Genomic DNA, 144,179 nt, shown 5'->3' on the forward strand with positions numbered 1-144,179 from the left:
TTTTGTCAATCATTGACAGGCTACACATGCATATGTCATATAAAGCATGCATAAGCTAATTCTAACACAATGCCAGAAATAAAGTATTAACAGATAGAACATATTAAAACTTTTTATTTAAAGGAGGAGAAGAGGAGGAAGAAGAGCCACCAAAAGTCATTGTTAATGAAATAAAAGAGGATGATGCTTTCTATTCAAAGAAGTAAGTGACTTTAACTTGGAATAGTGAACAGCATTATAACGTCAAGAATAAAATTCAGACCTGCATTTTGCTATTTTTCACCACTGCAGTGCATAGTTAATGATGTATATGTTCGTGACTTCCTAGTTAATAAAGCTTGTTAGGAAGCCATACAGAATATGAAGTTCTACTGTAAAAAAGTTATTACAAAGAAGAATGTGTAAGATCTTTCTAAAATTCTCTGTACCTTGGACACAGCACTGATACAGCTAGTTTGTGTTCTACTTGTGCTCAGTATTTTACAAATGAAGATGTTTCTGCCTTCATCAGGTTTTGTAAGTTCAAATCGTAGGGCTTGTACCACAGAAATAACATACTGTGCTTCTGAAAAAATCAGACATGTGCTCAGCTATTTGCATAGCATTTCCCAACTGAAGAGTCTTATTTTAGGCTGATTGTTATATGAAGGGATGAACAAGTTGAACTTAAAGAGTACAAAATGAGACTACCTTTACTAGAAGCAGTTTTTCAAAGCACGTTCAATAGTCCAAGTAATTGTATGTCTGCTTAAACACTTAGCACAGAATTTGTCCTTCTACAAAAAGTCATTTGTGTTATCTGAAAGAAGGTATGTGCTAATTTATGAAGAATGACATTACGTTTATTAATGCCTCACTTAAAAAATGTTTTTAAAGCAAGTTCTTAGGGTTTTATAATTAGTGTTTAAAAACAGTAGCTTACAGTTTTTACTCTTTATAATTCCTGAGTACAGGTTGCTGTGCGATTTACTCTTCCCTGAAAGTACTGTTTGTCATTTCAATACTGAAAGAAATAATTAACTTCCTCTTTCTGAACTGGAAGTACTATCTGTTAGCATATGAAACAAGGTCAAGAGGAATAAAGATTTATGCTACTCACAGCATGTTAACTCCTGATTATTGTTAAACTATTGGCTTACTGTTAGTCAGATGTATACATATATGTGTGTATTTGGGAGATATCTTTGTACTTAATCTCTATGCAACTTGTACAAACAAGTTTGTTGGTTTTTTGCACAGGTGCAAACTGTTCTACAAAAAGGATAATGAATTTAAAGAAAAAGGTGTAGGAACATTACACTTAAAACCAGCAGGAAATGAAAAAACTCAACTCCTAGTCCGAGCGGATACCAATTTAGGTAAGTAAATTCTTTTAGCAGCAGGTCTTGATGTGAAATTCCTGCTAAGCATTAGGATTTCTTTGTTACACAGCATAATAGACACAATCAGTGAAAACCTTCTACTTTTTTGGAATAATTTCAAGTGTTGAACAAGCAATTGGATGCTTCTAAGGAGTATTACAAAATAGTGCACAAGAAGCAGTGCAAGGAAGTAAAATGTCATGGTGTATGTTTAGGTATACTCTCCTTAACCCCCCCCCCCCCCCCCAAATAGGTTTTCTCCATCCCTGACTTGTTGAGTGGCTTTGAGGTGTGGCTTAAGATCCACAATAAAGTATACATGTATCAGGTGTGATGAATGAAGAGGAACAAATTTTGTGTTAAGCTGCAGGCCAGCTGTCATTTGTCTGCAATTCATCCTGAATAGGTAAATATTTGACCATGTGGGCAGACATCCATTGTACTTGGGGGTAAAGGGGAGCATTATGTAGATCAGGCATGCAGGATCTTGCTATATGCCTTGCTTTTAAAATGGCATGCTGAAGTCCCAACTGTTGAACTGTGTTTTAGGCTAACTTCAGTTGGATCACAGGATGAGGGTAACCTGCACTGTGATAGTTCTCTGAATATCTTTTGAGATGAATGTTAACACACACAGCTAATGAAAGAGAGAAACCCCAACTGTTTCTTTGATTTTAGATGTTAGGGGGACTTGATGTACTAAAGTTTTTAAGGTCTAATGTTCTGGCTGAAGAATGTTTACACACTCAAACTGTGCAAATCAGTATTTTGATATTCATTGTTGAGAAACTTTGCTACACTTCAGTACCTAATTTCAAGAAACTTGCATGTGGGATTCACATGCACTTGCCAACTTTCATAAAAGAGAATAAATGATATGCTTATAGAAGACTTGAGGACTAAAGCCATGCTGCTGTAGGCATTGCCAAATCTCACCTTTCAGTTTATAATGCACTCTAGCAAGTGTATATGAAGCCTCTGGAGGCCCATTAGGGGCAGTTTTCAAATACCTGGTGAGATTGGGACTCCTGTGTTAGTCACTTCTAAATCATCAACTTCTTGTAGTGGAGACAAGGTAAAGGGCAGTTCTTAGCGATAAAACTGAAGGCAGATGTATGGCAGACTTGCCAGTGCTTTCAGCATTTCATTGGGGATTTGAATGTGTTGAATAGAGCAGATGAAAACTTGATTTCTCCAAGTTACCTACTCTTTAACACAAGTCTTGATTTTCACTCAGCTGGTGCTAATTTTCATGATGTTGATTTACATTCCCTCTACCTTCATCTGAGGTGATGTATTAGGAAATTTTTCCTTTTCCTTCAGCTCACACACTAAGACATTGCAGCTTGGTGTTTCCAAGCATTGGTTTCTAGAAGCTGCTGCAGTCATAGTGATGCACGCTTTCCTTTTTGCTATCTTCACACAGTGCTATAATCCTTTCCTAAAATCTCACTGTGTTGAAAAACTGAACTGGAAAGGAAGGTGAAGACTGACTTTTCCCTAAATACTACTACCGTGTTCTGAACTATTTACCAGGTTTACAAACTGTGTGCATCTTCTGTGGAAGGAGATTTGAGTTTGTTTGCAACTGTTTTAATAGACCACTAATACTGAAGCTACATAAGTACTCACTACATAATTTAACAAGTTGACATAGAGCTGTTATTAGTAACCCGGTGGTAGACTACATCGGATGTTTTGTATGGTTTGAGGATACAAAGTACATACTTACTCTACTATAGTTTGTCCAATTTTAGATTAATGTGTCTGTATGCTTGTTAAAGCTAACTCTGCTTCTGCACTGTTGCTTGATGGTCAGAATGAGTAGCTTGCGTAAGTGCTGTGACTCGAGTCCTCGTTTGCTGCTTCTCCCTTGTCTCCTTCCCTTTTTCCTGTGCATCCCTGCTATAATTTGAAAATTATCCTTCAGACTCTTCCTTTTAAAAAAGGAGGATGTGGTATTTTCAGAGATTTCCTCATTCCTAATGAGGAAAGAAATCTGTGAGAACAGTGGCCATGAGCAGATGCTTAGGGAGGAATAAGACAAGTATATATGACACTTGTGAATTGCCTTCCTTCCAAACACGAACTTAAATCCCTATTTAATAAGTATACTAACATCTGTATTGCAGTAAAAGCTGAAAAACTGCTAATTGTAACTTTTTTTCCTCCTCACATGCAGGAAATATACTGTTGAATGTTCTAATTCCACCCAAGATGCCATGTACAAGAACCGGAAAAAACAATGTTCTTATAGTTTGTGTTCCTAATCCACCGATTGATGAGAAGAATCCAGCTGTTCCTGTCACAATGTTGATAAGGGTGAAAACAAGTGAGGATGCAGATGAGTTGCACAAAATCTTACTGGAAAAAAAGGAGGCTTAAATAAGTTGCAGTCAGTGATTTGAGGAATTCTTGCCAAACTGCTGCTGCTCTTTTTTCCTTCCATCACTTCACTTGAACACGTAACTCTTTACTCTGATACTAAGAACTGTTAGAGGAATTCTGGAAAAAATCTGTGAGGAAAAGCTAAGCTAGCTAATAAAAGCTTTAATAGAACACAAGCGTTGGACTGTACTCCTTCATTTTTCAGTATCTAAATGTAGGACCTCTTATGGATAAAGCACATTGATTTAAAGCCAAGCATATGTTTTTAACACCAGTCAATTTGACTGAACAGACTGAAATCAGAGTACAAAAATATGGTACCAGAGCTTCCTCACAGACTGCAGTGCAATGCAACAACCTTCGGTTTTGAGAAGGGAGGATGTTGAAGTTTAACTGTTGAAACTGTTTCTAGACTCCAGATTTTTAATTGGTCTGTCATTCTGGTGAGACTAATTTTTCAAACTGTCGGTGACAACAATATGCCCCAACAACAATGATGATATATATTGTACTGTGTTTTAACTCTTACAGACTGGTGTGCTTTTGGGACTTGGAGACTGCATCTCCAGATATTTAAAAGAAAATTTGCTTGCGTAGTCTTGTTGACAGTAGTGTTTCTTAGAGAACAACTGTCAGTTCTGTTCTTACTGTAGCAACAAGCTAATGATGTGCAATAGTACAAGCAGACAACTGGAAGACTGTTTCTCTTGGACCAGAACCACAGCTGGCATTCGCTGACTTCCGACAAGTCAGAGGCACAGGGTTGCACTTCCGTGATGGTCGCTCCCAGGTATTCTTCCCTAGTCCCTTGGGCTAAAACTGAAAGCCAGCAGAGGCAGAGTTGTAAATGTTGTACTTGTCTTGCTACTAGTACTTTTTTCACAAACAAATCGCAGGATTTTTATAGATCTTTATATTGCCCCTGGCTGTTTCCAAGAATACACGCATAAATGTGTGTGTGTCTGTCAGTAATTATTTTTCCCATGTGCTAAAACTACAGTGCTTTACTGCATTACAGTTGAGTAAAGCAGTAGTTTGGCAGCTTTAGGACAAGCTTTCTGTCACAAAAGTAGGGAGCACTGGATTAATCTATACCTGATTTCTTAGCTGTGTTAAAATTAACCACGTGGCAATAATTTGTGGATGAGAACATCATTCTGTTCTCAGTTTCCTTCTCAACTTTATCAGACCTTGTTTGGTTATTTAATTCTTTTCAAATCTTGGTTGCTGGAAACTCCTTCCCTAATAATTGTTTTTCTGCTTCACTTCTAGCTCTGGAAACTATCCAAAAGCTAGATGCTTAATATTAAACTTGAACTGCTCTCCTGTGATCTGTCACACTGATCAGCTCTGGGGAGATGGAAGAAACATACCACCCTGTCTCTGGCTAATGTGGCATAGAGGAAAAATCCCATTTTTTAAAAAAGCAGCATGATGCAGTTTTCACAGGGCGCCTGGAAATCCGCAATAGTGGCATCCTGTGAGGGGGGGGAACGGAGTAGCACCATCTGATTAGATGGAGCATGTCTTACCTGCACCCTGCTGCTCTCCAGGAGGGGACAGATGGCTGCCTTTAGTCCTCATTCACTACACAATTCAGGTTATGGCCTTTTCCCCCCCTGCCCTCAACTAAAAGGAGGGAAAACTTTATCGGATCTGTAGCCCTCTTGACCAAAGTTTGAAAACAAAGGCCTTTGCTCATATTTCAGCTACACCAAGGTCACAGGAATTGCATTTTTAACACTTGAGTGTAAACGGAGCTCAGATACAATTTCAAACAGTATTTGAAATACAAATGGTGCCTTTGGTGGTTTGGTTTTTTTTTGCATCTGGCTCAGTACTTAACGATTAAAAGTAAGTGAGTGACATTATTTTGAGGAAAGTAATGTGCTTTTTTAAAAAAAAAAAGTCTTGCTGATACCTAAATTGGAGGCCAAAAGCTGAAGGCTTGCATGTTAATTGTGTACAAATGAAGAGCAGTACATTGCCTGAAAGTTTCTTACAGGCTCAGGTTTAAGGTCCAAGGGCTTAGTTAATCTTGCATTTGTCTTTTGCCTGTAGTGTCTTAAACATGTCTCCATGCAGAAGGGCTTATGGACGAGAGCACTGGATGGGGTAAGCAGATTTGTTAAGCGCGTCCCACTTGAAGAGCAACCCTGTAACCAATTGTACTGGTGGTCTTGGGTTTGCATTTGTTTATTTCTGAAAGCTCGTGGGTATGTAATCTCTTTCTTCATCCACTGAAATGTGGACCAATTAACTTAAACAAGGGAGAGACAAACTGAACTCCCTGTGTATCCTGATGATTTGCCTCCGAAATGAGGCACTCCTGGGGTTTTGCACGCACCTGTTTGGCCCAGTTCTAAAGCTGGCAAACTGAATAATGGCTAGTGCGTCTCTGTCATGTTTTCAAAGGCGGACAGTCTGAGGGTGAGCACAGAGCATAAGGAAAAATAAGTAGAATAACAATAATAAATTGTCTTAGAATAATTAAACCTTGCAATATCCATGGTGGCAAGTAATATCTTCTGTTAGCTGTGGGAAAGACTGAGATGAGACACCTTAATTCTTTAGCAGTGTATGTATTTATCAGTAAAGTTAGGGGAAGGTATATTATTGGAATCTCATTAATTAGAATGTCAAATACATGCATAAACATGATTTTAAAGACTTGACAGGGGGAAAGTTGCCACTAAAAGAACAGGAAAGAATTTTGCTGCTAATGAGAGATTTTAATCAAGGTCATTCATAATTGCAGGGTCACTATCTGGACTATGGTGCAGGAAAGTCCTACACTTTTCACTTGGTGTTCAAGTATAAAGCACAACCCTTCTCCAGTACTGTTGTAAAAACAAAGTTTTGATGATGTTTCAGTTTCTAGTTAAGAAATATCAAAATACCTAAGTATGGTAAAAGGACAGAGATTCCTACATAGAAATAAAAGCCTAAATTGAGTTAAAAGCAAAAGTTAGAGGAGAGCATAGAAATCAATATGCTACTGCCTTCGTAACAAAGTGGCACATGCTATAGAAGGGAGGAATTCTGATCAGAATTCCAACTCAATGAGGCATTCCTCTGTCTTGGTAGGTACTTAATGTATTTATCAGCTGGATATCAGATACCTGATGTTAAAGATGCAGATTTCCTCCCTAATTTGAGTTAATGCCTTCACTGTTTCAGCCATACATAGGTGTTGGGAGTATCTCATGGATCATGCATTCTTCCTTCTGTGATTTTGAAGTTTCAGCTGCTTAGAAATCTTTCCCTTCACTCTCACCTTCCCACTCCCCAAAACAGAAAAATCAAGATCTGCTGCTTTTAATTCTCAGAATCATCTGAAAGGGAGATTATTACAGTTGGTTTGAATTTTATTTTAAAATATGAAAATGCTATATGCAGGGTTTTGTTGTTTGGGGTTTTTTTAATGTACTTAGAATTACTTATTTGGGAGCACAACAGTGTGTTTCTGCAATCTCTTTTGGTTGATGGATGTAAAAGTTTAAATTAAATTTACAGTTCAAATGAACATGTTGTAGAACGTAAACCAATTGGGAGGTACGCTTTACTATTAAGTACTTTACTTCAGCTCCCTTTGCAGCACTGTAACATTTAAAATGTCCTTAAAGACTTTCTTTCCGATGCCTTAACTTATTTGCATTCGCTAAAATTTTGTAGCTGGTGCCTGTGTGCAGACATTAAACAATTTAAAGTGGCATGAGCTAGTATAAATCCAATGAAAATGCTGAATGTGATTTGTTAATTGTTGATAGAGTTTCAAACTGCTCTGAATTTTTCAGTGGATACTTAAGTTTTGCATAACTTGTAATGTAACAATGTTTTCATTAGTTCTGATACACTGAGGAAGTGTACTAAAATCCATGGAAAATGTGAATAAATGAATGGGAGTAAGCGTCTTGTGTGTATCACATTCACTCTGAGTGTATAATACTGTATTAATAACATGAATTCTATAATCAGTTGCTTGCAGGTGGACTCCTGCCTAGGAAATCCTGCACACAGCCTCACTGCTGCTAAAAGCAGCAATGTCTGACTCTGCCCCTTCCTCAAGCTGGCTTTGAAACCTGTTGCTAAGAGCCAGTTCAGCAAAAATGCTTTCTTCTTGCAAGGTCAGCAAGCTGAATCAGTTCAGAGGGAAGGGCTAGAGCTGCCTTTTACTAGAGAAACTAGTTGTCAAATGCTAAGAGAGTGACTGTAGAGACTGACCTCTAAAAATCCCTCCACTTGAAAGATTTGAGAGCACATTTAATCTACACTTGCCTGATGACATGTAGAATTTACTTTGGATGTAGCCTTAAAAGCACTATCCTAAAATCAGGCCACATTGGTCTCTGACCAGGTTTCCTTGGTTTATGACAGTTTGGTAAACAGAGAAAAAGAGTAATATCAAGAAATATTTGTCATGAACAGCATAGCTCATCTTTTCAATGCACCATGAACTGCTGAGACCATGAGAGTGCCCATCATCCGACTGTACTTTCTGCTGTTAGCCACTATGGTGCTGTGTAGCCCTACCTTAATTCTCTTCATAGCTCTGGAGCTTTATGCCCACAGATGTGGCATACTTCTTGTATGAGGATACAATTAGTGGTTAGCAAAAACTATCTCAACATCACCCCCACAATTACCATGGTTGGGAAAACCAAGAGCCTATGTTGCAGTTTTAGGGATGCAGTTTCTATAAAGAGAGACATTTCTACCTAAATTGCCCAGTATTAAAAAAAAACAACCCAAACACACAGAGGAAACTTCATGCACTGAGGATGCTGGCATTATTCCACATTTTGGACATCTCTTAAAAAGACAGCCAGTCTCACTATCTTTTGTCAGCTGTAACAAAAAGCAAGCAAAGTAACAGTTCTCAAGAGCAGACACAAGCTTATTATTAATTTCAGGCTGGGGCAATCTAGAACATCTAATGCTTAATGCTTTGCTAATCCCCCAAAGATTTTATCACTTGCACAACAGGCAGGGGTAAAAGTCACAATGCAGAAGACAGCAAGGCTTGAACACCCAGACTGAGAAAATGCAACACCTCCCAAGAACAGTCTGCATTCATCAAAATCTGTCTCCTTCCTAATCCAGCAGGAAAATGCCCCTCACAGCAGACGAATTATAGCAACCAGGTCACACAGAAGCCAGAACTGATTCACCTGAAAAGCACATCGAGTGTAAGCTAAAGGCTATGTCCACGTCATTGGCTAGAAAAATAGTGAAGGTGACAAGTAAACTTCAACCATGATCAAACAATGCATTGACAGACAGGTCACCCGCTGTAATCAATCTCCGACAGAACTGAAAGCCAAATGAAGAGCAACAGCCAGCCAAGTAATTTTGAGTAATGTGCCCTTACACATGACATGACATTTGAAGCAGATGCATCAGACTCAAAAGTTCAGTAAACAGCTTGTTTTGGAAAATCCTTGCTTCACAGAAAGGTCATAAGACAGACAAGACAACTAAAGTGTAGGCAGAGAAGAGCAATGAACAACTTTGGATATTCAGCAGATGACAGCTGGATTACAAACCTCTGCCCAAGTTAAGTGTGTGACTCTGTGAGCACCTGTAACAGACTGAACTGCATGAAACACAGGAGGAGCAGCACATGAGGCTGCACAAGATGAGGAAAAGAGGTAGAAGAAGAATTTACATTGTTTGAAGTAGCCCATATACTTATCCAAGTTTCTGTTAGGGTAGTATACTGCTCTTTTTTTAAGGCATCATACATGTTTAGAAATTCTTATTTGCATCTGAACATCCTGAATAAGTATTGTAATAAAAATAAATACTCATAATCATCAGGTTAGTGCATATTACTATTAGGAACATCGTAATCTTTACTGAGAGGTAGCACAGAAATGGATCATCTCTGGAAGTCTGCAGAGGCTTCAAAGATAGGAATACAATTTGCCTGCTTAGGCAGTACCACTGAGTAAAGTCTCTGACTTAGGTTTACTGCCTTATATCATAGATGACATAATACAGTACAATTTTTTTGTCTAAATTATGGTCAATGCTACCTGAACTCAGGGCATTCTTCATACCTGCAAATGGTAACTTCTGTTGACTGACTGCAATTCCAGGAAAAACTTGCAGATGGTTTCTCCATCATAAAAAGCAAATTCCTAACACTGAAAACTGTAGATCACATAACAAATTTAATTACTTTGGCAGTTTATGAAATAAGTGTTTCCTTACCTTTACAATGAAGTCATGCTGATGATCTCCTTACAGGCTGGGCAGGTTAACCATGGAGGTACTTACCAGGAAGCACATAATTCAGAATCCTTGCTGAGAAGGAAGCTTGAGTAACAAGAACTCTTTTGGCTCCTTGATGCTGTATCTATCACACTCATTTTCAAAGCAAAACTAGTCTGACACAGCAATAAGCAGGGATGGAAGAGTAGATTCTGCCAGCCTTGTCCTTTGGGAGCAAAGGAATGCCTCTAGATTTGGTGCAGGCTTAAAGCATTCTCTATTTCTAATTGACATAGGGCTTTGATGAACACAGTGTTTGCATCTGAATTAAAGGTTAAGTATGAGACTTTGAAGAGTTTGTAGACTAGTGAACTGCTTTTGCTGGATTTCCCCAGCAATATTTCTCCAGCAGGAAAAGCAGAACCATAAACACAAACACCCTTTTATGTCCAGGGGAGACGGGAGACGGAAGAGCATGGGTTGAGCAATGGCATATTGTGAAATACTAAGTTATGAATCACCAGAATCAACTGAACATTGGCATAAACAGGTAACAGGGAAAACATTAAAGCAGCTGGAACTAAGACTTCGAGACAAAGCTTTTTTTAAATGTAGGTGGTCTCCACTGATCTATGCAGGGTGTCATTTTGAAAATTATCAGCCAGCTCCATTCATTTCAATAGGGTTTTAAAACTGTTTATTCCCATCTTCCTTTAACCAATTTCTTTGAAGTGAATTCAGGACCATGTGAGTTAACTACTTGCATGCTTGTTATTCACAAATGTATATTATTGCCTGAAGTTCACCCACGTAACAGCAGCAGCATCTTCAGCAACACACCTCCACAGTCAGCCGCCACCCCAGTCTGCTTTGCTTAACAGGATGCCTCCTCGCCCTCTCCCACCCCTCACGTTCATCCTATGCTCCGACAAGGATGTTCTGCCAAAAGAATGTTCTTTTTGTGTAGGTGCCGTAGGGTAGACGTTGCACGCAGGTACGATGACAACTATGTGGCTGGCTGATTTTGTCTTCTGCAGTGGAGGCACAGTAGAGGGAAGAAGTCCACGCTCCTCACACATAAGTAAATCCAATGTGTGCACGCAAATCCTTGTTTTGTCTGAATAAGAAAATGGATCATCTACCTTGGTTTTCATACCATCATCTCAATCAACATTAACCCTACCAGGAAAAGCCAACTAGCTTGACTTGGGAAAGAGTTTTCTGGCTTAACCAATCACAAATTACTTATTTCCCATGACAAGATCACAAGATGCCATCCTTATCCCTGTGAGGAAGCAAGCTGGGGACAGAACTTGAATTAACTCGTATTTTCCTTGATGTATTTTGATATGTTTTCTTTACTGAGTAGCATCCACTACTCCCAGATTTTCATCTACACTGTTAATGGAAAATAGGACACAGTCTTCCTGCATTTTGTTCCTTTGCTTTCTGCAAACTTTTAATTACAAGTTTCATGAACAACACTTCCGACAAGACTACAGAAGTAACTATTTGCCAGCAAAGATGCATATTTTTTCTTCCATCTCCAAAGCATGATTTTACTTTGTAAAATCAGACCGTGATGATAAACTTGTGTGCCAAGCAATATTGCAGTATTTCTTAGGAGCATCTCTCCAGATAAGGACAGGCAAGATGCAACACACTGCAGGACAAAAGGACAGAAATTAACTTGGCTCCTGAAAGCAGGGACTTTGTTGAACAAGATATACTACCACACTGTTAAAACAATATTTTTCTTTTAGCGTATTCAAGTAATTAATTCATTAAAGCTGCGAAACCTTTTCAAAGATGTATGTAGCAGTCTTCTGCCCCGCCCCCGAATTTGGATTAAAAAACAAAACTAAAACCAGCACACATTTTCCTGTCACTAACTCTTGAAAGACTAACTAAAGAGGAGAGGTTTATTACCATGATTTGTAAGCTTCTGCTGTTCTTTGCCTTTTTGTACTGTTTCAAATAATGCTTTCTCCACTGTGAGAGCTTTCAACTTAAAGCATTCAAGGAAAAACACACGGTTTCTAAGCTATATTTTAGTATTTCCCAACCAGTTAAGATTCCTGCCCAGTTGCATGTGCACACACTGAACAACACTGCCGCCAATCTGCTCAAATATCCATATAAAGAACTAAAACATGCTGTTCTCCTTCCTAAGCTCTGTTTTTTAGTTTTGCCTAACATACCATGTTATCTCCAAGCTATCATGCACGGCTTAGCATAGATACTGTTACACCACACATGGGTTCAGAAAACAGTCCTGATCTGGGATTCTTTGAAATAGAATAATCAGCACGTCAACTCGTACCTATAGTTGGTAACATCTGTTTGATGAGCATTTCATTTTAACTAATTTAGATAGAAAAATCCCCTGAAGAAACCTACTGTGAAATGTTAGTCACAAAAATCAGGTGGAGAGGGAAGATGCAGTGCCTTGCAGGTCTTTAAACCAAAACGGACTCAATGTCAGTACGCACAATTTAAGGCAGTGTAAGCAGTTAAGAGCTAAAAGGCAATCCTATTTCTACAACATTGCACAAAACCATACTGAAGTTCTTCCTGAATTTATCAGGAAGAAATCATTACAGCCATCAGTCTCTCTGTATTATACACTGCACAAGCCTACATGTTAGTGACTACATAATTAAGTTTTTGTTTGTTTGTTTGTTTTAATGCTAGCATCTAAAGGAAAAAACATAAGGCCTTTCAAACAAATTCAGGAGTACATTGACTTTTAGCTTCTTCGCCCTTATACAATGTCAAGTTGTCAGAGGCTGATCACTGAAAGATTCAGCAAGCAGTCAGAAGTTGGGCTTTGCTCAAAGTGGAATAAGAATGAAGAGTAAAGAGGCTGCTTTGCCTCACAAGTGTCTACTTGGCAATGCTTACCATGAGCGCCAACAGAGCGTTATTCCGCCATTATGCTTGCCACTAAGGAATACGTTCAAACTCAAACACCACTAGGCACAGTAGAGAGAAAACAGTATTAACAGAATTCATGGTCTTTTAAGAGGTCTGTTTATTGGCTGCAGGGTCCAACACTTTCTTCACTGCTGCCATATGCAAAGTCAACTCCATTTTTGGTGCACAAAGGTTCTCCTTGCTCTTTGTTCAAAGGGCTCAGTACAGTACCAGCATGATTTTCAACCCATCATCTTTTAATCAACACTGATGATCAATGAGGCAAAATAAACCCAAACCATGCAACATGTGTTAGTCTGATAAAATTAAGCTCAGAATATTTATATATTTACATAGAGAGCGTTCAACATTGTAACCTACTTGCAGCCTTGTATTACCTTGACCAAGCATCCAAACAGCTACATTCTGGCGTAAAGTACTCTTTTGTTTAAAGTTTGGTGTAAAAGCTACTTATTTCACAATGCCTTTAACTGGATTCTACCACACCTATTTGACACAGAATTTCTACATACCAGCGCCACACACTTTCAGTCATACCTCACAAAACAAGATAAGGCATTCGCAGATACCTGATTGCTGTGATCACAAGAAATCCACTTTCCAGAGCTTTCAGCCACGACCTTTGGAGACCATGAGAGTCTTTCAAACACAAAAGGTGAGTCTGTAGGAGACAGACAGTTCTTCCAAGAACTATAAACTTGTCTTTTCTTGACACTGCTACACACAACACAGATAGAATTTAAGACTACTTTATTCATCTCCTAAATAAAAATTAGTTCTTAAACCCCGCTGGATAACAACAGGGCTTAGGCACTTCTGAAAATTTTATCTTATATCTATTTTTAATAAGGGAAAGCTTGAGAATACAAAATACAGGACAAGCTACCATCTAGGAGGGGAAAAATTAATAATTGGCAAGAAGCAGGTCAAGTCTGAAAGTGTAGACTATTAATGTGGACTCCACATCCATACAGAACTTCAGTGACCAGATGGGATTCTGTACATGAGGGTCTGCCAGCAGAAATCTGTTTGCAGAGCCAAGGACTTCACTGTCTAAATTGAAACTTTGTGTAAGAATATACTTTGGGAAAACTGTTTTACTGAGAAAATTCACCTGTGCAAACAATTCTCTTTTCTGGAAAGCACACTGTGCCCAGAAATGGAAAACTGAGTAACAGCGATCTAGAGCCCAACACGCTTAAGCCTTGTGAAAAATGAAGACCAGGAGAATAAAAAGAGAAGGAAATGAACACACACAATGGCTTTTTCTTTTATAAGGAGACTTGGAACCCACCCTGTGCTGGCTGGGATTAAGAGAATGCAACTTCACATACATGGTCTCTAAGGCAGAGCAATAATCTGATAATACAAAATAATTAAGAGCTTTCTTTAAAAAACAAAAAAAGGCTTTTTACTTGTTAAATTGATAGCCGTGAAAAAACCGTTAAGAGTGAAAAGATTTACATCCTTGCATTTGACATCTATCCGTATACATCATCTATGGAGAGTTCAAGTGGTAAGTCTCAATCTCCAGGGGGAGTGAATGGGCAGAAGGATGGAAGAAGTCAGCTGAGTAATGAGGTATGGTGGGATTCTGTAAGTAAAGCTGTTCTGCAAAGCTTCCCAAATTTGTTAACCGTGCTACATTCTCAAGCATCAACATAACTAATGAAAACCACTGTGCTCCAACAGTTAAGACATCAACAGCCATACAGCCTTTATGGCATGCAGAACACACCAGTTCATTCCTCAGCCATTACTGAAACAGCCAACAGAAGCTCAAAATGGTTTACTGCTTAAGAGCTACTGAATTACACCCCCACCCCCCACCCCACCCCCAATTAAAAGGGTGAGAGGTTCTTATTAACATTCCCTTTTCTTTTTTGGTATAGTGCAATAGCATGCGAAAGGCCCCGCTGTGCCATCTTGACCCAAGCAAAACTTTGATAATCTTCCCTGTCAGTCTATCTATAGAAGGACAGTAAGTTATAATTTTCAGGGCTTGTTTAAAAGCAGAACAATATGCAGAATTTGTTTTCCCCCACTTGGTAACAGAGTGGGAACCAGGGGCTATACATAAGAAGTCTAAGTCAGTTGTTCAGAAAAGGAGTAACAGAATCTGGCTCATCTACTTGTTTCCGAAAAGCACTATTGACATTCAGTAGACTTTTTGACCTCTGTTTTCTATGGATGTCCATCTGGGCATACCTGTAGCCCTTTTCTACTAAAAAAAGGTGAGTCTTCAACGTACTTATAGCACATCCACTAGTAAGATACAAGATATAAATTGACTTTTTTTTAGGACATTTACATTGCAGCCTTTCAAAAACTAGACGTCAAAATCCACCCACGTACATGCAACAAAGCAGACGATACCTCCTGCATAATAGATGTGGGATCTGAACTGTATTTTCTGTAACATTGCCTTTATATTAATGTACTAGTTTACAATCATTCTTTATTTGCTCTGAAATCTTATGCAGCAAGATATGCTCAGTCTTTCAGATCACATGAAATTCAACTACCTAAATCTAATACATGATACCAAGAAGGCATTACAAATTACTGTCGACTGAGAAGTATTCAGGCACCTACCACTCAGGTTCCAATCTGGATACATTTCCTTTTCTCATGTGTTATTCCCCTGACTGTTTGACTGAAAGGTATCAATTGTCACTAGTAGTACAAATATCAACCCTCTCCCCCTTCCCTCCCCAATGAATATTTAAAGGAAAACCAAGCACCGATTTGCCCAGCCCAGCAGTATGAAAGTGCAGAATAAGGAGTCTCTTGAGAGGCTTCAGAGCAGGACTGGTCTTCTAGCTGAAGTGTGCTTTAATTCTTGGCATGGGCACAGGGAGAATATTTGTACCAACCGACATTAGGCACACTACCTAGGGATCTCAGGTAAGCACCTAGGCTGCTTAGCAAGGTCCTTGAGAGGGCACTTCAGCTGCTGACTTAGGATTCCACCTCTCCCCCTGGCTCAGGAAGAAAGCCTAGGCACCCAAGTTACACGCCTCAGGATAGACCATGTGAACACCCTCACACCCATCACACCCTCCCATGGAGCAAAGTTCAAAGGCTGCAGTGTGAAAAGAGGCTGTGCTGGTAATGACAAAGTGAACTTTTTCCTAACTCTGTTGCAACACATTTGAAGCAAACTAAAAACTGGCCAGTTGTCCCTGTCATGCACTCATGCTGCCAGTGTTAGAAATTCCCATCACTCTGCACTAAGGTCACTGCTTCCAGGCCTAGCCTCAAAAAAAAAAACCAAGGACCTCCTTACCATGCTGGATTCACTATGTTGGGTTGAATGGTAAAGTCAGTCTACCTTTATGCTGAAGTGGAGCTATTCCCATGGAACCTGGCCTGAAGAAAAAAAAACAGAAAGTCCTGTTTGAGAAGTTAAGTCACCAGGTGCTATTGAGAGAATAGCAAAGAAATTTAGGAAAGGCTGGGTATGAGGGGGACAAAGGTCCAGGCTCAGAGCACATGCCATATTGGTAACTGCGGCAACAGCGTAAGTTTAAGTGCGCAGAGTCTGAAAAGTGACAAAAATGGCATCTTTGCTCTCTCTTTGTGCGTGTACTGGGGTCTTAGATCCTCTGAGCGACACGTGACCCCACCCTTTCCTGAGCCAGTCATGCAGTTGTAAATAAACCGAAGTATTGACTGGCTCCCATATCAAAACAGTGAATCAGGCTGCAGTAGTCTTAGTATTCCATCATCTAGCTTTCAAATGTCAAGGACAGCAGTTTTGCTATTTAGCGGAAGCTGCATTTTACCTGAAAGCATAAGGCTTTTTTTCCTGAGAGCTCCTGACACACAGTTTTCAGACGTCCCACTATGCTATTTTTAGTCACTTTTCAGAGCAGAATTACATTTCAATCTTTTGTCTTTCAAGAAAACTCTCTGTGCTTCGGCATGTAACACTGCAGCGAAACACCACCAGGAGATGAAGAATCTGGGCAAGCTGCCCAACCATTAATCAGCTCCCATGCCTTCCTTGGCTACAAACGCTACCACAAGGATGACTCTACATACTCTCAAGCCCAGTGCATGCAGGAGGATGTTGGTTATTGGTAAGGTTTTTAGGTTTTGGAGTCCAATTATAGCCTATTTTTCCACTTTAGACTCCGACTTGTATTGATTCAGCTAAGAGAGAGATAAGCAGCATTAGTACTGGATATGAACCTCGGCTTTACTATAGCAGCACATTTTAGCCTTCTTTTCACTGGCTCATTTTCTTAGCCAGTCCATGAGGATGAAAATGTTGCTGTTCTTTGGTAGATACGGAAATCTGTCAGCAGAGTTCACCTGTCCTAACACTGACACACGAACAAATGGGAATGTTTTCAGCCTCTTTTAAGCTCTGACCTGACCCGCTGCACATACCAAAATGGCCATGTATCTTTGTAGCATCTTTTTTCTTTTTCCTCCCTCAGTAGGAAATTATTCTCTCATCCCTTCAATCCCCACACGCACGCGCTCACGCACACATTAAGCCAAACCGACAAGGAGAGTGTATGGGCAAGAGTCCATGGAACGACGTTCATTAGTACATCATTATGAAATTCTCAGGTTGTTTCTCTCAAAGAATATAAAGTTTAACGCATTTTGTACATATTGTTGGTTTCCTAGTTATAAAGTAAACACAGTAACAAACTGTCCATAAAGCGTTGACTCGTTTTAAACACAGCCCCTTCTCGTTTTATCTTGCTGAAAGTCCTCTTCCAGTCAGAAACACTCAAGCGATGTACTGCAAGTGTGCATACGGTGTATGACGGCAGAGGAAGGAAGAAAGAGGCACTTTTGATCGGCTGGTATTCTTGGACTTCCCTTTTTCCTGCGGAGGTTTATGTTCCTGACACTAGATGGTAGTGTTAGCACAGAAAACCGCTGTGGTTAGGCACTTGGCAACAAGGCTCCAAGGCAGTGCCCGCTCTCTGCTATGTCATCAGAATTGGTTTCTGCCGCACTTCCAGGATATCTGGGGCAAGGGAGAGAAACAAAGAGACACAGCAAACTTAGAAGGCTCCTGAAAGTAGCCACAGTACCAGAAAGCATGAAGAGCCGGAGATGGCTGGCCGTTACGCCACCAAAGGAATTTAAAACACAACGAGCACGCGACTTTGCCTATTAACTAAGTCCAATTTAATTCCTCCCCAGCTGCATCCTAGCTGAGTGATGGTAAGCCACAAATATATCCCATCACCTAGAGATGACGGCTGCTCTACTAAGTATCATTTATAGTGGGATGAAGATGTGTCAGACACAGAGTGGCATAATCCTCCAGAGAAAACAAGTGCAAGTGCCATTACAGGAGGATGCTAAGGGTTTTCCCTTTCTTGGAGAAATGCACCATCCCCAAAGACCCTTAAAGAGACTTTTGTCTCTGAAGACACGGGCACAAATAATTCAACTGCTTCATCTATCCTACAGTCCAAAGCCTACATTTCTGCACTCAAAAAGCTGACACAAAAATGACTCCTTTTGTTGGCTCCTCAGCTCCACATTGTCCAAATGTGACAGAACATAAACCTGCAAAATATCTGTCATAATCATGGGCATCTTTCCAAATGTGGACAGTAAAACCAGCGTGCTGGTATGGCAGTACACAGAAATATCTGGAAACTGGGCTGCTATGTTCTTTGCAAGGCTACAGAGAGAATAAAGAACATGGGAAAAGGGAGTACACGCTCAATTAAGAGGCTGATCACACACAGCTGCACAAAGAGGATGACGTGAGTAAAAATTGATCCATAGCTCCAGAGGGCTCTAGCCACACTTGTGAAGAATGAACCACAGTGCAGTGAGTCCAGTGAAGGGCCACAAAGACGACTGAGGGATTGGAGCACCTGACATACGAGGAGAGGCTAAGAGAACTGGAATTATCTAGCATGGAGAGAAGGCTCACAGCGAAGGAAGCCTTATCAATATGTAAAACAGATATTTTTAAATGTACTTTGATCACTATCACTGGGATTTTAATTTCTTAGTATAGGCTTCTAAACTACACAAGGAAGGTGACCATCTTTCCCACTTCACCCTGCCCCACGTGTAATGCTCCTGCTTGCTAGAAAGCTGCCACTGGCACAAATGCTTTAATTACAAAAAGGCACTGGAAATGGGCTCTACTCGATGTGCCAAGCTAAAGCAAATGCGGGTAGTGAAAAACTGCAGATTAAAATTCTGCCTTTCAGCCCAGACATTTCATGTCCTATTTCTGTGCATCTCAATATATACACCAACTCCTGCAACCGTATGTTAAACAAATTAAGTCTCAGAAAGGATGTTTGAGCTCAAAGCAAATATTTGAGCATGGAGGCATTTATACCACCCACTTGAGCAAGTATTAAATGCCAGCAGGAACAATACATCTTATGTGAACTCCAAAATGTCTGTGGTTGGAGAGTGAGTGAGCCTGATCACTCCAGCTAGCTAGCTGTAAGATTATCAACACAATTATCACAAGGAATAATTATGTGTTTTGCTGAAACATTGTTCAAAATCCACCCTTAATTACAGAGGATCAATTTTTACTGGAATCCATAATTTCTTCGAAATTGAAATCAATCCATACATACAGTGAAAGGGCAAATGCAGAAACACCTCTTTGCTAAGTATAATTTCCATGTCTACTTTACCAGCTACAATTTCATTTTCTGTAGAGTAAGAGCCAGTCTACTTTTGCAATAGGCTCTGAGATCTTAGCCTGAAAATGAGGACAAGACTGCAGCTATTACACTAGCTTTGTACAACTGATGACAGTAACACCCATACTATCTTCTCATCTCTATTAGCAGCAGATTCACCCGTTTAACAACATTTCTCAACTCCTTTCCTCTTAGCTACCTTTCAGGAATGTTCTGGAAACAATCACTGTGTAATAGAATGGGTTTGTTTTCAGGTGTGCTCTCCTTTTAGACTCAAACAAGAAAAAGCTGGCACTGATCAAAAGCCTACAATCCAGACAAACCTATTCAGAAGTCATCCCATCTGCTCGATGGGAAGAGAAGAAAAAAGATTAAGTTCTTAGAGGAAGTAACAGTTTTCAGGGTCTTCCAAGGTTAGAGACAGGACTTTACAATGTGGTGGAATCATAACTTTTTTGCAGGGGATGCCAACTTTATTCCGGTCTAGATTTTGGAGTTCAGCAATAGGTTTGCCTGAGATACTGCTGTGCAGCTGGATCAAACTTTCTTCCTGCCCAAGATGGCCAATGTATGTTTTCAGTAGTAGACACTGTTAATGTCTATATGAAAGAAATTGCCACTACATTTAGACAGAGGAGAGCGCCCTTAACCACTGCTGCTTTCTCAGTTTTCAGAAGTATCTCAAGAGTCCCTTGGACACCCTCATACTGCAAGCTGTATCCCTGAAAAGCTAGAAAGCTTGCTGGTGTATAGAGTTCAAACATACCAGTTGTCTTCTCTAGTCCACCTGTATTTGTAGGCAGACAAGAGTTACCTGAATAAAAATCAAAACTTCATTACTGCCTGCAGATTGCAAAACCCAATTTATTGTGCTATCCTAGCCCAGCTGAACAAATGCAGACTTGGCCATCATCAATGCAGTAATCGGCATAGTGAGACTAACGACATGGGGGACTGATTATTCATGGTAAGACACACAAACATCATTATCTAGGTAAAGACATGGGGCACCTGACAGATTTACAGGCATCAGTTGTAGGCATTCTGATCAGTCCAAGCAACTTCCATGGAAACCAAACCTAAGAGTCAGAATTGGCAAAGGAGGTCACTCCAAATTCCAGAGCTGCCTTTCTGTAACTCTTCCAGTTACAGGCCTGTTACAACTATTGCTGTCAGTGGATGGGCTTACAATGAGTTGCCCTGCACTCATGAGGTGGATGGACTTTCTATTCCAGTATTAAGGCAACTAGTAATCCTGTGGGTGTTTGTTAGTACAAACTACCAACTTGTTTGAACCATCACCAAGCAAAACTGGCCCAAAGCCAGAGAACAAGTTGACACCATTCCACTTGTTCACAGTGATTTGCTGCTACAGTCAGCAAATGAGGTCCGTGAAGTGATGTTCCCTCATGGAGAAATACTTGTTCCTCTGTCTTAACAGCAAAATCCCCCAACACAGAAGGCTGTCAGGGAACCAAATGACCCTCTGTTTATGGGTAATACACACTAAAACTCACCTGTTAAAATTCGATGCAATGGCAAAGTGATGTAAGTTAAGTGTGCATAGAGTAGAAAGTTTTCATCTGTTCTGTTCAGCTTCAGCCATGAGCCCACCAGAGAACGTCCTGTTCCAGATAAGGACCGCGACCTCAAATTTGTCGCATTGTGCAGATCTGTAAAGGTAGAAGACAGCAAACTTAAACTGATTATACTTTCTGCGCTTTATTGGAACACTTCCAAAAGTCAAAGAGAAGGAAAACCTGCTATTCATTGTCTAGAGACAAGTCACATGCAGGTTACTATTATTACTATTTTTATTTTTTTTTAAATCAGTCAGATCTAAAATCAGCACAGAACTAACCATCTACATTGAAGCTAAAATGTAAATGCTGGCAGCATATGTAAACAATTACCTGCTAATAGACCAGCCAGGGGAGGGAATGAAGCCTTTGCTACCACACTGCACAGGCAGAATCCCAACCCAGCCTTCCCTCATGCACAAAATAGAATATCCCTAAAATTAAGTAGTTACTCATGCAGACATTCACAAGTGTAACAGAAGAAAAATTGTTTCTTAAGAAGAAAACTGACATCTACCCAGACAGAGGGACAGTCAACATTAATATGCCAGTTTACTGCAGATCACCATGCATGCCCCACGCCAAACCTGGGGCCCTTCAGCACTGCTATGCTTCTCATAATTAGTTTAGAGGTCCGCAAATAACTTTTAAAACAAAAGGATACCGAGTCCACTGTAAGGTAGAGGAGTTTTTTATAGCTGCAGGTCTCTCCCACAGCCAGGAATACATATGCTGCATTTTGTGAGTGTTTCTAAACTTTCCCTCCGTTCCCCTGGAAAACTCATCCCTGTCCCACAGTGCTAAAAGCAGATGTTGAAGTGAACATAACAATTATGGACCAGAGTGATCCAAGCTCTGGGCTCATTTGTTTAAAAGCAGGTCCTGATCCAAACAAAGAGGTCCTAGCAAAGGAAGAATATGTACTGGCAGCTACTGGAAAAAAAAGACATAACACGGGAGAAAAAAAAGAAAAAAAAACCCAGATATTGTTTTCCCTCATTGCCTGTAAATATGTCTAGCCAAGAAGTCTATTCCTTCTCCCCACACATTACCACTATGCCAAGAGCACTGTGGTGATCAGGTCAGAAGGACCTGGAATAAGTACAGTTCTCCTGCTGTATCATGCTTGTACACAGCAAAAGTAAGTGAAGTGGGCCCTCACGGGCTGTTCCTGCCCACAGCAGGTCTGTCTGCACTGGGGGCAGGTCTGCAGCAGCGCTAGCCAGACCAAGGACACTGCTGATCTTTAGGCAATTAAGTTTTTCTCCACCCACAAAGCCAACATGCACTCAAGGATCTCTGCTTCTACAGTTCACCCAGTGATGGGCTTTTTGAAGTCAGCTTTTCCCCCTGAAACAAGAGAAATTCACCACTGCAGCTCCTGAGCAAACACTGGTTTCTGAAATTTGTAAAGAAATCTCATTTTAGTTACTTTTCCTTGTAGAAATCCCATCTTTTAATAAATTAAACTTCCTAGCATAAGCTGTTAAAAATATTCCTCTATTTATTTTTAAGACCAGGAACAATAAGGTAAAAACATGTATGACTAAGTGAAACCACACTTGGTATTTTACATGCATGCTAAAAAATGTCTGGAAAACCTGGGATATGTTTACTTCCGTAAATGTTATCAACCAGCACCCCCAGGTCCCTTTCTGTCGGGCAGCTCTCCAGCCACCCCTCCCCAAGCCTGTAGCGTTGCATGGGGTTGTGACCCAAGTGCAGCACCCGGCACTTGGCCTTGTTAAACCTCATACAGTTGATCTCTGCCCATCGATCCAGCCTGTCCAGATCCCTCTCCAGCACCCTCCTACCCTCCAGCAGATCAACACTCCCACCCAACTCCCACTCCCACTCCCGGTGTCATCTGCAAACTTACTGAGGGAGTACTCGATCCCCTCATCCAGGTCATCAATAAAGATATTGAACAAGACCGGGCCCAAAACTGAGCCCCGGGGAACACCACTTGTGACTGGACGCCAACTGGATTTAACTCCATTCAGCATAACTCTGGGCTCGGCCATCCAGCCAGTTCTTTACCCAGTGAAGAGTTACAACCAGTTTAAGTTGCACAGAATTTGAATTAAACATCATTTCAGCTTGTTTTTTAACATGCAATTCCTCATTAGCTAAGTTGATCCAGTACCGCTGACGAGTAATACCTTCACTACCACAAACAGAACTTGTGATCTGGAAATTACTTTTGTGTTTATCTATTAGCATGCCAACAGATAGTTAGATTTTTTGGCTTTTCTACTCAATTGTTTTTAAACATGAAAAGCAGTTTGGGCTCCGACATTTTTGAGTTTCCCGCCTAACAAATATTCTGAATCAGACACTAATTTTTTTTTCTTTTTGGTTGTTTCATACCAAGGAACTAGAATTCAAAGGAGTTCCACAAGGTGTTAAACCATTATATAAACAAATTCATTAGGTTTTCTTTTTAGAGAGTTCAGAACTGATCCAAAGCTAGGTGAAAAGGCATTTACTTCAACAACTTTAACCAACTGTGGATCAAATCAGGGAATTCGCTGAACTTCTCCATGAGAGCATGCTCTACCCCACTATATTGTGGTATCTGGAAAAGTGCCACCTGAGAATGTGGTATCTGGGAAAGGGGGAGGATCTTTCCTGCTCAAGTTTCTCTCAAAGCGGTCTATATAAAAGGGAGAGATAAGTTTTAGACATATGCAGGAATTGTTGGTCTCCAGCCTTCAAAAAGATGCTAAGTCTGTGAATAACCCCATTTTCAGAGTGGCACTGTTGTTGGACTTTCTGTGGAGCTAGGTTTTTCACACTGCAAACCTTTTGGAAAATCCATCATTGGGATCCCTTTCCATAGCTCTGTTGCCTCTCCAGACAAGTCTGTTTAGCTGATATTACTTCTCTCACCTCCACCATCATCATCTCTGAAGAACTCCTCACTGTCATTTGCTGAGTGGGATTTTTTCATCTCAGCAATTCTATTTCGGGGCACTTTTCTCTTGAGGGATGGGGAGAAAAAGGATGGACGATTGTTGCGTTCTGGGGTTGGTGGTGTGCTGAAAGAAGTGACCTGAAAGGGAAATAGAAGCAATGGCAGAGAAAGTTTTTCGTAAAGAGTTCTATGCTTCTAGTAAGAAATAATCAGTCTCAAATATGTGCCACGAAGCAGTCACAGGTGTAAAACTCTGAATCACTACTGGTGTCTAGCTGTAAGTTTTATCAGAGGCCAGAAAATGTCAACTGAACAGTGACATCATCTCAGCTTCAAGATGCTCATCAAGATGAAAATATTTTGATATATCATCACCCTCAACTGTTAGGTGAATAATGAAAAACCTCTCTCCTCAGCTGAGAGTTATCAAACTTTTAACAAGCACTTATAGTCATAAAGGAGCAAAATTAACAATTTAGGCACCAAGAATGTCAGTCTTATTTTTGCGTGTTAAAATTCAGAAGAGTTAATAGGCTATGAATGTATTGTATTGGACACACTAAAATTGTGCATCTTCATTTCTTTGGCAAACACAAGGTAGTAGTTTCCCTGCTTAGAAAGATGCCACAGGGGATCACTGTGAAAGGTCACAGTCTCTCTGCCGGGTCACAAGGCAATTACTTAGCCCAAGATACTGACACAAAAGTGAAGCCAACGTACAACTATCATGTATAGTATGAATATGTATACCATATTTCAATACAGGATGGAGAAAAACAAATTGAGATGCCCCCGATTATTTGGTTAGCCTAAGTGATGACAAATACAAGGATATAATTGTCTGCGGTGAAACACAGGTTAGGGATGAAGCTAGAGACACCCTTCCTTCAGAGCAGTAGTTGCTCTTGAGTAAACCACAGTAATTGTCAACCGTACCTACTTCAGAAAGAATTGAAATACAGTGCTTATTTATGGTTTTGCTAGTAATATTTTAATAGTTTCATTTCAAATGAAAAAAATGAAGATAACTATTTCACTAATGAAGGTGAGAAACTTCTATCTCATCCTTCCTTCTTCACACAGTTAATTTAACAATCCCCTAACTCTCCCTGAGATGACACCTGATATTGCTCATATCTGTCCATACAGATAAGGAGGAAGGTGACATGTGAGTGAGCATGACAGCCAAGCCAGGTTGGTATTGCACTTGCAGAAACACTCTATGTTGTCCCTCCATCATTATTTTAAATTAATAGTAAAAAAAAAAAAAAAAAAAAAAAGTAGAAGCATTCTACCACCCAACTGATCCTCTCTTCAGTGCACTTGATCTCTAATTTGTGCTTATCTCTATTTTTAACTCTGTAGCCATTTCATATCACACCTGGAGGGAAAATCGGAAACAGACAAATCACCATTAAAACCATTAGCAAAAAACAATGATAATAAATCTGGTTTGACATTTTCCAGTTGACACTAGAAGTCTTGGAGCCAAAAGACCAGTAAGTCCCTCCAGGCCTGATTTCTCCAGGCTGTATCTCTATGGTAGAGAGCAAGCACATCCAGTTAATGATTCCTGTGCTGGCAGCTCATTTTGCCTTTTAGGAAGCCAGAAACAAACAAACAAACAAAATCACATCACTTGCATGGAGACCTTTAGAAGCACTCCTGCAGACCTTTAAAATACACAGGTTAGCTACCTTACATGGGAAACCACACTAGAATCCATCAGGAACTACCCAGCCCACGTCAGCACACATCTGTGCAGGTAGTTTGAAGATATGTTGCCTAATCCCCATTAACTAGGTAAAATGCCTTAAAAGAAAACAAGGCCTAGGACTAAATAAGGGCCAAATCAGCATCTATGGACTGATTCTATTGGCATTTTACTGCACTTGTATTAAAAATAAGTATATGCATAAATATGTACTGCATCTAGATCCATAACCTTTGCTTTAATATTATACAGGCTTCACATTGGCAGCATTCGTCAGTGGCAAAATCTCCCATTTCCTCTGAGGTTTAGCAAGCAACCTACATAATATATGAATTTCATGTTTCTAGGTAAATTCCATCTTGTACAGAAATGTAATCTATTAATTTTCATAGAAAACAGGCAGAAACATCATTTTCCCTGGCATCAACATTGCTGTTGTTTCAACAAAACACTCCTCCAGAAGTATGAATCATCCAGTCATCTCTGTATTCAGTATTTGCTCAAGGGAAACTGTGCTAAAAGTTTGCATATACTGAGTATGTTCAAAATATACACAAGCAAAACTAAGTTCAGAACCCTGACATGAGTTAATCCCAGCTTCAGTCCATCTACTGTCTTTGGAACAAAACATTTTCATGCTTAACTAAGTCAGTATTTCTGTCTGCTACTTACTCTCTCGTGCACCGGGGAGTCTGGATTTGAATCTTCTTCTGTCCCATATGGTGAAGTGTCACCAGTAGAAACTCTACTCACTGCCATTTCCGCATGTCCTTTCCCTTGTGGCCCTTTCATTCGGACAAACTCCATGTTGTTATATTTATAAAAGCCAAAAGACATTCTTTGAGCCATCTTAGCTGCAACACTCACCTACAATGCATCAAGACAGAGAGAAAGCCATGCAATATCATCTCCATGTTTCAAAAAAAAAAAAAAGTTCTCTGAAAGCAGTTATCTAAGAATAAGTCAAAAGCATAGTGGATAATGATTATTATCTTGATCCTTAAGAATTATTTTAAGCCACAATGTGAAGTGATCTCTGAAAGGTAAGCAATTTTACAGGTACAAAAACAGAGGCTCAGAGAAGAATCAACTCCTTCAGCTATCCAAAAGGCAGAGTTACCCAACGGCACGCTGAGATAAAACAAAAGGTTTTTATCCAGACCCCCACAATGTGGCACACCACAGCACAAGCAGGCACGTGCACAAATCAACACAGCCTGTGCGGACACTCGTTTGAGTCCAAAAAGCAACAGATACACACACGAGATGCTTCAAACTAACAAAGTGCACTACACAATGTGGGCACTACTTTGTGGCAAGTAGATTCAGACGTTTGTGGTCCCAAACTGTCAAGGATAAAGCATAAAGAACCAGCCCCCATGCACAACTAACCTGCATCACATTGCTCACCGCAAAACCCTGACAGCTTTTGAACCCTCTCAACAGACACAAGGGCTCAATTTCCAGTTAACACAACTGAACTGAAAATTGAACTGAGAACTGAAAAAAGGAACAGACCAATATGAGAACAGTCAAGGTTTTTCCAAGTGAAATAAGTAGGACTTATCCATAAGTCTAAGTTGTTTACCACAACTTCCAGCACTTTATCACTTGAAAGGGCCAAGATGCCCATCGTGTAACGCAAACTCGTACTGTACTAAGAATTAATAGACACAACTGAAATCAAGTAACCTTCAAAAGCAGAGACAGCTTGCTTCTGTTCTGTTAAAAGAAAGGTCAAATTTCAAGTTTTCCCTTTGGCCATAATCAAGTAATTGAAGATCTAACAATTTTATTTCATCTAACAAAACAATGTAAAGTAGTAGCGTGGTCAAACAGGACATTCCTAGGTTACGAGGTGACATTACCACATCGAATCTTGTCTTTCCACTGCAGGGCTTTCTTCGTATTTTGACTTTAGTGATTCTGCATTCCTATGTATTTTAATAACCCACCTGCTGATTGTGAGAGACCATAAGATGATGGTGGGACACAGAAACAATTTTAGTTTCATGTTCTGTCAAAAAACTGCTTTAAGAGTATAAACTCCCCACATTTAAAACAGGGAGAAGGATCTCTCCTGAGAAGGGTAGGAAGAAAGGGAAATGAAGTTTACAGTCACAGTAGATATTGGTGGTGTTTTGTTGTTGCTTAAAACTCTCGGGACTGTCTTCATAGCAAACTGAGAAGTTTACTGGCTCTTGCACTCTGTACTTCAGCACTAAGTACTGAATTTGAAGCTGAAAGTGCTGGCATTTCATGTTTCTCCAGGAGAGCAAAGAAAGCTTCCTTCTGTTGCAAAGAAACTACAGCGGCCTGTTGAAAACACCATGACTACAAAATAAACTAAAGAAAAACATGTTTTACATATAGCAAGGTAGTTAAGAGTTTAAGATCTCCCTGAAAAACATGCCTTCTCTAAAGTAACTAGAAATATCTATGACCTTTCAAGAAAATGAAGGGGCTCCCAGAACTCTGTTATTCAGATCCATTCCTGTGTCATGCTCTTGGCTACTTATCAACTTCACACATTTTGGCAAACACCACAGTAATATATCCTGATATGAACACTCTCAGCTCTCTGAGCCAAAAGCACTAGCTTTCAGGTAACTTTCAGAGCCCAAAAGGACAGACTACAATGCAGATGATCTAACAGGACAAAGCTAACAGCCTCAGCAGCAAATTAAAACTGTGGTCAGAATATCATTGTTGCAAAGGATGTTGTCTTTCAGCAGTGTCTTACCCTGTTGTCATAGACCTTCTTGAGTGCTTCATAGCGGATGGACCCCTGAAAAATCACCCCTTGGAAGGTGTTGCTTTTGTCACTGGCCACCAGCTCCACACAGACCATTTCTCCTTCTCCCACAGTCATGTCACTGAAAACCTGCCAAAGATGTAAGATGAAACACTTCAAGGCAAACTGCAGCTGTTCAAGTTCAAATATATTCAGATTCCCATGATTCTTCTTAGGCCCAAGGCACTTTCAATGTAAATGGGAGAAACCAAGGGAGTTGTATGCTCCACCCCAGCGTTTCAAAAAACCAGACTTCAGGCAGTACACACTGCAAATCACGTGAGAGCTGCTTATCTCAACACATCAGCCTGTTTTGCTTTAGCCTATCATAAAGACAGATGCCAAAATCCAGCTTTAAGCTCAGATTTAAAACATGAAAGAAAGAGAAAGGTCAAATAAAATAAAAACTACTGGAAGATAACCCTCAATTAGCCAAGAACATTTGTTCAAAAGGTACAAGAAAACAGCTAGTCAGGACATAAGACTAGAATGGGAAAAAACTCTGCTGCTGCAACAAGGAACCCACCTCTTCAAAACTGTCAATCATGAAGAATATGTTGGGGTAGCTGATCTTTGACTCCTCTCCTTTACTGTCCATTGGGTGTTTGCTGGGAGACGCAAACACTTGCTGAGAAAGACATGGAAAAAAAAAAATACATCTTCTCAGTTAAATGCGCTCAGGAATCAATGCACTGAATACAAGGCAAGCAATACCAAAACACCACAGTCCAACACTGCTCAGTCAGCCAGCATTTTCACTTAGGCTAGAGATGCTGGGCATCCTGAAGGCAAAGCTGAGCTGGTTTCTGACTACAGCCTGTTTTGCAATAATGACACCACTTGTAAAACCCTTGAGTTTTCACATGCGAGTTACCAATACTAGTTGCTCCACAGTAAATGTCCCTGGGTGTATCTGACCTCTCCCATCCTATGGTACAGCTAAGGTATCCCCCCTTTTCCTTAACAGAGGGAACCACCTTGAGCTGCCTTTAAGCTACTGCAATGCACTACAAAGAAAAATAACACAGCAAGAAAGTTACCATGGCATAGCTGATCTAACACTATTTGCTTGTACAGTTAATTTCATTGCTATTGTTTGTTTAGTACCACTGTAAGATCAACATCACTTAGTAATGGGAAGCACGGCCCTCAGAAGGACAAGCACTCCAATTCTTATCCTCGTCTGCTGTTTCTTCCTCTATCCGCTGTGCTTCCTCTTGCATGTTCTTCCTTCTGAAGCAGTTCCTGAACTCCTTTGGTCACCTCACTCATCAAAACAAGCTATGTTTAAATAGCTAAAGGCTTTAGATTTTACCATTCCAATAAGATTAACAAGCAGGTAAAGAGACAGAAGAATTCACACCAAGTAGCTTGCTTTGCTTCCACCTCTGTTTACAAACAAAGCTTTGAATTAAAGAAACCTGTCAAATCTTAGCCCACTGTGAATGTGTTGAAAGCTCTGAATCTGCCCAGCTTGTCAGGCTTGTGATATTCCTGCTACAAAACCATTCAACACAAAACGTGATTAAGGGTAGGATACTAGATATTCCTAAGAGGGCTGATTTTCCTTATTTGTACTTATGAAGCCTACATGCACATTTAAATACAGATTATTAAAAAGAAAGGTTGCTTCATGACAAGAAACAGCATTAGAAAGTAACAAGACTCCTCAAAGATGACACTTGCACCAATGCCTGAAACAAGGACATCTTCCAGGCATCCTTGTTCTCATGCCACCCAATGTAAAGCAAAAAATAAACAAACTTCAAATTCACCTCCAGTCAGACACACTTGAGGAAAATATAGTTTGTAGAGATCTTATTGTCAAGCATGCAGAGAATCAATGTACCCTGCAAAATAATTTAGGGGAAGTCAGCCTTTTTTACACTGGTTTCGTGCCTTGGGTACTCTACTGGTATGAACACAGTAGCTTTGTCATAGGTCTGGAGTGGCATAGCAAGTTCTATGCCTGAGTAAGACTTCTACCTATTCAACATGTGGCTGCACACCAACAGGATAACATACACTTTCTAAAGCAAAAACCATCAGACCAGTAATATAGATCCAAAAAGGTTGGCTTTTGTTCATTTAAAACTAAAAGCCTCAATGGTGCATATTACAATGAAATGCCCTGCTGCAAACATGCTTTCCACAGTATATAGAATTGCCTTTTCTCTCTATGCAGATCAACTTCATGATGTTGAAGTGTTACTAGTACATAGGCTAAGTTTTAACGTGTGTTGAGTTTCTCCTAGAAAAGGGGAGACAAAAGAAAAAGTTATAAGCAGTCCCACAGTACGAGCCTCTAGGAATGAGGAACAGAAAATCTCTTCCTTATTCTGAACACTGCTCACATGCAGTAAGGGCAGGTCCCTCATCCTCATCTCCCCAGTTTTCAAATCTGCAAGTAGTATTTACAGATTTTTCTCAAAAGAATTTTGCAGACGTTAACTGGAGGTGAAATTTGGACTAGTAAACAGTGGAAAAAGCAATGAGGAAAAAAAGGGTTTGCACCAGTGGTGTCTCAACAGCACCAAAAGTAAGGAATTATGCACCTAACATGCAAATTGCAAATACAGTAATCAGTGTTGCTAGTTTTGTTTGCAGGCAAAGCAACAATTGTTTTAAAATGGTAAAACAAAATTAAAGGACTAAAGAGCATTGATTTATTTTAGGTAAAGCTACACAAGCAGCTGAATGAGCCAAAGGAATGGAAATGCCTGAGCAAAACAGCCTTTGAAAGGCAACAGGAGCCATTTAAAGAAGAATTTCTGCCAACTAGGAGAAGTTATTGCAGGATCTGCTGGAAACTGAGTGAAGGAGCCTGGGGTTTCTTGCTCGTATCCCTTCCACGCTTATTATTCAGTCTCCTCCACTATGCTAAACCCTGGATTAACTGTATGCTGCACACAAGCAAGTGCTAAAAGCCTTCAGTGTGGAGATGGAAGGAATAAGCAGTTTTAAGAGAGAAAACAAGAATCTCACAAAATTATAAGAGATAAATTGGTAATCAGTAAATTGTCTACCATTTAATAGCCCTACATTACAGATCTACCCAAAAGGCTTCTCATAACTCATACAGTTTCAGGTTTACCCTCAGATTAGTTAACAGCTGGGCACGTTCCCCCCTCCAGCACCCAGCCCACCCCCGCTCCAAATCCAGTAGGCAAAGATACAAATCTTGAAAGCATGCAGAGGTCTTTACAATTTTTTGAGAGGGGCTATAAAGGACATTTAGTTCTCACATTTAGATGACTGTCAGGAAATGTCACTAGACAAAGACTGGAGATGCTTCGCAATGATGCATCTCTCAGAGCACAGCCTGAGAACCACTGCCCTGGTGTTGATACAGTTTTTAGGATGAGGTAATACTGGATGCCAACCTCTTATTCACAGTAATAACAGGGTAACCTCACCTGAGATTTCTTTTTGTGAATGTGAATATCTCCTCCATCAGAGCGTGTACACACAGCACATGTCACCACATAATCCAGCTAAAACAGGGCACCAGATAAAGAAATAAAGGTTTAGAGTTAGAAAAACAAAACATTCATGTGCATGAAGCAGAACACGTGCTTTCTTAATTTTTGTGGCTGTCTGGCTAAAAAGTAAGACCTTTTGGTATTGCCATTTTCTTTGCTGTTTTTACTATACTGAAACTCCTATAGTTTTCAAGCCTGTGTTTGTTTATTAAAGCAGTGATACTGAAATCTTTTTATTTTGACATCTGTTGGAACACCTGTCAATATTGTTTAACACTAACTTACTGGTCAGCTGGGGGAATAAGCATGACACACACACACAAGCATACTTTAAGATGGAAATGGAAAAGATCCTCCCTTCAAAAATGGAAAAATAGAAACACTAACGAACACAAGCAACACATTAGAGAGGTCAGGAACCATTAACGTAGCCTGCCACACCACCTGAAAAAATTCGTACGGAGCAAGCGTGATAGCTCTGGACAGCAATGCCCAGCTGTAACAGCATCTCTGAATTCTGACTATAGGAAAAGGATTCTGGTTTTATTCAGCATCAAATAAAGGCAGAAAATGTTCTCCGCAGAGAAGTTCTGCAACGAGACTTTTGGAAGAAGAGAGAATAAAACCAATTTATCTTCCAGGATGTGTGCACTGAGCCAGCAGTCTCTCATTCTGAGATCGTAATCAACAAAACTTTTAAGGGATCTCGAAGGACTACAGTAACATTCAGCTTCTCTAAGTGCCAATGTAACATATGCAATAACTAAACAACCTATGAGTTAATTAAAGAAATAATTTGTGCTAGCTTCATGTTTCCACCACCAAAAAAAAAAAAAAGTTTTATTAAAGTTCTGATGTCAAGAGCAGCAAACTCCCAGTATAACACATAACACCTTTACTGCATTTCCACTTAGCAGTTCCCTCTCTTAGCTGCACCAGTATTGTGAACTCTAACAGAAATGTTGCTTGTCTAACAGTCTCACTCACTCTCAAAAACTATTAAACTTGACAAAGCCTTCCATTTCGCAAAACTTTGTTACAGAGCATAAAATTCAGCCCATCTTCACTAGATATATTTAAAGTTTTTTGAGGAAAGCTATTAGGACTCTACTGAAAAATAATAAACATCTCCATTTACATTCATTTAGACTCTGAAAGGCAAAATTAAAGCCATGTTTTCTTGATATCCTCCAGAAGTGTTCAAATCCCCCAAGCTAGGGAGGAAAGGGGACAGATCAAAGTCTACCGTGAAACCTCTCTAGCATAAATAGCCCTTGCAAATTAGATAAGCATCACTGTTACCTTCTGTAGGATGAGGTTCAAGTAGACACTCTCTTCCCAGTCGATGTCAGGGTCTCCCAGGCCAGGAAGCTTCTTAGAATCTCTCCGGTAAACTTCCACTTCAACCTGCTGAGAAAATACCACGTCCTTGAAAAACACTACTTAAAAGGACCTATATGCAAACATAAAATTGACACCAGAAGCTGCATGTTGCATAGCTTCCAGCTACATTTTTCTGTCAGGATCGGATTTTGTTGACCGTGCAAGGTCAGCCCTCGTGGGAGGCTTTGTGTGGAAGTGAAGCTGGGGGGACAGGGGATGTGAGGGAGAACAGGTGAGAAAGGAAGGTCTGTGCTGGGGGTTCTCAGTTTTGGACAGCAGCCTCATTTATTCCTTATAATGGGTATGTTTTAGCAAAAATGAAATTCATAAAATCAGGGATACACACACATGTTTATTTCTCTCAACACAATCCCTCGGAACCAAACATGTCACTAGACTAATGTTCAACGTCATCTAGCAGGTAGCTGTTGCTTGTTCCCCATTGGGATGGGAGTCTCTGGGACGATGAATTCCACTAATTAATGCCTCTCAGAGGACATTTTGGTAATGCCTCTTCTAAAGGTTTCATACTGACAATACTGATTGGACCCAACTACTCGTGAGATTTTCATCTGTACTAAAACCAAGCAAATGAAAAATCACAAATTACCTCAGAGAGCAGAAACAACTCTACCAATGCTAACAAACTGAAGGAACTGACAAAAATAGAAAACTTCACTTGATGTAGCACACAGAGCTAAACAGCAGTTTGACACTTAAAAAAAAACCTGCAGCACAGCTTAATCTCTAAACTGGTGTGTAATGCAAAATAGGGTGACAAGTAGCACACTTAACCATTGTCAAAGCTATGCACTATCTTGACCAAATACCTGGGAAAGCATTTGTTTCTCTTTGTTTGTCAAATATTTTTTTTTTCTTAAACAATAACATGCTTTAACAGATGGTTAAGAAATATCTGAAATACCATGACCAGTTGATACAGCTGTAAACAGGGCAGTTCATGAATCCTTTTTTGCTTTCGTCGGGGAAGAGAAAGAAGGGTAGAGATGATTTGTTAGAAAACAGATTGTCATAAAAGTCAGAATATGCAAGTGAAATCAAACGGAGTAAGACTAAGCCCTATAGTAACTTGAAACAAAGTTAAGCCCTATAGTAACTGTGCATTTATTTCCACTCCTTTGGGAAGGGTAAAGCTACAAGACCAAAATATAGTGAAGAACAGTGAACAGTACAGTATTTCAGGATTGACAGTATCAGCAGATACCATGAAAGCCAAATGCACTGTTTTCTATCATTCAGTTTTTAACTTACAAATGTCTTTTAAAAATGCCTATAGCCTCATATGTCATTCCTTTGTTTTATTTCTTCTAAAGCTCCAAACCACATATTTTTCTATTGGCAATATAAATCGCACAAACTACTGTAAAAAACTAAGCTACTGTAAAAAACTAAGATGTGAGCAACTAAGGGAAATAATCTCATTCAAATTCATCTCCAAATAAACAAAGGTGATATTTGCACTTTTGTGCCTAAAAGCACAGAAACATCACATTTGCAAGATTCCAGAAATATTCTGTGAAACAAAAGCCATCCTGTCTCTGAAGGAAAGACACAGCAAAATAACCGGGTGAAGGCAGGACTGAGTAATTGCAGGGTAAATCTCCAGCTCTAACAAATGCCAGGGTAAGCGAGACCAAGTGCTCAGCAGACACCACCTCAGTGTCTTCTGCCTCCATATCCATGGACCCTTTATTTTAATCCAGGCACAGTTTAATCATCTCTTAACGATAAAGTTTAAACCTCCCGTTGCAGACGTCAGCCACTATTTTTTTCTGCTTGTGAAATTAATTCACATGCTGAACCACTTCTCCCCAGCAACTACCAAGCCATTGCACAACTCTTTCATGGAACATCACCCCCGCAACCCTGTCACAGATAACAACAGAAAAAGGGCTTTTCTTTAATCACTTTTGCCCTATGCACTAATTTAGGGTGGATTCCCGGGCGGTACAACCTGTGGGTTAGGGCACAGTGGCTCGCTGTCAAACACTGTCATGGCCGTTCCCAAAGCCAAGTGCTTAAGCCACACTGTATTCCAACGGAAATTAATTTAGGGAATTTAAGGAATTCAGTTTGCTGCACAGGGTATAGATCTGTGTTCAACAGGTCAAACCAGGCAGGACAGAGGAGACCTTTTTGCCAGATGGAAAGGAGCCATCAGCAGCCAGAAGCAACAGAGGCAGCGCTCATCCGACCTCAGAAAGACAGAAAATGGACTTCCAAATGCTCTCCACGGCACTGGCATCTGCTGGACGTGTTTTGCAGCTCCTGCTCGTGCCCAGATAAGTCCTCAGTGGGTGTCAGGGAGACGGACCAGCCCTACAGCTGTAGTTACACCAAGAAGACAGCATTTGCTACAGCAGCCAGCAGTTTCGGATGCCTTACTTTCCGCACCACTGAAGGATCTGCTTTACCAACACAGCGAGCCCTCGCCAGGGTGCTACAACAAGCAGCACCACCTCTCCCTGTCCGACTGGTAATACGCTTCACAGTGCAAGCACCCAATTTACAAGTCATGTCTGGGGAAAAAAAAAAAAAATCTCACCCCTTACCTCAAACATCTTTATCTGCAACATCTCTTTTACTTCTTTCTAAACAATTCTTCCAGAAATAGCAAAAAGGCATCCATACAGCATCCCAGCATAAAGCAAAGTGCTGAATCTGGGTTGGCCAAAACAAACAGCACTTTCCAGGGGCTCGATTTCCCATGCAAGTGCTGTAGCTCACAAATTAACCTCAGCTACCCTTTACTGCCACGGTGCTGGACGTGTGAAGGTAGACACGCGATATTATGTGAAATAAATCAACAGGCTCGGTTCAACTCGTAGCAAATGATCCCGCTGTCACTGGCACACTGGAGAGTGTCAGGCGGGGCCAAGGACGTAGGAAAGACTGGGGCTGACTCTGTTCAGACCCTGCAGCCACTTGTTCAGCATTTGCCAGTAAAAGGCGTACCCAAATCAATCATTAAAAAAAATATAAAATTTAAAAAACCTCATACAAAGAACTTCAAACATAAAATCTTCCCCATTCCATACAGTTTCATTACTACTGTTTAAAATCAGCAATCTACATTTCTTGGCAGGCTGACCTAATTTGTCCATGTCCCAAGGAAGCTTGCTCAGCATCTGTACGCTTAGCTTCCTGGTACTATGTACAAGCAGTACATATGCCAAGAACGTAAAATCAAAACCTTAAGCCTCAGAAAGCCCCATTACTCAGGCTCCTTATGTGTAAAAGGACTGCAGTTGTAAGATCACATAAATATTGTAGAAGTAGCTACCTTAAATGAAGAAAAGCCCATGGTGACAGCTAAGTCCCAATCCAAAAATCAAGGGCTAAGTACTAACCTTTTATACTTAAGTGAATCATTTCAAGTGAACGTAGGCATTTGGGACTGACAGCTGAGTAACAGAAGACTGACATGTTCGCTCTTCTAACCTCTAGGTGCTCAGACATCAACAAATAGGAGTGCTGTCAAAATCTCAATGAGTTCCCAGTAATAGAAACTATTACGTGAGTTTAGGTAAGTCAGTGTTGCTAGTGGTGAGCACAGCGCTTCCTAAATGAAGAGAAACACCTGCCTTACAAAGTGTTGCCTTATATTTACATAGAAATCACATGGTAAATGTGATCCTAATTTTATATATGTGTGTGTGTATATATATAAAAAATATATAAAATATTATTTCTTAGTATACCTCATGTTTTTCATGAGAACAACATTTTGTCATAGTCTAGGCTTACTTCATGTTGTCATGTTTGGCCTTTCAAAGTTAAGAAATCATTTGACTGGAGAACATGCTGGATTTCAGATGGCTAAGTCCTCCCAAGAAAGCAAGTCTCTCTTAGCCAGGGATCCAGGAGACACTGGGTCTTTTTCCAGGTCTGCTGCCAATTCACTTGGCCATGTCTCACCTCTACGCTTGTTCATCTGGCTTTAGATGAGACATGCCTTCCTGGAAGCGTGAAAATTTATTAATAGAAAGAACTACCTAAATACTAATTATTTATTCCCAGTGCAATCCAAAAGCCAAGCTGGGTATTTCCTCGTTCAAGTCAAGATGATGACCCTTATACAGCTTCAGCAAGCTGAAATCCATTATGTCACCTTTATAAATTTTTCAGAGGGTTACCGAGCAAAGGCTGTAAAGGAGAATTACATCAGCTAGGCTGACCTCCTACATGTCATGGACATTTTACCATTACTTCTTCACAAAACCCAGTTAATCACATCTGACTAGACAGTGCCTGGGAAAATACCTTATTCTGAGAACTCGTTCCAATGATTAATCATCCTCATGGCTGAAAGTGTGCAACTTCATTTAATTTAGCAGCTTTCCTTTTACCAGCCTCTGGTTCTTGTCATGCCTATTTCCACTATATTAAGAAGCTCTTTAATACTCAGTTTTGGTTTTTGCTGGGTTTTTTTGTGTGTTAATCTTTCAGATAAACCAGTCAAAACTCCTTTAGGAGGTCTCCATGACTCTCAGCACAGCACTTCTGCAGAACTTGTGCTCCTTTTCCACCCTCCTGGTATTTCACTAGTACCGGAGTTTTCTGGTACTGGCACAGTGCTGATGTATATGCTCTTACTACTCCCTCAGGATTGCACTTTTTCTGCACAGCAACATGACTGCATGGTAAATAACTTGCACTCTGTGCCTTGCCTGCCCTTTCCAGAGCCTGTGTGCAGTCCTGGCACTGAAGCATTGACCTATGCTAATAAACGGATCCACGTTTGCTAGGGATCAGGCTGCACAGTCCAATGGTCATGCCCTCATAATTTTCGCAGCACAAATGTGTGTCATCTGCAAATCTAAATCCACTGTAATTTTATAATCCCAGTCACTGATCCCTGCAGAGCCCCTTACAAACACCTCCACCTGAGGTTGCTTCCCTCTTTTGCCCACTCCATTTTACCACTCCTGCTAGCCAGGTCCCCCACTGTCATCCTGCTTTTCCTCAGCCCCTTTCTTTTCCGTGCTTGGCAAACGTTCTGGCTGCCTTCTCGCACAGCTCTCATGTACTATTATGGTCCATCTCTGGGACTTCGTAGGCTTCTGTGCCACAGTGCTTGTGCCTACTCAGAGGTCCTGGAGAGCCTCACAGTTACTTCCAGCTGCACCTACTCCCACCTGCAACAGACATTATTACTGAAACTGTTGTCAGGAGTTAGCATCTGCACAAAAAGAACATCCTTAGTGCAAAGGAGGAAAGAGTCTCTTAACACTTATGTATTTTATTCACATAAATATGCCTTTCAGAGATGTATATATTATGGACTGGTTATCTTCACAAAAGAACCCGAGCCATAAAAGATCTTGTACTGGAAGCCAACTTAATGCATGTCTTAAGTTATACACTTGCAAATAGCTAGAACATTTTTATCATAAAACCCAGAACAACCCTCTAGGACCCCAGTCTAGGTTTAAAATCTTTGTGATAAACTAGACACCTTTTTCCATCATGCCTATTTACTCCCCAAAATTTCAAGAATACAATCAATCTTTTTAATTGATATTAAAAATATGAACACTGGGATATTTAGGCCCTCCCCCAACCCTCACTCAGTATTAATTCTACGTGGTTCCCAAGGCATTACAGCTGTTTGATGAAACCTGTGTGAATCGAAAATCACCTTGTTTGCACAGCTTAGCGCATAAGCCTTTGAAAAACTCCTGAAAAGAAATCTACCATCAAAATTACAGCTGGGCAGCACAGAAAGCATGGGGTAATAAGAACAGGGTTTACAGGAAGCATTATTTTGTTGGCATTCAGAAGCCATCCAAAAAAAAAAACCCCAGCAGATTTTGGCTTTCTGTTAAAAACAAGCCTAATGGGATTACAGGTCTATCTAGTAGTAGCACCACTTTTCAGGTGGTTTTTTTTTTTAGACCACATTCACTAAAAACAGTAAAGGGGAGGGGGCTGAACATGAAAAGGGAGATGAAGAAGATACAGTAAACAAAATTCAATACTTTTTCCACAATACAAGTTCAGCGAGGAAACAATCCTACTATCTCCAGAGCCAGCTGCAATACAGAGACTGAAATCTGATTTTTAGGATTTTACATTGGCAGGTTTTGTTCAGAAGATCAGGGGAAAAAAAAAATAAGCAAAAGAAAAAAGTTTCTTTCAAAAACTGGTCCATCTTCTACAAAAGCAGAATTATCCCCCAGCGTGTGCTCACCAGTGCAGAGTTTTAAAAGCCCCCATCACACAGTGCATCCAGCTAATGTTGAAAGCCAGTAGGCTTCACAATAGAAGTATCTTTCTCACATTTATCCAAGTATTTCCTTTTACTAGTCTTCCCTGTAGCAAACAGGTCTAATTCCAAAACGGTATCTTAAATATTAACCAAACTAAATGGTCTTTCTAAATTCCCTGACCAAAGGAACTAATGTCCTTCTCTCCATGCTTCAGATCCACCCCCAAACAGTCCTACTTCCTTTTGCTCTTTTCTTATGCATTATCCACCAGCTACTTGTTTGATTTCCTCCCACTTTCACAATCTCTTTGAAGCACTGAGGCACCTTTAAGTACGGTGTAGCCTAGATGGACATTAACAGAGAAAATTGGTATTACCAGCAGCATAGCATGTCTCCATTCTCTAGACAACACTTCACTCGTGGACACCTAATATTTTGTACCTCCACAGGCACTTATTTAAGCATCTAATCACATAGCTGGGATTTTTGTGTGGCATCCCATCCCCTCATCCCAGCAACTAAACCTACAGCAGTAGGAAACCAGATAGTTTTGGTACCAGTACCTATGTAGTTGGAACAGCACAAGCTTGCAGCTCAAGCTGTTGGGCTTCCTTGTTCCATTTAAGCAGCTTCACGTGCAGCAGCACCACTACCACTGCATGAAGTTGGAAGCAAGGAGTTGTTTCACAGCCTGCAGGCGGTCACAGACACACACGTACCCCATCCAGATCCCCTCCGAGCAGAAGCGTTGGTTCTCCAGGATTCAGGGCATGAGAAGAGACACTCCGTGCAGCTGCGATACTCAGCTGCTTTCATATCAGACTCATGTGTCATTGATGCATACCAGCTTCACACAGCACAAGGCATTTAGTTATATATTTGGATAAATTGATATTTATCCAAATTTATATTGCATAATCAAATCATGATAAAATTTTTCTTTTAGGGGAATGAAAGATGTCTTAAAAAAAAGGAAAAAAATCAGAGAAAATATTTGAAGTACAACAAAGAAGTCATGCTAAGTGCTAAACGCTAGCCATCAAGCAATGTCAGGACAAAAAAAAATTAACTATAACTGCAATGGGAATATAACTAGAACTTACATTAACGAGCTGGGCAGAACATTAAAACCCCTTTTCCTTCTAGACCCTTTGAACATACACACACACTACAAGTAACTTGAAACACTTCCTATAGCCCCAGTAGTGCTACTATAGCAAAACAGTTTATGGATGTAAAGGAGAGAATTTGTGACTACAGCAACTTTTTCTTAGCACCAAGAGGTTAAACAGCAAGAACAAACTTTGGGGCATAAGCAGTCATCTTTGTCTCCTTCTGTCACAAAAACTAATCTGTTTTTCCCCAACCTACCCAAAGACATCAATTCTCACTCCCAAACCTCAGCTCTCCAGTAACCTGAAAGTACCTTCAATGGATTCTCAAAACCCAATATACTTGTGGACTTCTGCATCATCTCTATGACTAATGTCACCAAGGCTATCATTGATACAAATGCATTTTAGAGGCAGCAATCAAGCTCTAATAAGCTACTGGAATGCTTAGAAGAGCCCTAAAACAGACATTAAAAATAAATTCGAGGTCCTCTGATAGAAGAGGACCTCCATTAGAATGAAAATTGTAAAGGGCATTCACTTTCTATGATTTACTTTCACTGTAGCTCTTAAACACTTCAAATTGCAGTAGGCTTGCTCCTAACAAATGTTAACTGCAAGAAAAGAATACATGCATACCCCCTTATAAATTTCAGAATATTATTTAATTTAAATATGTAGCAACCCTAAGTTTTGAATCAGTTTCACAAATGTTTCAAGCTAATTTAATACACTGGTGATGGGAAAAGGAAGGGTTACATTGATTTCTGCATCTAAAAAAAAATAAAATACATCAATAAGTTCCATGATCCTGATTTAATGCAGACCAGTCTACCCTGGTCTGAACATTTTATGGCATTTTTACCAGCAGGTGTCAAGTCTAAAATTAGCAGATATTAGAAGGTAGATTCAGTCCAAGCCAAAGCTACCCAGTACCAGAAAAGAGTTTGTGTGCAGTGATTCCTGTTCATCTTGCTCTTGGGGAGGGTGTGGAGGCAATTCATAAAAAAAGGAAACATGGAAAATAAGACTGCTGCCTGAAACTCACCAGCAATACGTATCTGTGAGACAAATGCTCAAATCTTTGCAATGTCTCTGGCTTTAGCACTTCCTCCTGCTCATCGGAGCAAGGCTGGCTGCACAGAGACTGACCTGCCAAAAATCTGCCAAAGCATGTCCAAACTTTCCCTACAGTGTGGAGCTGCCATTACAACAGTGTTTGCTTCTTTGGGCAAAAGCTCCCCACCTCCAGACCACTGAGACGTAGGTCACCAAGTGCTTTCTTGCCTACGTGCTAGAACGTATCAACAACATGATGCCATTCAGATGGAAAAGACAGTATTCCAGGAGCTGCCAGGACTCTTTGGCACAGCAATAGGGCATTTTCTCCGAACAAGAAATCACCACGAATGGCATGCAGGTCACTACTCTAATCTCCAAAGACTTTGGTCTCACGTGTTTCTGACAAGCTGGAGGAAGTCGCAGTAACACAGACCTGTACACAAAGTAGTGTTTTTGTGTTGTAACAGGCTGCCAAGCATTATAGTAGGAATATACACCCGATAAGACAACATGAACTGATCTGACCAAGCCACCCATGAAAATCCATCTGCTCACTCATCCGCTAGGCATCGACCGACCTGTCTCTATTAAATGGGAAGAAAATCAAAGTAGTCTGGTGTTTTCTGGAGCGTGCAGAGAAGCCCTGTGGGAAGGGTGCATCCCCAGTCCTGTCACACAGAGAAACTGCAGAAGGGACAATGACATTGACAACAGATTACGTTATAAACCTTGCCTAGAATATTTATATTCAAGATATTATTTTAAAGAGAACTGTATTTAACACTGTAACAATTCTGTAATGTACTGAAATGAAAAAGAAAGGTTCTTTCAGATGTTCTGTGGAGCTTTCTTCTTAGGATTATGGCTACTGTAATTTTCACTAGCAGTGACTGTAAAAGACAATGAGAAGAAAGCCCTCCAAAACAAAATTCCAATTCCCTTTTCCCAGATACTATTAATTATTTAGAAGTTGCACCTGATCCTCTTGGAACACACTCTGGAGCCCACATAAAGGCAGCATAATGCTCAGTAGCCATGGCAACTTGACACCCACCTTAGCTATAAAGCTGAAACAAAGCCCACTGCAAGAAAGCAACTGTAAACTGTTTTGTGCAAGATGCAAAGTTCAGCTACAGACAAAACCATGCATTTTCTAAAAAATCGCTTTGGTATTAATTATTTAGAATTCTCTCCCCCCAGCCACTTTGGTATAATCAAAAGCCAAACCAACAGAAAGAGCAGTAAATGATCTAAAAAGCTGACTGTAACTTCTAGTGTTTCTGCATAAATCAGAACAGCAAGAAGAAATCTCAGACTGCAGTGTCTTGCAGATGTTCCTTCAAAGGTCCAACTGGGACAAGTTGCATGACCAACAGCAGTTGCTCATCTTTTCTGTGATGCAATTACCCAGGAGAATCTATTCATAGCTTTGGACACCTTCTTCCATTTGTTGGCATGAGAAATACTGGGTGACTGTAACTTCTGCTACTCATTCATGACCTACCGGCAAGAAACTTTGAAGCTCGGATCATCCCAAAAGGCAGTATTTATGCCCTATCTCTGCCAACACCATGCTGACATTTAGCTTCAGCATTCAACTTGGAAGATTTACTACAAATGCTACATGTATTTGTAGGTAAGGACATGGGAGGGTGTTTGTAGGTGGAGTAAGAGCCTTGTAGAATAGCAGTGAATTATCCTCTTTCATCAGCCAAGCTGCAGGACGGCTGATGACACATGAAAGGTGTTGCTGCAACAGACACCGTTCCTGCTCCAGCCCATACGAATCAGGCACTGGCAGTTCACAGGCAGCTACCAGCAAACAAGCTTTTAAAATTGAAATATACACAACCGATTCACTCTGTTTGGTCACACTTATCTGCAAATGGGAGATCCATTCAAGTAAAAATCATCCAGACTAGGTTGCAAGAATTTCCTATCCTGTAGAAGCTGTGTTATTTAAAATAAGTATCTGAACTTGTTGCAAAATGTCTTCTCCCTTCCTGCCCTCTTTCTCACATCTCTTGTGTGTAGTCAGGACTTCACAACAGCAGCAATCACTGCATGTGAATGTGGGATTACCAGACAGATGTCATCTTAGAGCAAACTGGCTATATACATAAAAAGCTGTAGGGTTACTGACTTTATGGTGCATATAATGGGGAAAAAAATAAAACATCTGGTTTAAGAAATCGGGACTTACACAGCTAAGTTCCTTCCCACTGCCACCCATCTTTCAAACGCGTTGGCCAACTTCAGACAAACTTGACAGAGGTCTCACAGATTGTATCCTTGTGACAATCGGCAATCAGACACCTCCGCGTTACTACCACTGCTGAAGAAGGGCCAGGCAAGCTCTGTCTTTTTCTCAGATGCCATTTGCCATGAACCACCCACAGCACCAGCTACCTTTTGCCTTGGTAGCAACTGAAAAGACAGAAAGGACAACACAGGTTAAGAGGCGTGGCACATTGCTGGAGGGGCACTGGGGACAGAGCAGGGAGGTGAGCTGTACTTTGGAAGGACCTAAGGAATACTGCAGGAATGGAGTCACAGCAGGTAAGAAAAGAAGCAAGATTAGTCAAAGTGGATTTTTAGCAGAGATAGGACATATCCATAGGCCTGAACATATTATTCTGCAACTCAGTTTATTTTACCCTCTATATTTAAATGGGATGAAATTCTTGCCACTAAAGTGAATGGCAAAATTCTCAGCAACTTCAGAGGAGCTGGGATTTCAGCTCAAGATTTTCCAAGTATTTGTAACTTACAAACACGTACCTCAAGGTAAATTTGACATTGGTGTATGTATAATAGTCTACATTGAAGTGTTTAAAAACCAGGCAAACGACTGTAACTATGATCAAATTCCAAAGAGGAATAATTACGTATAACATTCATTAGTATGAAGATTCACAACACAGCATCTTTTCTTTTGGATCAAAGTAATTTGCTGGATTTATAGACCTATTTGCAATCCTATCACTAGAAGCCACAGACCTTGTAAGGTTTATTAGTCTTCATGTAAGAAATATATAAAGCAACAGTAAATGTTATAAATTATAAATAAGGTAATGAGTGCTAGGGAAGCTAAAAAGAAAACGTGACTGTATAAAACATTTTTATTTAGTACAAAAATACAAAGGGCAGTAAAATATTGCATTATAAAAATTTAATTTATGTTTTGTTGTCACTTAAAGACTCCACTTGCAATTATGAAACTGGACAGGTATGTTTGGGAAAGGCAACCCTTAAAAGGGGAGTCGTTACCATGATTTGCATGTGTACTCTTATTTCTTTATTCCCGAGGATTGATATTAGTTAAGGAGGTTAAAACAGGCAGTGATTTCAACATATTTGGTAAGGTACAGCACAGTTCCCAATCATTTAGCTTAGCTTTTATCAGGCAAAGAGCTAGAAGCATGCTTTCTTCTCATAGTTAATTTGGGATTTTAAAGAGAGTAAGAAGACTAGGCTGACTGCTCTCCATTCTAACAATCAAACAGGACTTAAATCCTTAAGGGAATAAGATGATCGTGAACTAGATGGGTTGGGAACTTTTTCTTGTGCTAACGAAGAGCTTTTAGGGAGAAAGCCTCATATACCTGTGAAGGAAAGCAAAGCATGGCGTTGTTCCTTGAACAAAGCTCTGAGCAAGATATGCTAAAATTCTGATCTTGCACCACTTTATTACACAACCCTCTTGTACCTTCCAGGGACTAACGTGCAGTAACGCTGAAAGGCTCAGCCTGGAGGTAACAGAGGTAACTGTACCCACAGACTAGTGGACTCATTGCCTGTTCATTGAACAAGCGCAGTTGCAGTCTAAGCTTGAAAACAGCAAAAGTCAACTCACACATAGCCTTTATTCCCTCCCATTTCTTTTCCTCTTGATATGCAGTACTGCAAAGCTATTCCCACTACTCACATGGGTTTCAGTGCTGCTGTAATTCCTTACAACCTAATCTTTCCCCTGTTATTTATTGATCTGGTTGCAGATGACAGCTTCATGACATAAGACTGCCCTAAAGTCAACATTTTAGTTTGCCTTAGAATAAGCAGCACTCTGATTTGTGAAGTCCAGTTCCTGAAATTCAAGGTTAATTACACTGCTCATCATTCCAACCCCTTTCAGAAAAGATGAGGCATCACTGCAAACAACCCCCAACTCCAATCTGTTGGTATCCTCTCCTTCCACTTAACTGCACTTTTCGGGGAAGAACAGATTTTGGTCTATGACTAGGTCTGAACTGAATGGTAAAATTAAAAAAAATCAAGACCCTATTTATCTCTAATGAGACAAGAGTAAAAGGCACACAGGGCAAGCTATAGCATCAGTTGGCAGCTAGAAACAGCATCTTTCTCCCTCTTCAAAGACAGAAAACATCCTCCTGTAACCTTTACACTTCACCAATCTGTAGCAAAAAAATACTGTTTGCCCCCCTCATTTGAGGGCAGACACCAAACACTAGTTTTTTTAGATCTTGCACTGCGTTGAGATTATGTTTTCTCACTGAATTCTCACTTTCTTCATTCTCACACAAGTTTATATCTCCATATTAAAAGAAATCACCTTAAAATTAATTATAGCTCTCGCAGAAGTAATTCTTAATCACAAGAATTCCTACAAAACATATATTGTTTTCTTCTTTTCAATAAGCACAAGACATTCCTTCTGGATCGGCAAGTCACAGTCATAGAAAACAAAGATTTAACAAGCCTACACATCTGTTTCCAATATCTGCATATTGTACATGATGAAGCAGAATCTGAAGTGATAATAAGAACAAGTAAATTACAAGACTGAGAAAAGCTAATGGGACCCACAGAGTTAAAAGTTGACTTCAACTAACCATAATTGAAATTACTTGTGTGAGAAGAAACCAAAAAGTCTACTTCTGTCTTTGCAATTCTAGAAATAGCAGAAGAGGTATAAAAGATTAAAAATAAGAAAAGTGCAAGCCGTTCAAATTACTGGAACAGTGTGAGTGCCTGATGATGCTCATCAAACAAATGAGGGGAAAGCAACAACATGTGAATCATTCCACACCACTGGGTATAGAAATTGTTTTCCCCCAGCACAGCTCTGGCACCAAGAAAGCCATCTTGACTGTGGCTAAGCAAGACAAGGCTGGGAGTTAAAACATGCTGATCAGTATCAGCAAGGCAAGAAATCACCGTATTTGAGATACTGACAAAGTAATCCTAGCTGCTACCTGACACTTGCACTCTGTGAATCTCATCAACTTTCATTCCCCAATTCAAACGCTCCATAAATCTGCTAAATCAGCTTTCAAAAATTGAAAGGATAGATACACGTGGGACTATTTAAGCATTATCAGATGTGGCCCCAGACCACAGAGTAACCAATATTTTCAGATGTAACAGATCACTCACTGTTACCTTATTCCTGTAATTATTTCCCAGCCTTTCTGAAGTCCTCCCTAGAAAAGCACAAGTGCCTGAAGCAACACATAGTGTGCCTCCTGTAGAATTACAGTCAGCAAAACAAGGGAAGGCAAGCCACATCAGTAGCGAAGGCAGCAGACAAAGACATGGGAGAAATAAGATTACAGAATGTTAATAAGCCATCGTATTTCAAACTGTCTCTGTTGAATGAGGAAATGCATAAACTGGGTTACTGACCAGAAAGGGGGGGGAGGGGGGTGGGAGGACGAACCTGGTGGATAGACTAGACATTTAAGTTCCAATTACTAGTGTTATTAGAGACTTGATTACAATTATTCCAGAGCTTCAATTCAATTGCATATTAATTTCAACACTGAAACCAGACATTTTCATACCTCTAATAAGCAAGCCGACACTGACTGTAACCCGCAGATCAAACACACTACGTGCTGTGCTGAACTAGTAGCCCTGACGAGGCTTTCAGGGAGCTCCAAGCAGACACTTTTACCTTTTCCAGGGTGTGAAGCCCAGCCTAGCCATGCACTTCTGTCCCTCAACCCCCTCCAGTGACTCAGATATGTTGCATTTGCAATACTGAATTATTCATTATAATTACATCAGATGGGGGAACCGGGTCTGGGCTTCTTTTCTTCCCAATGAAGTTTCTCTCTGCTGCAGCAAATACAGCACCTTCTCAGCCCATGACTCAGGGCTGCCATGGTTCAGTGCAATTCATATTAAATTCACTTCTGATCCTGGCTTTCTTGTCACCCTGTCTGACTGCTTAAGAAGAGTTCTTCAGACACTGGAAGCAATAAAAAGCAGTTCATTAAAAATACCCCTGCAGCCCACACCCCTTTTTCTGAGCCCGGAGTTTACCAGCTGTGACACTGCAAGGATATTTCAGCTGCATGCTCGCTTTGCCTCAAACACAAATTTACTCTGGAAATAGGACAGAATATGAAAGCATCTCCACCCTGAATGCTCATTAGCCTGCCAGGTATGTCACAAGCATATCCCAGGTCACAGACTGTCGGATCCAATTCTGCAGGGGAAAGAGATGTTCTTGTCACACCTATGGCAGTATTCTTCACTTTTGCCAAGCGGTCTGCCACAGCACACATAGGAAATGGAGATGGTCTTGCAAAAAATGCACCATAAGCAGAGGCTATCAAGTAGCACCTCCTTTATGTTCATGTATTTATACATGAAAACGTCAGCAAAATAGCATGAGAAGGCGCAAGAATTTCTGAGACGGATAATTATAAAAGAAAAGCTAAATCTGCATTTAAGATGTTGAGGTCCTTACAGAAAAATCATAATATCAATCTGGTAATGCCAGTGTGTCTTCCTCATGTTTCCAAATGAGAGCAATGCATTTAAGCTGTCCTCTTCTGCAGAAGCCACTGTTCCTACTCACTGCAACACCTCCATGAACTTCGCACAACAGAATAGTTGAGGCAGAAAAGCTGTCTCTCTGTATTGACTTGCACATGTTGCAATCATTGTTTGTTCCCACATACTATCCATGTACAAGGAGAGAATTTATTTGGCAAGAGAGAGGCGTTTTTCGGCCATTTGTTTCTCTGTTGCATTCAGATGATGATGTAGAACTGCCATGAAGTATACCAAACAGCCCTTCTAGAGACATCCTGTTTGCTAACAATGTTCAAAAAAACCCCACCGCTCTGCAAGGTACAACAGAGACAGCAATGTAAGATTTTTAAAACTTGCATTTCTGCTAGATGCCGAGTTCAGGTTCTTGAATCTTCCATCCAGACAGATGGTGACAGTGAATTAGAGATTCAGCTATGAAAATTCTGTGATTTTCAGTGGGAGTCATGTGGCTAAAGTAATTCAGTTTTGGAAACTAACTGGTCTCCCACCACAGCCAATATTTGTTGTGTCACAGGTCCAGATGCACATAAATGTGTAAAACATGGCTCCTGCTCAGTTGTTTCTGAAGCTGCAGCCACAACACTGGTAGCTTAAGATTTTGAAGACTTAACAGCCTGAATGACTACTTCATGCATTTGGCAGCAACTCTACTCCTCCACATTTATAGGACACTGAAGAAAACAGGACCTACTCCAAAATCCAGGCAAGCTCAGAACATATACCAACAGTGGCTTAGATTTATCTTTTTTTTTTTATTGCTTTGCCCTATAAATACAGCAACTTTTTCAGGTGACAAAGCATGGTGCAAGGCTGAAGGGGTTAATACAACCTAGGTCTGCTGGTGTATCACTGAGGTTTTACCTTAGTTTCCCTACTAGGCAGTTGTCTCTGTTAACACCATACTAGCATCTTCCATAGTCCCATGAGAATGTAAAGCTTCTCTCTACAGAAAGATTAGAAGCTTGCAGCTGTAACAAAGCATAATCCTTTATAAACACCTTTTGCACTGGAAAGAGCCATAGATACTAAATCTTGCTCTAACATCATTTTAAAAATCAAGTCCAACTACTTTAACGTTTTAAAGCTGAAAGTTTTGGCAATGTACAGGACAGGATGTAAGGATCAGGGCTTACACTGTCCAACAGGTCACATCAGCTGGTGAGGCAGCAGTGAAGCTGGTTTTTTGAGTCTTAATGGTGCATAAAGAATGACAAGACATAGGGATTCCACCTTAAAAAAGCCTAATAAATCCTTTAGCCTTGAGAAGAGCCGTGGGCCACAGCACCCTGACTGCACAGATCTTGATAGATGGGGTCTGTGGTTTTCCTCAAAGACACCGAGAGAAGAAATATATTCAAAGCTTGGCAAGAAAAACTGCAAGAGTGTTATTGTGACATGTCAAGGTAACACGGAGTCGAACGCACTTCTCTGGGATCCAAGAGTATGTGTAATGGATATAGCCCAGAATTCAATATGGCAGTTCAGCACTGGTATAGACCATATTAAGAGCTTAATTGTTGTTTCACCTGTACATGTGCAGTTTAGAAAATGGTGGAGTGGAAAAGAGAAGCAAATGGACAGGAGGTCTACAAAGTAGATCATTTAAAAGACCTTTTAAAATTAAGTTTAAGATGATAAAGGACTTTACTATCATCACCTACTGATACACCAAATTGTGAGATTTATTACTTCAAGCTGTTGTTGACTAAGTTGCATCCAAAGCCCTTTCTCATTTGGCCTTAAAATTGAACAGAACCCCTATTCTTGATCCTATCAGGTTTCTTCTTCATATCCTCTATTACACTTCAACTCTTCAGCTCCAGTAAGCACAGAAAATAACCCACAAGCAGGGACAACTGTTAATCACACAGGACAGCCATCAAAACCTGAAAAACATTTGATAAATCGACACTTGTTTCTTGCTGACATGAATCATCACACCATGGCATGCAAATGATGAAAACATGCTGCGTGAGCTCATCATCTCAGAAAACAAACATCACCATTGTCAGAGTTCAGACAAACAGCCCCTCCCCACCCAATCCGCTTTTGTTGTTGTTGTCATCAGTCCTACAGAAGATTACTGTGCTCAAATCTGTGTAGATCTCATTTTCATGAATATAAACTAATGCTCCCAGATGTCATAGGACAACAATTCACCTCATATGTCTCTGCCGGTGCTCTTTAGTCAAAACCTACAACAACCAGGTAAATGCAGAGCAACTGCACAGCATTTATGGAAGAACTATAATAAACTTGCTTCATAGCTAACTTCTGCGTGGCCCATGGAGAAATCATCACCAGACCGTTGGGTGCAGCCTGGGCACAAGGCAGTTGCCAACAGTGCAGTTCTGGTTCTAGCCCTTCATGGTCCCAACCAACTTTGAACGCCTCACCTTCATCTGCCTTTTCAGAGTCTACTGGGATATGTAGGGGGATGTAAATGAGAGCACAAAATTTGGTGCGTGGCAGGGATGCTTGAAGTTATATTTGGCTTCTACAAATACCAGTCTCTAGCTTTTTCCACTTTTAAGGATACTACTTTGGTATTTTGACACCCATCTTTCAAGAAAGAATTGCCAAAACTATACAGGAAAATAAAAACTTGTTTAGTCATAATTCAAAGAGTAGGGGTAGTTGTCTCACTGCACGACAGGCTCAAAAATTCGATAGGAGTTGGAACTGCACAGGAGGAGACCTGCACAGATACTGAAGAACCACCACACTATGAAGTTTCACAAAGCATCTGAAGTACTTCAAAGTCACAGGAAAGGTTCATTTCTCAGAGGCTAAGCTAAATGCAAACAGTCAAGGGCGAGTTACAAAATACTGTGTGTGCTATAAGGCACACTCCCTATCTTAGTTGTTACAGCAAGCAATCCACTAATGCCGATTTTGTAATAACTACCACTTATGAAACCACCTCACAAATAAAAATTATTTATTATATAAAAAGTGCTTTTAGGAGTCTTAAATAAAGCTCTGACAGCAAATGCAAGGGTTTATTTCACTGTCTCCTCTCCATGAGAGGTTCAAGCACTTTAAACTGATGAATAAGTTAAACAGAGATTGATCAGGATCTGTGAATAAATTTAAGCGACCAGGTTTCCTCTGAGGTTCACCTTCCTAGCTGGGAAGGACAAGAGGTTGAACAACCCATGCTTTTATCAGGCTGAACAAAGCCACAATAGTGTTTGATGTGAAACAGGAATATATTTATAGCCATTGAAACAACGATTAGGATGAAAGTTTCCTCCAAAAATCTTAAAGCTCCAAGTACGCTGGCCAAAGACTACTAAACTACTAATCTGACAGAGAAAGAACAATATTTTGCCATCTCCTCCTCAGAGATTGTCATGATGGAACTTGGAGGGGCGAGGGGAAGAGATAATATCATTCTGCCTATTTCCTGTATCTGCAAAAAACCATGGAAAAATCTTCTGGGATCCTTCTCTCAAGGGAGTTGACAACTACAGTTCTTTATGTCACAACACTTAAACCCAGAGAAGTCTGGTATACGTGGTTAAAAACACTTGCATACACCATAAGCATACATCTGTGATTCAACAACAGCGTACATTATTTACATATAACAGGAAGTTATATGTAGCTTTTGATCCTCTGCAGCTATCTCCTTAATTCCCAATAAAATGATAATTTCTTTTGCTTCTGTTTCCCCCAACTAAGATAAAAAAACTGCCATGAAATGCTGAGAAGTTTCTCAAATCTCTAAAGGGAAAATACCTCTGCAGCAGCACTAGGCTACCTGATTGTGCATTTTCAGGAAACAGTACTTTACAAGAGGGCATATGATCTTAAAACGTAGATTATGACAATACAGGTGTTTCTTCACTGTTTTCTCACAACGGTATCCCAGCTCCAGGAGGCTGCGTGTACTCTGCTACTGTGTCCTGGTTTCGCACCAGCCGGCAACTAAGCACCACGCAGCCGCTCTGTCACTCCCCCTCCCCCCGTGGGACAGGGGAGAGAATTAGAAAAAAAAACCTCGTGGGTTGAGATAAACACGGTTTAATAGGACAGAAAGAGAGAAAGAAACAACAATAATAATACCAACAAAGGAATGTACAAGAACAAGTGAGGCCCAATACAGAAATTGCTCACCACCCCATGATCGACAGCCCGTCCCCGAGCAGCGATTTCCACCCCCCGGCCAACTCCAGTTTATGTGCTGGGCATGACGTCGGATGGTAGGGAATATCTCTTTGGCCAGTCTGGGTCAGCTGTCCCGGCTGTGTCCCCTCCCAGCTCCCCGTGCACCCCCAGCCTCCTTGCTGGCAGGTCAGCACAAGAAGCTGGACTGTCCTTGACTGCTCAGCAACAACCCAAAACATCAGCACATTATCAACAGTTTCTCATCCCAAATCCAAAACACAGTCTCACACTGGCTTCTGTGAAGAAAACCAGCTCTATCCTGGCTGAAACCAGGACATACTGAGTACCCAGTAGTTGTTCATTCCTGATGTTCTGGTGTCTCAAGAAGGGTTCTTCTAGAAATATCAGAGTGACCATCTTCCTCTTCTTTTTTTCCTCCCTTTCTACCAATTTAAACTTTCAATTTATAAAGTATCATCACAAAAAAATCAGCATGGATGCCCTCTCTTTCCTCCTAAATGCAGGCTGACCAAGATAAAGCTTCCCAAAAAAGCATGCAAACTCTCTGATCTCAAGTCTGTGATAGCGAAGCTCACTTATACTGCTGCTCATGTTCACAGCATTAACCACAGTATTTCTCTATGGGCCAGTTTTGCAAAACTTCTTGTGGTAGGCAGACCTGGAGATTCCTTATCCTTGGTCTGTAGTTCTAAACTAAATCCCACATTACCTTAAATTTCTCAGGTTAAAAATATATCATTACTCACCTTTTTCCCCTCTGTACTATCACCACTGACATAGGACAGTTTTCGACGGACATAGAAGAGCATATCGTCTTGCCGAGGGGCCCATTTCTCCATAAAATACGTTGAAAACATCCAAGTCCAAAACACAATACGGTCATCTTTGAAACACCCTAAGAAGCATAAAAGAAAGGAGAAATCAGTTGTGGAATTAGCATGTCAAATTTGATTGTGCTTAATATGACACCCAAAGTCTTTGCTACAAATGGTGCAGTCAAGCCCAATTGTAGCAGAAATACTCTCGTACAGCTCAGCGTAAGTCTACAGTGTACAGCATAGCTGCCATTTGGCACGAACCCACACCGGTCCTTGGCCACCATCAACCAAAACCACCTTCCAGCAACCAATCTGCCCCCCTGCACAGCAAACACAGCTCAGGGCCCATGACTATACTCTGGCTATGCTGTGCCACGGAGAAGGATAGGACCAGCGCCCTGAGCAAGAATACATCAAAGCAGAACTCAAGGAGTAGTTTCAAAGGAATGTAGTACCAATATATGCTCCAGTTAAGGACATGAAGCCATTAGCTGCCAACAGGTTTAGTACATGCTCTCAGGAGTATAGCCAATCCTTCAGAAACTAGCAGCTGATACCTTCTGTAAATTGATGCCCAGGAACAAGAATGTACCTGAGCAGTGGTGACTATAATTCACTCTCTCTCCAACAAGGAACAAAACCCACCTCTTCCTCAAGGAAACAAGGAGTTTTGAAGTCCTGAATCACAATTAAACAAGAAAAATCAGGGAGAGAAGAGGAAAAATGGGAAAAGGAAGATGCAACAAAGTTTTGTTCAAGAAGACAGACAAATTACATCAGCACCAGCAACAGCATGGCAGCTGGCCTCTCAGGAGGAAAAGGAGGCACAGTAGAGGTGACAGCACATGTTGTGAAACTCTTCAAAGCATTTAACTATAATAAAACAGCAAAAGATGCTGCATCTCTTCTGTGCTGTAATGCTTTCACACTGTTAAAGACCAAAATTTATAACAGACAAGGAGAGAAGTCACTGCTGTGCCTAGTGACAAGGGAGCTAAATTTCTCCACTGCTTCTCAGTCCTACTGGAAGCTCCTTGATGAAGTAATGGCATCCCCTCCCCAAAGCCCTACTGATAACTGCGGCTGTTAGCCACAGTCTAGTTGTTTTAAAACCTGTGAAGAGAGAAACACTAAAAAAAATTATATTGCTGAGAAACAGCAAAAACCTGAAACGGATGATGGATGGTAGTCTTACATACAAGACAGCGAGACGGGTCGGGGGGTGTGAATATACACACGTGCAGTTGACAACCCAGTCTCCAGAACATCTATCCTTTACAGTGGCTTATTTCCCTAAAAGCTATACATTGGCTGCCAGATTTGTACACATCACTCCCCAGCCCTTGTCTACCATTCAATGTTCACGTGTTTCCCTCCCAGCGGTACACTGCATGTATGAAATAGTTTTGTAAAGAAAAGAATCTTGCATGAGACAAAAGTGACATTTATTTACAGCGATACCTGGATTAAGCTTTAGAAGATTTTTCCAGTCAATTGCCAAGAAAGCTGACACATACCATAACAATGAACACAATTTTTCTTAGACAATGGTGGCTAACTTCAGGGCTTCATAAAGCAATCAATCTGTCTTTTAATCCACAAGTGTAACTCAGCACATTTTCCTACTTTGTTGTGTGTGCAATATTTGCAAGCCAAATCTTTTTTCCAATCTTTAATTACTGTGGTGGGCAGGATATTAGACTTTCAAATTTTTTAGCAGACAAATGGGTGATTGAAATCGAAGTCTTAGGTCTTTCCAAATAAATCCAAAAATAATATTGAAAACAAAATGAAATTCCACTGAGGGGCTATGCACAGAATACATTAAGAGCAGCCCTGCCAAGAAGGACTTGGTGGGGGTACTGGTGGATGAGAAGCTGGACATGAGCCAGCAATGTGCACTCGCAGCCCCAAAGGCCAACTGTGTCCTGGGCTGCATCCAAAGCAGCGTGGCCAGCAGGTCGAGGGAGGGGATTCCGCGCCTCTACTCCACTCTGGTGAGACCCCACCTGGAGTCCTGCGTCCAGCTCTGGAGCCCTCAGCACAGGAGAGACATGGAGCTGTTGAGCGGGTCCAGAGGAGGCCACAAAAATGGTCAGAGGGATGGAACACCTCTCCTGTGAGGACAGGCTGAGAGAGTTGGGGTTGTTCAGCCTGGAGAAGAGAAGGCTCCAGGGAGACCTTATTGCAGCCTTCCAGTACTTAAAGGGGGCCTATAAGAAAGATGGGGACAGACCTCTTAGCAGGGCCTGTAGCAACAGGACAAGGGGTAATGGTTTTAAACTGAAAGAGGACAAATTTCGACTAGATAGAAGGAAGAAATTTTTCACAGTGAGGTTGGTGAAGCACTGGCACAGGTTGCCCAGAGAGGTGGTAGATGCCCCATCCCTGGCACCATTCCAGGTCAGGCTGGACGGGGCTCTGAGCAACCTGATCTAGCTGAAGATGTCCCCGATCATTGCAGGGTGTTGGACTAGATGGCCTTTAAAGGTCCTTTCCAACCCAAACTATTCTGTGATTCTATGATCAAGTAGGATGGTATAGGAAAATATGCATATAGTTGACTATGTACATAAAAAAAAAAATTAAAAGACAGAGAGAACAGAAAAAGGCCAAGGTAGGTAGTTCCTAGTGCAGGTTAATCCCAGGCCACACCGCAATTGCTTTATTTGCATGGCTGCAGTGAAGTAATTTCAATTACTTAAGGCAGCTTAGAAGATAATGTGCAATTGTGAATAAAAACTGCAATGCACTTAAGTACCATCCTGTTTTTCCAGTAGAGGAAGGGGAGTCAAGCACTGGAGAGACCAGATACGGGATGCTGGACATCTGCACCATCTGAAACCCTCCCGTGGGCACAGGTGAACAGGAGTGTATGGCCAACAGCTGTATCTGAGAACCTACCACATATGAGTAGAGTCAAATGGGTTCAGACTCGCAAAACCAGGCTGAGAAAGGACGGGATTCTTATCAGTCAGTATATTCACCAATAAACACCAAGAAGAGAAAAAGAACTATTACGGTTTAAGGATATACCGCTGACACAAGGACAAATGGCTCTAAACTACCCACCAAACAGATGTAGGCTGGAAATTCAAAGCCAATTCCTAAGCATTCAAGCCAGGAGGTTCAGAAGCAGCACCCTCAGTAGGAATAGTGAAGGCAAACATCCCTACAGCTGTAAAGACAGAGTCAACTTGGTCAAGAAGGTTCATGTGGTACCAGTAACAGCTGAGGACACCACAGCCCAGTCCTGCCTCTATATTTAGCAAAGAGTAGAAAACGGGGCATGCATTCATTGTGATTCATTAATGGTCTCAAAGAAACTTATTAAACCTCATAGGTTTTGAGTACCTGAATTCCCAGCCTTAATTAAATGGGGAGGGGGCAAGAAATGGGGAAAGAGGATTGCCTTGAGTTCATCTGGAGTTCTAGGAAAATCAAAGGAAAAAGAAAAAAAGAATTTATTCTGTAAGAATTGTCTCTTAAAAAGTTCTAGCGTTCAGAGCTACACCACTTTGGTTTTACTTCATAAATGAATAAACAAAATAACTCTAGCCAAGCCACTCCTAAATTTATGTAAGAATGTTTTTCTATTGGTGGCAAATATTTTTCCCCTTATAAAGCAAAAATCATCAAGTTATCTAAAGCCAGCATTATAAACAAGGGTTAAATGACTTTTAGATTCTGGCAGTACCTGCAAAAATCTGAGAAGCTGTCATATAAGCTGCTCATACCATCAGATATGTTTTACGCAATAAAGAACAGGAGTCAATATGCTCTTCTGAAAAATTTATAGGTGGTTAGAACAGAGCATTAATACATGCAGGAGAACAGCAGAACGGGGTAAGGCACCAGGGCTTTGTGTGTGCTTTTACCCTTGCTGGGGAATGCAGGACAAAGTGATTCAATGTCTTCAACATTACTCTAAACAGAAAACCAGGGGACAGAAGCGCTGCGGCAGTGAAGCTACTTCAGCACTGAAGCATAATGCAGGGGGAAAAAAACCCTGAAAACCCTTATAGCAATGTTGGATAGCTGTCAATTCAAAATCCTACCTGCAACAGATTAGATGCAAAGCATCCTCCAAGCTTCAGGGATACTTGCAGACATTGCTGTAATTAAAACCAGCCTGAGGATGTTCTAACTGTTCCAACTGTGGTGGCTAAAGGACTTTTCTTAAAGCCAAAAAGAGCCAAATCACTGCAACACAGCTGTTTTTATTAAATTTTAGTAGAAGCAAGAAGGATGGGGAAGAGCACACAGAAGAATTAGCCTTTAAAATCTACTATTAGATAGTATTGGAAAGGAGAAGAAAATTTGTAATTGTAATTCAGACTTCTTGAAACTTGAGAGGGGGAAAAATCTCTCCCAAGTTCAAGCCAGAAACTGTCAGATCCAATACGTCTGCTCAAGCTTGCCTTCAACTATTACACCCCCAAAAGCACAGCGCACCCTTACACTTACTTTGGTGGTTCACAGCATGTCACTGGAAGCCTTCCAGCTTTGCTGAGAAGAAACTTGGAAACTGCTTTTAAAATTGTTTTGGGTAATGATTTTGAAACTGTCAGGCTAACAGCCCAGCAAACAAAAAGTTACTCTTTTCAATAGACAGAAGAAAGCACAAAGCCTTAATTTCTCGTCCTTTGCCACAGCCGCTTGTTGCGGGGCCTCAGCTGCACTCGAGATGGTAGGGCTCAGAGAGCAGTTCTGTCCCCATTACATCCCACCCACCAAAGAAGTGGACAGACTCAGCTCGCGGTTGGATTGCTGATGACCTTAACCCTCTGCTATTACGCTCGGTACTGCTGCTATTCACTCGGTGAGGACTTGGATCAAAAACAGAAGCCAATTTTTCGTAGCCTAGATGACTATGAGTTGGCAGCAGCTTTCCATCACATTGGTCCACCGCCGTTTGCACAGCACCCAGAAGATGTGCACGCACACATATACGCTACCATTAAGCTGGAAGGCACTTAATAAAACACCTGGCACTTAAAAGCCCTTGAAGCTTTGACTTCAGTATTTGGGGAGATCTTTAAAAAGCTAACAGTTTTGGTTTTGCCTGAGGAGAATTTGAGCCTTCTGCAACATCAGAATTAGATGATATTTGCAAAGGAATCAAATTCCATCTATAGTTGAGAGCATGTAGCAAGACAGCATCCTGAAAACACTCCTCCCCTAGCAAATTCTGCTTCTAAATGAATAAAATGGAATTAAGAGTTCAGACTATAAATCTTAATGCACTAAAAGTTGATTATATAATTATGAGACCTTTGTCATGAATAAATCCTAATTACAACAATTTACTGTAATGATTCATTTACATGGATTTTATCCTCATTAGAAGCAAGATTTATGCCAGCTGCTATGTAATAAATGTCTTTCTTTTTACCTATTAGATTTTTATATTGAGCATTCATTTTGGAGAACTGACTCCAGATCCACATAAGAAGTTGCGATTTTTTTTTTAATTAATGCTTTCAAAAAAAAAAAATCAGTGGATAAAGAGAAGTGTCAGCATATTATTTTGCTTCAGAGGAGTAGAAAAGATTTCCCATTTGGTGGATAATAATTTTTTCAGCATGTACCACTCAGAGCTTAGAGAAACAATACCATCTGCTAGACAGGGTTTCTTCTTATGCTTTTATTCCTCCAGCCTGCCATGAGCTACTCTTAACTGAGAAACACCATAAAACTCATTCCATCCAGTTCTGCCACAGTACCATCATCTGTAAAATGAGCATCCATAGATGTTTAGGGGTTAATTAAGTGCTTATGGAGATCTTTACAGTCCCAGCATGGAAAGCAAACTAGAGTTCTGAGCAATTCACACTGTATTTAATTTCTGTTTTGAGTTTAGACAAGTATTCTGCAAGGAAAATATAAGAAGTGCTCCACATAGATTAAAGATACTTTTGATATCAAAAATTTATAATTATGACTGCATAAAATCAGAATGGACATGCCCAGTCCAGTGATAGTTGCCAGCTAGCTAGATCATTAGAAACCAGTATTCCAGTCTTCTTCCCACACCTACATAAAAGGCCACTATTTAATCCCTTCAGTTTGACCTTACAGAAACCAGAATCATAGAATCATTAAGGTTGGAAAAGACCTTTAAGATCATCAAGTCCAACCATCAACCCAACACCACCATGCCCACTAAACCATGTCCTGAAGGGCCACATCCACACGTTTTTTTTAACACCTCCAATGATCGTGACTCCACCACCTCCCTGGGCAGCCTGTTCCAGTGTTTGACCACCCTCTCAGTAAAGAAATTTTTCTTAATATCGAGTCTAAACCTCCCCTGGCACAACTTAAGATTATTTCCTCTTGTTCTATCACTAGTTACTTGGGAGAAGAGACCAACACCCACCTTGCCACAACCCACTTTCAGGTAGTTGTAGAGAGCTATAAGGTCTCCCCTCAGCCTCCTCTTTCCAGACTGAACAACCCCAGTTCCCTCAGCCACTCCTCATAAGACTTCTTCTCCAGACCCCTCACCAGCTTCATTGTCCTTCTCTGGACACGCTCCAGCAACTCAACGTCCTTCTTGTAGTGAGGGGCCCAAAACTGAACACAGGATTCAAGGTGCAGCCTCACCAGGGCCGAGTACAGCGGCACAATCACTTCCCTACTCCTGCTGGCCACACTATTCCTGATACAGGCCAGGATGCTGTTGGCTGCCTTGGCCACCTGGGCACACTGCTGGCTCATGTTCAGCCGGGTGTCAGCCACAGGACTTCACCAAACTTTCAGAAGTACGCTGGCACCAACAATTCAAGAGCAGGCAAAACAGAGCAAATGCATTACCAAACAAGAGGCCCCCAGAGCACATCCTTGCAACATGTTCCTCCCATAAATACTGAGTCTGGGAAAGAAGCACCTCCGCTGATGCCAGCTGTAATGACATAGCACAGTGAGAAGTGCACTTTTGCAAGCACGCAAGTCCTAAATCTGTCAGAAAATACAATATATACTTTCAACGTAAGTTTTTCTGGCAGAGCTCTAGCTAGAAAAAGGAAGGCATCATGGTAACAGAAGTGACAGGGGCAAGACAGATGCCACAGATTAAACATCCTACTCTGCCACACACACAACCCTCTTCTTTTCCTCACCCTAAAATGGACGTAACTGTTCCCCTACCCCATCACGTGTTGCATGCAAACATCCATTAACACAATACGAAGACGATAAGCAGAATAGAATTCAAGGTGAGAGAATAATTTTATAACAAATACAGCACACATCTCTTTACTAAGAGACAGTCATTTACAAGGAGGATGGATGGAAGCTCATTTGAAGTTGAATGAAGAAGAACAATCTAAACCAAATAGAAATGTTGCTGCTCTTTCTTCTCTTTCCATTGGCATTTTAAGAACGTGTCCTCTATCATGCTTTCAAACTTGCATGCATATATTAGACTTTTTGAGAGCAATATAATTTATTTAAACTTTGGCTTCATAGCATATCTAAAAGTGAGTTGACAAAATTTGAGCTTCAAGCATTGAGTCATTGAGTCATCAATGTTAAAAAGGCTGAGAAAAACATTAGGCCAATTACTCTTACAGCTGCTGTGCCATATTTGCCAATAGATGATATCACCTCTCTCATATTTATCACCTTGTCTAAGCACAACTAAATGGTAGACATCACCAAGATCCCCAGAATCAATATGCAGTTTCAGTACACACCTTAAATTTAAAGCCCGTTCTCACCAGATAATTGACTCAAAAGCCCAAAATAACATGAGCCAGAAGCTGCCACTTGGATCAAAGACAAATGCGGTCCTCTGGATGGAGAGGGAAAGATAAACGCATTTCTACGTTCAGGAGTAGACTATAAAGTCTTCCATGAAGGCCTGTGAACCATTCCACGAAATAATAGGTCCAAGCCACTCAGATTCAGAGAAACTGAGCTCATTTTCAACTGGTAATTTCCATTTACTAAAACATAGAAATAACTCAGAGCTGACTAAACAGAAGTTGCGCTTAAGCCTTATTGCTGAATGTAATTCTGTTCTAAAGATCACAATTTACCCTATGCAGTAATAGTTTCCCTTCTATACCACAGAGCTTTAACTTAGAAGCTCTCTATAAAATTCAAGCCATAACTGTAGTGATGCAGCTTCACGGTCCATACTTGTAAAGCATCTGTCAGTCACATCACATGCCTATCCTCTGCCTTCCATTGCAAAGCAATGGAATTGTATCACTTTGGGAAAAAGGAAGGAAAACGCCACAATGTAAAAACTTTTGATTCTGAGGACCGAAGTATAGCCTTCGAGTATATTTGACATTCACTAGTGATGGCCCTCCGCTGCCCCATGCTCCTCCTGACACCTCAGATTCTACCTCAGCCCTGATACAATGCGTTTTCATTCATTTTAGATACAGACTTTGCCTAGATTCTGAAGCTCTCTCTTTTATCCACAGAAGCTACACAATCAGGGACAAGGCTGATGCATCAAGGGACATGCATTGCAGAGATGGTTTTGGGGAGGTATAGATTCCCTGCACCATAACCATATCTCTACCTAGCCACTTGTGCTTTCATTGGATGGGATAGACTTGTGCCATAACTGTTAAGACCGAAGGCTTTGGTTTTAATATAGCACAATCTCCAAACATTTAAACAGCAGACACTTCACAGACAGTTTAGCTTTGTTACCACAATTTACTACCTTCTTCATCATAGCGCGCACATCAACTACAACCACTTTCTTGTCTCCCTGGAACATATGAGTGAGTTAATTTATATTGCAGCATCACTTTGGGTATCATAAACAAGCTCTTCCTTTCTGCCTAGGAGAGAAAATAATTCATGCAAATTAAACTTTCCCAGTATCTCCCTAGGTTCTTAGGAGTGCATATTCTTCCCAACTAAGAATTATCCAGAAATAACTTTGATCCCACAAAATGTATCTTATCAAAATAGCCAATAGAATGGTGACAGAAAACAGTCAGACAACAAAACTTACATCCATTTATTATTTAGGTAAAAGTTCCTTCTTTTGTGTAGGGTCTGCAGAAAATAGTACAAGGTGTATTATACACAGAGGATGTTTCTAACATTGACTGTGTTTGCTTGCATTCCAACAACAACAAGAGACAGGGATAACAATTTCCAGAGGAATAATCTGCCTCAAGACTGACACAGATTTCAGCCTAAAATTTAGAGCAATGCTCCCCATAAGACATAAAAAAATTAAATATTTAGTTTTGTTCCCTTTCCTAACTTGCTTTTTAACGAAAATATTAGAGTAATTCCACCAATGCCATGTTTCTAGAAAGGACCTAGAGAAACATGCTTTTTAATAGCTACACATTGAAGGCTAAATCCTAAATTCACTGAACTTGACCATTAAGCTTGTAAGGGTGCAAACTTAATAGTATTGGTCATCCACTGCCTTGGCTCTTACCCATATCAGTAAGACGGAGGAAGATTCTGCACGTTGAGGGGTCAGTTATCAGTGCTCTAATGCTACCAATTACCCCCAATTGTAGCAAGGAACAATTAACATCATATACATCAACAGTCAGCAGATGTTCTACACTTCTTGGCAAGAAAAGCTTATTGAAATCAGGGTTTAAAGTGGTACTTTCTAAGCTTTTCAGATCAAATATTGCAATGATGAACTTAGCAGCATAGACAGGATATAAATACTGAAGTTACATGATGAAGTGTGATTATTTCATGGATAAGGACCTACAGGTCCAATTATATCACTTGAAGATGCCAGTGACCAACTTCTCTTACATTACAAAAAATTCTAAAGAAATGCAAATGTTTCAAGACCAGTATCATGTAATAATGCACTGCTTTCAGTAAGATCAAAGATATTACTTTTTCATATGATCATTAAAAAGTGTTTGCTCTCTTAACAGATGCTATTTTTATACTGCTGGCAACATGAACAATAACATAAGCCACCAGCACTCCATGTGGAACATTTGCTTATTGAAGATCAAAAATACTTTCCAATGAAGCTTAAACAAAAACAACAAAAACCCAAACAAACCAGTATCTTGAACCTGAAGATGTCATAGGGAAATACTGGTAAGAAAACACACGAAGGATAAAGTATGAGAACTGCCATTCCAGCTCACACCTGTCAGACCAAGGAGCACCACATCTTGGGGTGCTGGTCCCCTTGTTTCTAACAGGGACCTCCGAAAAAGCAAGAATCATTTCACAACAGGTAGGTATGGGATAACCCATTGCACACCCAAGTCTTATCCTAACATTTAACAGCTGGAGCTTGCACCGCACCCAAAACATTAAAATTTTTGTCCTTTCTAGAACCTTGGAATTACCCTCATTCCTCAATAACTTGGGAAAATATCTTACGAATATAGGAATTCCCCTCTGAGACTCAGCAAGTTCTCAGACTCGATTAATTACTTTTGATATAAAAGAACTGTGTAGCTTTGGTTTGTTGGGTTTTTTGGGGGGGGAGGGGGGCTGTTGTGGTTTGCTTTTTTTTAATATTTCATAACATGCAGAACTAATTTTGATGAAGGGAATAACAGAAAAAGTGATACTGCTCATGTAACTTTGCCACTTCTGGAAAAAACACAGCCAGCTAGAGCATTCCTAGAGGAAGATAAAATTCTTCTTGCAGCTTACAAGAAACAAGTGTATTATCATAGGAATGGATTAGCAATACTAGTTCCTGGTTACTAGCAGCAAGTGATAAATGTATAATTTCCAAGGCAATGACAAACACAACAATCTTAGTGTACAGCCAAAATATTATCCAGGTGGTTTTACTACAGATAGCCATTTCCATGTAGACACAAGCAAGTACAATCCGAGCACATACTAGGCTTCTGAAAGACAACAAAATGCACTTACCACAGGAAATAGCAATATTTTAAAAACACATCTAACTTAGAAATCCAGATCCCATTTCCAAGCAGCTGCAGGCACGTGAAGTGTAAGTTTCATGGAAAGTCAAAGGACTTGGGTTTTTAAGTGCCAAATTATTACATTACATTATTATTGTTATTAATATTATACACATTTCCCTCTGCTCTATCCCTTAGCGTTATTTCAAAATTCCCATTGTATGTCTCCTTTTCCCTGAAAAACACACAACAAATAGAATAAAATCAGGGTATCAAAACAGCTAACTAAGACACAGTAGATAAATGCACAGAATATTTTAAAACCTGAATATATTCACGCATAGAATTTGGAAATTAATACTGTCTCCTCTTCCAAAGCCCTGAATTTCTCCATTAAATATGATTTATTTTAAGGTTTTTTCCATAAAAAGAAATGAACATATTTTTTCTTTTTTTAACTGCAAACAAAAGCATCTGGAATGAAAATCAAAGACTAAATCAAGAGAAGGGGAAGGTTACTGAAAATGCTAACAGAAGTACTAAGCCAAAACAAAGCCTACCACAAATGATGCCAGATTTTGCAAGCTGCCACCCTTACTAGAATTGGTGTAAATTCTAGCCCTATTCTAGTAGCTATGTACTTAAAATATATGTCACTTGAGAACACAAGATAACAACAGACAATTATTCTCAATACAGCAAAAAATAACCTTTTGAATGTATTACATGTAATATACCTCCTCTGGCTACACAACAGGAATTTCAAATGGACTGTGATTTGTTGCAAGCGCACACAGAGACCGGGAGCGATGACTGAATGGTAAATACCTACATCACAAGATCAAACTAAAGTTAAGAAGTCTTGAATGTTTTATACAATGTAATGCAAAAAGGCATGCATGAAATAGCTCTTTCAGTAAACAGGAGTATTTTTTTTTAAAAAGCACTCACCGGTAGCAATCAGTAAAAAGAAAAAAAAAAAAGATATAAACATCCTGGTAGAATAGGATTATGCCTTACAAATCCTTACTCATACATTTCAGGAGAAAAAAAGGCTAGTTTTAATGCAAACAGCTAACTGGAGGTAGCAGTTCTAATTCTGCTCTCCAATGCTAACAAAAGATCACACCAATCTACTTTCAGATGCTAAGCTTCAAATCGTACTTTCTCATTAAAACCAACCATGCAGAAGGAAAGAAGCAAGTGCACTTCAAAGCAACAGGTGGCCCAAAGGAGGGCTGCCATCACCGCCAGGACTGCATCGCTCACCGCCGCTTTGCTTTGGCTTCTGCTGCAGGCTGTTTTGGCTACCTTGGGAAGCTGCCCAGTTTCCTCTCAGGAAAACGGTGTAAGGGATGCTTTCTCTGATGGTCAGCTTTGCTTAAGTTGAAAAAAACCCCACATACAGCTGTTGTTTTAATTTTGTTTTTCCTTTTCAAGTCTTTATACTTTTTGAGCAGTCTCCGAATTCTCTACTAGTATAATAATACACGCCATGAAAGCTATGCTGACCAAAAAAAAAAAAAAAAGACAAAACTGAAACATGCCCCATCCCTACTTTAGTCCCATTCTGTAAGTTTTAAGATACTATTCCAAGACCTTATCCAGCTCTTTCTACAACACTGGCACAGATGTCAGTAACTGCACAAGATGCCAAGTTAAGGCTTGTGTACCTGGGGATGTTTCCATGCTCTGTCACTGGCTGCTAGGACGTGCTAATTCAGTTTCCCACTTGCAGCATAACAGTGATACCAGAATTGCATCCCAGCCCATCACAGGCTGAATATCATAAAAATTCCTTACACTTCAACTGCAGAGGATACAAAAGGATATCCTTCCTGACTCCTCCTCTTTGGTTCCCCCCCCCCCCCCCCTTTTTCTTTTGAGCTTTCTTTTGAGCTGTGAGACTGGGCCAGAACCAAGCTTCCTTTCCAAACTTAGTATGTGTAATTGCTCCAATACCTAAACCATACTGAGATTTTGTTGAACACTGCTTGAATGTTACCTGGGCACATCTCAAGAAAATACGAAGCAGGGTCTGAATAAAATACAAATTGTGATGACATTGTCAACAAGCAGGGAACTGACAGGGAGAGCCCTCAACATTGTTTGCCAAGTAGGCAAAGTAAACTACACAGTGCACAGCAACATCCATACTGTTGATGACCTGCCATACAGTAACTTACCCTCAGTGAAAGAAGATAGGGTTACAACAGAAATAAAAAGGAAAGGGAACATGATTCATCTTACATCTTCCAACCTCATTTTGTTGGTTTTCTCCCCATAAAGCCCAAATTTATGGCACCATTGCAAAGCGAAAACCACATCCATTTACCCTCCATGCATACCTACATGCAGCTTCCTCTGGTATTTGTATCACCTGAGACCATGGACAAAGCCACAGATGTTCCTGTATGTTTTAGGGAAAATATGGAATCTACCATCAGGCTCTAAATGCCATTTTGACACAAATACTTCTGGCTACTTGGAACAAAAGCAATTCTTGAGTCAATTGTTCTTAGCCAAACACCACCAAGATTCAGAACACCTGAAAGATCAAAGCAAGAAAAATAACTTAGGGAAGGGGGAATTTAGTATTAAAAGCCATAAATATGTAACAATTATGCTACAGTCTTTCAACACAGCTTAGAAATGCCAGGCATTTCCCTGAAAGGCATGTGCTGAGCAGACAAGAGAAAAGGAGTATTTCTTTTTTTTTTTCTATTAACAAGGACCCCAATTTTTCTTGCTTCTGGTGAAACAAGAGCTTCATTCCATTAGAGACTATACCTCAGCAAATGTAGCTGAGCAAGTGGCTGGTGTTTTGGGCATGTAGGGCAATTGGAAGAAAGAAAAGGAGTATGAAAGTGCAGGGATAAACAGAGGGGAGAGGGAGGAAAAAAAGAGTTACCACTGAGACCTACCACTACTGCCTCACAAATTAAAAACCTCAATTCATATCTGCTCTCCTATCCAGCTTTCTTTTGTGCAGGAAATCTGACATCTTGATACTTTTGACATATGCAGTTCTTTCTGCAGGGAAAAACTGAGCTTTCTTCACAGTGTATCAGTTGTCAGGCTGTCAAGATGACTAACGTTCACATCGCTGCCACATCACTATTGTTGTCCTGTTTAAGCACTAAATGAATTTGTCAGAAATTTTATGTCAAATTAAAATCTGGAAAAGAAAATGGCAGAAATCATTGTGAAAGAGGATTCCCAGATGGAGAAAGAAAGAAAAAAAAAAAATCACAAGCTGAGTACAAAGTTATCTCTCCTCCAAATATTAACATAGGTAATTGCAATATACCTGAAATAAAGAAAAGTTATTCCTAAATCTGATGTGTCAGGACAATAAACTGCCATGAGGAAGACACTTCCATATGTTAGAATTTTGTACAGTTAAACTAATCTCTTGACTAAAATGTATAACAAAGAAAAGTGGAAGAAAAAATACAGCCTTCCTCTAGCACAGCACTTACAGAAAATAGCCTAGTGCACTATTTGTATCAAGATTTTTCTCCAGGGATGAACTAAAGTTCAAATCCTGAACACTAGCACAAGTAGCTGGGAATAGGAAGAAACACATGAAAGTATCCCCTTTCCACCACGGATGCACACAAGACTACTCCAAATACACTTACAAAATTTCTGCTGGAAAAAATTCAAAGGTTGTCACCCTTGGCTGATGGTTCCTTCTTCCACCATAAATTACTGCCCTTGGAGCGGGGACAGCAAAACAAGTGTTGAACATGCACCTCAACAGCTGTAGTTCAGAGTATTAACATGAACTAACATTGATTTCTTTTTTGTTAAGTCTGTCAGGCTGTAAACACCTGAGGAACAGACCCAGTGACCATTCTGCAACCTCTGCTATGGAGGCAACCATCTCCAGCAGGCAGCAGGGTAGACACAGCTGAGGCTGGCAGCCTCTCAGATCCTCTCAGCATGAGTCTGCTGATCATCTACTACATATCTTTTCACATTAATTCCAGGTATTTGTTCTCTAGAAGCCAGAGCCAGTAATCGCACAGATAAGTAGTGCTTACAGGGAAAAACTGCCTTGTAGAGCTCACAGAAAAGACAGCAAATTAAAGGCACTGAGCTAATGAAATAATTAGACTCAGTATCATCCCAGCAAGAAAAACTGAGAACTCCAGCTTAATACTTATCCAGAAAACAGCTCAGCCATAGATGAGCCAAGAAATCCATAAAAAGGTGGGTAACCTGGCTGCAGTCAAGCACGTATTGATTTCAAGGAAATCCATACCTTCACACTGTGCTATAAAGCTGTGTAGTTACAAATTCAGGAAGTCATCCCACAGCATCAGTGACCTCTTACCAAGTTTGTGGCTTGACACTAATCAAAGTATCTGGAGTGAATTAGAATGGGAAGAAGTTGTTCGCCCTCTCCCAGTAACAGTGAGAAAGCAATCAGCCCCTCTTCCTCCACTTGAGTGTGGGAGGATGAGTTTCTTTCCTCCTTTTCATTAGCTTCAGAGACTAAAGAACCTCTGGAAATAAACAGAAAGGAGATCAGCAGAAAATACCACTACAGAGAAGCAGATACTAAAGAACTCAAAGGATTTTCTTATGCTGCTCCACCCAGCAGTATACAGACTGTCTGAAAAAGTAGAAATTGCCTAATCAAAAAAGCATGTCAATTGTCTTTTCTTCAGCTTTCAGATGATTTTTAAAGCCCTCGCCCGTCTCCTCCTGTTTGAGATCAGATTCTTTTATTCATTCCTTAGACATCTCATCAGGAGCCCTGCCAGGTCCCTCCAGCCTCCCAAAACTCCACAAAGAACGGCCACGAACTGGCATGTTTGAGCACACACGTTCATCTCAGATCTACACATCCACCTGTCACCAAAGATTTCCCAGTGCTCTGCCCTGCCAGAGAGGAATAATATGATGCCACCTACATCTTTTCCTGCTCAGGCTACCAATCCTCTCTACCTCTGTGATCCAAGGCATCATAGGCAGTTAAGTTCTCAACAATAACGGCAAAACTGTTTCAAAACCTGAGATAAGTTGCATTAAAAGCTTCATAAACCAATCACTGTAGAAAACACAGATGACATAGTAATGAGGAGAGTTCTATAAAAGACTTCAAATTTACCATCATCATCTGTACTTGATGTACAGTTTAGAAAATGTATCATTTTCCTTTTGCCACCCCATTCTCACTGAAGACTTTATCCTCAGGTAAGAGAGGGGGTAGGAAAGTGTCCTGGTTTCAGCCAGGATAGAGCTGGTTTTCTTCACAGAAGCTAGTGTGAGACTATGTTTTGGATACGGGATGAGAAACTGTTGATAATATGCTGATGGTTTGGGTTGTTGCTAAGTAGTCAAGGACAGTCCAGCTTCTTGTGCTGGCCTGCTAGCAAGGAGGTGCACGGAAAGCTGGGAGGGGGTACAGCCAGGACAGCTGACCCAGACTGGCCAAAGACATATTCCCTACCATACAACATCATGCCCAGTACATAAACTGGAGTTAGGCAGGGGGCGGGAATCGCTGCTCGGGGACGGGCTATCGATCACTGGGTGGTGAGTGATTGCTGCACTGGGCACCACTTGTTCTTGTACATTCCTTCGTCGGTATTATTATTGTTGTTATCATTGTTGTTTCCTTCTCTCTTGCTGTCCTATCTCAACCCACGAGGTTTTTCCCAATCCTCTCCCTTGTCCCACTGGGGGAGGGGGAAGCGAGTGAGCGGCTGCGTGGTGCTTAGTTGCCAGCTGGGGCTAAACCACCATAGAAAGCCAATAATTTAAAAAAAAAAAAAAAAATCTCCTTGAAACGTGATCCGTTGCCCCCGGAGCCTTGCCTGCAGGGCGGCCCGTGGGCCTCAGCACCAGGGACAGCGCCCGGGACAACCCCTGGCCTGAGGTCACTTCAGACTCTCGTGGGCTCCACCCGGGAGGAACCACACGCAGCACACCCAGCTCGACCTAACATCCCGGGGATGCTGCTTCAGTGGCATCTCTAAATGTATCAAAGCATGAAAAAGCTATATGCTTTCAAAAGTAAAAATAACAATTTCAACTCACACATGTTGATCTTAATGCATATATATATACATACACACACAGAGAGAGATTTCAATTATAGAATCATTAAGGTTGGAAAAGACCTTCAAGATCATCAAGTCCAACCATCAACCCAACACCACCATGCCCATTAAACCATGTCTCAAAGTACCATGTCTACGTGGTTTTTTTGAACGCCTTCAGCGATGGTGACTCCACCACCTCCCTGGGCAGCCTGTTCCAGTGTTTGACCACCCTCTCAGTAAAGAAATTTTTCTTAATATCCAGTCTAAACCTCCCCTGGCACAACTTAAGGCCATTTCCTCTCATCCTATCACTAGTTACTTGGGAGATGAGACCAACACCCACCTCACCACAACCTCCTTGCAGAAGTTTTATAGTTGTACAGAGCAATAAGGTCTCCCCTCAGCCTCCTCTTCTGCAGACTAAACAATCCCTCAGCCACTCCGCTTAAGACTTGTTCTCCAGATCCCTCACCAGCTTTGTTGCCCTTCTCTGGACACGCTCCAGCACCTCAACGTCCTTCTTGTAGCGAGGGGCCCAAAACTGAACACGGTATTCGAGGTGCGGCCTCACCCGTGCCGAGTACAGGGGCACAATCACTTCCCTACTCCTGCTGGCCACACTATTTCTGATACAGGCCAGGATGCTGTTGGCCGCCTTGGCCACGTGGGCACACTGCTGGCTCATGTTCAGCCAGCAGTAGCTGTATAAGCAAACTGAGATATCAGGGATACTGCACTTAAACCGAGTCATAACATTTTACAGACCTTTTGAAGTAGAAATGCACATTGGAAACTCTATTTTACTCCCAAATCTGAAACACAGCACCATGCAGGCTGCTATGATGAGAGTTAACTCCAACCACACCAAACCCAATACAGGGCTCTGTCTGGTGAGATGACTGATGTGACATATAGGCCAGGGATCTACAATATAAGCACAAGCTGCAGCAAGCTAGGCTGGGGTAACGTCCTCCAAAGACACCAGAGGAAACCCAAGTTCCCAGGGAAGAGAAGTTCAGGAAGGCCCTGCCTTCACCAAGTGCCTGAAGCAGATGACCTGTATGTGGCAGGCGACTCTGGTCCAGAGTCATAGGACAGTCCCACCCGGCCCACCCCAACAGTGGCAGGACCTCCCCAGGGCACCACCAGGACCCAGCACAGGAGTGCTCCCCTCCTTCTTCCTGTCCCTGCAGCACAGGCCATGCCCAAGAGCAGGAAGCACAGCTACTACACTCCTAGTCCCTACTTGGGCTGTCATCCTTCTCTTCTGCCCACCACCACCAACTCATTGCTCATTGGTTTTACTGGTTAATCATTAAATAGCCATTTCTCCACTACTGTGGCAGTACACATCAACTCAGAACCATCACTAAAAATGACCAATTGCCAAAAGTGTTGTCCAAAGACAGACCTGCAAATTAGTTAAAAAAAAAAAAGAGTGCTGTTCTAAAATTCTTGTTTTGAATATGACAGTGACTGAATTACCACAAATAAGATCAGACTTTCCTGAAGACTGATCGTCACAAAATAACTGATTTTCAAAAAAATGAACTAGGGTTATTCCCACCACTTTGTTCTTACAGCTCCTCCCTGAGAGTGCATCTGAAAAAGCTCTGCTATGCTCACAGTAGAAGGGCTGCCACCTTCCCTCCACCATGCTCATTTTAAAGATTTATTGTGCTAGGCTTTTGGCTGAGAAGTTTCTTTTATTGGTTATTTAACACACAGATGAATACAACAGGTACCACAAGAATGGTTTCACAGTACGCAAAGAAGGGTTTCTCTATTCACATCATGTAACAAATAGAATGCATTAAATGCATTAGTCTTTTTCCTTAAAGGTAAATTAGATACATTCAAAAACTAGACACAAAGAAAACAAGTCAAAGCTAGAATAAACAGGCTCTGCAAAAGGCGTTTCCTTCAAGCAGGGGGCTTTCTTTGCCAGGGGAGGTGTATGCGCCACGGGGGCTGTCTTCATTCTATAGGGCTTGTTCCAGCCACACAGACGAGTGAGAAGCCGTCTCCACCAATTCTGCCTGAGGGGTGGCAGGCCATCCTTGCCAATCTGCCCACGGTCCAAGATACACGGGGAACCCATCAATGGGCCCACTGGGGCTGAGAGTTCGTCGGCAGCAACCTCTCTCCTCTCCCACTCGCGTTCCTCTCGCCAGTCCCTGGTGGGGAGCTGGAACCGGACTTGCTTGGTGTGGCTGTTCCTCTGCCCTTCCCTACGCAGCATGGCTACCAAGGCCACTCGGAGACGCAGACGCCACGCTAGCAATGCCACAGGACACGTGGAAGGCGTTGAAGTGCTCCTCCAGCTCCAGGGGGCAAGTACTGGAGAGCCGCCCTTTTCACCTCCTCCCACCTCCGCGGTCACTCCAGCGGTGCAGGCAACTGCCAGCTCAGGCCCCGGAGACACACCAGCCCCGCTGATGATGCGCCAGGGAGCAAAGGCTCCCGGGAAACGCTGCAAGCAGCCAATGGGCTTCCACATGCAAATGAGCAAGTGACAACGGCCACCGGCAGGGCCACAGGCCCTGGGCACATGGGACCCGGCGGTCGCCAGCCGTCCCCTCTGCACGGCCTCTGCTTGCAGAGCCCTCTGCTTCCATGGCCCCCGGGCAGGCTCCCGAGCACACATGACCCCACCATAACCCCCCCAACGCCTTCGGAACCCGGGGCCAGTTTCAGTCACGTCTGGCTGGGAAAGGAAGCCCCACGGACGACGACTACCCAGAGGTTGCCACGGCAACAGGGGCGCAACCAAGAAACTCTGTTCCAGGCCTCTGCTGCAGGGCAAGGATGACGCTTGAACTCACCTTTACAAATCACAGAATCCACCGGGAAAAACAAACGCAAAGCACGCACAAGCCCGAACTGCCCAAAAGCTGGCCCTTTGTCACCGGCCAAGAGACACGGGAAGGTCCTGGCAGGCAGCATCCCTCCTCCTCTGTGCCACACACAAGTGATCCCCGCCTCGGCCTCAGCGCCCCTGACTACGGGAGCCTGACACACGCGTGTGTAAAACAAACCCGATGAGAGATTCGGTAGAGGACCGTTATCTTCCCCTTCTTACAGAAGTCTCACGCCGAGTTTTATCACACAAATTTCCCTACGCTGCCATCCTCCATCAAATCCCTTAATCTGTTTTAGAGACATTTCTGGCTCTTGCTACAAGACTTTGGAGGAGCCCCTGCAAGTGACTGGGGGATCACGACAACCAGCCTGGCTACCCAAGCGCGACAAGAGACTCTTCTGCAGGCTCTGCAGGGGACCTGCCAAAGCATTGATCCCCGATAGCTCCGCAACCACACAGCCTGCTTCTCCCCATCCACGTCCTGAAACAGCTACAGGTGAGGAGGCAGAACACCAAAATCCTTACCCCACATTGCCTTCCCATACTCAAGCGTTACAACAGGATTTTGTGTAAATCTGCCTTGATTAACAAGAAGCTTGGCTGCAGAACTGAATTACCAAAATCAAATAATTAAAGACAAGGATAGACGGTGCTAATCTAACACATGTACACAGTCTTCCTAATAAATGTAATTACAGTATTTCTGTTACGCATTTTGGGTCTTTCTTTCTATCTCCTAATTAGCCACTGGCAAGCAGGAACAGGAGTGCAGACACAATCAATGCCAGGAGATCAGAGCATGGTTCCCCCGTGAAGCTGCTTTCATCTGACTCAGTATCGCATTAGCGGAAATTTAGGTTGTTGATCTGTCAGTTATTTCTTATTTATTAACAGTATCAGTAACAATCTACCAAATACAGAGAAAGCACTGACCTCCTCCTTTTGGAGACTTTTGCAAAAGAAATACTTTGTACAAAGAACAGAAAAAGTGGTAGCACATTTATTCCACCACTTTCTGCTGATTTTGTGGAGAAGTGCTTAAATACAGTCAAGGCACCTAATTATATATGACTATTACTGGGTATAACTAGCTATTATTCTGACTTCTAGAGCAAATTTTTTGCAAGTTTGTCATAATTATTTTGTTTAGTATTTATCACTAAAAAAGTAATTCCTACATTCATCTCATACATCAGATGCTGTCTTTTGAGTTACTTTGCCTTTTATGTTTAAATAATGTTTTTACTGAAGTTAAAGAAGTTGGTCTTGCTATACAACCATCTCTAAAACCTATCATTTTTATCTACCTTTTCCTGCAACTCTTACTCTTTTAACCTCTTCTCCTCCTCCTCCTCCGAGAAGCTGCCTCCTTGCTGTGCATCTAGACAGAACTGATACCAGACCACAGCTTCTTGATTCATTAATATAATACCATGCAGTCTTTCTAGATACTGTACTTTGATACTGCACATAAGAACACAGCAATGGCACTTCTAGACAAAGATACAAACAATTAATGCATGTCTAGTGCATTGAAGGCCTTAATTCAGCCACAGTGTTACTACTAGGCTGAAAGACTTCCGGAAAGAGAAGAGGAAAGCACACAGCAAAGAAAATCCTCAGACACAAATACCAGTTCTACCATTTGCAGCACTCGGTTTGGGAAAGAGAAGGTCTCAGTATGTTTTCAACAACAAAATACAGCACTTTGGGATGAAAAAAAAGAGTATACGAGGTGGCTCTAGCTATCCTGGGAAAGGCCCCAAGAAAAAAAAAAAACAAAAAACAACCAAAACAGGTTCTGGCCTTGCAAACCTCCCCAGGGAGGCAACACAAAGTAGAAGGAAAAGCACAGAGCAGGGCTTAACAACTCAGCAACTGAAGGATTTTTTCAACATTTATTTCAGGGCCCAAAGGTTTAAGTACATCCTCAGTAGCAAAGAGGAGGGGGGAGGAACAACACTGCTGCACACCTAAATCATAAGAGAAAAGAGTCTAATCAGAAGGAAATAAAACAGTGGGGAGCAGAGTCAGATAGATATAACCATAGCACCTGACTGTTTTGAAGGAGCTCCTTCACATATTTAGACACTAAGTTCAAAAAGAAGCATTCCCAAATCATCCTGTTTTATACAGGAGGCATGAAAACTTAGATGTCCTCACTTTCAGGATTGCCTGCATAATATTACTGAAGATTCAGCTTTTGCAAAGTTGACCAAAGAAAAGATCCATGGACTTCAAACAAACCTCACAAACACATTAACAGAGGGATTGAATGCACTATGTTGCCTTTTATATGAATCCAAGATTTTACTGGAAAAGCTGGCATTCCAGAAAAAAACTCAAGTAAAAAAAAAAACACTAGAAGAGGGTTGTCTCCCCCCATCACTTCCCCCTCCTTCCCCCCAATCTCCTTTGGTTTGAATAATTATGCTCATTTTGGCTGGGATAGAATTCATTTTCTTCATAGTAGCTAGCATGAAGCTATATTTTGGATTTGTGCTGAAAACATTGTTGATAATACAGGGATGTTTTCATTATTGCTGAGCAGTGCTTGCATGGAGTCAAGGCCTTTTCTACTCCTCACACCACCCCACCAGCGAGTAGGCCGGGGGTGCACAAGAAGCTGGGCAGCCAACCCCAATTGCCCAAAGGGATGTTCCATACTACATGACGTCATGCGCAGCATATAGAGTTGGGGGAAGAAGGAGGAAGGGAGGGATGTTCAGAGTTTCAGCATTTCTCTTCCCAAGTAACCATTATGCGTGATGGAGCCCTGCTTCCCTGGAGATGGCTGAACACCTGCTCTGCCAATGGGAAGTGGTGAATGAATTCCTTGTTCTGCTCTGCTTGCGTGCGCGGCTTTTGCTTTACCTACTAAACTGTCTTCATCTCAATCCATGAGTTTTCTCACTTTTACTCTTCTGATTCTCTCCCCTCTCCCACCATGGGGAGAGCAAGCGAGCAGCTCTGTGGTGCTTACTTGCTGGCTGGGGTTAAACCGTGACAGTTAAACCGTCACTTAAGAGCCCTTCTTGACTCTATTCCATCTGTCAGGGTGAGGCAATATTTTCATCCAGTCACAGAGACAGGTCAGATCATAACAAAAAAATCCTCCAAATATTTCATTTGTAGTTAAATAAAAACATACTGTAAACCATTATTTGTCAAAAATGCTCTTGGTTTTGTAGGTTATGACTCCAAAGTAGCATAAGCATAGACGAGCCTAAGAGCATCGATGGAAACATAGGAAAGATACCAAAGATCCATTTAGACACTGGTTATCAACGTAATCGTCATCAACTCTCTAGAGCTACCACTTTGGGTATACTGACAAGACACCACAAAATAGCAGTTGAACCTCTTCCTAAACCAGCTCCATGCCAGTGCTTTGAATCTGCCCTGGTTAATTAAACAGTGACATAACAGAGCTTATTTTTCTTATCTCTCATTAGCTGCTTGGAATTAACACTGGGGTATTATTCTGCAGCACAGTTTCTTACATTGGGTTTAATGATCAAAGATATATATCCAGTAACTCTACAGAGTTACTACACGAACAGCACAGAAATAGCACAAAGAAGCTGAATTCAGATAAATGAGAACAGTAAGGTATGAAATTGAAGAACTATTTCAACTTCTTTCTGAATTAAGATATTGCCTAGTGAAATGCTATTACAGGGCATTCCTGATGAGGAAATCCCTTGGAGAACATTTTCCTTTTGATTCCAAGGAATACAAAACCAGTACATAAGAACGATGAGTCAAGACCAAAGGTTCTTTATCCCAGTATCATGCCTTAAACAGTAGGCAATGTAGATGGACAGGGAGGAGTGTATTACCTTTCTTCTCAGTACTCTCACAGCCCCCAGTGATTCACAGGTTTATGACCTTCTGTGCCAGAGACCTGTGTACATGGCAGCTCCCACTGCATCTCTGTTCTACGCACCTGTTCATGCCCTCTTTGCATGCACATAAGTTTTTACAACCTACAACTATCTGTGATCATGAACCCCACAGCTTTTACCATACACTGTGTGTTTGTTTTGTTGGGGATTTTTGTTGGGGTTTTTTTTGTTTGTTTGTTTTTTACCTGCCAACTTCCAATTTTATGCAACAGCTTTCTTCACAGGAGGACACAGTGAGCAATTACTGCCTGTACACTGTATTCATGCCACGCACTTTACAAGTGACCATCCCACAGAAGACTTAAAGCATCCTTTTTCCAGGTTGAGAAGTCCCAGCCTACCAGTTAAACATCTGCATGGAAGCCATCCCCATTAACACCTCTGCTACCCTTCTTTGAACCTTTTCAAGTCTATAGTATTAAAGATGAGCGTGTGCCATGGAATCATTCTGTGGCAAAACACTGATTTCTACCCCTTCCCTCATAACTTCTAACACCTGACTTCCTCTTTTGACTGCATTGTGCAGAGGAACTATTATGGAACTATTACAGCTCCAAAACCAGGCAACACCAACTTGTTCTGTGAACACAATGTTTGTAAATCAGCTAAACCCAGTAGCAGAGTTTCTAATGCAGCTAGTTTTTGGGCACATACATGCCTTTCCACCAAACTATCTCCTCTTCTTTCCTGCTCTTCAAATCTTCTCATTGCAGAGCTCTAGCACTAGAAGAAAGAATCTACCCTCGTGCACAGCCAGGAACAACGATCAAGACTTCAAATGTGCTCTTGTACCAGAGGACACATTAACAGGCCTCGAAGAGGGTATAATAGAGCCCTCACAGGCAACACTTAAAATAAAACCATACTACAAAATTGTACAGCTTAGTATTAAGGAAATTCAGCCCAGAGCTCTTTAGCTTGAACATCTCTTTATCAATAATATGTAACACAGGAAAAGAGCCCTAACAAAAATGAAAGGTCGATATTTAATATGTTTTAATTTTCCAAGATGAAATCCATAAAAGTCCACTGCATCAGCAATGGAAACAATTCTTGGAACTGAACAGCAATCAACCAACACATGTTTCTCAGTTGCCTCCTTACTCTTAAGATCTTGTACAGCTGTTTCTGAACTCAAACCATTCTTTTCCACTATTTTCTGTTTCATTGAATTTCACCCAAGAGAGAAGTGATTCACAGAAGTTATCCTGAGTGTGGTTTTACGCATGTCTTTAATGTACAAAGAAAGGAATAAAATACACAAAGATAAGTTCATTCACAGACCAAATTGCTTTTTCTAGGTCAAATTGAGCACCTCCTTATACAGAAAACAGCTAAAAACCAGTAGAACAACTCCCATGAAGAGCTTGTGTGAGAAAGGACACCGTGGTTTAAATATTACATTTGCTAAGCATCCTCTTGTAGGTTTTGGGGTTTTGGGGGGGAGGGGGGGGGAGGTTCTGCCTATTTTCTTAACAAACTAAGATTTTCTGCCCTGTACTTGCCTCACCGTTCTAGATACCAATAACACATCTTATCTATATCCTCAACTGCTTTCTAAAGTACTCCTGGTCACCTCAGAAAACTTCAGTTTCTGGACCACTTTGATTTCTGCTTTCTAAACTTTGCATACCACCTGCCACTTTGATCACCTTTATCATATTTGCTTTCACTTTGTTTTCTCCCATTGAGAGGCACACAGAATGACCCCTGTAGAGGTCTAGCACGAGTTCACGTATTATTTTAAGTCCAACTCCTCAAAACATTTTTGTGGAAGTCATGGGAAGAGAACAACTCGGATGATCCTGCAACTCATGCTAAAGTATATTCTAAGCATATTTATACCTGTACTTAGCAACACAAACATTAAGGTGAATGCTTATTTTTACAAGACAGCCATGTAATATCATCTATTACAGTGCTGTAATACGTTTGAGCTGGCTGCCAAAATGCAATGGACATACAAATCTTTATGCAGTATTTTGAAAGACCACTAAAAGTGACAGAGAAAGGTATAGCTGAATGTGCCTGAGTTTAAAGACTAGCCACAAAGTTTGGCTGGGGTGTTAGAGCTTCCTCAAATTTGGACCCTCTTTTGAATCCTCCAATACTGAAAAAAAAAATACTCTTGCTTATTGGTTACTTCATTTCATGCAGGTAATGAGAATATTGAAGGGAAACAACTGTTCGCTCACACAAAAGCATCAAGCAGTCTCAGTGCCTGGACCCTGAGCACTGTGGTTTTCTCCCTTATTTTCCTTGGGTCAGTTTCTGTATTACTCAGACGGGGAAGGTGGGGGAGATCTTACTTTCACCCACATTTGTTTCAATTCTCCATTTCCATTTGCACTTGTTCTTCTCCCACTGCATAAGACTGCTGCATATCATCATGGCTGAGAACATAAACACAACCTCCTCTGGAAAAAAATTGTAAAACATATTCTTAAAGTTCACACCTCTTCCTGTCAGTCTTCTCTCTTCTATTACTACGTACACTGTGGAAACCATCATTTTAGCTTACACTTAACATTGAATCAGAGCCCACAGGACTTCAAAGCATGAACTGTACACCATCTACAGATATCCACTTTGAATAAGTGGAATTTAAACTGAACCATAAATAATTTGAGAAAGATTTTCTGAGAGCGCAATCCTAGATGTTAGATTTAGAGAGAAATAAATAATTAAAGATCATGTCAGTATGAAATACCAAATCGAGACCGTGTCTTACTGGCATCTGCCAGTTTACTTTAAATACCTAATCATAGCAAGGGTCAACACAACTGCCAGGATACAGTTATCTCCTACTGAACTTTAGTGCACAGAGTAAACTCATTTTCATCCAACAGTCATCAGCTACTTTGCTGTATTTCAGCCTCTCATACCACATGGTAGTTCAGCTCCCCAGAAGCTGCATTCAAACCTCAGTCAAACCCATGTGCAATTTCATGAGGGACTGAAGCATCACTACCACAGATTGAATTTATTCATTAGGATAACACCAGAGGAATCACCTAGTTATGCCTTTCACATAAGAAACTAAATGTAAAAATCTTCTATGTTTCCTAACTGACATAACTGTGGGAATTTAGTGCTGGTGTAACCATCCTCCCTTAACGGAGGCAACTTTGATTCTACTGGACGAAATCTCTTTAAACCCAGCGGAAGAGAGACAAATGGCTACACATTCCCTACTGCTGCTTCCAGGATCTACCAGCAACAAGCCCCAAACCTCCAAGACCTAAATCCAGTCTGGGAAGATCACTTAGTAACTTATGAAGCATACTGCAACTGCTGGACTGCAGAAACTTGTGTAACAGGACAAGCGTGCACGTTCAATGCTACATATACATGCTATTTTTGTTCTCTGCCAAAGCAATCATTCTGATCAAAGACTGCTAGCCCTATAAATTTATGACATCCAATGTCTCCATTTTCAAACTTAATAAATACCACTGTCAAAGCACTACCTAAAAGACTGTTGTGGTAGATCACGTAAAACCAGCAAATCGCATTTTGGAAGAATTTCAGCCTTATAAAACTACTTTGAGTGTGGTTGTTACTTATGTTTTCATGTATGTACCTCCCCTAGCATCTTACCTTTGCTGCAGGGTGCTTGTTAGCATCATGCTGTCAAGGCAGAAGGAAGGAGTAATTATTACAACAGCAGTTTGCAGGGAAGCAGAACTATTTCCTACACATGTCTACTATCATACACTGGTATTTTCCTGATTCAGTTTCTTTGTTCTAAGCAGAAACACTGGCGACAGCTTTCTGAGTGAGCACTTGGCAACTTCACACTGGAAGCCGTAATTCTCACTTACCTTCTAGACCACAAACCCACTCGCTTTTAGATGCTGACAACCAACACTTTCACCCATCCTGTGGCCAAGATTTAAAAAGCAACTCTTTGACAGTGCATCTCTCAACTGGGTGTCTAACTTGACATGCATATGGAAGAAAACTCATCTACAGAAGGAGGTACTTCTTAAAAAAACAAGCCCTTTAAAAATCCCACTTCATTTTGCTTTCTAAGGTCTTCAGGCTAAAGCAAAGTGGTTCTTAATGTTATGTCCAATAAATTGAATGTCTTTGCCAGTGCCTAGATATTTCAGTTAATTAGGCAGCACTACCTTTTAGCATTTCTGTTATTATTAACACAGGCTTCTAAGACAACAAATATAGCTGTTTAGCTAAAAATAAAAATTAAGAGTGTCTGCCCACTCACATACATCCCAGCGAAATCTCCTCTCACTGCAAAGCAGGCCCCTTTCTTTAAACAAACCACATTCACACAAGGAAGAAAGATGTTTCCTTTAACAGCTTATCACTTTCCTGTGAAGCCACCAGAGGGGCAAGAAAGCCAGTCCAATGTCAGCCTGTAGGCACTGCATGTAGCTTGCAGAACTGCAGATCTGGAGACCACCAATCCCCTTGACAGCACACCAGCTTTTTGTGCTGCAGGCATCTGGTATGTGTGAGGAAAGGCATTGTTCCTTGACAGCCCCAAGCAAAGCACAATATTTTAATTTAGTCCACAACAGAACAACTGAAAACAAGAAAAATTGGTTCTCTGGGGAAATGGTCATTGTTGGTTAAAAGAGAGAAAGGAGAAAAAAAAAGGAAGAATTTTGGTTAACATCTGTGACATACAAACTTCAGTCAGAAATAATGCAAAACTGCCATAAAGCCAGCAGCACGCTACTCCTTAAGACAGAGAGCAACTACTGCAAGGCTACTATTGGTTTTAATAAATAGAGGTTTAGTCTACCATTAACATATTAGCTGCTGAAAACATGCTGCCCCTTTCCATTTGTAACCAGCACCGCTATTTCAGTTTCTCCTCCAAACAAGACTTGCACAGCTGTGAATCCCTAAAGATCCGGAAGGCTTGCACATGGGTGTACTATTGCAGAGTGGTCCAGGGAACCTGATACTGGACTAATTATTTAAGAGACTTTCTCGCTTTTGCCTCCAACCTGTAAGAAGACTATGGTTTGACACTTCAGCTGTTTCTTCTGCCCTCTCTCCCTCCCTGGGTCTCTCCCCCACCCACCATATCACCCCCACCCAGCCACTCTCTCTAGACTAAAAAATGGTTACAAATACAGTTTATAAAACCAAAAACAGTCACAACATTTATCCATTGAGAAATCACTGCCTTTATCTCATGACAGTTACAAAGTCTCAAGTAGGAACATGTGAGTTGAGAAAGAAAGGTCTTATTTAGAAAATTCCTCAGGAAAAGCACAAGAGGGTAATGTCTCTTTCTGGTTTTCCCCACCACTGGACTTACGAACACCCTCCCCTGTGATTTTGATTACATAGTTTACTACCTTTTGATGTTGCCACTAGAGTTTTGAAGTAAAGAATATAAATCTTAACATTCTTCCATCCAATCAAAGCACTGAAGCATAGACCTTACATTTGAAGGGACACATAAAGACTTCAGATACAGTCACAGAAACTCCAATTCCTCCCCATTCTTTTGTTTTCTGTAAAATTTAGACAATGCCCTCAACCTCAGGTTTAAGAGACAGTGACAAAAAAGTACAAAGGTAAGCATTACATTTTTAATTGCTGCATATTTCACAGCATTTTGCTGAAGAAGAAACATTTGTGATTCCTTTTAAAGTTTCTTGCCAGGAAAGTAGAAAGAAGAAGGACATGCCTATGCTTGATTTCCCCCTTTTGCCCCATTCACAACAATACAGGATGAAAAATTTGAACCTGGAGTTTTCTTCATCTCTGGCAGGTACACAGAATAATTCAGGTTGGAAAGAACCTCAGAATTCAAGTTTTGACCCAAAAACCCCACTGACAACTCTGTTTTCACTGTTTTTGTTAATAAAGAAAAAAATATGTTATTTACAGGCATTGTTTTTGTTCAGATGGGGAACAAAGCCATTAAATCACTTAACACTGCAATATAGGAACTGTCAGTCTTACTGACAGGTTTTTTTGCTATTCTCATTTGCTCAATCTTTCTGCCAAACCAACAAGCTCAGACTGAAGAGGACAGTCCATGCTGGAGGGACCCATGCTTTCCCTGGTGTGCTCCACCATGGCTATGCTATTCCACTGCTCTGGGATGTTGCTTACAGAAGGAGCTCTTGGGTGCAACTCACCCTTTGACCCTAAGATATTAGTAGAATTGTCAACCATAGGAGAGTTTTCCTTCTGAGGTAACGGCTTATTATTTCCCTATACCAGATGGGGAACACAGGTGCAAAGAGTGCCAGCAACTTCCCAAAATCACAGAAGAAATCCACAGAAGAGCAGACACTAAATGCAGGTCTCTGAAGTTCAGCATTAATGGATAGTATATCTCCCCTCAGCACGTGCATGCAAAGTTATAGACTTCAACCGTATTCCAGTGTAGAGAGTGACTCATTCCTCCCCCTCCTTCTGTAGTGCCAGAAACATCCAGTAAAAAGAACCGTGAATGATAAAACCTCAGGTCGACTAAGGACTTAAAGTCTCAAGCGAGCATCAGATGGACGACAGTCTTCTATTCCCTGCCAACACTTGAAAAAAGTTTCATGACAGTAAAATATCACTAGCTGAACATGGTGCTCCTGGCCATGCTACAGGATGTAAGGCAGTCTGAGGATAGCACAGCTTTCAGAAGCAGGACACCAACCTTCTCAGAGTGCAACACCTACATCATTAGTACCACCTACAAAAGCCAAATCATAAAAGCCTCAGAGCAAAACTTCAGAAAGAACTTCAAGACAGGATTCCAAGCAAGTCCAAACTTTTTAATCTCTTTATATTTGGGATACCATGAAATGTGATTTTAGAAAAAAAATGCAAAACAGCAAAATTGTAAAAGTAGCAAACAGCATACTTTGGATCTTACACTTTGCCTGTTTTTACTTTTTTACTTTTTCATGTTAAGCTCACAATCACTCTTTCCCCATTGGCTTCTAGGAACAACTAGGCACATTCAAGCATAGAACAAGTACTAAGGGTATCATTCTTCCATAAAAAAATAGTTTTATCTTGTCATAGAACCAATGCATTATATATACGTGTGTGTATACACATATATACAAACAAATAAGTTAGCCTGACATTGTTGAACAGAAGAAAGTGAAAAAATTTCATTATAATTATTCTGATCCTGGAACATTTTTAAAGCACCTGCATCCCTGAATCACCTCACGTACACTTTTACATCTTTGTTTCTTTTTTAACCGAAAGGAAAAAGTATCACCTATGAAACACCATCCAGTATGAATCTGACGAGTCAGACCAAAAAACACAGCATAATGTAATCTATTCTTGTAATATCAAAGATCAAAGAGGATGAAATTAGTTCCCCTTTATTCACGTAAAACATGGCCTACTAACAATTCACATGATGCTTTGACTAGAGTTTAGTCACCCTTGTTATGAAAAACATGGGTCATCCATTCAGATCTTCATTACATAGGCAGTCTTAAACTCCCAGATTAAAACCAAGAAAAAAAAGTATTTAAGCATTCCTGTGAAGTATATAAAAAGCTGGATTGTGATTATTTAGGAAGCCACTGGGTTTACTCAGAGCTCTATCTTCAAGACATACTGTGATGAGCTTGCTGCTTTGTTTCTGAAAAGATGAGCTTAGGCAATAACTAAGCAGAAGTGACCCTTATGAGGAAATAAACTCATCTCAAAACTGATTACTTAAATCACACCGAACACCCTGTGTATTATTATGCAGCACTGAATTTTATGGAAATTTAAAATCCACCTCTCAAGGTCCTTTGAGGCAGGTAAGAAACTCTTTATTGAAGACATAACACTGCTAGACATTCAGGAGCTCCTGTATTTGTTCTCTGGAAAAGCAGAGGAATAAGCTTCTGGTGAAATCTTTCATGGTTCTTAGCAGAATACTATAAATCCATTCCAAAACACTTCCCTCATCTTGATGATGTTTCAGCATCTCCAGGCAATTAAATCAAACTCTTCATAGTGCAAAGAGAGCTCAAGCTTCACTGGCATTTTAATCCATCTCTGAAGTTCCTGCTGATTACGTGGAGCCCTGCAAGACAGGACCAAGAACTCCCAATTCACTTCTTTTTATCCAAGCTTGGTAGTTAGACATGCAAAGAGAGATTTGAGCTAAAACTATCTATATTACTTCCAGATACAGACAATCAGAAGTAATAGCTCTTCCACATCCATTTGACCAATGGAAACACCACCCAAGTGTTGAAAGGCTAGGTGCTGCCAATCTCCCTACAGAAGACCCTACACACTGCGTCCCCAATAGACTGATAAAGTGGTAGCAACACCTGAAACTGCGAATCCAGGCATGGAGGTGGCCTCTGGCAATTCCTGAATATAGGGCCTCTCTCCTCTGCGTGGTAGCTTACAAAAAGCTAGGTGACTATTGAGCCATAAAGATTTTCATCACCCCAGTGCTAACACCAAAAACAGGGGCTGCCTCAGCTCAACTCACTGAGCACATCCTGGTTAAAGGGCAAAGACAGAGAGTCCAGCGATGTTGTTTCCCACAAGGGAAACCAGACACAGTACAACAGATTAGGTGGATTCAAATGCACTTCTGGACATCGAGCACACCGCTGCACCTGGAAACACCCTGGGATGCTTCAAAATTGGTCCTAACATGAAGGACTACTGCTTGCCTGCCACATGCTATGCTTTCTGACAGATCCATTTGTAAGAAAGTTGTGCAAAGAATATTTTGAAACACCAGATACAGCCAAAATACCAGCACCAGTAGCCATCTCCTCATTCTGCATTGGCAGGAAGGACCCAGCCCCAAAAGGAATTGCTCTTCGTGTCACGACACGCAATCTGCCTGCAAAACAATACTCAAACCTCAAAGGGATTTAACTTCAGGACCCCTAATGAAACACGTTTAAGGAACCCCCAGAGAAGGAAGGTAAAGAATGTGATTGTTGTCAGCGTTCAACCTCTATGTAGTAAAAGCACACAGTCAGTACTACAGTACTGTAGAGCAGGCAAACCAAAATGACAAGAATTTCAGTTCTAAAGCCTTGTTTCTACAATGGCATTGCGGAAAACCCAATAAATCCTTACATGTAGTATTCATGCCTGAACCAGTAAGAATTTAGGGAAAAAAATTACTTAGGACTGTTGCTGCATCTGATACTTCAGTCAACAGAACCGCTATTGAAGTGTGCCTGGGTTACTCGCAGCTCCTCTACAGGAGAAGTATGATGCTGTATCTGGTATTTCTGTATCCTGACTGGATTTTACTTTCTGTATCAAGAAAAAGGAATCAATACATTATTTGGGATCACACACACAAAGGAGCAACCTTGATTCTTTGACATTCACCTTGTTTAGCCCAAGGGGCTGTAAACAGACCAAAAGCAGCTTATTTCATATTCTTTTGAATACATACTGGAAGAGAGTAGCTTCACTATTCAGTGGCCTCCTGAGACCACGAATTGATTTTGTACAGATTTTCTCCTTACACCTTATCATTCACTTCATGGCAATACTTTCAATGTCAGTGAGCTGCCATCCTGATCCTACTTAGCCCATTTACAAGGATAAGCAGATGCAACAATCATTACTAACTCCTTAACTGCAGGGTTTTGTTTTTCCTGAAATGTAGCTGGAACACAAGACACAGTGTATTTCAACTTTACGTCCTTAGAGGATGTAAACTTTACATTTCAAGTTTACATCCTCTGAGCTTTTTTCTATTGATCAGCATCCTGAACACAGATGATGAGAGGGGAGACCAACATACTTCAGCCTTCAGGAAATTCAATTTTTCATTTCTTTGGAAAGAATCCAACCAGATATATTGTTAAATCCTTAGAAGATCTGTCCTGAACTGTAAAGGTAAGCTGTATTTTAATCGCTAAAACAGACCTCCCATCCATCTTAAAGTTCAAAACAGAACCCAGAATTCAAAATGGATTTGCAACTAGTACCCTATTAAAGATTTAGGGAGTATACTGCTGAAACAACAAAACCTAACAGTTAAGGTATCAGCTAGAACACCACTATTACATACATAAGAGATGGGTGTTTTAAAATACCCTGACTATTCCCATTGTGAGGCTTACACATTCATAACCCAGCCGTCAGGGACTCTCATGTTCAAGAAATTGGGTATCCAGCAACTTCTGGTAGCATCCAAAAATGAACAGCAGCATGCTTCGTTTTTAAGACTAAACTGCTTATTTAGTTGGGGCAACAATGTTCTGAAGGGTATTTTGGATTTTTTTGTTGGGATGGTTTTCGGTTTTTTCCCCTGTTGTTTTTTTAAAAATCTTGCCTCCTTACTTCAGCATCTCACTCTTCAGCATCAGACTCTTATAATTTGAAGACGTATGCTCTTGAGCAGGACATGGAAATCCCATAAAGCTTCATCTCCATTAAAAAAAAATAAAAATAAACTAATAACCCAACTGCTCAAAACATATATAAAAGCTGTAATAAAAGAAAGACCTCATTATATTATTGATCTGGGATGATATCTGTCAAGCTCCTAACAGAAGTTAACCTTCATAGCCAAATTACAAATCCCCTGAAAACACTGGTGTGTAATGGAAAGCCTGACAAGCCATTAGTGACAACAGCATGAACATGGTTCTAATAAACAATGAAAATGGAATTTTAAATGAACGACTAAAAAAAAAAAAAAAAAAGGTATTTACCCTGGAGGGCTGCAGCCCTAGAGTTTACCCCAGATTGCCATTCTCCATGACTTGATCCTACATGGATATTCATAAATACCTCGTGCTTGACTGCAGAAGCGGCAGGATGGCATCCTAGGGCACAAGAACTCAATACTCCTTCTCGCATCAGTTTTCTCTTCAGCCTTAATATTAAAGATCATTATTTGCCTCTGTCTGTAATCCTACACAATCCGATCCCAACATCACAACATTCTATCCCAATCCATCACAACATCCCAACCAGTCCCAGTGTGAGATTCTCATGTGTCCCCCTCTCAGTCCCTACCACCACAGCACAGAAACACACCACAGCAAAATCACAGCCCCTCTTCTGCTCCGTGATCCAAGAGGAAAGAAATCTCATCAACAAAAAGCATGCCACCTTGCACAGCCCTGCCGGAAAGGAAGTTTCCCAGCAACTGCCTTCAACTGCTTTGTTCTCACTGATGCATTACAGCAAGAGACATTACCTTAAAAATTGGCACTGCGCCCTGGTTTGGAAATTACCCACTCCAGCCCCAATACAAGCATCCAAAATTACCTGCCATCGGCCTTGCCCGAGTCTGATATCCTTGGAGTACAAACAGCACTCATTGCACGAGTACTATTTGCTGAGGCCCATCCCAGACCAGCACCACAAGCTCCTCTCTCCCACACTCTGTTCTCTAGCGTGGCCAGCCCCGCTCCTTGCTGCTGGGCCTTACTGGGATAGAAAGCCAGACAGATCCCTTGCAGGACTCAGCGAGCACATCCCTCACCCCATCGGTCCCGCACACGGGGCTGCCGGGCAAGCAGAAACATGTTCCCATCCCATGACCAAACCCACTGGGTCTCAGAATTGGGTCCAGCTGCGGTTTCTCCTACACCACCCTATCCATGCACTCAACTACGCATACAATGTCTACATGCACACTTGATTTAAAAAATTTCTCCCAGACAGTTTTCTATGCCAGGCAAAAAAAAAAAAAAAAAAAAAAAAAAAAAGGCAGCTTTAAAATCATCTTCCCCTTCTAACCCTAAAAAAAAAAATTAAAAAAAATCACATTATACCCATTTTCACACTGGAATTTCTTTGCTGTTTGCGCAGCCAGTTAAATCACTTTGAGTTTTAAGTACCTACTTTAACTCCGATTTAAATAATCTGTTCTGATCTTGCTTTGCATTTGTACTTTCTCGAACTTTTCCTAGAAAGAAATACAGATTCTTCTTGGCTGAAACACTATGATTTTTTTTTACTGATTAGGGAGCTACTCAATAAACATTTTTTTAATTTATTTTACTATTTGTAAGTTACTTACATTCGTATTTTCTTTTTTTCTGTTCCATATTTGACTATTCATTTTTTACTGAACATTTTATATTCATCAGCTGCAAAACATTTCATAAATATGACAAAAAGAACTTGTACAAATATTAAAGTACAAGTAACAAAACCTGTACTTTACTTTCTTTTAAATCCTTCTAAATGTGTTGAATGAAATTTAAATTACCACAGAACCATAGAATCTTTGGGTTGGAAGGGACCTGTAAAGGCCATCTAGTCCAACACCCTGCAATGAGCAGGGACATCTTCAACTAGATCAGGTTGCTCAGAGCCCCATCCAGCCTGACCTGGAATGGTGCCAGGGATGGGGCATCTACCACCTCTCTGGGCAACCTGTGCCAGTGCTTCACCATGCTGACAAAAATTTATGCCTCATATCTAGTTGAAATCTGCCCTCTTTTAATTTAAAACCATTACCCCTTGTCCTGTCGCTACAGACCTGCTAAAAAGTCTGTCCCCATCTTTCTTATAGGCCCCCTTTAAGTACTGGAAGGCTGCAATAAGGTCTCCCCGGAGCCTTCTCTTCTCCAGGCTGAACAACCCCAACTCTCTCAGCCTGTCCTCACAGGAAAGGTGTTCCATCCCTCTGATCATTTTTGTGGCCTCCTCTGGACCCGCTCAACAGCTCCATGTCTCTCCTGTGCTGAGGGCTCCAGAGCTGGACGCAGGACTCCAGGTGGGGTCTCACCAGAGCGGAGTAGAGGGGCAGAATCCCCTCCCTCGACCTGCTGACCACGCTGCTTTGGATGCAGCCCAGGACACAGTTGGCCTTCTGGGCTGCGAGCGCACATTGCCGGCTCATGTCCAGTTTTTCATCCACCAGTACCCCCAAGTCCTTCTCAGCAGGGCTGCTCTCAATCCCTTCAGCCCGTACTGATAACAGGGGTTGCCCCAACCCAGGTGCAGGACCCTGCACTTGACCTTGTTGAACCTCATGAGGTTCACATGGGCCCATTCTTTGAGTCTATCAACACATTTGTGTATTAAGCTAAGTCATCACAGCAGACATTACCCATAGTTAGTGAATTTGGTTGTATATGTCCCTCAAGTTTGTTAGGATAGATGTGATTTTCGTACCTTCTTATTATTCATAGATCAAAAGAAAACAAAGCTTCACAGCTTTTGTAGTTTCTCATCTTTGACTGGACAACTCACTGAACTAACTCCAGGAAGAACCATGAATGAAGAATATGTTTTGTTTCTGCATAAAAGCTACTCCTGTCAAACCAGCTCTGTACTGCAGCAAATTCCGAGCAGACACTCCCACCTACTCAGTGGCTACACTTTCTTCAAACTTTCAGGAGCAAACACATCCTTCTTGAATATTATGATTTAATTAAAAGTTATTACACTATGATAGAGTTAAGGCCTGAATCTAGTACTTTCAAATCCAAATTATTAATTCTTCTTTTTAATTCTCCATTTTAACGTCTCTTGCTTTCCAAAAATTTCTTTCACCATTCTTCATCTTTCTACCATTTTCCCACTTGGGTCTTTATGTTTCCATCATATTTTCACAACACTCACATGCATGAGCGTTTACTGTATGCTGCCTCACCTTTCCTTCTCTCAGGAAGGCTAGAGACCTATTTATTTCCAGGATTTATTCATCAAGGTAATTTAGTACATGAATCATCCCACTGCCTTTACTCACATGACAAGCCCTGTGGTACAATGCTGCACAAACAAGTCCAGGCAATCCTCAGACTTTGAAGATGTATGTTCCTCCTTCTGCTGTCCGTATGCCAAGTACACCCTCCTGTGCTCTCTTCTCATCAACAGTTGGTCCTATACAAGAACACCTCCTCTACCATCAGGAAACCAAACAGAAGAAACACTGCTTTTACTGATAAGACTATCAGGCCTTCTGCAGGGTCTGGCCTCTCCACCAGCACCCATGACCATCACGTTACAGACCTTCAGTGCCTGGTGGCAGCAGTTTTCAACTGCTTGTTTACTCCCACTTGCTTGCAGCCCACAGGGCAGCCACCTGTTTCTCAGGATCCTTATGACTTTTCCACCTTTCACCTGGCTACATACCTCCGTCACCGATCAGCCACAGTTCAAGACATTATTCAGATCTACCTATTTATTTTTTCTTACCCATAAGAAAATTCACAACTCAAGTTCCAGTAGTCACACCTCCACCCAAGCACACTGTGCTACACTAAAGGCAAGGCAATTTGTCACTGGAGGACAGAAGGGCACAGGGAAATTAAGCATCTGACAACATTACAGAGTAATTTCAGGCACAACCAAAAATAAAACCCTCCCAGTTCGGGGCTTTGGCCAGAAAGGTAACTTCAGAACCTTATGTGCAGCCTGGCTGAGGAGACATAAAACAAGTCTGTCATTCCCCCAGAAGGAGAATTATTTTGCCAGAGAAACATTCTAACAAACAGTATTTCAGAGTGAGCTTTACACACAACGCTAGTATAATATTCTGCACAACTGCATGACACCAACATCCAGCCAAAGACTTCTTCTCAGAGAGGCATCATCCTTCCTCCTAAGCAGCTTGGTAAGGAGTCATGCATGAGTCATTGTTTTGAAGCACGATGTCAGATTTGCTATATTTTCTACAGTACACAAACAGGACAATATGGAAAATCCCGTGCAAGGGGATTTACATTTTTGGATAATACATGTCCAAATGCTTATGTGATATTCCTGAAATAAAGCAATTCCTCTCACCAAAACCCAGTGTCAGCAAAAATAGCTATTTCCTCCTTAGGCTGGGGAGTAAGGGCTCACTTAAAGGAAATACACAAAAGGAGAGAGGCCATCCAAATTATGATCCAGGGAGCCCCATTTTATTGTTGAGGGGTTAACAGCACTTAGGGAAAACCCTGAATTTAACAAGGCCAAAGTCTTTGCCAGCGGATTTCAAGAGAACTCAGAAAAAAATCACAACAGGTTTAATCTACTGACACAGATGAAAAGGATTTGGCCATTACAAAAAGAAACACCACTAATATAAAACCAGCTGTGGGCATGCTCCTCCTGCAGCCCAGCAGATGATGTGCCACAGGTTGGATCCTTAGGACTGTTTTGAAGACCAGCACCCAGGCACAAAGAGCAGACAAAACCTCTGTGTTAGGCATCTGAACTCACATGGGACCGTGACTACTTCATAAGTACTGAACTCAAGGAAAAGCCTTTACATCTGCTGTGCTGCTAGTGCCCAGCATATTCTGGAATAGCCCAGGCTACTCTATGTCACATGCCCTGCAACACCATTTGCTGGTGCAGTCCAGGCTTGCATAAATTTAAGCCATAGGGTTAACACCTGATAACCTTCTGTTCATCTATAATTTCTATTGAACACCACTCCAAAATCTCTGTATTTCTTCTGCAAGAAGTAGTTAAACTCTTTATTTGCCTAGTAATAAATCACCAAATAAGGAAAAAGAGCACTTATTCACTGGGAGTGACAGTGCTACATATTGGGTGACATGCAGCACACAATGAAGTGAAGATCTTGGAAAATCCTTCAATATACAAAAGTGGCAATTTATAGCACAGAGAGATTCTCTGCCTCCTAGGCCTTAAGGAAGCTTCCCAATATGTTCCTCCCAAACTTTAAGTAATCATATGTATAGATTTACAAAAGCTGGTCAGATGCTGTGATAATTTAAGTGTCCCTATGGCAATCTGAGTCTGCAGCCTCTAACCCTGAGTGGGGTCCCACTTTGTGACTCTGCAGTGCTTGGGGATTAACAAGAGGAGTGCCAGTAGGAATTGATATTCAGTAACTGTGCTCAAAAATAGCCGCTGTAGAACAGATTCTGCCTGCATTAAAGTCACCTCGCTGTCCCACAACCATCTCAGCTGAAGGGCCATCACGCCTGCAGCTGCCCAGGGCAGGGAGGTCTATGGCACTTCTCCACCTGCAGGACACTGCACTTGTGGGAAAGGCATAACATTTTCAGATAAAAGTTCAGCTCCATTCCCTGGATACAAAAACTGAACAGCCAAGGTACTCCTGTGGTGACGTATAACCTATTTCCACACAGGCATAGACATACGTAGGCAAGTCTCCACAGCCAGGATCAGCTCCTCAGTGCAACGAGCTAAGCAGTTCTCCTGAGGTTTTCCTTTCAAGTCTTTATCCGGCAGAAGAGAGGCACAATACTGTCCTATTACTCGTGTGATTATCCCAAAGTTACTCAGCAGGACTTCTTACAATGAGCTATTGTGCATGTGTGTTCAAACACAAGTGGAGAAGAAGCATTTCTATGTTCTTACCAGCTACCACAGTTTCTTCCCTTTTCCAATTTCAGTAAAAGAAAGCGATGGTGAAATTTCTACCCTTGTGAGTCTTTATTTTCATTCAAACATGATGAGGCCAAACAGGAGCTGACAACAGCTTTGCAATGAATGCACAGGCATTTAGATTATGTGGGTTTTTTTCCTGTTTTGTTTATAGTTTCTTTGCCATGACACTTTATTTGGCCCTGTAACATTTTACACTACAGTAAAGCCTGGAAATCACATTCCATTAGAAAAAAGCATAAAGAAACAAGAAAGACTCACCATTTCTCTTTGTTTGCACAAGGTTTCATTATATGCAAGGCAAAAATAAAGAACAGAGAGCCCATGCCTCCCTGGGGAGGCCACAGTAAACACTGGCAGACAAACTGATGCATAAAGGTCAGATCGAGAACCAGAGAGATTTCCCCGTGCCAATCCACATCACAAAGCCAGTAAAACTCAAATAAAAACTCATTCTCGGTTTTTTAGGAAGACTCAGAAACAGAGACTTTTGGGACTTCATAAATGAGCTGAGGAAGGAGGAGCCGTTAAAAAAGGCACATGGAAGAAGGAAGTATTGCACATCAGTGTTCATAATTTAAAGCTCTGACACTGCAAGGACTTAGGGGCATTCATCCCCTTAGAGCACAGGTCCAGTCCAGGATACACAAAAGTTCTGAATAAGGTAGAAACCATTCCTCACGTCAAAAGCTTCTGTCTACGATCTCCATCGTTGCACATAAAAATGAATGATTTCTATTCATTAGCCTAGCCAGAAGAGTTTCCTGATGTGAAGGATTTTGGTTAGGGGAGCTGTCGTACCATGCTCTTGCCTAAAGTCAACTGAATTTTAACTTCAAACTTCTATTTTGCAATGCGTAAGCTTTGCCAAGAGCTAAATAAAGATGTGTCATGTAAAACTTGCATCGATCAAGATGTAAATAAACAAGATATCCAGAAAGCTAAAGAAAACCTCCACGATTTAAAAAATTAACTGACCACCAAGAGCAACAACATTATGTTCTTACTAGACCATGGCAAGCGGCATGAAGTCATTTACTCAGCAAAGGGAGGTGTCTGATTCAGAAGAGGAAAAAAAACACCTAGAGATCACTTGAGAGCCATACGATCAAATGCATTGGCAAGAGTAACAAAAAATTTGTTCCGTTTGCATTCCAAAACACACGATACATAGTTTATACTTAAAAAAAAAAAATCGGCTGATGTGCGTAGTGCCTTCTGACCATTTTTCTCCAAGGGCATTTCAGACAATGGAGCAGACAGCTGCCCTCTCCGGTTCTCGGGGACTTCGGAAGGAGAGAGCGCCCATCCCCGTGACAGCAGCACAGCCCGGCAGCACACAACAGGTTTCCGGGCCACCGCCGCCGGCTACCCCCGGCGAACCAGGAGACCGAACCAGCCCGCGGCCGTGGAAGGGGCAGAGCGGCCCCGCTCCCGCCGGAGGCCGCCCGGCCCCGGGGCGCCGCGCTCATCCCTCCGCTCCCGCCCCGCCCCGCCCGGCGGGGAAGCCCCGACCGCCGACTCACCGAGGCCGCTGATCTCCTGGCGGAGGCCGGCGCGGCTCCGCTCCTCCGCTATCGCCCGCAGCATCTGCTGCAGGGAGCGGTCCAGGTCGCCGTTGGCCTCCTCGTCCCTCGACCCGGCGCGGCCGCCGCTCCTGGCAGAGGCCATGCTGCCGCTGCCGGCGATGATCTCATGTCAGGCCGCCCCGCGGAGGCGGCCGCGGCACCCGGCGCTACCGCCCCCGCCGCCCGCACGGCTCTCCCGGCAGCGGCGGGCGGAGCCGGGGACCGCCCGGTAGCGACGACGAGAAACGCTCCACGCCCCGGTTCCTCCGGCCCTGGCGAGGGGTACGTAACCTCCCTCCCCGGTTCCCCCCACCTCAGAAAGTTTCCCGGGCGTCGCAGGCAACACCGCGATCGCCTCCAGCCGCGCTCCGGCCGCTTCCTGCTACAAGCGGCCACGGGGGCGGTCCCGCCGGCTCCCGCCCCCGCCCCGCCCTTTAGGGGCGGGGCGGGGGCGGGAGCCGGCGGGATCGCCTCCGCCGTGGCCGCCTGGTTGATCCGCAGACGGCTTTTTCTGGCGATAATTGGATATAAACCTAAAATATTTACGCGGGTCTTTTGCGACGCAAACCTGCTGGAGACCTGACTCCTTGCTACACAAACACACCTTCAGCTGTGTGGGTTAGTAAGGAAAAACTTCCTCTGGAAACAATAGAGTAAAAAATACCAGAAGACCAACCATCAATGGGTTGGTCTTTTGAGGACATCAGCGAGAGCCCTCTCACCTAGGATAAACCCCCCACTCATTCCCCCATGCTCCTACCCCCAAGTATTGCTTTTCATGTGCTAAAATTACCTTTTCCTGTAGAAAGAACAAAGCCTGTCCAGGCAGAAAATGCAAGATAGTATTTCAGGTGCTCCATAACCCCACAAGGACAAGATAAGAAAGTCCAGCTGCAGGTAGGTTCTGTGAGGAGAGCAGAGCCACATGCTTGACCATCATCCACGGCAGCTCATGGAGTCCTGTGTCCCTCACGTCTAAAGATCTTTTGTTTCCAATCTGGCTTTCTGGCTGCTTTCTTCCCCATCCTTAGCTCTCACTGTGTCCCACAGATTTGCCCGCAGACTCTTGCCACCGCAGGCAGAGCTCTCCTGACTGTCCCACTGACATAAAATCTCCTGAGCTGCTGCTTCCTTCTTCCTCACCTGTTCCCTGACAGCTGTAACCATAGGAGTACAGAGCTACGGGGACAAAACCCAACGTACGGAATTCCCCCAAAGCATCTACAAAGAGCTGGGTCCCCTGTCCCTTAGCATTAGCACATCTTGCTAGTGAGACATAATGTAAAACAGGAACAGGGGATCTGGGGAATAAGCCAGCTTGTGGTGCAGAAATTGGACCCCAAGCCCTGCTGCTGCGGTTTTCCCCAGCAGATACCAGCAATGGCCAAACCTTCCTCGGCTCATAAATTAAGGATTTGCTAAGCCACACATGGAGAACAATGCAACTGCCTGCCCAGTTCTTCTGCAAACAACTTGCTTAACATTTTTCTATTTATTATATTACTTTATGCTCTCCTCAATTCCTAAAAACATTGTAAGGCTTAGGCAGCCTTTTCTTCTCTATGAAGTCCCATTTGAAACTTAGCAGGCCTTGAAGATGGTGGTGGGCAGGAGACAAGGGGAGAGAGGACTTTAGACTTGAGTTGGACATCATTTGAGAGCTGGGCTTTTTGCTATAGCTTAACAAGAAAAAAAAGTTTTCAAATGCTGCATGATCATTCTCCAAAACAGCGTACATTTACGCTGTGTTTCCAATTTCAGTTTCATGTCAACTTCTGACACCAATAAGTTAACAATCTGAATTGCTGAATACTATTGACAACTACTAGTCTACCTGCTGAATGCTATTGACAACTATATACTGATTTCCTATTACAGGGCTATAAACACGAGTATTTTCTATGGAAGGCCCCTATGCAGAATTGGATGCATGAGAGAAATTTGAAGTCGATTTGAAGTACTAGCATCATTTTGCTAGTAAAATATCTAGTTTTTTACATAGCAATGGAAAGTGTGGACATACAATCACCAATTCCATTATTAAACCTCATAGTTCTTTTTCTTGGAGAGAATGAAGGTTTGCAGTCACACATTGGCACTGCAAATGCATGCTTTAAATTTATTTATCCCACAGGCTTACAAAGGAGAAGAGCAGCAGAAGACTGTCCTGTATTGTTATCCTCCAAGTTGTTCCTGACATTGCCAAGATATGACACTTGAGACAGGAGGAAGGAACCTCTCTGCTGCCAGAGAAGCTTGCAGTCTCATTTACCTTGTGTCATGCTGTCCTAGCTAAGGATCAGGCACTTTTCCCCAGTAGATTACTGCTTGATCCCAACACCACTATCATGTTAAGTGTACCTGGAAATACTTGACACTTGTTGTGTCACCAGCCAGTAGACAGCCCTGCAGCAGTTTCTCCAGAGCTTCCAGCAGTTCAGCCCCTCTGCTGAGCCCTGAACACTCACCCTAAAGTTCCAGCAACGCTGCTGAAAAAAAACAATTAAGTAAACCTTCTGCTGCCCCATCCAGGCCTTTCGTATAACGAAATGGTATTCCTGCAGTTCCCAGCCCTACCTTCAGCTTTCTCTGGCTTCTACCAAAACAGGCCCAAGGCCAAAATCCTCAGTTGTTTTTCTTCTCATAGGCCTCCCTAGCTGAGCACACCTCCTAGTAGATCACAGCTCTTGATCAGAAGATAGAGGGATAAAGTCTGTTTTCTTAAAGGGGCTATTGATTAAGTACCCTTAGGAGCAGTTCGAAATCTGAAGTGCTAATTTGGGTTTTAAAGATCCCATGGTACATTTTAAAACAACAAACCCCTCTGTCTAGCCAAACTCTTGATGGAGAGGGCGGTTGGTATTCTATCTTTACATATTGCTCCTAAAGGTTGTCTTCACTTACACTTAGCACCGTGTTATCACTGTAATGGGTATCAGGAGCCCTATCCTACCATACATGCTCTCATTGAACTCAGTTACACATGAAACAATAAATTATCTATCTTGCAAGGGGGTAATGGGTGTCAGGGCTCTGGAGGCACTAACAGGCCTTAATGGCCCTCACCAGCCTCACCTGGAGTCTCCATCCATACCTGCAGGCTGGGGATTCTATTTAATCCCAGTCCTGAGGCTCTATTTGAGCTATGGTGAAGGGGTGTTGGTTCTTGGTTCTGCTACAGCTGTGTTGCTGTCTGGCTATGGATGATGTTGATCTGGACCCTGCAGGCTGACTTCACAGCTTGGCCATGGATCTGCCTCATCATTATGGAGGTACTTTTTGACCTAGGCTCTCATTTACTCTGTTTCCTTGCTTAGGTGCTGTGGTGCTCAAGAGCCCTGCCAACCTGGGGGTGTTCCCCTGGTCCCTAGGGAGCTTCTAGCCTGCATGGTACCCTGACAATAGATCTCTGTGCTTTCTCATGTAATAATGTGCTTTGTGTCCTATGTGAAATATATACATTGACCAATAAGATGGATAGGCCATGGGTTGGAGGATAGGCTGGATGCATCTTTTTAACGTAAGATGTATGTCCTATGCAGTAGAAAGCTAAAACAATGTGAAAACTCAAGTTCATTGTAGATCACCAACTGACTTAACATTGTGGAATATGTCTCTTGAATTAGCCTATAATAGCCAAGCTTTGCCATGCTTACACAGAAGTCCAGCAAGTTATTTATATAAGGTTATATTTTCCTTACTATATTTATTTTGGCAGCAGCTAATAGTGATAGTCTGCAGTGCATGCTAATAAGACCACATGGTGTGTGAATATCTAACAATTAAAATGAGTTTGCAAGTTAGCAGATATGGACTCATTTAATGTATTTGAAAGTGTTTCTGATGGATGAATCCTATGCTATATATGCCTTACCGTACTGACCTTGTCAAACCCTGTGTAGCTATTATAGCCTGTCAAAGAGATCAGCATTACTTACGTGTTTTGAGGTCTGTATAAATTTTTGCAGGAATAGACTTTGTCATTCTGAAACTTTGAAGGTCCTTTTCAACCCATTACAAGCAGGTAAAGTACCTTAATTTTTTAATATCTTTCTTTACTGGTAATAACTAATTCAGATTTATAACAGCTATGTGTGGCAAATGAATGTTATATCCACTTTAAAAATACAGGGCATGAAATGCAGTTTTGAGCTGAAGAGATCAAGCAATTTGCTTAAAAATCCAAATCACATTTTAGTCATAAATTGGGGTATCTCCATCTTTGCAGTCTTCTGCCTTCTGCTGAAGGTGTGCTCATGTGTCAGTGGGCTATCAGGTGAGTATATATGTAAAAACTAATTCTGCAGTTTTTACTTAATTGTTTCCCTAACTCCATTAAGACATTTTGACTTGGAACACAAGAGTTTTGGGCCTCCCATTATGAATTTTGTTAAATTGGTCAGTTTGAGAGCTAATTCAATGTTACTTCTGGAATTTTCTAGTGTTTAGCACAGGACTAATTCTGCTCCCAAGATTAAAACTACAGTTAAAGCCTCTGAAAAAATTTACCTATAGGATGTTACAAGATCTTTTCAGCTAAAATTATTCTTTATAGTTACTCCTCTGAATGCACAGCAGAGTACTTAAGGTCATGTATTTCTGAAGTTAGATGTGTTCTACCTGTTTAACTCTTGTCCTTCCCCTTTTTTTGAACTACTCTTGTCATACCTGTCACTTATTTCATCAGTTAATTGCCATGGGATATGCTGAATGGAAGCCAGAGATGCTCAGTCTTGCGTTGTAGGGTTGAAACATATGTCTGAACTTGTCTGAATAGCTTTCAGTCCAGCCTGATCCCTCTTCTCCAGCAAAAAGCTCTGAGCCTTCTGCAACTGAGCCTTTTATCCTAGGTTGCTCCTGCGCTGTCCCTGAGAGTCCAATTCCCTTAACAGGATTGAGAGATGAACTGTAGCCTGTGTGATAACAGCCTCCTGGGCTTTATAAGCCACTTGCACAGAATCTATGTTTCATTGTTTTCCTTGAACTGTGCTGGTATTATATCCAGAAACACCTCACCACTTATGAACCCACCTGAAGCCTTCTATCAGCTCAACAAATCTGAAGTCCAAGCAGGAATTCATTAATTTTTTTGGTTACATAGCTAAGCTCTTGCCTAAGAGGAAATTGGGCAGTCCCTTGCCAGTCTGGGTATGGCTCTGCATTCAGGGTACAGGATTTTGCTGAGAAAAATTAACTGTCTGGGAAGTTGCCTCAGACAGCAGAGGTAATGTGGAGCTTCCACAGGCCAGGTATCTGCTGAGAAGTTTGCCCAAAACAGCAACAAATTTAGTATTGCTTTTCACTGGAATGTTACTTGATGCTAATATATTGCTAAGCTTCTTGAAGTGTTTACCTTCTGCTATCTGCCTCGTTTCTATGAACCTGTGCACTTCAGCGTATATAAATTTGCAACCTTTGAGTGCAGTAACAGATAAGAAATGTTGCCCACCTCCTAGGGACATGGGATTTCTGAACAGTGACTGAGTAAGAGTGCTCAAGTATTACCTATACCCTGTGAGGTGACAAATCTGGTTGAAGAGAACTGGGTGGCAAGTCTGCAGTGGTTCCAGCAAGATGAGTCAGAGCTGTGAACTGACTTTTCAGTAACACCAAGCTGCACCAATGTGGCTGCTGCTGGGATCTTGCATGTTTGTTGTCCATTTCAGATGATGCTGAAGGCTTATGCAAGATCTGCTTGTAAACACAAAGAACAGGTTTCAGCCTGCCTTAAGAAACTTAAATCCTAACAGACAGTAATCGAGGGTATAAAAGAAATTACTTGTTTACAGGAGGGATCAAATAATGCACAGTTTATAAAAGAATGTAGTGATTAACTTAATTCTCTTGGGAAAAGATGTGTGATAACTTTCAAAAAACAAACTGAGTTTTCAGCAGTACCTTCTAAATAATTAAATTGAAATTTGGAATTGAGCTTTTTAAATGCCTGAATTCTTGTGCACAGTTCTAGAAAAGTAGGGACAAAATAAAATTTGAGACTGTTGTATGAATGCCACTAGTAATGGTTGAATCTTACTTTTAGAAACATCTAACAGTATTTTAAAAGCTTACAACTTTTGTAATAAAATAGAATTTTTATTTTATATTTTAATTTTATGTTGATTGTACTATATTGTATAGCTATGTTAGTATTTCAACATTTTAATGAACAATAATTAATATTTTAAATAATGGACAAAAGACAGCATCTGAGTGGAGAACAAAAGAAATCATCCTCTCCAGAAGATCTGCTTTTATAGGCTGGGCTGCTCTAATAAACTGTGTAAGCAGCAGCTCTAGACAAAGAACTCTGTATGGTGGATTTTCTTTGGATTCATTGTTACTTAAGCAAACATTCAGAGTGAATCAACTACAGTCAAGACAATTCAGGTAATTTTCAACACTTTAGGACAAAGATTTTCTCTACAGATCACTTGGCTGAACTCTGCTCAGACCCTCTTCTTTCACTGTCATAATATTTCTTCACCTTTGCAAAATATTCTGGTACTCAAATATATACTACATGAATTAGGGCAATCAAGTTTCAAATCAGAAATTCTTCCCTGCTTAAGGAAAGTAATTTTATTGTCAGGAAGAAATTTGTCAGGTGAAATTTGGCCTTACTGACTCAAGTTTGTAAAAGGCAGATGCCAGTGGGTGTTAGTGAGGTCAGGGCTTCATCTTCTGATTTTTAAACTTACTCAATACTTTGCCTCTGTAGAATATAGATAGTAAATATCTCTTACAAAGGCATGAAGTAATTTTACATGTGCAAGGAGATCAATTTCTAATTCTGTGGTGGTGAAATTATATTCAAGTTGTAAAGAAAAATTAAGCTGAAGGCTTAAGGTACTATTAATACTTAAAGGAAAGTAAATGAAGTGTTGTCTCTTTTGAGTCAAAACAAAGACCTTTATTTTGGTCAGAGAAGGGGGGAAGGAAACCTGTGAAAACAGGAAGTTATTTTTAAGATGGATCTCCAACTGTTATGGTATGTTGGTGATTTTGAGTCTCTTATGACATTATGCATTTTTTTCACACTAGGTCCAGGTTAGCTACTAAGATATTAAGCCCACTCGGTTGTCTCCATGAGATCTTAATTTTCTACCAGTGCTAATAATTCACCAGTGGAGAACTGAGAAAATGCAGTTAGCTAGGGTACCTATAGCCTTAAGCTGTGAAAATGGTGTCAATTCTTTAGTGGTTTGTAAAGCATGTATTAGTGCCTAGAGTGATTATTACTTCTGAGAACTTTTAGGCATACTCATTTCAATAAATGTTTTTATAAACCATGGGATCTGTTATTCTTGCAGAAAATTATAGAAGTTATACCTGTACATAATTCTTAAACTAATACCTATCTAGTGAGTTCACAACAACAACTTACAGTCATCCTAACTTTTGTTCATACAGTTTAATTACAAACAATTATCTCCTAAGTTTCAGACTATTTATCTTGACAGTAACACATTGTACTTTTAGTGTATTATACAGTAAGTTTTATGTACAGCAATGCCTGGGAAGTTATGCCTTGTATTTGAAACAACTGCACCTCTGAAAATTAACATATTTAATAATTTAAGCAAGTTCTTCCTCACAAGGTGAAACATAAGAAAATAGATAAATAAGACTGAAATCCTGGTAAGGCTTGGATATTTCAAGAAGCCTTGGACCTTACTAATACAAGCAGGGTACACACCTGCAAAAAGCTAGTCCTTACAAAACATGGAACTTAATAGAGTGAGAAGGGCAACTATAGCAGAGGGGAGGACAGTGACTTTTGGGGTCAGGAAAGTCTAGATCCAAGAACTTGCTTTGCCAGAAGGCCAGCACCTTTGACAAATGTGTCTAATGACACCATGCACTCGTTCTTAAAGTCTTGGCTAGCCAAGCCTCTAGCTGGTATAATCTTTTTTACATGGACACAGGAACTGCATGTCACTTAAACTATCCTATTAGTCTAGATTACTTTAGACTAATTTTGCCTCAGTAGTTGTCACTAAATCCATAAGGTCTGAAAGTGCAAGAAGCTTTATGCTGGCCTCAGTAGCACAAATTGGCTATCACTTCAGCTTATTCTGAGGCAGAAAGATAACTTACTTTGATGGAAAAATATTCTGAAATTCTAGGAATGGCTATAAAAGAATCCTAGACTAAAAGTTAAGTCAGCCTTTATGAAGACTACCTGCATATTGTAAAAGGAATCTGAAGAGTTGTAGGTATATTTCAGCACAGACCTTGGTTATTGTCACTAACTACACCTGGGTAAATGGAGGACAAAGCTTATGAAAGACCTAGAACAGTGGACTGGGAGGCAGAAATTACAAGGACTCTGGCACTTTGCCACTGACATACCACATGTCTGCACAAACTATAATAAGTGTATAGTGCTAACCACCTTTTTTGGAGCTCTGGGTTCCCCATCTATAAGTTTATGGTGTTACTAATTGAATAATTCATTAGCAGTTGCTGGCATTTTGCAAATCCCAGCAGAATTAGCCTATTGAGAGAAAGGGAATATTAAAAAAAATAATAATAATTCTGAACTTGGCAGAAGCAAACAGTGTCAATTGAACTAGATTTGCATGACCTGTTCTCACCTGTTAACTTTTCCTAGCCTATTGATATGAACGGATCTAAGCTAAGTTCTTAGTATTTCCTGTCAGCCTGGTATTTACAGATGGGAGCAACACTAAGCTCAGATTTTCTGAAACGGCTTATACTTAAGTGTATGCTACATATGCAGCTGAACCTCTCAGTGGAGTTGGAGTGGAACTCCAACTGCTTTTGCAATCTATTAAAATGTCTGGTTTTCAACATTTTTCACATTCAATAAATGTCCAGACTGCTAAAAAATACTATCCAAAGTCATGGAAGTTAGCCATTAATTTCATTACCCTGGCTTATATCTTTGTCACCGTTCTTCGTCTACTGATGTTCTAGAGGAACCTATAGGAAAGTGTCTTTAAATACCAAGATAACATCTTTGGTTTGATTTCTTCCTTTCTTTCACTCCTTGTGCTTCCCTCAAGCAATTACTGAAATCCATCTTCCTTATGGTCTCTTTTTTACTTTTTTTACACTTGCCTTTTTGGTAATATTAGAATCACAGAATCATTAAGGTTGGAAAAGACCTCTAAGATCATCAAGTTCAACTGTCAGCCCAACACCACCATGCCCACTAAATCATGTCCTGAAGCACCATGTCTACATTTTTTTTAACACCTCTGGTGATGGTGATTCCACTACCTCCCTGGGCAACATGTTCCAATGCTTGACTGCTTTTTCAGTACAGATATTTTTCATAATATCCCATCTAAACCTCCCCTGGTGCAATTTGAGGCTGTTTCCTGTTGTCCTATTACTAGTTACTTGGGAGAAGAGACCAACACCCACCTCACTACAACCCCCTTTCAGGTAGTTGTAGAGAGCAGTAAGGTCTCCCCTCAGCTGCCTCTTCTCCAGACTAAACCACCTCAGTTCCCTCAGCCACCCCTCATAAGACTTGTGCTCCAGACCTCTCACCAGCTTTGTTGCCCTTCTCTGGACATGCTCCAGCAACTCAACGTCCTTCTTGTAGTGAGGGGCCCAAAACTGAACACAGGATTCGAGCTGCGGCCTCACCCGTGCTGAGTACAGGTGCACAATCACTTCCCTGCTCCTGCTGGCCACACTATTTCTGATACAGGCCAGGATGCTGTTGGCCTTCTTGGCCACCTGGGCAAACTGCTGGCTCATGTTCAGCCAGCTGTCAACCAGCATCCCCAGCTGGGGGTGTTGAGCTGAGCTCAGTATCACTCCCTTGTTTGACAGCCACATGCTTCAAACTCCTCAAACACCACATCTTCTATTAGCGTATAATTTCTTTCTTCCAAGACTGTTCGTTTTTCAATCTCTCTTCTTGAACATGACTGTCTTTGGTCCCTTTGTCCTAGGGCCCTTGTTCTGTATACACTTCTCCAGGTGTTTAACTTTAATCATCAAGTATCAAACAAGTACAAATGACCATGCAAAAGTAACAAATTTTGGGTAACATTGGCTTATTTCATCTACCTATGGTGCACATGAGCATGGTCATTTGGTTGGTAAATGTGTTCACTACAAGGATGCTTTGATGGGAAGGACAGAAGTTAAAACTGGAGATGTAAATAACTGGTATCTGCTGAATAAGCAGGGAACTTGCTGCTCTTATTTGTTCACATTGCTGTTCTATAGTCATAGGTTTAGCAACACACAGAGGCTTAAGGACAAAATGGGCCAACAGCTCATCTCATTTAATTGTCTATATGTCACAGACCATTATGCTTCATGCAATAAACCCTGCACTAAGCTCAATAAAACCTAAGGAGAATGTTAATAATTTCAATAGACTTCTAAAAAGCATGCTGGTAAAAGCACAAGTCTGGAATATATAATGTCTTATCCAAACGTCCACCAATCTGAACTGTAGTGAAATTAGTTTAGTTTTCCATTTTTCTATAGGCATGTTGGTAGTTTACATAAACCAGAAGTTAGCTGAAATACAGTAGAGCTTTCTGTGGCTGGATATAGTTTTACTTCTGAAGGGTGTATGTGTGTTTTCCTGCATTGTTTAGACATTGTCTCCTGTTAAAGGCAATTTATATATATGTATAAATCTTAACTGGGCTTGTAGCCTGCTTCCACAATGTGTAAAGAATTCCCCAAATGGTATTTTGGAGGTATTGTGTGTCTTAGAAGGGAAGATTTCTTTACTGTTTGTGGACAACCTTACTCCCTGCTGTAAGGGATCTGGGTCACACCAGGAGTGAAGAGGTGAAGAATTAAGGTGTCTAGTGCCATTTCTGTGTTAGTGGCAGGTTGTTCACTGGCCAGCTGAACACTCCCACACTTTCCTAGGGAATGAGTTATCCTATTCTAGGAATTACATGTTAAGATTATTTTGGCAGGGTTAATAAAAAAAGCAAGTAACTACAAGTTAATTATCATCGGAGAGAAGATGCCCTGCTTTCCCTCAGCCTTGACTGTTGTGAAACTTTCAGTTTGTGCCCATCTCTACTTGCTACTATTGCTGAGGAGTGTGGCTGATGTCAGACTAAAGCACCCAGAACAGGAAGAGATGTTTTACGTTATCAGTGGATTCTAAGGCCATTCTTGGTTTCCCCCAGCAGTACTCCTTCATGTAGTGGTGTTCTTTCTTAGCCAAATATTTTAGATTTTAAAAAAAGTGCTCCTCAGATCAGCTTAAAGGTAGAGACATCTGTTAGATTTGGGGAGCTTATGTGCTTATCTCAGGGAGAAGGCTATGGGATTTCTTTTCCTGATGCAGTGTAATGGAAAAACAGGTAGTTAAGGAGCTTCAGGAGGCAGTATGCCTCTTTCCACTGAAAAAAGGCTTCTCTTCGCATATTTAACATAAATAAGCTGAAGAACATCAATCTGAATTTCACAGTTCTAATTACTTGTAGGGCATTGAGTGATTACTTGATGTCATGAATTCAGGCCGAAACTTTTCATTCTTGAAACATGAATTTGCTTCCTGAGGCCAAAAGCAACAGTGTATTGCAAATGTTTTCCTCTTTCACAGATACCTCTTTCAATCCACTCAAAGAGTGGTAGTCAGCCTCACTCCTGGAAAATACTTTATCTAGTAAGTGTTGCGAGTCAGGAGTGCCAATGGGTACTGCTATGGCTGCTTTGAGTCAAAGACTTTACTGTGTGTGCCAACTCTTACATCTAGTCCCAGCTGCTTACAGGGACTGGTGAAGTTTTATGAATGTCAGATGCCAAATGCACAGAGGTATTTCCTGTGTCTTACTAGCTCTTTGTGGAAACATTAAGGGAGAAAAGCAATTTCCTGTCAGGAAGAGCTAGTGTCTCTAAGTGCAAACATTAAGTCCCTGCAGAATGGTGGTTTCACACGCTATATCTACTTGCCAAACTCAATCAAGTAAATGGAAAGACTTTGTAGGTAATTAGGTAGTGCTTCATTGTCTGTTCATGGACGTAGGGCTGTGTATCAGCTCTGATAAATGCTTTCATTCAACAGTGCAATTGATAACTGTCAGTGTTTCTCTTAATGAGCTGGTTTGATGTCATGCTTTATCGTAGTGGCTTGCTTGCACCTTTGCAGATAAGCTTGGGTCAGTACTCCCATTGTAAGGCACATATGTTCAGAGGTGTAAACACAGCTGTAAGTGTTTTCAATAGTTAGAAAGGGACAATTCCACTTAAGAAGATCATATTAATTTGTTGGGCAGTATGAAAAGAATAAGGGTAATAGCATTTTTCCTGTTGTTTAATTTTAAACTATGCTGATAGCTTTGAATGTGCCAGTCTCCCATGCAACATCTAGAGGCTGTAAGTTATGCTGGGTCTAATTATTATGCATGCACAAAGGAAGAGATAGTCGCTGTCCTGAAGAGATTAAACAGACTATTTATTTCTTATGCATAAAGCTTTAGAAATTAAATAAGTCTTTCAAAAATCAGACATGGCTGCGATCAAGATAAAGAAATTGTCATAACAGAAACACCTCAGTGTCAGGTGTTTGCTATAACTTGGATGTCACATGACATTTCATCCACAAAAACCTGTCTTCTATATAACTGGCTGCAAGCTTCACTCCCACTTCCTTTTTTTTTCCCATTCTCCAACCTTTTTGTGAAACCTAGATGAATCCTGCAATCCACGAGAAAGGAAACCTGTTTACAGCTCAGTCTGCTCACACTTGAAATGTTTAACCACATCTCTACCAGCAAAGCAAGCAGACATGGGGCTGAGCCATGGCACAAAACTCTTCTGTACTGGTAAGAGTCACCAGCACAGCTCTGATCTGAGGAAGTGAGTCCCGGCTGTGGTTTGGGGGCTTGTACAGGATAGTGACTTGTGGTGACACCATGTCCTGGAAGATGAGGGAGTTTAGCTGTCTGGATGTCTGTTGTGCCAGTTTATCCTGGGGACGGAAAAGGGGTTTTGTCCTGGTTTATATGCTAGCCTCTCTGAAGCTGCAGAAGAGTTCAGAAAGAATCTAGGATACGAATAAGCTCACTAGGGGAAGCTCAAACTAGTGAGCAATAAGACCTACTGAACATGTCTCCCAAGGCTCTTCACTGAAATGTGCTCAATCAGGAAAATATCAGGGGATCACATCTTCAGACTGGGGAACTTGCTGTTGTTGAATTCAAGCACCATGTACCACATCCTAAAATGTTAGAGGTATAATAAAAATGTCAACGGACTCAACAGCACACAAAGGAAAAATATGACTAAGCAAAGCCTTGAAAAGAGGCAGAGAACTGACATGGCCTACAAATGTTGAAAAGCTGCTTGAGAGCGCTGCTGCTGCCCTGGGACTTTGGGTGCGCGGGCTCAAGGCCAGCCCAGAGTTGATGTAGCTGGTAGCCTTGAAAGGAAGATAAGGAGCCTCAGCAGTTGCTCCCTCTGAACGTCTCTGCTGCGAAGCCTGAGTGGGGACTCCTTGCGCTACTTTTGGGAGCTGCTTTTAAGCTAAGGCTCACACCTTTAATACCTTGAGCTTTGCTGCAGCCATGCCTGTGCCTGGTGATGTACCCTGCTGATCTGAACACTGATCCAGAGCTGTGGTCTTGACTTTCCAGCCTGTTGCCATAAATTTGCCTGATGCTCAAGGTTAGGGACTGCTCCTGGGCACCCCCCAGATCTGCTCTGCTCCCTGGCTGGGGGTGATAGGACAGGCTTTAGCTGGTGAGGCCCTTGGGACACTGCACTGCCAGCCCTATGGGGATCCCCTGCAGCTCATGGCTCTCCTGTTGCAGAGCAGCCAGCTGCCTCAGCATCCTGACAAGAGCTTGGACTTGGCTCCTTCCATTGCAAATAAGAATGTGATTTGGAACTGTACTGTCAAGTGTATATAAGATAGCTTTGCTTTGTATTAGGTCTTTATGATCTGGTCAAAATGAAAAGTGATTTTAATGATATTAGGCAATGGCATCCAGATGTCTCGTCCTGTTTCTAGAGTCCAGAATGGATCACATTAACCGTATTTCCACTTGTTACCAAAACAAAAAAGTTCAAGGGATAGGAAGAGGCCAAGAACAGGAGAGGTTGACTATGCAAATATGAAATCAGAAAAGCTGAGTGGCTTGAATCTGTCAATAGGATGACAGTAATTAGAAGCAAGTGGCAGAAAAACCCACTGAAGAACAGTCATTTATTTTCCCTCATACACCTGACTGACCAAAGAAAAGTGAAACAGCTCCTTTTGTGTCCTTAAAAGATCCAACTCAACACTCTTGTTAGTGATGGTGATAGCCTGGATAGAGCCCCTAATGCACAACTACGCAAAATTACCATTCAAACATCCGTGCATTTAGCGGTGTTTAAGGATATTGGTTTCATGGTTTCTTCATTAAAAGGTTCAGAGAATATATGCAATGCCGTAATGTGACTCCTGAAAGTGAGCAAAAACCTTCTTGTGCTTCTAATTTCAAATGCTTGGATTGTATCAAGAGAAAGAAATGTATCATGGAATATCTGTCTTGCCATTCAAATATAGGCACTTCCAAATTTCCCTACTAGGAATGGTCTCTGAGCTGTGTTAACTTGCTCATGATGCCTGTGAAATCACTGTTGGTCTGAGCTGAACACATGCAGATGACGTACTAACAATTTAATTGTATGGACAACTGTGTGCCAGTGCTCAGGGCTGTATCGTCACCCTAGATGCTTATTGTCTATACAAATGTTACTGTTGTTCCTAGCCAGTTCAGGCTATGGATTTCTGAGCCTGTTCAGTATGTTTCTGTGGAAATATGAGGTGTAGAAAGAGAAGTAAGAGGTAGGACAATGAATATCCTAAACTTGGGAGGAAATAAAATTTCTGTCTGGTTGTGATTTGTACATGCAGTTCACACCAGTACAGATAGCCATTGCACAGCACACTGCTTAAATCATTGTTTGGCCAGGATGTTCAAAGTAGCTCAATGCCCACAGCTAAGAGGGGTTTTGAAAAGTGTTCCATACATCTGGCAGTGATTTGTTTTGAAAAAATTATGACATATCATAAGTGTTAATTGTGGTTGAACTCTGAAAAATGTAAGGAGTTGCTGGCATTCATCAGATAAAACTCCGATCGTTCAGCACTTTTGGAAATCTGGATAAATTTTGAAGGGCTTACTGATACTTCTACTGATTCATAGACACAACAACCTTTATGCAGAGAAGTAAATATCCTGTGTGCAAAAATATGAAGTAATTTGTTTTCTGTTATTCAGTGAAACAGTACAGTAGATCTGTTTTTCCTTAGTCTCTATGCTATAATATACTCATTATGGTAATGAAATAAGAAAGATGCTAATAGCTGCCATTAGGTGAATCTGATGCAAAGATCATAGCAAACCTAATCAAAGTAAACAGATATACTAAGAGGCAAAAAGAAGGAAAAAATATTTCTTCCCTCATAGTAGACAGTTGCACGCAGTGGAAGGTCTGTTGAAAACAGTGTTGTGTGGATTGTAGAAAATATTATGATACTTTATAGCAGAGTGTATATTAAATAGGCTATGAAAGTCAGCAGAAATCAGCAGAAAGCTTGAAGTATTGATAAGAACGTGAGAAAACATGGAGAAGCGCATTTGACGTTTTTCCTGATCAAAGAAATGTTTAACTATTGTTTCCTTTCAGTCTTTTGGAGGAATTTTTGTAAATAAACAAAATTCCTCAAAAAATATACATTCCTTATCACATCAATATTTGATTCAACTGGAAATTAACCTGCAACTCTTTTGGCTAACTATTTGGGAAACAGTAATTTCCTGTATGTTGAGAGACAGATGTATGATGGTTTGGTTTCCAAACAACTGAAAGGAACCACAACACAACTTAACATCTCTGCACATTTTTTCTTTATGGAAGGTTGACAGAACAAATCAAAATGGCTGCATTATTTATTCTGCACTGCTTAAGTAACTATACAAGAACAGTGCTGAATCTGGCTTATAATTCCAGCTCTGAGAACTCCATACATCTACAAGGTATAATGTGTAGAAATGCCACAAGTAGCTTGAAATAAGCTAGTTCAGACTTGATGGCATCAGCAGGAAACTCTGCCTTAGGCAAGTTCACCCAAACTTCATGCTAGGTTGGAAGTTTCTCTGCCATGTGTTTCACTGAAAAAGTAGCCAAACCTGTACAACTGAGAACTGTTCAGACTTGGACAGCATTTATTTTGCTAAAGGGGACAATGGCCCTGCATGTTTTCTCATATTAGCTGCTGATAAAACCAGAATTTACAACACGGCCAGATTACCAAGAATTGAGATCAGGACTTGACCAAACTTATTCTCTGGATTTTAAAGGGTTAATTTTAATCTTTTCCTAGCCTGTATCAGTCAAAGAAAACTGAAGTTAACATGCTCTCTTGGCACTGAAGTTGAAGTCAGAACACTAACTCTTTCACTGTCATCTGCATCCAGCTTCAGTCTGTGGCTGGCTTCCAGTGATGGTTCAACATTTGTCTCACATCTTAACAGGATATTATAAGCTTAGCCTATGGGCAGCGCAGGAAGTGCTTCTTCCTGCTCTGATATCATGGGTATGATAAGCAGCCCAGAGCAGTATATAATTGCCTAATGACATGCATACTGCACTCTAAGCATGGCTTTAAAGGAATTACAGTACATAGCTCTGCAGCAGTTCAGCTATTACTAGCCTGACACAATTAAGGCAGAAAATTAGTCATGCTGGGCTTTGTTTTTGTGTTGGTTTTCTTTTTACTTCTGTCTGTGCAACACAGTGAACCTTAACAAAAAAGACAGAGCTTTTCATTTTAGAGGTATTAAAATTGTTCAGTGGCAAGATGCCGTATATATTCCTGTACCTTCTTTTTATTGACATTAGCTTTAATTGTAGAACAGTCAATATCTTAGCTGGACAGCAGAGAAAAGAAAAAATATTTAATGCAATATCTTTGAAATTATTGCTTTATGGTTACATTATAACTTGTAGAATTGTTGATTTTTAGGAAACATCAATGAAAGGATAGAAAAGTCTCTTTTAAAGATACTCACATATGTGCATGCACAAATGCATACTCATTCCTTGTCTTTGTTATCCAGCTTAAGGTTTCTTTCCTACTTCTGCTTGGTTTCCTGGTTATATATGCATTTTGTTAGTAGTAAATAACTCTCAAACTTTAGCTGTTCGGTTTGGGTGATAAACCTAAAGGCTTTTATTTAAAGGCTGCATCAATTTTCCTAAAGCCTTGGACAGGGAGATGCAGTTTGAGTAGTGACAGACCTTAGGCTGACCAGTGTCCCAACTAAGTACCAAAATGGACTGGAAGGCACAGGAATTACACAGACATAGCAACTGTCATAATCTTTGCCTGTCGGCAAATTATGAGTATCCTTCTGCTGGTGTTGGGCAATTAGAGAAACAAAACAAAAAATACCAGGATTGCTAAATGAATATGAGTAGATGGGCTGTCTGTGATTGCAAGGGCATATTGTCTGCCATGTGGGTCCAGCTTCTTTCGGCCTTTTGCTCCACCGCCTGTCAACAAGTACTGTTGAACCTACTGTCAAAGAGCAGTATCTGCCAACTGCAGGTCTGTATGAGGGGTGGCCACTGACTAAAGTAGTGATCGTCTTCCCAGGTGAAGTGGCAGAGTGCTTTGCAGCATTTCAAGGTGTTCTAAACTTGATGATGACTTGTGAGTATAAAAACCACATAGTTATATTGATGGGTTTTGATCATCATTTTAAATGCTTTTGGAGAACATTTTAAAAATGTTGTGAATGGCATGAGAAAAAAACAAAGTAGCACAACTCAAGTGTGCTCAGCAGTTCTGCGATGCCTGTGTTAACACAATATGTGCAACCTGAAAGCAGCCTTTGTCTTTTTCTAACACTTGATCCCCAACCTGGAGCTGCTCTTGGGTTGTTTTAGGATAGTGTAAAGGACTAGGTTGTCTACAATATCTCTGCTTCAGATATTGCAGAAATTAAGAATGCATCTTGTAAATATGGTCTCCTGAAGATCAACTTGATTGAAACTGAAGTCCATGTTTTTGTGTCTGGAACCTGTGACACAAAATGCAATAGAATTGAAAAATATATAGTTCTTGCTTTCTCATATGGGGTAGTCCGCATGAGTGTAATTTTTAGTTGATTCTTTCTGTGCCTCAACCTTCCAGTGTTAAATGAGCATTTATTGCTCTCACATAAAAAATTGAATGAAAATGCTATTACTGGTTTTGAAATAATCAGATACAGTTATGATGAAAACTGTAAGAATGGCTGTAAGATTATTGATTATTCCAGGGTAGAATGAGTTAGAATCTGTCATAGTAAGAGAGAGGGTCAGGCAATGATTACTGAAGATACAAGGTATCAGTAATCTTTCCATTTACTGGTCATACCCACCTTCTATGAGTTAACTTAGGGCCCAAGTTAAAATGAAAATAAGATGTAATGGAAGACTGACTTTGCAATCTCAACATTTCTGTATATTTTTGCAATTAAAATACATTCTCCTGCTATAAATAAGCTTTGAGAATGCAACTATAATAAACTCATAAAATGCAAAACCATCATATACATTTTGTTTCGTACAAAAACACATAAAAGGAGGGCTATTCCTTTGATAAAAATAGACCAAAAAAGTGACAGGAAGAAGAAACAAATCTTCTTTAAATTGATAGTGACTGTTCTATGACTGTCCTTGGGATAAGATTTTGAAGGTTGGCTTCTCAGCTGCAATGTATTGCCTATGTACCCATGGAGCTGTGCCAGTCTACAAGTGCTAAGGATATGGCCATGTGTTAGTAACATTAAAGATTTATGATATTTACTATCTTGGATAGAATATCTACTTTTCATAGCTTGCAGTCTACTTGGCTTTTGGTTGTTAATGAAGGTGGAGTGAAATTTCACAGCTGACTTTAAGAAGCTTATGAAAGTCAAAACTGAAAGGACAGCTATAAAATAACACACTATTTCAGAAATGAAGCTCACATTCTACTGTAATTGCCTTTTTGTTTTTGTGGCTTTCTGATCTATGTAATTCCTAATAGGACCCCCTCCACTGTAATACTATACTGCAGTGGTCTGCCTGTACCATAGTAAAACTTGGCAAATACAATCATAAATCAAAGTAACGTCTACTGAGGAGTGCGCATGCACACACTAACACACTGGATTTGAAAAGTAAGTGAGGTCCTTTCAGCCAGTCCCTTGCTTTACATTTCCCCAAAACGATCATGCAGGACTTGGCTTTTGAAGTGCTTTCCAATTAGCAAAGTGGTTTGTATAATTCTGCCTTCCCACAGGCTGATGTACTCAGTGTGGGAAGCCCTCCCCTCCTTGTTGGCTCAGAGCCGATGGTGCTGCAGGATGGCTAAGGACAGCCAGGTCTCCTGGTGCAGCTTGTCCCACTGGTTACTCATTCACAGGTCACAGCAGAACAGGGCTTCTAAGCTGCAAAGCAGTTTGAGATTGCCCGAAATGGATGTGGCTAAGGAGCTGCACAGACTCTTCCTGGTCTGTATGAGGATCCAGCAGCCCAGTATGTATCCTTGTACTGTGGTCTTTTTATTGTCACAGTCTAGGCTCATTAATGACCAAGAGAAACACTTCCTTATAGTCGTTGTCCTGCATGGCCATCTTATTTCCTTTGTGCCTCAGGGAATCTGTGACTGAGGGAGAGGTGGGATCTAGACTTAAGCCACTGAACACCAGAGGAGCACTTCATGTCCTTGCCCCTTTACTGCAAGTAAAGACCTTCACAGACCTTCAATGCATCTTGCTCCCCACCCTCTCCAGTCTCACAGCAAGTATTAAAATCCTGTTTGAACCCTATCCTCTGAACTGGCATGGGGAAGCACCAGGGTCTGGTGAACAAGATTCCAGACTGCCAGTCTGGGGAGCTAGACCTGACCTCTGGCTGCCACTGGTGCAACATATGTCATTGGTCAAATCACTTCTCTGTGAGCTTTCACTAGGCTTTAAAGACAGTTCCTCCTCTGCCAGGCAAAGCTACAGTGTCTGAAACCAGTCAAAGACAAACCTTGCAATGTATTCAGTCCTTGCATGAAACTTCTGAACTGTTGCTATAATTAGGAACCACAGGAAAAGCTGACTCTAGCATGACTTACCATAAGCAATGCAAGGTACAGAACAGTTGGAAAAAAGGTGAGGTCACTCAGCTTTCAAAAATGTTTGGTTAAATGTAGACTTTTCTTTGATTTATGGATACACCTGTGGTACTCTAATTTTAGAATACATTCTTGGAGTTTTTATAGGGGGCAAGCCATGACTGCATACATGCCCTGTGATGTTGTCATCACTATTGCAGGCATCCTGGTTCTGGCCTCTGCCAGGCCATGCTCGACCTGCTAAAGACTCGGACTATATGAGTACGTCTGTGTCTATACAAGACTTTGCATGTGTGCTTGCATGTGGGGTCAAGGTCTTTTTTACAAACAATATTCAGTCTTATGTGCCTATTTGATAACGAACAATATTAGAATGGATACTTTACTATGTGGGCTTTATTGCTTTATCTTGATTACCGGTAATAGCTCCATAACTGCAACAGATTTTTCCATTCTGACATGAGATTCAAAATGTTATGATGATTTCTCAGTCATACCCAGTGGAAAAAGAAAGACCTGGTTTTCACTTTCATGCCTGTAAGGATGGAATTAAATGACTGGAGAAGTAATAACATAAAACCAGTCAAACCTTCCATTCTCTCCAAGAAATAAAAGCAGTGTCTAGGAGTCATATTTCAAGATATGATCTGGCTGGGTATGTGCTCCCTTTTCATTTGGAAAGAAATTCCCAGATAGTGCTCTTTCCATGCAGCTTCAGAAATGCACTCAGCCTGCTGCTGTGCAGCTTTTGGATGATTTCAGTTTCTATAAAAAGAAGATGATCTCATCTTCAGTACTTAAAGATGTATCACCCTATCTTTTCTCCTTGCCCAGCATGAAGGGGAATTTGAATTTATGAAGCCTAGTGTGACTATAAAAGGATTGACCTGAATAGCAGAAAGGCATTAGCTTTAACCCCTTCCCCACTTCCAGCCTTTACATGCTTGTGTCCTGGCAGGAAGAAGAGTCACTTAAAGCAGCTGGGAATTGAGGTTCCTGCCGGTTAGTACGGTGAGCTGCAGAGATGCTGCATTGCTCCATTGCAAACAGCATTGCTCCCTCTGAGCTACAGTATCACTGACCTGCGGCAATACCTGGGTACAGGCAGCGTGTAGCGTGCTCAACTCTAGAGAGAGGGATTGGGATAGACTGCCCAGTGTGTTCCATGGGTGGACTGTGAGAGTACTGGTAGCCTCCCAGAAAAGAGATATTCTCTATTACAGGTATTTTTCAACATTTTCAAAAACAGAAAAGTACAATTTGAACCCTGAAGTTATATTTTGGCATGCCCACTATGATTTGATTTTCAGAAGACTTATGGCACATACTTAAGTCAGCAAGAAATGCTTAAGGTGCTTAAGCTTTTGAGGACCAAGCTATTCATTTAGGGGCCAGATATTAAAAGGTCTTTAGGCTCCGGAAACCTCTTGATGCTAAATTTAAACTGAGGAACCTCACTCAAAACATTTTGGCCTAAGGGGTATTTTTTGGCCCATGTGTACGCAACAAAGCTGATTGCAGAGTAGCCATTTCACCTTAGTTACCTGCTTGCATTTTCATAACACAAGGGTGTTTTTTTGAAGAGTCATTTAGCAAACTTAGTCTAATTCCCAAAATAATAATAATTAAAAACCTAGAAGGGACATATAGATGTGTTGAGAAAAAGTTTTGCACAGAATACCTCTTGCATCCAACATTCAGACCTTTGTGTATTCCACGGTAGATTCCCATGAAGACAAGGCCCAAGAGGAGCCGGACAATAATGCAGAAATGGTCAACAGTACTGTACTCATGTTTCCTAGCTAAATAATCAGTTCCTCATATTTTATCACTACTTTGTTCCTGGCTACCACTGACAGCACCTATCTCAGACTGCAATCCAGCCCTATGTTTACATTTCAGTTTTTTCTATTGCATTGCTTCTTCAAGAAAATCCTCAATAACTTCATCCAGTAGTTTTAAAATGGGCCAAAACAGATGCTGAATTGTCCTGAACACAAGAAAGAAAGTTTCCAATATCCCAAAGTGTCTTTTTTAATTTGTTTTTCCCCTGAAAAACATGAATTTTTCAAATGGTTTCTAATCAATACAGTTAGTCATCTCAATTTACCTCAGCCAGCAGCACACTCAGGGAGGTTGCTCTATATCAAAATGAATTTTCCACTGTCTTCAAGCCAAGGCTCAGATCTCACTGCCATGTGCAGCACTTCTCATTTGGGGTATCACTGTTAATTTATTACAACAGAAGAACACAGCTCACATGGAAGCACTGTAGAAAAGGGTGATTTCAAAAGAAATTATTTTATACTGTGAGCAGTAAATGTGCTGATGTTATGATTTTGTTTGGAGGGGAAAGACAGCAGCTGTGGATTGCTCTTACACAAAGCCAGTTTTCCCTCAGGTTTCTTATTATCCATTCCTCAGTCCTGTCACAAACAGAGTTCAGAGGCTTTCCAAGCACTCTATAAATGATTGAATTTCACCTGCTAGAGAAATACACAGAGCAATAAAAAGGGACTCAATAAGAATTATGAATAAAACTATTTTGTGTTTGTATTATGTCTTTCAACAAGACCTTTCAAAAAACCTTTTTTAACATTAATGAAGTGTTGAATATCTCTTAAAGGAAGATGAAAACTATATTGCTAGTATGTGGTTTACTGGTAAAATACAGCTGCTGTCAGGGTGCAAAAAACCAGCTATGTCGTAACTTACTGTAACATTACAGTTCAGAAAGGGAGGGGTAAGGATTCTGCAACTGAAAACATAGGCTGAGTTACAGAGTAAAATACAGAATTATGGTGGCTGAAAGTTGGCCAAAGCTCCAGAAATTACAGTTCTGTGAGGTCTTCAGTAACTGACAACAGTGAGCAGGCAGGAGTCTTGTTCTGTGTTACAGCCTAATTTGGGACATTGCTAATGCTACCACAAAACAATAGATTCCTTCAGATTCTGAGTAAGGGATTCCTACTAAACCCTTTCTAACAACAATACCCCCATCAGAAGGGAACAGATACTTTACTAAAATATAGTTAAACAATTCCTTTTATAACAAAATATGTTTGTGGAGGATAAAAAAATCATTTAACCCTACTTTTGGGTTTGAAGTCTGGAAGTTTGGATTTTTACACGACACTTGCTACAAACACCAAAATCCAAACTAAAAATGGATTTTTTCCCCCACATGCACCTGAGGAAGTTTGCTTTGGGGGTAGCTGGTAAAAAATTTACTAAGGAATAAACTTTGAAGCAGCAAACTTTGTTCAAGTTTTTAAAAAGATATAGGAATGAGTAAAAAACCTGAAAGAATATTCAAAAGTTGAATTTGTAGTAAACTGTTCAAATTAGAATTCTGTATTAATTAAATGCCACTCAATAAATGTTGTTTTCTCAAGAGATGCTTGGACCTACAAAGAACTGGGACTTCATTTACAAATGGATCTTTTCTTCTGTACTGAACCCGAAACTTCTGTTCAGAGCACTTCCTATTTATGGATTACTAAAAATCTAGGTGCAGCTACCTTGAGACAGGATGCCCCTTAAAACTGGCATCTCATTTTACTGTGCAAATGTCAGTAAACCAGAAGACAACTGAAACTGCTCCACAGTAAAAAACCCCAACACATTTACCATGTAATTTGTAAAATATATTAGAATAAGTCTATTACTCAAAAGACTTCATAAAAAGATAAATACGAGGAGAGGAATGGGATTCCTGAATTATCCCTCTACCCTTCAAAGGCAGTCAATCTCAGCTAAGCTTAAGGGAATTCTGGCAGCAATCTCTCAGATACCTAACGCAGCACCTCAGGCAAGGCCCTCTGAAAATAGGGCATTTTTGTGGTGGTTTGAAGCATCATTGACATTCAAGAGCAGGAAACCTGGGATATAAATGGAGATGGGAAGGTAGCCTTGGGCAGCACACTCAAGGCTGAGTTCTGTTGAATCAAGCCCTGGTGACTGCAGCTAAGGTACCTCATACAACCCCAGACCAAAGCCTAAGGCTAGCCATACTCAAAAGTCTGTTTCTTGCCCTTATGCTTTTATTTCCAGTTTTAAATGAACATTTAACCCTGTCTTGTTTGAATAAACCTCATTGTTTTAATTTGGAGTTTCTTTACCACTTAAAATGATTCCACTGAGCCTGACAAATTAGGGATGCTTTCGATTTCTCTAGAGGTACACAAATGAAGCCAGAACAGTGCCACAGATAAAACAGGTGGGTGACCGAGGAACTGGGGTATGTATTCACCAAAGCTGAAATGCCACTGTGAGGCAGGTAGTGTCAAGGGCTAGAGGGTAGAAGTCATCCCCATGAACTAGGAGAAAGACAATCAACAGCTTCAGAAAATCTCAGATTATTTAATGCAGTTTGCAGTTCACCCTGAATCAGCAGTATTTGTTTGCCATGAACAAAAGAAAAAAAAAAAGTTCTTTTTCCCCTTTCTTCCCAGGTTTTTCTCCTTTATCACAAAGAAAGAATGACATTAATGATGCATTTTTGAAACTCATTACCTTGTGAGCTAGAATCCCCAGATGAGACTGCTGGAAGTAAGCAGCCTAAGGATCAATGAACTAAAGTGAAAGACACTAATACAGAGTTATTCAAATGACATTTTAGTGGTAACAGTTTTCTCTAATTGCAGAATCTCTAGAATCCATTATGTTACATTACCTGAATAATGATTTTTTTAAAATAATTGTGAGTCACACCATAAAAATACGAGTATGTAAAAGGTCTGTTCTATTGCCAATTGAATAGACAGCATGAAATGGCATGAAATACATGTGAGTTTTAAGGAGAAAGAACTGTTTAAATCCATGAGAAATGCAGTTTTAAGTAGTCATGAGCTCTCACTTCTATCAACTGAAAATACAGCTACCCCATACTTCTGAGAATTAGTTCTTAGTCATCTAGTTCTAATCAGAACTGATCAACTATAAAAACAATATTTTAAACTATTTACTTAGTTTTGGTTTCATGAAAGACCACTATCATCAGAAATTTGATGGGTAAAAGAATACATTTAGTATAGTAATGTCTCACACTTCTGTGTTTTACATCTCCATTAATGATCCAGATGATGGGGCAGAGTGAACCCTTGGCTACTTTGCAGACAACACCAAACTGGGAGGAATGGCTGACACACTTCAGCACACTTCATGCTGCCATCCAGATGGACCTCCACAGGCTGGAGAAATGGGCAAACAGGAGCCTCATAAAGTTCAGCAAGAAGTGCAAGGCCCTGCCCGTGGGGAGGAACAACCCCAGGCACCAGGATATGCTGAGGGCCATCTAGCTGGAAAGCAGCTTGGCAGAAAAGGACCTCCTGTGTGTCCTGGTGGACACCAGGTTGAACATGAGCCAGCAGCGTGGCCTTGTGCAAAGAAGGCAAATGGCATCCAGAGTGGCACTAGACGAAGTATTGCCAGCAGGTAGAGGGAGGTGATCCTTCCCCTCTATTCAGTGCTGGTGAGGCCACACCTGGAATGCTGTGTCCAGTTCTGGGGTCCTCAGTACAAGAGGGACATAGACATACTGGAGAGAGTCCAATGAAGGGCCACAAGGCTGATGGACTGGAGCACCTCCCATGTGTGGAAAGGCTGAGAGAGATGGGACTGTTTAGCCTAGAGAAGAGATGGCTTGGAGGGATCTTACCCATGTATCGAAATACCCGAAGGGAGAGTGCAAAGAGGAGGGAGCTAGGGTCTTGTCAGTGATGTGCAGTGCCTGGACCAGAGGCAATGGCTGCAAACTGAAACATGGAAGGTTCCCTCTGAATATCAGGAAACATTTTTTGACTGTGTGACTGAGCACTGAAATAGGTTGCCCAGAGAGGTTGTGGAGTCTCCATCCTTGGGGATACTAAAAAAATATCTGGGCATGGTCCTGGGTAATCAGCTCTAGGTGGCTGTTCTTGAGCAGGGGAATTGGACAAGATGATCTCCAGAAGCCCCTGCCAACCTCAACTGTTCTGTAATTTTGTGTTAATGTTGGTCAGAAAGTTTTTAAAAAAGACTTTCACATTTCAAGCCCACTGACTGGTACTAGTTAATCCCGTAAATCCCACAGAACTGATTCGCTCTGCATGAGCTGGATGAGTTCATCTTGGATAGCCAGCAGAACTAGAAGCCATTCTGAGTTTGTCTTCTAGGGAGAAACTATGGGACAACCCTGTCTTGAAAGACGAAATCAAGTCTTTTGCTTAATTTCTGCTGCAGCAAAATTGAACATAGTGATGTTGACCTAGAGAAAATATTAGTCCACTTTGATTTCACATTCAAGGCTTAATTCCTCTTTTGTCAAATCAGAAGCAGTAAGGAGTACTATAACTATCCTAGTCTGACACTTAAGCATGAGGTCCAAGGCTGTTCTTAGTCCAACTCTCCAATTACCCACACTGTTTGCATGGAGGATTCCAAGTATGTTTAGTGCCTACCGGAGGCGTAACCTCTCCTCCATGTAGTCTCAACAGTTGCATTCATATGTTCACATAAATACCAAAGGAATAGCTGATGTCTTGTTTTAAAGTATATTGTAAACCTAGCTATGGGAATGGATATATAATGCATTATTAAACAAATAAATAATTATTTGCTTACCAAATTAAGGGACATTCCTAAGAATCAGATGCAAAAGTATCTTGCCTCCCACATCCTCCTCTCTAGCCCTTTCTTAATTTTATTTAGCTCAAATTACTTACAAAGGCAATGTGTGACTCTTTGGGTGGAATGTTTTTCTCAAGCCTGTAAATATATTATTTCACTGTAATGAATATGAAGTGGAAGTTCATCATTCAGTATGCAATGTACATATCATAAGTGTTACCCAGGGATGAATAGGTTTTATTGAGCAGATAGAGCTCTCAATGGATACTGCTTTTGGTATGCCTGCAGGCCCAATCAGTGTTAAGCTCTAAGTGTTGAAGCTGAGGAAAGCTGCTGTTGTCTTGCCTCTTCTGGCAACACTTTTATCACCGTTGATGACATCTTTCAGAAAATCTGAACTGCAAGTTGGTGAGTTCTCCTTAGATTTTTGTCATTGCTAATTATTAAGGCTATCTTTTTGCTTAATGTTGGACAAGCTCTTTTATAACTATGTTGGTAGGGTGGTCACAATATCATCAGCAAAATCTCAATCAAGCTTACTGTTGTTAAGCTATCTGGCGCTATATAAAACAAATGTTAAATACATTCTCTTATAATTACACGTTCTCATAATGAAGGAAGCAATTCCATAAAGGTGAAACACGAGAAGACATTTTCATTTGACACTGAGTTCTATGTTAAACTGTTCACTGAAGCTATATTTACTTAAAATATAAAGCTAAGCCTTGCTATAAAAGTTTGATGTCTATTATTTTCATTGGATATCATAACATTTCAAGATGTTCCAGAATGACATTGATGCTGAAGCCTGTCAAAAGCTTTCTTAAAATATGTGAAGTTTGTGAGTGGCTTTTGCTATTCAATTAGCTCTTTGATGACTATTTTTAGGGTAAAAATATGGTGGGCACATGGTTTTCTGGAAAGAAATATGTCTTACTTTTTCTTTACTTTTGCCTTAGTTCTTTAATTTTGCTTAAGTCTGTACTGTCTTTGCCTGTGGAAGACTGAAGGGACCCTGGAGCCTGCAGAGTTGTTGTATACATTTAAGACATCTTTGACATTTTGAATGAAATGCTGTTTTCATAGTGATGTAAAAGCTTCTCCTGATCTCATAGGTCTTTTTAAGTTTGGTGATCTTACTGATAACCTTACCAATTCCAGCTTTTTTGTGACTGTTTTCTTTTAAAGCTTTTCAGCTTTACCTGAAACTGCATTGGGTTTACATTTTCTATAGCTTTTTCACAGCTTGCTTTGTGATGTGAGATAATTTGGGTTTTGGCTCTGACTGTTTAATCTCTTTGTCAACATCATTGGTTTTCTATGCTGCTTGCCAATGTGCCATCTCTCAAGTATGATTTGTCCATGGGCTTGTTTTTTTCCTGTTTCTAAAATGTTCTTATGTTTATTTCTAACAGGTCTTCAAGCTGATATAAACTTGCCAGTCAGAACTCTGCTTTTCTTAATTAAGTGATTTACATTGTTGCCTTTCAGAAGTTTTTTCAGCTTTTATGATAATGTTAATTCACATACTTGCTCATTTCTCCTAGCCCTGCCTTTTCCCAATGTATGTTATACAGGGTTTTTTGCTGCTTCTTTTTCAAGAGGCATTTTTGAAACGTGGATGTTAGCTTCAGCTTGCAGCTCTTCTTTCACACACCTTTATGTGTTCTTCACTTATCAAACTTCAGATTTGCTTGCCTAGAAAACAATTGCAATTGTTAAGGCTTCCTCAGTATTGGCACAGCAAAGATGCCATGCCTATTTCTTGTGTTGATCTAACCATCTCAAAACTTATCTCATTTTTTGGTTTGATTTGATATTCCTTTTGTTATGTTTGTATGTTACCTTTTTTCCCTTTTTAAAATGGTAGAGTTTGAAGTTTTATATATTTTTAAATTTGTCTCAAATCTTGCCACACATGAACTACTTTCACTTTCCATGTCAGCACAGCACCTGTATGTGCTCGGGCATTCCTGGAAGGTTTTTCCAATGAATCTTCTCAGGGAGGTTCTCTGGATTAATTACAGGCTTTTGTTTTCAGGGGGTTGATTTTAACAAGAACCAATTCACTGTTCACCTTCACAAATATTTGTGCAGCTACAAGAGCCGACAGGCGTGCAGTGACAGGAACAGATAGCATGTAGGGTGGGAACACCTCTTTAAGATACAACACTGGTTTATGCCAGCTTGAACTGCTAGTGGAGCTCCAGCATGAGGAGATGATCCTCTCAGCAGCACCATCAGTCAGGATCTGAAGGCAACTGTACAACTGAGCATTTACCTCAGCTGTACCCTCTGTGAGTGCTCACCACCGCACAATTTGTCTTGCATGTGTCATGGTCAGTGTTTCATGCAGGTCTAATCAGCTGTTAGCTGGCTTCTGGATTGGAAATGCTTCTCTGTTCTGAAAGTCATAATTAATTCTAGTCCTACTGAGTTTTGCTTCCCTTAAAATTTACAACTTCATCATCACCTGCCAATGACTTTTATCAGCTCCTGAACACTGATGTTAGCTTCTTCCAACAGTCAAAACAACATTTGTACATTTTTTGCCACCTCATAACTTTCGCTGTTGCACCCAGTTTTCTATATGCCTCAAATCTACTTTGCTTTGTCTTTAAGTGAAGGATTCTCAACACTGTAGTTACCAAGTAGCTTTTGGAGGCTTATCAAGCCTGCCAAGAGAAAACCCATTATTTTAGCAGGCTGCTTGCCAGAATGGCTATCTTACTGTGTTCCTACACCTTAATTTGTTTCTACTGGGATAGTCTGTCAGCTTATGATTGAGTTTATGACCTTGACAACCACTGCATTTGTGGTCCCTAGTCTCAAATTATCCAGGTTGTATAACTATGTCCAAGATAAACGTCCTGCTAGCACAGAAACTGGTAAGCACTTTCACCATGAAAGAGCATATGCATATTCCAAAGAAGGAATAGTATGTTTTGAGCAGTATAACTCCTCTCTTAGAAGGAAATTAGAAGGCTACAGCCCTTTTCTAGCACTCTGTCTCATGTGTTTGGAGTAAAGGAACAAAATTTAAATTATTTTAATTTCCTTTTTTTAATTAGCTGAGGCAGTTTGGGCAAACTTAAAAAACACTTGTTAGGCTCAACAAGTCAGACCCAGATCTGCTGAGAGGTACTGGAACTATTAAACATATTTGTGTATGTTAGCCACCTCCAGCTATGTCCTACTTTCTTTTCCCAGAGTCAGAAACTCTACAGTTTCTACCTTCCAATATAATACAAACTTTCGCACATTTATTTTCTAGAAAATACGTACATTTAATTCATACAGCAAGCTCAGTCAAATCTCTTATCAAATATGAAAACTAGAGCTGCTCATAAAAATAGCTTGGGAAGTCTTTTGGAAAAAAATTACTTTCCTTCAGCCCTGAACACAGAGAATCTAAGAAGGGCTGTAAGTTGTCAACAAAGAAGTACCTTATCTTAAACAAAAAACACACAAAATACTTTTCCACAAAAAACAATCTTGTCAGGAAATGTTCAGCAGCCTTTGTGTAGGCAAGTGACTCTCTCGTTACAACTCCCACCTCCTGCTCACTGCCTCATCTGCTGCCGGCTCACACAGGAGCCTGCTACTACCCTGTTCAGAGCACAGAATGCAAAGAGAAGGCAGTAGAGGACAAGGGAGCAGCAAAGGACTCTTTCTCCTTAGGATAGGTCTTACTTTACCTTGACAATTGTATTGCTTCAGAAAGTAGAAAGAAGTCAGCGAGGCTTAGTTTAGAAAACCATATAATGCCCTCCTGTCCCTCCTTCTTCTGTCATTAAAGAGGCTGATCTCACATACAAAAGGCAGAAACACGATAGAAGCAGTTCGTCTGGAGTTACAGTACACGGAAAAACTTCAGGAAGGGACTGTTGATGGGAGCTGTCAAAACTGACGTACTCTGATTTTCACAGTGAACCTTTATATGCTGCATAAAACAATAAGCTACTTTATAGCTTTATAACTGCTTGAGATGAGAACATCCCCAAAGAGTAACCTGCTCATGGGGCTCTTCCCTCAGGCCTTTGCAGAGGAATTTGTTGTCAAATAGCTATGGGCAAAGTGATAAGTAAGAGTCTGCTCAGGAAAACACTGACAAGGAAAAAGTGTGTAGTGGTACTATGAGTGGTTGAAACCTCCTTATAAACCAAATTCAGTTACTACTCTCGACACTGCGGTGTATCAAGTAAGTGAAGAGGGCAGGCTCCGTGGAAGATACTCCTCCCTGCAATGACAACGCATTCCATCAGCCGCTTCAGGGATTAGAGGTCAAGAACAGTTTGGCAAGGCATGTACACAGAATAATTACCAAATGCCAACTCACTCATGAAAACAAGGCATAAAAACCCTCCCTGAATTCTTTGAGAGAAGCTGACAGAAATATTATAACAGCTGTTTTGAGCAACACATCCAGCTGTGCCAGAAATAACATGTCTCCATAATAAGATGTGAAAGTGCTGGGATGTTCCATTACTGAGATTCCAATGAGATAAAATCAGTTAATACTTAAGCTGGTTCAACCAGCTGTCTTTAAATTTAAAAGCCAGAATAGTAATCATTTCAAGCACGTTCTCAGCCACATGATCATGACAACCTAGGATGAGCCAATTCAGAAGATCCATCCAGTGAAGCTTATCAAGAGCTGGTTCACACACATAATTTGATTTCTATTTTGGCTTCTTTCTTTTGAGGCAATCATTTTTGTGTTGAGAATTTGCAGTGATATACCCATTAAAGCACTGACTAACTACCATTAACACACATAAAGTTACATAAATCTCTTACATACCAATAGCAATCCCTTTTTATTTTAATTTTAGTAGGGCACTAGAAATCTAGACACATGGCCTCTCTTTTAATTTTTGTTGTTAGCTCACTGTGGTTATGAACATATAAAGCTGTGTGATTTTTAACCTTCTCTCCAAGTCACCCAGAAGATGAGCCAGAGCTTCTGCTTCTGCTCCCGTCTGGCAGCCAATTTGCAGTATTAACATGACACAGTGCCTGAGCTCATCTGCGTGGTTCTCTGCATAAACTGCTCTTTAAACTCAGCATTGCATTAACAGAAACTTCTTTGGATATTAGTCATTTGTTGAACACGGGCAATATCCTTGTTCTGAACACAAACTGGAAATATTTCCCACTCTCTAAATCTGTGTGTGAGGCACTTGGAGCACCTCAGACAGTCAGCACACACACCAGTGGAACTGTCTACTCAGTCCATACCACTAGTGTCCATAGTCATTTAGTCTGGCTTTATAGGAACAGTCTGAAGAAACTGGGAAAAGTCCCACTGAGAAAAATTACAAAATAACCTGTCCATCAGAAGACTTTCTCTATAAACCAAGTAGTTAGTGATTGCTTTGTGTCTTTCACCTCCCAATTCAGTTGCTGCTGTTTCATTGTGTAATTTATAACAACAAGAGGGGGGGAAAAAGGAATAAAATTTGCAGGCTGACAAAACAGTCTCTTCATATCTAAAATAATAGAAATTCTCCTCTTCAAAATATCCCTTAGCTGCTTACTACAGATTGTTTGTACGTTAAGAGAATGTGTGTTGTGTTCTCACTAATATCTTTGACATCTTCCTGTGGTTAGCATCTGTGTTTACTTTTTGAACCAGCTGATGTTTTATAAGAATGCACTGAATCTTTTGAATGTGTTGTTACCATAGAGAAATATATCATGTTTATTGGTGTATGGTATTGGTACATTATTATATTGGTATATGGCCTGATTATGGTTTGAGAAATTATTAAAGCTGCCATACGTTAGTTTATTGTTCAATTCCTTAACAACTATTCTTCACTCATCTGAAATCATGGCATGTTGTGGCACCTGTCTACCTGCTCTAGAAGCCATCAGAGCTCTTTTGAGAAGTATATATGTAATTTTTTTGAAACATGCAAAGCACTATCTACTATGTTTCCACTGATGTTTTCACTTATGTATTCATACTGAGGTTTCAAATCCATCAGTAATATCCCTGTGGTATTGCACAATACTATCAAACATAGATCAAGCACCTTTCATTCTACATTATCTGATTGCTCTCCAATACGTATTCCTAAGTTCTCTTTAAACTAGAAAGTGTCAGGTACAGCATGGAAGATGAAGCTTCCCTCTGTCTGCGAGAGTACAATTCCCTAGAGCAAATCACTTATCAAAAGCCATTCCCTGTTTTTTCATTTAATTACATTTGCTTTCTCTATTAAGGAAAAAATGTCCAATTTTAAAGAGATATCCAGTGCAGTGCAGAGAATACTTTGCTGCAGGGCCTGCAGTCCTGAATCCAGTGTCTGACTCTTCCACTGACATCCTTTGTCTGTTGGGATTTTTTTTCTTTTTTAGGTCTTACTGAGTCACTGTCTTCTCCCACCTTTTCTATGTGATCTCAGCTCAGACTGTACATTAAAACAGACTGTTAATCTGTGCGCACATGATAATTAAAAATAGGTTTTCAGGAAGTGATGAGCAAAAAAGACCTTTGCATGCTTTACAGGCACTGAAAGACAGGAAAACACAATACTACACAACATCACCATACAAAATCTGACTATTCTGTTCCTTCCTCACCCCCTCACATGATCCTGTGGCACACAGAAATGGTTTAATTTTATTTCCCAAACCAACCAGTTTGAATTGCATTAATAAATTTTTTGTCCTTTGGGAAATCTGGACACCATATTCACTTCTGTTAGTTCCTTCTGTGTTTTGCTATTAAAAGATTTCTCCATGGCAGAAATCAGACTGCTGCTTTTCAGACTTCTATTACAAAGTCCTTTTGCATTTCCCTGAAACACTCCTGATCATTTTATTAGACTAAATTACAATAAATTGTATGATTTGTCCTAATCCAGATGCTTCACATTGTCATGTGACTTCTGGGAGCAACAGCTTGGGAAGTGTCAGAGCTGAGTATGAACATGTGAAAAAAAGGATAAAGATAAAGCAGGAGAGGAAGAAAACATAAAGAAAGAAAATACTTGGATTTTTTATTACAAAGAAATAAACGACAAAGTAGTACAGCAATGACTACAAACTCATCAATATATTCCATATTACACAATATTTTAAGCTGTAAAAGTTGGCAATATAGAAATGCCAATTAAAGCACCAGACAAAAACTACAACTGGTTAGGGTCCATAAGATGAATATATGCGAAGTTATAATGATGTGCAAAGCACCCCTATCCGTAACTAAACATCCAGGGGCAACTGAGGTGCGCCTGGCTATTTGCAAAAACAAGATAGCCATTACAAATTTCCTCTTGTATTGCCAGTTGTGGAAATAGTTTGAGATACTGCTGAAGGCAGGATGAACTACTCTAAGGGGCTCTACAAAAACAGTTCAAAATTACCTTGAATTTGAATCTGAACGATCAAGTAGTTTTTCTCAAACAATGTCAGCTCTAATCATTCCTATCAGAAATAATTTCCCCAGATAATGCCTTCTTAATTCAAAATCAAAATCAAAGCTATTGAAGAGCTCTACTTGTTGAAATGTGGTCAGTAAAACTAGGAGGACACTATTAGTTCACTTCTCTCCAGGTTGATGAACATTGCTGAGGTCATGACCAAAGTTGTTCCCTGGTTAATCCTGGGCCATTCTAATCACCAAATTAATTTCTAGATTAAAATCAATACACTTTCCCTTCCTCAGTATTGTTCATCAGAGGGATTCTTTTGATTGACCCCTTTCCTTTTATTCTTGGACTGCCCAAAGGCATGCTTGTCATATGCATGATACTTTGTCACACACAGATACTTTGGCTTCACTTTCTTTGTGTCTCATGTAGTTATCCATCTTCTCTGGACAAAGCTGATGGGTTATGTGACAATCTTGACGCTTACTAAGGATTGATTGTATACATTAACAAATGTTTTCCTGAGGTACTTGCCTTCAAAAGGCATTCTGAGATTCTTCAGAACTTTAGTGGATTTCCAGATTTCATAGTCAAAGATGCACTCCGTAGTCTTTTTGAAGTTGATGACAGCACCCCTTGCTTTGCTCATAAAATGATTTCTTTCCTTCCTCACTAGCTTTAATGCAAGCTAGTTTACTACCCAATTCGAGGCAAAAGATGTTACTGTGCACATGTGTTAAGAATATGACCAAACTTATGTTGGAGTTAATTCACCCCTAGTTTAGTGTTAACCATGTAATCTAGCCCAACAATTCCTGGAATCTCAGCTCTCAGATTCCCTTGCACCACTCCCAGGTATCTTCCCCACCCCACAGTGGATAAGGCAGCCCAGGAAATTAATCTTCAGCCTGCTTAATTCTATCCAATGCTACATAGGAAGGATATGTGAATCTTGCTATATGCCTGTAGCCACATTTGCACTCTGAACTGTGCAACACTTACGAAAGATGGCCATAAAATAATTTGTTGAACAGTGCTTGTTGGCAGTAAAGACATTTATACCCCTCTCTCAGAGGAAGCTCAGAATTACATTGTTAAACTAAGACATTATAGGAATTAAGTTGGAGGAATATTACTTCCAGTTCAGCTACTGTCTCATTCTGTTCCACAGTCAGGGGAAACTTGTTTTCCATGACTGCTTTACATGGGCCATGTCATTCAGCACCTTGCAGGCTGCAATCTTGATTAATTAATATCAATTCAGAAGGGAAACGCAGTAAAATAACTAGGTGACAAGAAAACATTTCTGGATTTATAGCTGCACTAAAAGCTTTTGCGAGGGGTTTATGCAGCACAAATAGCAATAGCCGTGAAGACACAGCTCATATCCCAGTTTTCAAAGCAGCTGGTGATTACTTTCAGGAGTTTGTTTTATATTTAAGGAAAAGAGAAACACCAGTTTGTTACTGTTGTACCTTTCATTTGCAGAAATGGAGTGAAAGGAGAGAGGTGAGGCTCAGGGCTTGGAAAGAGAGGGTCAAAAAAAGACAATGTTAGCTGGCATGAGAGAAAAGAACAGGTTGTGCACTTGAAATGAACAATCTGAAAGGCAGAGGAATATTTAAGATGCTGACGGTTAGGCATGGTGGTTTGACAGCCTCTGCTAAAAACCTTTTCCTCCATACTTCTTAGAACTCCTGTTTCTCCTTCTTGCCAGAGAAGGAGAAATGGAAATTGAGGTCCCTTGGGCCTGACCCTCTGTTGTTTGTGAGGGGGGGCAAAAGAGGAGCTTAACTGGAGCACCCGCAGACTCCCCCTCAAGCCTATTCTCAAGTCCAAGTTGCCCCATGGTTTTTCATCCTGGCTGTAGGAGAACGGTTTGGTTGACAGGCCCAGTACAGAATATGGACTACGGCTTCATGTGGTTAGATACAGGTGCATTTTAACCTTTTCTGAAGTCCTGGGGATTTAGACCTGAGTGTTTTGTTTTGCAATTGGTATGTGATAGTAGTGAATCTGAAAAAGAGTTTTGGGGATGTTCTGGCAGAAAAAAAGGGGAGTTCCAGCGGTTGCACATCCGCGTGTCTGGGGGAGTGCAGTTCACTAGAGGGAGCCATTGCCATTTCATTTCAATCAGCAGCGCCTTCACCAAAACCAACCAGGGGGAACAGAAAGTTTCTGGTACAGAATAGTAGCTGTCTTCTGATGTCCTCTCAGTCATGAATTTTCTTCTATACATCATAGAGTGCCCCTTGCTTTTGAAGGAAAGATAGCATAAAAGGCAGAAGGATTTTCTGAGAGGCTGGCAGTCAGCTGAATACTGGATACAAGATAATAATAATAACAGCTAGGCTCTTCTGTACTTACATTGTTCACCTCTCTCCCATTTGAGATTTTGACTCTTTTATTCTCTTTCCGTCTAATTTAAGTCCATTTCTATATGTCATGTGTTCAAGATGCAGAGTATTCCCTTTTGTCCTATAAAAATACATTACAACCTTATCTAGAAGAACTCAAAGTTCAAAGAAGAAATCAAAGGCTACGTATCTCTTGAAAACTGAGAGTAGTAATTTATTTTGTTAGGCAATGTCTAAACCTCAAAAAATTCTTAATTAGTGGAAAATAAAAATTACTGTAATTAAATGCCAACTATTGCCTACCTCAGAAGTAAATCAGTTACAGTAATGGATGTGAAATAAAATGAAATAAATCCCCTAAGTAAAACCAGAATTGGATCCTGTATTATGAGGGAATAAATTCTGTAAAGCCTGAAGAATAATATTGATACTAGTATAAATTCTACTTTTGTAACTCTTCCAACACAGGGAAATGGCTGGAAAAGACATGACACTGGTTTAGATGCTACTGTTCTCAGGAAATCTGAAAAACATTCTTGTTCAGAATGTGCAATTTAAACACAGAAGGAAGCACTAAAGGATTTAATCTTGTGCCTGTATATCATGGAACATGGCTTTTGAACCACTGCTGCATTATCCATGTAACTTCTGCTTTCTACCTTCTACCTTACAGTTATCCAATAACGATTTGAATTCATCGATGATTCATTACTGCATCATTTGTCATGGCTTGTTCAATTAGTTCATGTTTATGTTTAAAAAGTTACTCTCAGTTTTTCATAGACAAGGCTTTGCCAGGATTTGTGTTTGTCAGGCTTCATTTTCCTTCCTCGCTTCTTCCTGCCTTTCTCTTAGATGAAAGAAAGAGATTAGAGCACCTGGTCTTTTCTTCCCAAAGAGGCTCTCACATGCTGTAACCAAGTTCTCTGTGCATTATTTTTGGACAAACTGACATCTTTGTCATAAGAAATTTATGGAATTTTATGCAGACATCATTGCTTCCAGTGATCTTCATCATGTTGTCTTAATGTTATAGTAAAAATATCTCCCAATTTCCACTCACAAAGAATGACATGAGTCATTTTTATCTCAGCATCCCAACAGCAGTTTTCTCTCTGGGGTCAGTTCATTCCTCCCTGTGGTTTTTCAATCCTTCTCAGAGTGACTGATTTGAAACTGTGTTCCCCTGTCCATAGATGAGGTTCACCTTCCTTGTTCAGATGTGATTTGCATCTGGCTATGCAATTTACTAGGCTCTCAAGGTCAGTTTGTGTGTTGCTTTACCTCTATCATTATACACTTTTTCCAATTTTAGTGTCACCTGCAGTTTTATCAGCAGTGTCCATTCCCTGTCATAAATGACAGTGTTTTGCTATTTTCATTTACGCTACTGTCAGCAGTACTTAGGCGCCACTGGGGAAGAAATTATTATGGGCAAATGAAATTATAGAACTCTCATAGACTTCTTGATAATAACTCCCTACATGTAACTGGAATGTGCCTATATATAGGATGTCCTTGGTGTGTCTCAAAGATACATAAGTTCCTACCTTACAGAACTTTTTTGGCAGCTGAATGTGTTCCAGGATGTTTTTATATGTAGCAGTGACACAACCACGTGTAAGCATTGAGTATGGAAATATTTAGCTGTAAAATGCCTTGGAACTGCAACATATGAAAACATCTATTCACTTTCTGACCTCAGCCAATAAATTCTCTTGGTTTCAAGATACTATTCCAGAAAGATTATTATCCTAAAATAAATGTGTAGTTTCTTGGAGGAAAATGATCTTTTAATTCTACTGGCTTTTCTAATCAGCAGGTCATCTGCAATTTATAAAGGAAGCACCTCTGCAGTCAAACCTTTCCCCTCCAAAGATACAATTAAATCAATGTTTGCCGTTTCCAAGGGGTCATTATTTTTGCTTCTGAGATTTTCAAGTGTTTCACTCCTATAATTTATTGCTTCATTTAGCATTAAATTGAACAAAAAAAACCTAAAACAAATTGAACAAATTGAAAACTTAAATAAAATAAATATTTATTTGAGGCATTACCTTGCTGAGATCTTTCTTTTGTTGATCAAATTACTAATATGTAAAATGCAATGTCTGTTAAAGAATCTCTTCGGTGCTGATGCAACTCAATAAGGTTGCTATTTATAACAGCAGTGTTGTTAAACTGTCATGAGTCTATTAACTCTTATTTTACTAAGGAGCAGAAATGTAAGGATTTTTACTTACCCTGTACTGCATATTGCCCTTGAGAACTTCAAAGCATAAGGAAAATAGCGGAATAAATGAGGGAAGGCCAGCCAGATGGCAACAAAGGCACAGAGAAATCAACTAAGCTTTGTTTTAGTGCAAAGGGGTGAATGTTATATATCAGATACTATGATACTCTCTATCTATTGACAAGTTCTGTGATGTCTGTGTCATGTTGCCACATTTTTTAATAAAAAAAGCAGATCACAATGAAAAGCATAAAGACCAGGGGTATTCTCAGGATATAGCAGTTGAAGCACATGACAATTAAGCGATTTGCCAAAGTCACACAAAAAGCTAGAAGAAAGTTCCCAAGGCCAAATTTAGCACCTTAGTCAGAAGTTCTCGTTGTATGATGTTCCCCTTGTCAGATGTTTCAGAGGCCAAGACAGGGGACAGAATTAGAACCGAACAGAACAGCATTTAATTTCTACTGCCAAAACATATGACAGAGGTTGAAGAAGATATTTACTTCCCAAACACAACGTGGAGAAAATGTCTTGCTCATAGTAAAGGAGAGTGGGAAGGAGGAAGAGTGAAGACCAAGATGGGGGGAATAGAAGTGGAGAGGAAGAAGAAAGAAGCCAAAATGAGCAAGGGCCCCAGGCTGATGAGGAGGAAGCTTGTTGTTGCAGTGGGAGAACAAGAAGAAACAGCACATCCTGCTGTAATGGTGAGGTACCAGGCAACCAATCTGCACTTAGAGGAACCTGAGTAAAAATTTATGAGCCTGGGAGCTTATGAGAGCTTTCCTGAGTTTGCCTGTGTTTGGCCATATAGCAGAATATCAGACCTAAAAATGTGCCAGGAAAGGCTCTCTCCACTCCTTCCTTGCAATGGTTACATTTTCTGGGCTACCCTTCTATTTTGTTTTTGTCTCAGAAAACAAAATAACCAAAAATCTCAAATGAGGAAAACAAACAAACAAAAACAAAACAACCCAAACAAAAACAGAGCAGGCACGAAATCACCTTTGAATTCACTAGGTGGCAACACGGAGTAAGAAATCAGCACTAGAGTCTTCAACCAGAACATCTGGTTGGACCTTCACAGCCCCCACCCCGTCCCTTCACCCTTACCAAACAAAGTCAAATTCTGGTTGATCAAATGACCACCTTCTAAACACTAAATAAAATACATTCCCTGCAGATGTATAAATATTGTCTCAGTTGGCCAGTGCTCTTGCTGACTGACTATCACCACATTTATCTGGTTTCACTCACAGCCACCTTTGTGTGGCTTTGATGTGGCATTGAGGCTACCAGCTTTGACGTAAGCCTTGGATCTGTAACTCCCTTTGCCTCCTGAAAGCAGAGCAATTACTTTCCAATCAAGCAGCTTAGGAGTGGGGAGGAAAAAAATAATTCATTTTCTTGAAGTATAAATCAATTACATGTGTTGAAATGCTCCCACTCGACTGAATATGGGTTTCCAAGGGAGACACAGGCTTTGTCTTCCCTTGTTCTCCTAGATTAATGGCAGCTTTAAGTCAGTAAACAAAGTGGCAGACAATTAAAATGTATATTTTTATTTCAGTTAAAATATACAGTTTTTGTCTCCTGCTATGTAAACCTCTAAAGCAATCCATTTATAAAAAGTAGTAACACCTGTATGACATCTTTCAAACTTAATGTTCTTTCATTTCCTTGTAAATGCAGGCAACTCTACTGAAGTATCAAAGCCCTGAGGGCATCAGCTAGGTCTAAGTGTGCTTGAGCAGCCTCACCTGGGGCCTCTACCACACCCCTGCCTGTGGGCCCAGAGGTCTATTTAAGCCCAGCTTTGTACTATGGCCCCTTCCTGAGTTGTGTTGTAGGAGTTGGTTTTTAGACTACCTGTATCTGTGCCCTTGCCTGATCATGGACCTTGTTGATCTGGACCCATGGGCTGGCTTGACCTCATGCCTGTTTTGTCACCATGGATCTGCCTAGTGGTCACTGGGATCTGTCTGACCCTGGTTATCATCACTGAACCTGATCCTGACTTGTGGGTTGATTTCCTGTCTTGATGCTGAACCTGTTTCATCACCACAACCTTGCCTGATGACCCGGACCCTGACTGCTTCCCTTTGTATCCACAGGCCTGCCCTACTCACCAGGGCTATGGGATGGGCCCTGCCTGGTGAGGACCCTGCCCTGCTGGCAGTGGTACCCCCTTGGCCCCTGGCCCAAGGGAGCAGATGGCCTGTGCTGTGCCCTAATGCAAAGTCCAGAGTTAGAGACAGTGCAAAGTTTACTGCTATGAAAGCAAGTGAGAACAGAAAAGGTAGTTGGGTATGGGAGTACCCACAGCCTCTATGCATGCTGCAACTCATCCTGCCCCTGTTGAGCAGGCAGAGGTGAGGGGCAGAAGTCCCTTTAAAACCTGTTGCTGCTGCTGGTAGTCCTCTCCAAACATCAGCTCTCTCATGGACTTTACAGCAGTCTCTCCAGCTGTCTGAGTTATGTGGATTCAAACCAGGAAAGTGTGCCACTTTTCCAGTGAAGGGCTTGGGATCCTCTGGCCTCAATGGCAAACTTGGCACATGGCTGACTTTTGGATGTCACAATGTGGCCACTGCAGGCATAGGACCAGGTACCTGCAATATCTTGAAAGAGGTACCAGTCCAGTTAGTGGCTGTGAGCTCTTCGTTCCCATTGAGTTTCTAACTCTGCTGAAGTTACTGCCTCCTACGGAGGCAAGCTGTCACCTCTCATCTGAACAGCTTGGGAGCATCTCAGAGCCCTTCTGGGCTTCTAGCAGCATGCCAGCTGCTCATCTGAGGCAGAAAGATATATTCTGGCATGTCACCCTCTCTCCAAGCTGTCAGCCTATTCAATACACAACTGATGAAGGATGGAAGAGAGATGTGTTTAGTTCCTGTGTCATCCCTCTTGTTCCTGTTCAGTCCTCCCATATGCCTGTCAGCTTACTCTGCTCCAGCTCTGCAGCTGTAAAATGGGAACAGCACTTCTCAGCCTTCGACGACTGGGATACAAGCCCATCCCTGGCTCTGGGACTTCCAGGAAATACCATCTGTGGACTGTGTAGCTGGGTACATCAGCAGCTGGGTTCTTATGGTGAGTGATACTGGAAACTGTGTACCAAAATACCTTTTTCAGATGTAGATCTGTATGTAATGTTTATTTAGCCCATCATTCCTAACCCCACTGCAAAATGTCAGCTTCATTTATCATGGACTCAGCAATGGCATTGCAATTTAAAAGTGCAAATTCAGTACAGGTAGGCATCTCATGCTAGATTAAATCTAAGCAAGAGAAAGCTGGGTTCATTCTTGGGGAGTAACAGTGCTCGTTATCTATACTTCTTCTTTATCTTCACTACATAAAGTTTTAGTCCTCACTTTCTAGAATTGCTAGTGCTATTAATGTCATGGACATCCTACTCACAAAGTATTTAGAATGTCAGTAAACCTTTTATTGGTTTCACTCCCAGCTCTCTGACCTGGTGAGTGAGCATGTGCTGTATTTCTCATTCCCCTTCAATCATGAGTGAGCACAATGATTTTTTTTTTCCTGTAGGGTATCTTGAAAGATACTCACATAGGCCAAATCAGTCAGCCATGGAAAGACTCCATATTGACTTCATAAATCATATCATACAAAATGTTGCACAAATACAATAGCAGTTACAGCAGAATATCAGTTAGTAATATAGTGTGATATCAGGGTTTACACTTAGAGACAGAACTATAAGACATGTAAGTGCAGTGATCAGGCAATGCTGAAACAGCCCCAGTTGTTAGGATCTTCTGATTTACATTTTTTAGTGCTCCACTGCCTAGTTCTTAACCACATATTCATGATCTGAAGACAATTCTTCTTCGAAGTTTTTGCTCCACATCTCTTAAATGTGTTATGTCTGAAACTCTGTAACGAACACTAAAAAGCTTGAAGTGCTTTGTTTCCACAAGTGCAACTTTAACAAGCAGACTGTTCTTTAGCTGTGACCACATAAGTCACTGTATATGGCTTTAAGTATGCACCTGCGGACAGAAAGGACACCACTGACAGAAAAATGGCAATCTAGAAACACCTGTTCTCAGAGTCCCAGCACCATAATTAGTGTCCTCTGTTGTTTGTTTTTCATCTTGGCAATAACAGTAATTGCAGGTACTACCTTCTAAGCTAGATCGCTGCCATATGCAGTGTTTATTCAGAAGAACAGGAGAGAGAGGTCCTCAGGAAGAGAGACATTAATAAGGTCAGGCCTGAAATCAGAGGTTGGATCAATAGAATAGCTCTCTTGTGCACAAAAAGGAGACTATGACCCCTGCATGTTTCTCTCCACGCATGGTGTAAAGCCATTCTGTGCTAACCTGGGTATCTCATAAGCTTGAGCTGGACTGAAAGCATTTCTGGGGAAAAGGAGAAAATAACTTGTCTTCCGGTGGGAAATAATGGGGTTGGACTGCGTGAAGGGAGAAGCATGCTGCCTGCACCGTTCCTCCACAGACACAGACCATACTACTATGGAGAAGGAGGAGCATGGGGTCAAACTGTTCAGAAAACAGTATATACATCAAACTATAAACCCAAGGGGCCATCTGGAAAACAAATCTTACTTTGTGACATCCAGGGCTTTTCTGGTAATGTCACTAATGGGACAGCAATATTTCAAAGAATTATGTTCTTTTTGGTAGCAGGATGCACTCTGTGCATGTCTTTCTCCTTCCTCACTTACCTATTTATACTGCATGCTTTTCAAGGTGGAGGCTATTCTTCTGTGTTTATATGGAGACTTGCTCTGTGAAGATAGCACCTCTCCTGGGATTTCTATGTCCAGCTGAAATATAATAGAAAGGTAAATACTAATTACAGCAACTTAAGATATACACAATGGAGAAGTGCATGCAGTTTGTTTTATTCAATGTAGTTTTTTTGTCTCCATGTTACCTGGAGGATATTTGCCATATGACTATATCCTAAACATTATTTCATTCCAGGAAGACTTTCATCCTAAAATTCAAGGCTTGTCTAACTCTCATTCAATGTCCAAAATAGAATTCTAGTAAAGACAGATTAAAAATTCTCTGGCTTAGATAACTAAGCCTTATATGTGATGTGAATTTTTTTACCCATTTAACTCATGCTACAAATATAATTATTGTATTCCATTAAAATAGTGTATAGATTTAGAAGCCCAGGTTTCAATGACTTCAAATCTCAGTCAAAGAGCTGGAGGATTGAAAGGAGCCATGCAGCCAGCCAGTAAAACTCTGTTCTTGCAGGTCAAGTTAAAGTATAAGAGCAAATAGGTGTGTATACACCTGTTCAGACACAAATACACTCTTAAATTAGGATTGACAGAAACCGTTCTCTTTAAATCATTGTAACCTTGACCACTTTCAAGAGCTCTGAACTAGCTTGTAAAGCAAGCTGGCCTTAGTGCCCAGTTTCATCTGGATGAGAAATCGCTATATAAAGGTGAGAGATTGTTATCACTAAGCCCTGTGTCTTCAGCCCTCAAGATATCACTTCACCCATCATCTGGTATTTTGGTGCAAGGGGAGAAAAAGAATATTAAGTGTTAATGGAGATGTGAACTTTGCTCAAATGCACTCATTATTCCATGAAGTTATTTAGATGTTGGAATAACAATTTAAATTATTGGACATTGCCTTAGGATTTAATATTATTTTGAATATGTTTTATTAGCACATCTTAATGCCTCTATGTGTTTTGTGTGGAATAAGGGAAGCTTTGCTTAAAAGATGGACAGCACAACGGAGCCCTCCATTCTTCCCCAGCTTTTGCTCAAACAAATGTCTGCCTGAAGTTGACTGCAGTTTAGCTAGTGGTAAGATTAAGTGAGTGGGAAGGTCTGGATCTATGATAATAATGATAAATAGCACCCATAAAGCACTTACTCATCATTAGTAAATTATGCTATTAAAAATTGTGTAGTATCATTTCTCAACCATTAACAACATAGTTTGAATTCTCTATTGTTATAAATTCATTGGTATATCATTTGCAGTCGGCAGAAAAGACTGTTCTTTACCCTACTTACCAGTGTTACACTTTGTAACCCATTCCCTCCTGTCACCATCACAGGATGTTGCCACCATTTGTACTTAAGGCTGAGATCAGTGCTCTTTTAACCCATTTTAACCCTAGATTTTTCTCCAGAAACCTTTTTTTGATTACCCTTTTCACAAATTACTCTTTTTAAAATAAACTAAAGCCGATCTCAAAGCTGAGGGGTTGGAAAGAAGCATTGACATTATCCTTGCCCTGCCTCCAGGGCACTCCTGCTGCAACCCTTTGGACACACCTGAGCCTCAGACTTGCAGTGCCAGCTGGTGAGTAAATACTGAGACAGGGTGTGAGTACAGGCAGACAGCAGAGAGAATGGCCATGGGGCACCTAGAAGTCATCTCTGAACTATGTGGCAGATAGAGGGGGTAGGCAATGTCTCTGGATGATGTACATTTATGAACATTGCACAGAGAATAAAATTGCCGATAACTTTTAAGGTTTTTGTTTCCATACGATTACTGATCATGGTTTCAAACGAAAAGTTTAGATAATTCCAAACTCTTGTCCTTGGCTATGAATGCACTTCCAACTTGCTTTGTTGTGAGCTGGAATATTTTTTACAATTCAGTACTTTTGTGTGGATTACCATTCTGGCTTTCTCCTTTTTTGTTTCAAAAAAACACTTTCTCCTTTACCATCTTATCAGTTTGTAAGTTTGAAAGGCTTCCTACAGCAGTACTATTTCTATTAAACACCACCTGAGATGTCACATTCCCATAGCCCAGCTTGAAGGCTCAGCACTGCTGTAGTGTTACCCACTCTGCTCCCTGACAGTGGAAAGGGACATGGGGGAACTGCAGTGCTAGCCACAGGCATGTGGCTTAGGAGGTCTGGTGCTGCTCCTCTGCTTTCTACTTGTTGCTTCAGGAGCAAGTCCCTGTGTTTGGGATGAATAAGGTGTTTTGTTGAAAAATAGGTAGAGGAAAATTGTTTGATTTGGTATATTCCAGCTTTCTTTTCACCTTAATCATGGAGAGCTTTGTCTCTTTTTTGTTTCTGAAATCATGGAGCTTTTTACTTTGGTTCTCACCTTTGTGTTTTCAAAATCTTCATTCCACCACCTTCTCTCCCCCAGTTCTCTTCAGAAAGTTCTGCTCTGTTCTCTCCTCTCTTACTCAACAGTCTTTTTTAAAAGAACTATTGGCAGCATCAAGGAACATAAGGAACATCTGATGTGCAGTTCATTCACTTTTTCACCCTTTCCCCAAGGAAAGGTTTGCGCATGCGGATTAATGCTTTATTTCAGGAAGGCTTTGCTTGCATTTCTTATATGTGTGGTGCTATATATGCTGTGTTCTTGGATGGAAGGAGGTTCATTTTCTAACAGTCATAAGTTTTCATGGAAATCTATTATGTAGGCTGAGAAATATGTCTCCCTCACGTATGTGCTGTATCATGTCTTTCATCAAACCCTTCTCCTTAGAGGAAATACAGCTCTACCTTCCCCTTCCCTGTGTCATTCCTGTCATTGTTTGCAGAACACTTAAGAGACACTACGGTCAATTAAGAGGGATTACTGCTTGGAGGAGACTACAGATGTAACACTTGGTGTAAGTCTATGTAGCTCCATGGGGTTCAGCTAATTTTGGCTTTGTAAGTGGTATTCGCATTTATCATGTTGGATTTACAATGCTATCCTCCTGGACGATAGATGTGTATTGCTATGTGGTAATACAGCTGGGATGGTGGCAATGACTTGTTATAAAACTAGATGGGTCATATACTTTAAAATGTATTTTTTGCTGCCCTGATCAGTGAGGTACTTCAGTATGTAGTGTAGAAAGCCACACATTATAACATTAGGACTGTGTTACAAATGTTCTCCAAATTCTGGCATGTCAGTATCACTGATATATATCACTGATATCACAGCTTTTAGTAGAAAAATTGCTTTGACGAAGCAAGATTATGGCTAATACAGCTGCAAATGCCTGAGCTGCTGGATGGTTCTCATTAAATATCTACATTGTGTCCCCACATCCATTGCATTTAAGAGAACTGACTCTAAAGAGGGGACTTTAGGATTATGTGTGTTATAAATGCACTTACAGAAACCTTGATGGAATAAAGAACTATAATAAGCAATCTTTCTTGGGATGTGTAATTCCTTGTTAATAGAAGAATTGAGATTACAGAATCACAGAATCACAGAATCACAGAATCACTAGGTTGGAAAGGACCTTTAAGATCATCAAGTCCAACCATTAATCCAAAACCACCATGTCCCCTAAACCATGTCCTGAAGTGCCACATCCACACGTTTTTTGAACACTTCCAGGGATGGCGACTCCACCACCTCCCTGGGCAGCCTGTTCCAATGCCTGACCACCCTCTCAGTGAAGAAATTTTTCCTAATATCCAATCTAAACCTCCCCTGGCGCAACTTGAGGCCATTTCCTCTTGTCCTATCACTAGTTACTTGGGAGAAGAGACCAACACCCTCATCGCCACAACCCCCTTTCAGGTAGTTGTAGAGAGCGATAAGGTCTCCCCTCAGCCTCCTCTTCTCCAGACTAAACAACCCCAGTTCCCTCAGCCGCTCCTCATAAGACATGTGCTCCAGACCCCTCACCAGCTTCGTTGCCCTTCTCTGGACACGCTCCAGCACCTCAACATCCTTCTTGTAGTGAGGGGCCCAAAACTGAACACAGTATTCAAGGTGCGGCCTCACCAGTGCCGAGTACAGGGGCACAATCACTTCCCTGCTCCTGCTGGCCACACTATTCCTGATACAGGCCAGGACGCTGTTGGCCTTCTTGGCCACCTGGGCACACTGCCGGCTCATGTTCAGCCGGCTGTCAACCAGCACCCCCAGGTCCCTTTCCGCCGGGCTGCTCTCCAGCCACTCCTCCCCAAGCCTGTAGCATTGCATGGGGTTGTTGTGGCCAAAGTGCAGGACCCGGCACTTGGCCTTATTAAACCTCATACAGTTGGCCTCTGCCCATCGATCCAGCCTGTCCAGGTCCCTCTGCAGAGCCCTCCTACCCTCCAGCAGATCAACACTCCCACTCAGCTTGGTGTCATCTGCAAACTTACTGAGGGAGCACTCAATTCCCTCATCCAGATCATCTATAAAGATATTGAACAAGACTGGTCCCAGAACCGAGCCCTGGGGAACACCACTCGTGACCGGCCGCCAGCCGGATTTAACGCCATTCACCACAACTCTCTGGGCTCGGCCATCCAGCCAGTTCCTCACCCAGCGAAGAGTAAACCCGTCTAAGCCTCGAGCCACCAGTTTCTCCAGGAGAATGCTGTGGGAGACGCTGTCAAAGGCTTTACTAAAGTCCAGGTAGACAACATCCACAGCCTTTCCCTCATCCACTAGGCGGGTCACCTGGTCATAGAAGGAGATCAGGTTGGTCAAGCAGGACCTGCCTTTCATGAACCCATGCTGGCTGGGCCTGATCCTTTGGCTGTTCTGCAGATGCCCTGTGAGCACTCTCAAAACCAACCGCTCCATAATCTTCCCTGGAACAGAGGTCAGGCTGACAGGCCTGTAGTTCCCAGGATCCTCCTTCCGGCCTTTCTTGTAGACGGGCGTCACATTGGCAAGCCTCCAGTCTTCTGGGACCTCCCCTGTTAACCAGGACTGCTGATAAACGATGGAGAGTGGCTTGGCAAGCTCCTCCGCCAGCTCTCTCAGTACTCTCGGGTGGATCCCATCAGGCCCCATAGACTTGTGGGTGTCCAGGTGGCTTAGCATGTCCTTGACTGCTTCCTCCTGGATTATGAGGAGTACATTGTGCTCTCCATCCCCGTCTTCCAGCTCAGGGGGCTGAATATCCTGTGGATACCTGGAGTGGCTATTAAAGACTGAGGCGAAGAAGGCATTAAGTACCTCAGCCTTGTCCTCGTCCTTGGAGACAATGTTCCCCGACATATCCAGTAGGGGATGGAGATTCTCCTTGCCTCTCTTTTTGTTGTTAATGTATTTGTAAAAACATTTTTTATTATCCTTTACGACTGTGGCCAGACTGAGCTCTAGCTGGGCTTTTGCCTTTCTAATTTTGTCCCTGCTTGACCTAACGAGATCTTTGTACTCTTCATGAGTTGCCTTCCCCTTCTTCCAGAGGTGATAAACTCTCCTCTTTTCCCTGAGTCCCAGCAAAATCTCCCCGTTCAGCCAGGCCGGTCGCCTTCCCCGCCAGCTCTTCTTACAGCACATGGGGACCGCCTGCTCCTGCGCCTTTAAGATTTCCTTCTTGAAGACTGTCCAGCCTTCCTGGACCCCTTTGTCCTTCAGGACTGTCTCCCAAGGGACTCTCTCAACCAGTGACCTGAACAGGCCAA

The 144,179-nt window shown here is 41.0% G+C and overlaps 2 protein-coding genes across 2 annotated transcripts in view; one reads left to right on the forward strand and one right to left on the reverse strand.

The window, feature by feature from the left end:
• Positions 1-3,746, forward strand: part of NUP50 (nucleoporin 50) — a gene marked incomplete at both ends in the record, with an annotated part of 10,348 nt that extends 6,602 nt beyond the window's left edge. The window contains 3 exons of the mRNA XM_081999013.1: positions 124-202; positions 1,240-1,358; positions 3,544-3,746. Coding sequence (XP_081855139.1) covers positions 124-202; positions 1,240-1,358; positions 3,544-3,746 — 401 coding nt within the window. The remainder of the gene's footprint in view (positions 1-123; positions 203-1,239; positions 1,359-3,543) is intronic.
• A 14,108-nt stretch (positions 3,747-17,854) lies between these two features.
• On the reverse strand, positions 17,855-95,160 carry KIAA0930 (the record flags this gene model as incomplete). Its single annotated transcript, XM_082004535.1, has 10 exons — positions 95,082-95,160; positions 53,526-53,674; positions 33,351-33,458; positions 31,983-32,060; positions 29,093-29,194; positions 28,516-28,656; positions 26,445-26,639; positions 24,034-24,196; positions 21,079-21,234; positions 17,855-17,895 (listed from the first exon to the last, which is right to left on the reverse strand). Exons 1-10 carry the CDS (start codon positions 95,143-95,145, stop codon positions 17,855-17,857), a joined length of 1,197 nt encoding a protein of 398 aa, XP_081860661.1. The 5' UTR covers positions 95,146-95,160.
• Positions 95,161-144,179: the final 49,019 nt, after the last annotated feature.

Source organism: Phaethon aethereus (genome assembly GCF_964289735.1).
Source record: "Phaethon aethereus genome assembly, chromosome: 1".
Classification (NCBI taxonomy): domain Eukaryota; kingdom Metazoa; phylum Chordata; class Aves; order Phaethontiformes; family Phaethontidae; genus Phaethon; species Phaethon aethereus.